Genomic DNA, 144,179 nt, shown 5'->3' with positions numbered 1-144,179 from the left:
GACTTCATGATGAAGTTATATAGAAGTCATATGATGTAGGCAAATGTAGTCAAAAATGCCATTACAGACATATGAATATTTACTTGTCCATTTTTATCATGTCGAGTTTGCATCAGACCCCTGACGGTTTGTATTCATGGTGAGGTTAAAGAAACATGTTCCGACAGGTTAATCAGTTCTCAAAGTAAACACTGTGCCACCGGCTCCAGAACATTGAGCCCAAACATAGCTGCTAATTACATCTGTCTTGGTTTTCCAAACCTCACTGTACAACACCAACAAACAAGAAAGTGAGATGGAACAAGACCTATTTCAAAACCGCAGAGGTGCACCTAAACGCCACCTCAGTTTTTAGTGCTGTTAGACTGTTCATTTTATAGATCGCCAACTCTGATTGTTTCTGTCAGAAATCAAAATATAAACCCTCTGAAGTGTTTCTACTGGACGATTTTCACATACAGAGCCTGAAAAAGAAAATATATACTGTTCGTGTTTGTCCTGTGTGTCATATGTGGTCCATCCAGAGCGTGGAAACCTACGTAAGCACAAGTCAAGGTGGGCAATTTGGGTTTTCACATGGCAACACGTGATTTCCCGTTTTGTGACAGTTCTGTATAAATGCGCTGCTCCAAGTCAAACAGGAGCCTCACGGCAAGAGACGACAAGAGACATTCAGCAGCATCTCACAGTTACGGACAGTTTGTTGGCAGAGTGCTTTTACTGTCACGTTCAGAACTCCGAGTGAATCCTCTTATGTGTTGTTTTTGTCCAGGTCCCTGGAATCTGGTGGGATTTCGAGAGACAAGGGGAGGTCCTTTATCCCAAATGATGCTTCTGGTATGATAGTTTTAATGTGGCGCCTTCTTAAGTATTTGGAACTCCTGCAAAAACTCAACCACACATCCACTGATTGATTGATATGAGCTGTCTTGAAAATTACAACTGGATTGGTCACCACAACTGAGCACAACTTAAACTGAACACAGTGTTATAACAACACAACAACTTGTTCCAGAAAGGGCCAAGAGGGTGCAGGTTTTCTTTGCAGCCACTGATTCCACCAGGTGATTTCACCGATTAACTGATCCCATCTGCTCAAAGTGATATTAATCGGTGAAATCACCTGCTGGAATCAGTGGCTGCAAAGAAAACCTGCACCCTCTTGGCCCTTTCTGGAACAAGTTGCCCACCCCTGATATATACTATATAAATGGTATTTCCTATTTTTCTATTTCAATTTATTTATTTTATATAGTGCCAAATCACAACAAAGTTGCCTCAAGGTGCTTCACACAAGTAAGGTCTAACTTTACCAACCCCCAGAGCAAGCACACAGGCGACAGTGGTAAGGAAAAACTCCCTTTGATGATTTGAGGAAGAAACCTCAAGCAGACCAGACCCAAAGGGGTGACTTACTGCTTGGGCCATGCTAACAACAAAACCCACAATACAGGAAATTATACAGGAAATTTTGGAAGTCCATGCTGGTGCACAAGACAGGAGCCCTAAAGAAAAAAAAAAAAAATAATAATACACCCAGTCCCATCTCTGGATGGAGTCGCACCTTAAACAGAGAGTAAAAACAGAATCAGGCAGTAGAAAGACAACAAATACAGTATAATTTATCAGCATTTAGCCACAAGAAAAACAGAAGAAATAATTGCGTGATCACCGGCCACTATAAATGGTACATACTATATAAAATGTATGTCCTATACACTATAAATGGTACATACTATATAAATGGTACGTCCCATACACTATATAAATGGTATGTCCTATACACTATAAATGGTACATACTATATAAATGGTATGTCCTATACACTATAAATGGTATATACTATATAAATGGAATGTCCTATACACTATAAATGGTACATACTATATAAATGGTATGTCCTTTACACTATAAATGGTACATACTATATAAATGGTACGTCCTATACTCTATATAAATGGTATGTCCTATAGACTATAAATGGTACATACTATATAAATGATATGTCCTATACACTATAAATGGTACATACTATATAAATGATATGTCCTTTACACTATAAATGGTACATACTATATAAATTGTATGTCCTATACAATATAAATGGTACATACTATATAAATGGTATGTCCTATACACTATAAATGGTACATACTATATAAATGGTATGTCCTTTACACTATAAATGGTACATACTATATAAATTGTATGTCCTATACACTATAAATGGTACATACTATATAAATTGTATGTCCTATACAATATAAAAGGTACATACTATATAAATGGTATGTCCTATACACTATAATAGTACATACTATATAAATGGTATGTCCTATACATTATAAATGGTACATACTATATAAATGGTACGTCCTATACACTATAAATGGTACATACTGTATAAATGGTATGTCCTATAGACTATAAATGGTACATACTATATAAATGGTACGTCCTATACACTATAAATGGTACATACTATATATATGGTATGTCCTATATACTATAAATGGTACATACTATATAAATGGTACGTCCTATACACTATAAATGGTACATACGATATAAATGGTACGTCCTATACATTATAAATGGTACATACTATATAAATGGTATGTCCTATAGACTATAAATGGTACATACTATATAAATGCTATGTCCTATACACTATAAATGGTACATACTATATAAATGCTATGTCCTATACACTATAAATGGTACATACTATATAAATAGTATTTCCTATAGACTATAAATGGTACATACTATATAAATGGTATTGTCCTATACACTATAAATGGTACATACTATATAAATGGTATGTCCTATACACTATAAATGGTACATACTATATAAATGGAATGTCCTTTACACTATAAATGGTACATACTATATAAATTGTATGTCCTATACACTATAAATGGTACATACTATATAAATGGTGCGTCCTATACACTATATAAATGGTATGTCCTATAGACTATAAATGGTACATACTATATAAATGGTATGTCCTATACACTATAAATGGTACATACTATATAAATGGTACGTCCTATACACTATAAATGGTACATACTATATATATGGTATGTCCTATATACTATAAATGGTACATACTATATAAATGGTACGTCCTATACACTATAAATGGTACATACGATATAAATGGTACGTCCTATACATTATAAATGGTACATACTATATAAATGGTATGTCCTATAGACTATAAATGGTACATACTATATAAATGCTATGTCCTATACACTATAAATGGTACATACTATATAAATGCTATGTCCTATACACTATAAATGGTACATACTGTATAAATGGTATGTCCTATAGACTATAAATGGTACATACTATATAAATGGTACGTCCTATACACTATAAATGGTACATACTATATATATGGTATGTCCTATATACTATAAATGGTACATACTATATAAATGGTACGTCCTATACACTATAAATGGTACATACGATATAAATGGTACGTCCTATACATTATAAATGGTACATACTATATAAATGGTATGTCCTATAGACTATAAATGGTACATACTATATAAATGCTATGTCCTATACACTATAAATGGTACATACTATATAAATGCTATGTCCTATACACTATAAATGGTACATACTATATAAATAGTATTTCCTATAGACTATAAATGGTACATACTATATAAATGGTATGTCCTATACACTATAAATGGTACATACTATATAAATGGTATGTCCTATACACTATAAATGGTACATACTATATAAATGGAATGTCCTTTACACTATAAATGGTACATACTATATAAATTGTATGTCCTATACACTATAAATGGTACATACTATATAAATGGTGCGTCCTATACACTATATAAATGGTATGTCCTATAGACTATAAATGGTACATACTATATAAATGGTATGTCCTATACACTATAAATGGTACATACTATATAAATGGTACGTCCTATACACTATATAAATGGTATGTCCTATAGACTATAAATGGTACATACTATATAAATTGTATGTCCTATACACTATAAATGGTACATACTATATAAATGGTATGTCCTATACACTATAAATGGTACATACTATATAAATTGTATGTCCTACACACTATAAATGGTATGTCCTTTACACTATAAATGGTACATACTATATAAATTGTATGTCCTATACACTATAAATGGTACATACTATATAAATTGTATGTCCTATACACTACAAATGGTACATACTATATAAATGGTATTTCCTATACACTATAAATGGTACATACTATATAAATTGTATGTCCTATAGACTATAAATGGTACATCCTGTTGGGAAAGTGTAATGACACGGACCCACAACAGGGGGCGTAAATGAACGGACAATGGAATGAGCCAAAAGATAACAACTTTACTGTTGTGAATGTGCACAACGAAATACAGACAATTACAGAATTTGAAATCAGTCAAAGTATAAAGGTGACGTGTGAGCAGGCTCGAGGATAGAAGACGTCTGTCCAGAGAAACGTCGGGTCCCACATGATTTCCACTGCCAACGGGTCTGAAGTACACCGGAGCTGCCAAGTCCTGAGTCCCCAGGTGGCCACCGTCTCCAGCTGTCAGACCTGGTACTGCTGGCAAGAAGCAGAAACAGTTAGGCGTGGGTGTGTGCACACCCAGTAACACAGTCAGCAAACGTCCTCTCCTGTCGGTAGGTGGGAAACAACACCTCCACCTCCTGATCACAATTATATGCAGCGTCTGTGTGAGTTACTTATCCGGTGAGGAGCGAAATCCGTCGTCTCCTCCACAGTTCCACCGACTCAGCCTCCAGCTGCGGATAAACTCTACGTACGCCTGCAAACACTCTCAAGAATAACACGTATACATTGTAATACTGACTTACGGCTGAGAGTTTACCTTGTAGGTAGACGATTTCTCGGCAGGGAGGTGGAGTTGCTGCCCGGCTTTTATTGTGGATGGTGATGAGTGACAGCTGGTGATGAGGTGGTGATGATTGATTGCTGTCACTCCCGGCTGCTCCTGCGAGGTGGCTGTGCCCTCTCGTGCCTGAAGCCAGCACTTCAAGCAGGGCGCCCTCTGGTGGTGGGCCAGCAGTACCTCCTCTTCAGTGGCCCACACAACAGGACCCCCCCCCCCTCAACGGGTGCCTCCTGGCGCCCGACCAGGCTTGTCCGGATGACAGGTGTAGAAGTCGGCCAGGAGGGCCGGGTCCAGGATGAAGCTCCTCTTCACCCAGGAGCGCTCTTTGGGTCCATAACCCTCCCAGTCCACCAGATAATGGAACGTCCAAGAGCCTGCGCACCGTCCACGCAGGCTCTCCGTCGATGAGCCGGGCAGGAGCCGGCGCCGGTCCGGGGGTGCAGAGTGGTGAGGTATGGTAGGGCTTCATGCGGGACATGTGGAATACTGGATGAATCCGCAGTGAAGCAGGAAGTTGCAGCTTTACTGCGGCTGGACTGAGGACTTTGAGGATTTTGTAGGGTCCAGTGAAACGGTCCTTGAGTTTCTGAGATTCCATGTGGAGTGGGATGTCCTTCGTAGATAACCAAACCTCCTGCCTGGGGTGGTATGAAGGGGCCGGGGAACGCCGGTGGTCCGCATGGGCCTTGGCCCTCATCCGGGCATTGAGCAGGGCAGTGTAGGCAGTGCACCACACCCTACGGCACCTCCTCAGGTGGGCCTGGACCAAGGGCACGCAGACCTCTCCCTCCGTGAACGGAAACAATGGGGGCTGGTACCCCAAACATACCTCGAACGGGGAGAGGCCGGTGGCAGATGAGATTTGGCTGTTGTGAGCGTACTCGATCCAGGCCAGATGGTTGCTCCAGGCTGTCGGGTGCGCAGAGGTCACACAGGGAATGGCCTACTCCAGCTCCTGGTTCGCCCGCTCTGCCTGTCCGTTCGTCTGGGGATGGTACTCAGACGAGAGGCTTACGGTGGCCCCCAGTTCCCTACAGAAACCCCTCCAGACTTGCAAGGAGAACTGGGGACCATGGTCGGAGACGATGTCTGAAGGAATCCCATGCAGACGTACAACATGGTGGACCAGGAGATCTGTTGACTCCTGGGCCGTTGGGAGCTTCAGGAGGGCAACGAAGTGGGCCGCCTTGGAGAACCGGTCCACTATCGTGAGGATGGTAGTCATGCCCTGGGACGGCGGGAGGCCCATGACGAAGTCCAGGCCGATGTGGGACCAGAGGCGATGAGGTGCCGGTAGCAGCTGGAGGAGTCCTTGTGTCTTCTGGTGATCAGCCTTGCCCCTGGCGCAGGTGGTACAGGCCTGGACGTATTCCCGGACGTCGGCCTCCATGGACGCCCACCAGAAGCGCTGTCGGACCACTGCCACAGTTCTTCGCACCCCTGGGTGACAGGAGAGCTTGGAACCATGACAGAAGTCCAGGACTGTGGCTCTGGCCTCTGGTGGGATGTAGAGTTTGTTCTTAGGGCCGGTCCCCGGGTCCGGGTTCCGTGTCAGGGCCTCCCGGATGGTCTTCTCCACGTCCCAGGTGAAGGTGGCCACGATAGTGGACTCGGGGATGATGGTTTCTGGTTGATCTGACAGCTCGGTTTTGACTTTCTCTTTGTGTACCCGGGACAAGGCGTCAGATCGTTGATTCTTGGTCCCGGGGTGGTAGGTGATCTGGAAGTCAAAACGCCCGAAGAACAGTGACCAGCGGGCTTGCCTGGGGTTCAGCCGCTTGGCGGTCCAGATGTACTCCAGGTTCCGATGGTCCGTGAAAACCGTAAATGGTACCGCAGCTCCCTCCAACAGGTGTCTCCACTCCTTAAGAGCCTCTTTCACCGCTAGGAGTTCCCGATTGCCGACGTCATAGTTCCTTTCTGCCGGGGTCAACCTGCAGGAGAAATAGGCACAGGGGTGGAGGACCTTATCAGACTCCCTGCTCTGGGACAGCACGGCTCCTATCCCTGAGTCAGAGGCATCCACTTCAACTATAAACTGTCGGCTAGGATCGGGCTGCACCAGAACTGGTGCAGTCGAAAACCGGCGTTTCAACTCCCTAAACGCGGCCTTGCACCGATCCGACCAGGTGAAAGGGACCTTACAGGAGGTCAGGGCTGTCAGGGGACTAACCACGTGACTGTAGCCCTTAATGAACCTCCTGTAGAAATTTGCAAAGCCGAGGAACTGTTGCAGCTTCCTACGGCTTGTTGGTTGGGGCCACTCTCTCACCGCCGCAACCTTGGCCGGATCAGGGGCGACGGAGTTGGAGGAGATTATGAACCCCAGGAAGGACAAAGAAGTGCGGTTGAACTCGCACTTCTCGCCCTTCACAAACAGCCGGTTCTCCAACAACCGCTGCAGGACCTGATGTACATGCTTAACATGAGTCTCAGGATCCGGGGAAAAGATGAGGATATCGTCCAGGTATACGAAGACAAATCAGTGCAGGAAGTCCCGCAAGACGTCGTTTACCAAGGCTTGGAACGTCGCGGGGGCGTTAGTGAGGCCGAACGGCATGACCAGGTACTCAAAGTGACCTAACGGGGTGTTAAATGCCGTCTTCCATTCATCTCCCTTCCGGATCCAAACCAGGTGATAAGCATTCCTAAGATCCAGTTTCGTAAAGCTTTTGGCTCCATGCAGGGGCGTGAACACTGAATCTAACAGGGGCAGTGGGTATCGGTTGCGAACCATAATCTCGTTCAGCCCTCTGTAATCAATGCACGGACGGAGTCCGCCGTCTTTCTTGCCCACAAAAAAGAAACCAGCACCCATCGGGGAGGTGGAGTTCCGGATCAACCCGGAAGCTAACGAGTCCCGGATATAGGTCTCCATTGATTTGCGCTCAGGATGTGAGAGGTTGTACAGCCTGCTGGACGGGTACTCAACGCCCAGGATCAAATCAATGGCACAATCGTACGGCCGGTGCGGAGGAAGAGAGAGTGCCAGATCTTTGCTGAAGACGTCAGCAAGATCGTGGTACTCCTCAGGCACCGCCATCAGATTGGGGGGGACTTTAACCTCCTCGTTAGCAGTCAAACCGGGGGGAACCGAGGATCCTAAACACTCCCGGTGGCAGGTTTCGCTCCACTGAGCCACAACCCCAGACGGCCAATCAATCCGGGGATTGTGTTTAATCATCCATGGGAAGCCCAAAATTACACTGGAGGTAGAAGGAGTTATGTAAAACTCAATCTCCTCCCGATGATTCCCAGACACCAGTAGAGTTCCTGGTTGTGTCTTGTGTGTGATTAAAGGAAGAAGGGTGCCATCTAGTGCCCGCACCTTCAATGGTGAAGGGAGCGCCACTAGAGGGAGCCCCACTTCCCTTGCCCATCTGCTGTCCAGCAGATTCCCTTCTGACCCCGTCTGGGAGACGTGCTGAAATGAGTGTGTGTCCCACTTGAATTTCTTGACCCACCCTTAGCCCAGTCTCTAAAGGCAAGTGTTGTCGTTTTGGCCCTTTGGGGCAGTTTTTCTGTATGTGCTCTTTTGAGCTGCAGAGAAAACACTCCCCGCGGGCCAGCCTCCTCATTCTGTCATCTGATCTCATTTTGGCCCTGCTCGTTTCCTTAGCAACGTCAGCAGGGGGAGTTGTTGCCACACGGAGCGCTGCGGCTGTGGAGCGTGGGGAGGGCGGAACCTTTTCGGACCCGGAAGGGAGAGGGACGGCGCGTGCCCGGCCACGTCCTTCGTCTCGCTCCCGACGGCGTTCTTCTAAGCGATTGTCTAATCGTATAACCAGGTCGATAAACCCGTCTAAATCCCGTGGCTCGTCCTTAGCCACCAGATGCTCCTTTAGGACTAGAGACAGTCCGTTTACAAAGGCGGCGCGGAGTGCAGCAGCATTCCAGCCGGCTCTCGCAGTCGCGATGCGGAAGTCGACTGCATACTCGGCTGCACTCTGACACCCCTGTCTCATAGACAGCAGCACCGTTGAAGCGGTCTTGCCTCTATATGGGTGATCGAACACCAGTCTGAACTCCCTCACAAACTCAGTATATATCATTAGGAGCCGTGAATTCTGCTCCCAAAGTGCCGTAGCCCAGGCGCGTGCCTCACCTCGAAGGAAATTAATCACATAAGCCACCCGGCTAGAGTCCGACGTGTACATGATGGGACGCTGTGCAAAGACGAGCGAACACTGCATTAAGAAGTCTGCGCATGTCTCTACACAACCTCCGTATGGTTCCGGGGGACTTATGTATGCCTCAGGGGACGGATGGGGGTTCGTTGAACGACCAGTGGAATGTCTATATTTGGCACCAGGACAGCAGGAGGAGGAGCTGCAGCCACTCCTTGTGCGCGCGCTTCCACCTGTGCGGTGAGAGCCTCCATCCTGCGATTGAGTATTTTGCTCTGCTCGGTCACTAAGTCCATCCGAGCAGTGAAGGAGGTTAAGATGTGCTGCAACTCACCTAACACGCCTCCTGCTGGCACCTGTGCACCCTGCTCTTCCATTGGTTGTTCAACTGATGGTTGATGCCCCTCGGAATCCATGACGTTGGCCGAGAAATCCTGTTGGGAAAGTGTAATGACACGGACCCACAACAGGGGGCGTAAATGAACGGACAATGGAATGAGCCAAAAGATAACAACTTTACTGTTGTGAATGTGCACAACGAAATACAGACAATTACAGAATTTGAAATCAGTCAAAGTATAAAGGTGACGTGTGAGCAGGCTCGAGGATAGAAGACGTCTGTCCAGAGAAACGCCGGGTCCCACACGATTTCCACTGCCAACGGGTCTGAAGTACACCGGAGCTGCCAAGTCCTGAGTCCCCAGGTGGCCACCGTCTCCAGCTGTCAGACCTGGTACTGCTGGCAAGAAGCAGAAACAGGCGTGGGTGTGTGCACACCCAGTAACACAGTCAGCAAACGTCCTCTCCTGTTGGTAGGTGGGAAACAACACCTCCACCTCCTGATCACAATTATATGCAGCGTCTGTGTGAGTTACTTATCCGGTGAGGAGCGAAATCCGTCGTCTCCTCCACAGTTCCACCGACTCAGCCTCCAGCTGCGGATAAACTCTACGTACGCCTGCAAACACTCTCAAGAATAACACGTATACATTGTAATACTGACTTACGGCTGAGAGTTTACCTCATAGGTAGACGATTTCTCGGCAGGGAGGTGGAGTTGCTGCCCGGCTTTTATTGTGGATGGTGATGAGTGACAGGTGGTGATGAGGTGGTGATGAATGATTGCTGTCACTCCCGGCTGCTCCTGCGAGGTGGCTGCGTCCTCTCGTGCCTGAAGCCCGCACTTCAGGCAGGGCACCCTCTGGTGGTGGGCCAGCAGTACCCCCTCTTCAGCAGCCCACACAACAACATACACTCAACAAAAATATAAACGCAACACTTTTGGTTTTGCTCCCATTTTGTATGAGATGAACTCAAAGATCTAAAACTTTTTCCACATACACAATATCACCATTTCCCTCAAATATTGTTCACAAACCAGTCTAAATCTGTGATAGTGAGCACTTCTCCTTTGCTGAGATAATCCATCCCACCTCACAGGTGTGCCATGTCAAGATGCTGATTAGACACCATGATTAGTGCACAGGTGTGCCTTAGACTGCCCACTATAAAAGGCCACTCTGAAAGGTGCAGTTTTATCACACAGCACAATGCCACAGATGTCGCAAGATTTGAGGGAGTGTGCAATTGGCATGCTGACAGCAGGAATGTCAACCAGAGCTGTTGCTCGTGTATTGAATGTTCATTTCTCTACCATAAGCCGTCTCCAAAGGCATTTCAGAGAATTTGGCAGTACATCCAACCAGCCTCACAACCACAGACCACGTGTAACCACACCAGCCCAGGACCTCCACATCCAGCATGTTCACCACCAAGATCGTCTGAGACCAGCCACTCGGACAGCTGCTGAAACAATCGGTTTGCATAACCAAAGAATTTGTGCACAAACTGTCAGAAACTGTCTCAGGGAAGCTCATCTGCATGCTCGTCGTCCTCATCGGGGTCTCGACCTGACTCCAGTTTGTCGTCGTAACCGACTTGAGTGGGCAAATGCTCACATTCGCTGGTGTTTGGCACGTTGGAGAGGTGTTCTCTTCACGGATGAATCCCGGTTCACACTGTCCAGGGCAGATGGCAGACAGCGTGTGTGGCGTCGTGTGGGTGAGCGGTTTTCTGATGTCAGTGTTGTGGATCGAGTGGCCCATGGTGGCGGTGGGGTTATGGTATGGGCAGATGTCTGTTATGGACGAAGAACACAGGTGCATTTTATTGATGGCATTTTGAATGCACAGAGATACCGTGACGAGATCCTGAGGCTCATTGTTGTGCCATACATCCAAGAACATCACCTCATGTTGCAGCAGGATAATGCACAGCCCCATGTTGCAAGGATCTGTACACAATTCTTGGAAGCTGAAAATGTCCCAGTTGTTGCATGGCCGGCATACTCACCGGACATGTCACCCATTGAGCATGTTTGGGATGCTCTGGACTGACGTATACGACAGCGTGTACCAGTTCCTGCCAATATCCAGCAACTTCGCACAGCCATTGAAGAGGAGTGGACCAACATTCCACAGGCCACAATTGACAACCTGATCAACTCTATGCGAAGGAGATGTGTTGCACTGCATGAGGCAAATGGTGGTCACACCAGATACTGACTGGTATCCCCCCCCCCCCCCCCCCCCCAATAAAACAAACTGCACCTTTCAGAGTGGCCTTTTATTGTGGGCAGTCTAAGGCACACCTGTGCACTAATCATGGTGTCTAATCAGCATCTTGATATGGCACACCTGTGAGGTGGGATGGATTATCTCAGCAAAGGAGAAGTGCTCACTATCACAGATTTAGACTGGTTTGTGAACAATATTTGAGGGAAATGGTGATATTGTGTATGTGGAAAAAGTTTTAGATCTTTGAGTTCATCTCATACAAAATGGGAGCAAAACCAAAAGTGTTGCGTTTATATTTTTGTTGAGTGTACTATATAAATGGTATTTCCTATACAATATAAATGGTACATACTATATAAATGGTATTTCCAGCCCAGTCTCATGGTTTTTTTTTCATGCTCCCATGATGAAATGAGTCAAATTTTCGTGACAGGGGTTTTCATAACTCACTATTACTAACCCAACTCCTACCCCCAACCCTAAATTTAACCATAACCCTAATCTTACTCCTTCCCCCCACCCTAACCATAACCACGCCGACCCCCCCGCTTCACTTTTAATTTTGTGCAGCCATCACGGAATGAATTAGAGTGAATTCGTCCCGCCGTGACGACAATGAGGTGCTTTTCGTCACAATATCATGAACCAGTAGATTAATGTATATTTCGTGCTGCTGAATCACGACTTGCCGTGAGACTGGGTTGGTATTTCCTATAAACTATAAATGATAAATGTACTGCATTTATATACCACTTTTCCATTTATATCAAAAGCTGAAAGCTCTTACAATTATCATTCACCCATTCACACAGACACATTCGCACACCAATGTTGGGGGCTGCCATGGAAGGTGCTCACAACACATCGAGAGCAACCTGGGGATTAAGAACCTTGCCCAAGGGCCCTTAGTGATTTTCTGGCCAGACAAGGATCCTCTGGTCTCAAGACCACTGCTTAATCACTAAACCATCACCACCCCAACTATAAATGGTAACTACTATGTAAGTGATACATACAATTCACTATAAATAGTATATAGAATATACCATTTGTGTCACGTACTCAAGTATTTTGTAATTTTGCCATGCTACACCATCACAGGGGGGTTGAACTGAAACAATCAAGATGAGCTTGTGGTGTGAACTTTCATAAAAATGGCATTAACCATTTTGGAATTACAGGCATTTGAGAGCCAAAGATTATTATTCATACAAATCATTACATTTACAGCCAGTTTTCTTTAGACAAGTCAGCGGATGGAAGCATGGAACATTTTAAAGTCACTGAATACGTCTTGGACTTAATTTACAGCAGTTATTGGGAAATACAAACACTATAGTTCTGTATAGTAAATCTGTTGGCAGTAGACCAGTTCTCAACAACTGAGTGACCATGCAAGAAAGAGACAAGTGAGGGAAGCCACCAAGACACCCATGACAGCTCTGAAGGGGTTATAGGCTTCTGTGGCTGTGGTTGGAAAGACTGCATCGTGCAACTTTTGACTGTTGTGTCACCAGCTATACAGCAACTTGGTGGAACAGATAAGAATTTTCTTCAGAGAAAGACATGAAACTTCAACTTGTTTACCAGAAGGTACTTAAGAGATTTGAGCCTAGCCTTGATCTATTTGAAGAAAACCCATCTCTCTACCACATCATGAAGCTGTGACTGGTGGCACCACAGAGGAACGTTGCACCGTGCAGTTTCTCCAAACACAGCCACAGATGCCTATAATTCATTCATCTTCTTGCATGGTCACTCAGTGCCTCCTCCAGACAGAGTTTCCATAAAGTTTGCATTTTATGATTATGAATTATGGTTATTCATGTAAAGGGTGGTGGACAAGCGCTTAGGTGCACTTGTGTCCTATGTGGAAGGTTCCCAGCTCAAACCCCACCCCTTCCTATTCTCGATGTAATGTGAAGTTGCATCAGGAAAGGTACACTCAAAAAACTGACTCATTGGATTGGATTTCTATCTAATAAATTTATCCACCTGAATGAATGTACGAGGTCTGTTCGAAAAGTAACGGACCTTTTTATTTTTTGCAAAAACTATATGGATTTGAATCATGTGTGATTGCATCAGCCAAGCTTGACCCTTCGTGCGCATGCGTGAGTTTTTTCACGCCTGTCGGTTGCGTCATTCGCCTGTGAGCACGCCTTGTGGGAGGAGTGGTCCAGCCCCCTCGTCTGATTTTCATTGTCAGGAAATTGGCTGATCGACTGCCGCTTTGCTTCATCAAAATTTTTTCAGAAAGTGTGAGAGACAGCCAAGTGGAAACCATTTGGAAAATTCAGATGGCTTTCGGTGAAGATCTTATGGGGATCACAGAGATTAAGGACAATTACAACTGGATTAAAGACGGCCCACAGCGGCGGATGGCGCACCGCGCACCGAGCGGCGATCGACAGGCTCAAACGACCAGATCATTTCGAAAGTGAACGCTTGTTGATCTGGGACGTCGTCTGACTACCAGAGAAATGGCAAGACAGCTGGACATAGCACTTTTTCGGTACATTCCACTGTTACAGGAGTTTTTGTCATGGAAAGAGGAGTGGAGAAATTCGCCACGGAGCTGCTCATGGCGTGGGACGAAAGCACCTCCATGTTGGTCTCACAGGACAAGCCCTAACATGCCCAGCTCTTGCACCATTTGGAAAATTCAGACGCTTTCGGTGGCTTTTCAGTCGTGTGACTATCCGAGAAATTGTGGACAGGCTGGACATGCCACAACATGTCCTGTGAGGCTTCATCACGGCGTTGCTTTTTGTTCTGTGCCCTGCGCCTCTGTCCCGATGCGCGAATTCCTCCGCACGTCTTTTCATGCCAAAAAAGTGCTGATGTCAAACTCTTCTGCCATTTCTGTGGTAGTCAGACGACGTCCCGGATCAACAAAGCGTGTACTTTGGAAATGAACGGCACATTCCCACTGTTACAGGAGTTTTTGTAATGGAAAGAGGAGCGGAGAAATTCGCGCGTTGGGATGGAGGCGCAGGGCACAGAACAAAAAGCAACGTCGTGATGAAGCCTCACAGGACATGTTGTGGCATGTCCAGCCCGTCCACAATTTCTCGGATAGTCACACGACTGAAAAGCCACTGAAAGCTGTCTGAATTTTCCGAATGGTGCAAGAGCTGGGCAAGTTAGAGCTTGTCCTGTGAGACCAACACGGAGGTGCTTTCGTCCCGTGCCATGAGCAGCTCCGTGGCGAATTTCTCCACTCCTCTTTCCATGACAAAAACTCCTGTAACAGCGGAATGTGCCGAAAAAGTGCTGATGTCCAGCTGTCTTGCCATTTCTCTGGTAGTCAGACGACGTCCCGGATCAACAAAGCGTTCACTTTCGAAATAATCTGGTCGTTTGAGCCTGACGATTGCCGCTCGGTGCGCACTTTAATCCGGTTGTAATGCTCCTTAATCTGTGTGATCCCCATAAGATCTTCACCGAAAGCCATCTGAATTTTCCAAATGGTTTCCACTTGGCTGTCTCTCACACTTTCTGAAAAAATTTTGATGAAGCAAAGCGGCAGTCGATCAGCCAATTTCCTGACTATGAACATCCGACGAGGGGGCTGGACCACTCCTCCCACAAGGTGTGCTCAGAGGCGAATGACGCAACCGACAGGCGTGAAAAAACTCACGCATGCGCACGAAGGTTCAAGCTTGGCTGATGCAATCACATGATTCAAATCCATATAGTTTTTGCAAAAAATAAAAAGGTCCGTTACTTTTCAAACAGACCTCGTAGTATGTGTGTGTGTGTGTGTGTGTGTGTGTGTGTGTGTGTATATATATATATATAAATATAAATATATATTTTAGTTGGGACTACATATCCTCCAGGACACACACATTTTATATACGTATATTAAATTATCTTGCATGGATGTGCTTTTTTTTGTTGGGGCTACAAATATTTATTAGATGGAAATCCTGCACATAATTGAATTGAGTTCATCCAATGAGCTGTTTTTTTTTGTTTGTTTTTTTTACTGTAACCGGTGTAAAACGTGGATCCTCCTCGGATCTCCTGTGGGGAGCGCAAGGAACAAGGGACTTATTTATTATTAAAGTCTAAGACATATTCAGGGACTTGGAAATGTTCTTTTTTTTTCATCCGCTGACTTGTTTAGAGAAAAATGGCTGTAAAAGTGATGGTGCATATCAAGAATAATCCTTGTACAGGTGAACCTCAACTCACGCACGTTGGGGTCCACAAAATCAAACCGTGAGCTATCTGAAATCGTGAGTTAATGAGGATGACCATAAACATACAGTAGTCTTTATACAGTAGTCTAACTTTTTTGGGCTCCACAAATTGACCGTGTGTAAAGCAGAAATGCAAGTTCACCTGAATTTAGTTTGTCCAATTACTTTTGGGCTCTGAGAATGGAGAGACTGTAGACAAAAATGTTGGCAATCCTTAAATAATTAATACAATATTTTTGTGAAACTGTTCAATTGAAGGTGGATGTCTACACCACAAACATATGTAGCTGAGGGGTGTAGGGTGTCAGAGATGGGTAGTACGTCTGACAGGGGGAACATGTTGCCTCATTTGCCGCGGTTCATTTGCTTAGTTCTCTATCTGACACCCAATACGCAATAGTTGTTATGTGTCGGACGCGGTCGGAGCACCGACCCAGCGTTTGAAAGGACCCAGCATAAAATAAGCAGAGCACGGTTCAAAAGATAACAGAATTTAATAAACATAACAGTGAGTGAAGTGCTAAACAACGAAAAAGTCCGTGGTCTGGTGAGGTGGAAACACGGCGCGCTCTCAACAGCGCAAACGGTCCGGAGCCACAGCAGTTCGGACCCAGGGACCCCGCCGACACCCCCCAGGTGGCCACGACAAACCAAGTCTGTGAAGAAAAGAAACATGAGGTGAGTCCAACTCCACACAGAGAGACACAACTCAAAGGTGCACGCAATCAGCAAACACTTCCTGGCTTAAATCTATACATCAGCTTCTTACCCTGCAGGCACGGAACAACTCAGTTCAATCTCCACTGCAGCAGAAGCTGATTAGACAATTAGCATAACGTGACAGCTCACTAACACAAGGTGTGAGGGACACCAAATCCACTGTCATTACTTCATAAAGTCACCAAAACTGAATTACCTCAGAGTGTGCTGAAGAGCGTGAGACCTCACCAAATCCTCCTTCACAGACTGTGGCGTCAAACCTGGAGCGGGTCTCTGCGTCCGTGGATGGTGAGATTGTTCTCCTGACGTCGACTCACACGTCTGCTCACAAGGTCGAGTCTCTGGCATCACACACCGGTGCATTCAAGGTTTAAATGCAGCAATCTCTGATTATGACAAAATACACCACAGCTGTGAGTCCTGATGACCTGCACGTGATAACAGCCTCAGGTGTTCAGGGTGAGGTCCTAATGCTCAGCCACTCAGTCCTGAATGCATACCACCTGGTGGGAGAAACAGAAAACAAAAACCAAGCCAGCCAAACACCCCAGCCCACAACAATAGTGGCCACAACCTGGTAAACCCCTTCAGGTGATGTACCAAAACCAACCTTTGCATGTGAAGACTGGAGTTTGCAGATTCTCTGTGGAAGAAACCGATGTGTACAAACATGGAGAAATATGGTTACAGCAGCCCACTGTGGAGTGCAGAGAGCAAGCAAGATGAATCACACAGGGTATCTTGGTCCGAAATGGAGACTGCATCCGCCTCCATTTCTTTTTTTTTTCCCCACGTTTATTTATAATTTTTACAGCTTTACAAAACATACCAAACAAAACAATAACCAACAACAAAAAACAGCTCTTGTCAAATTAACTATATCACTCCCACCTAAACAAAGATCTTAAGATACACACAAGACACCCAAAAGCAAAAAAAAAACAAAAAAAAACACCAAATCAAATCAAAAGGGAGAATATATACATATCTACAAATATTCTACATTCGTACCTCCTCCCTTCAAATGTGAGCAACCCTGATCATAGTACACATACAAAAACAAAACAAATACACAGAAAAAAAAAGTAAAATAAATAGAAAATGATAAATTATATAGATAAAGATATTATAAGCACTACATTACATTACACAGGAGTCCACTGATATATCATACGACAACAAAATAAAAAAACTTTATTAATGGGGTTAGCTATATCTTTAAATACTCCAAGACTGGTTTCCATACATTATAAAACTTTTGAGGACAACCTAATACATCATATCTCATTCTTTCTATGTGCAACACTCCTATTAATTCTCTGAGCCAAGATTCAAACTGAGGCGGTGCGTCAGATTTCCATAATTTTAAAATACATCTTTTTGCTATCACCATGCCGTAAGTGACCACTGACGTCACAATATGACCCAATGATTGAAGAGTATCAGAGAAACCAAAAAGAGCAATTTCGGGATCAGGAACAATCTTTTTTTTGAGTACACAGGAATACCAATTAAATATTGAGCACCAGAAACCTTGGATCTTTGGACAAAGCCAAAATTGGTGTGCCAATGTACCATCAGTGGTCTTACATCTATCACATTGCGGAGAGGTTTGTGAGAAGATTTTATTCAACTTAACTTTTGAATAGTGTAACCTGTGAACTACTTTATACTGTATTACCTGAAGTCTAGAATTGATAGAACAGTGATGAATTTCCCTCAAGATCTTTTCTAATTATCATCCTTGATTCCAATATTGAGATCTTCTTCTCATTTTTGTTTAATTAACATGGTAGGGCAAACAGAATTACTCTGGAGAAATTTTGTCAATAATGAAATTAAACTCTTAGACTCAGGAGGCCCCAGTAAAATCTTAAATAGAGCGTTTTCAGAAGGGAGGGAGTTGAATGTTGAAATATTTTGTTTGACATAATTCCTTAGCTGTAAGTACCTAAAAAGTGACTTTTTGGTAAATTGTATTTGGCTTGTAATTGTTCAAATGAACAAAATTTTTATTAATATACAAGTCCTAATTGATACTATGCCTCTACAGCTCCATTCCTTGAAAACAGCATCAGTAAATGAGGGGGAGAATGCATGGTTATGCCATATTGGAGCATGTATAGACATGTTTGGAAGTTTACAAATTTTCGGATCTGTGACCAAATTTTCTGAATATGTAATATAATAAAAGGTTCTTCCTTATAAGATGATTTTGGTCTAGGCGTTGAAAACAAAATTGCCCGAAGAGACATTTTAGGAACTAAATTATGTTCTATGGATAACCATGAGGGAATATTATCCGATGGCTCTAAATCATGATTCATCTGCCAGTATACCATCACTCTCATATTTGCGGCCCAATAATAATGATGGAAGCATGGTAGGCCTAAACCTCCATTTCCATCTGTCTTGGCCTGGTCCTGCCGCTGGAGGTGGTCTTGGACAAGAGAGTGAGGCTGATGATGCACAACTCTTCCTCACTTTAAAAGTCATGGCGTAAGTCATCTTTAGAAGGGTAACGTGATGGACCTTGTCGTTTCTGGTTGGATGAACCACCACTAACACGTACACTGTATGTTGGAAACAGGCTAAATTCCCTTTTGCACTCTTAATTTTTCAATACTGATGAACTATTGTTTGTTTAATAATGTAGATGTCAAATAAAAACAAGCAAACAAAACATCTCCCTTGCTGTCTTTTTACAGTAAGACACTGACGAAATATTCATAACAGTTCGCTATAAGTGCGGGGATAAGCACTGAAGATGACATCAGATCTCTCAAATGTCCCTGTAAGCAAGTTTGTGCTGAGTCCACTTCAACAAATGGTGTATGTGGTAAGAGAGAAGTGAGTAAGCATATACACAGCGGTGGGATGAGATCCACAGAGGTTCCTGCGGGAAATCGGGGGGGAAAAGGGGGATATGTGCTTGGAAAGCACATTTCATATTTTAGAGGAATTTGATAGATTCTAGCCTCAGGCCGACTGCTGTAGCCAATACTTAAGAGGGGAATTATATAAAAAATGTAAATGGAGCATGAACACAATAACATGTGGATCCCGAGTGCCTGCAGTGGAGCTCTTGACGACAAACCACCATGCTGCATATACCAGAATGACAAGAAGTATATAACAGCAAAGATCAGCAGCTCAACCGACACTACACTTGACCTGTGACTAAACCACAGTATGTGCAAAAAAATGTAGACTTACAACCCAATTGGTTCATAGGTCATCAACAACCATACAAAAGACTAATAGACACCTTCCTGCATGGTCAACAGTTTTGGCCACTTTGGAAGACAAAGTGACAGTGCTTATGGTTAAGCTGGCGGCTTTAGCTTTGCTTCATGTTTGCAAAATTACATGTGGTTAAAGATGGCCAAATTCTGTGCAATTGTGGGTTGTGAAAAAAAAATAGAAGCTAAGACAAAAGAAAAGTCGTTTTTTTTTGCTTGTCGGCAGTTGTGCTAAAAAAAAAAAAAAAAAAAAAAAAAAAAGCAGATGATTTGCTAAAATAATGGAGAAACTGAGTGACTCACCTGAGCTAATACGAGGTCTCTTAGATAATAAACCGACCCTTTTATTTTTTTTTTTAACTATATGGATTTGAATGACATGCGATTACACCAATCATGCTTGAACCCTCGTGCGCATGCGTGAGTTTTTTCACGCGTGTCGGTGATGTCATTTCCCTGTGGGCAGGCCTTGAGTGAGATGTGGTCCCGCCCTCTCGGCTGAATTCCTTTGTTTCACACGCTGCTCGAGACGGCGCGCGTTGCTTTATCAAAATTTTTTCTGGACCTGTGAGGAATATCCGAGTGGACACTATTCGAGAAATTAAGATGGTTTTCTGTGAAAAGTTTAACGGCTGATGAGAGATTATGGGGTGTTTCTGTCAGTGTAAGGACTTCCCACGGAGCGGGACGTCCTGCAGCGCTTCCAGGCGCTGTCGTCGGCCTGTTTCGAGCTTAAAACATCCTAATTTAAGGCTTAATTCACCCAGGACATCGTGAGAGAACAGAGAAGATTCAGAAGAGGCCGGCATGAGGAATTTATGCGGACATTCCACTGTTTAAGGACATTTTTTTTAATGAAAGAAGTACGCGCAAATTCGCCGAGTCGTTTCCGTGACGACTCGGCAAATCTGTGTGCGCCGCGACAGGAAAAACACCTCCGTGTTGAAAACCATTTGTAGAATTCAGGCGGCTTTAATGGCTTTCAACAAGTGAGTAACTGAGAAATTGTTTAACAGCTTGGGCATGTTCCAACTTGCCCGTTAAGATTTCCAACGGAGGTGTTTTTCCTGCCGCGACCCCCCGCGGTCGGGTCCAGCCCGACATGCGACTCTGCCCGCACGTTCTTTCATTACAAAATGACCGTTAACAATGGAATGTCCGAAATAAACTCCTCATGCCGACTTCTTCTGAAAGTTCTCTGTTCTCTGACGACTTACTGCGTCAACAGAGCCTGAAATGTGGAAGTTTTCAACTTGAAACGGCGAGACGATGCCGCCTCGAAGCGCAGATCGCCGTCAGGCGCCGTGGACCGTCCTTAAAGCGACACTACCAGACCAAAATCTCTCATCAGCCGTTAAATTTTTACCGAAAACCAGCTGAATTATTGAATGGTGTCCACTCAGTTGTGCCTTACAGTTTTGAAAAATTTTTTATCAAACAAAGCAACAGTCTCTGAGCCATTCCTAAACAATGAAAAAAATCGACGAGCGGGTGGACGACTCCTCACTCAAAGCCTGCCCACAGGCGAATGACGTAACCGACAGGCGTGAAAAAACTCTTGCATACCCACGAGGGTTCAAGCATGTCTGATGTAATCACACGTGATTCAAATCCATATGGTTTTTGAAAAAATAATAAGGTCGGATACTTTTCTAATAGACCTCGTATGCAGTAATTAAAATTATACAGTTAACAAGGGCGCGATACTTACTTACATGAACCTGCACCACCAAGATCAACCTCAAACATGCATGTAGTCGGGAACACGTAAAATAAGTTGCACATAAGTTCACAGCATGTTACTCATTGGTTATAAATACGTTTTAGGTACGCTATCTCAATGTATTGTCTTGTGAGTATCTTACCAGAAACTTGTGTCAACAATCTCATAACTTACCTACAATTTATGTTGCGTGTATGCGGGACATATGAGTCATAAGCTGGCATGTTTCAGAAATTTTCAGCATGTCCAGAATTTTTCGAGCTTCTTGCAGTATGACGACGTATTTCAGCGTACTTTAACATGATCAGAACTTACCCATAACTTATTAGACGTATGCCAGCTTTTTTAACACAGTCAGCATATGTTTTAACACAGTCAGCATACTGCGTATGCTGACTGTGTTAAAAAAGCTGGCACACGCTGGCGTACGTAAGTAAGTCCCTTCGGCTGCTCCCTTGTTTGCACTCGGGGTCACCACAACAAATCCAAGGTGGATTTTCATGTTGAATTGGCACATGTTTTACGCCGGGTGCCCCTCCTGACGCAGCTCCACATTGCATGGAGAAATGTGGCAGGGGTGGGATTTGAACCTGGAACCTTCTGCACTGAAACCAAGCGCATTAACCACCCCTTCGTTGGTGTACATCTAATAAATTAATGCAACTGTCACACCTTGACAATTAACCAATGTATGCCGACAGGCCGATTCCACCCAGTGGTTCGGGTTGGTACTGCACGGTGTGGTGCGGGTCAGAAAAAGAGTGTGTCTGTGTGTATGTATGTGTGTTGTCCTTGTCCTTGTCCTCAAACGTGTGGTTAGTGTCTTTAAGGTGGAGATGAACTGCAGACTGAGGTCCACTGGTGCCCTCTCTGTGGTGCTGGTATAGCCTTTTGTGTAAAGGTTGCCTAGTCTCACCTATGTAGTGTTCGTTACAGTTTTCCTGACATCTGATAGAATACACTACATTGCTCTGTTTGTAACTAGGGAAGCAACCTTTACATAAAAAGCTATACCAGCACCACAGAGAGGGCACCAGTGGACCTCAGTCTGCAGTTCATCTCCACCTTAAAGACACTAACCACACGTTTGAGGACAAGGAAGTTAAAATCTTAGCCAGAGAGAAGAAATGGTTTGAGAGAGGGGTCAAGGAGGCATTCTATGTGAAACAGTTGAAACCCAGCCTTAACCGGGGAGGGGGTCTGAGACACGCTTTGTCACCTGTTTACAATGGGGTACTCAGGTCAAAGCAGTTTCAGTCTTTTGTTCATGGTAATGAGTCATTCACACCATCAGGAGAGGCGTCAAGGGAGCCATCTGGAGAGGCGGCTGTCCCCTCATTAGGAGGGACAGCTGCCCTGTCATTAGGAGGGTGCTAACTAGAGCCCAATAGGTGCTAATTAGAGCTATTGTTTAGTCACTAGCCTATAGCATTCTTCCTCTCAGTAGGAGGGTTCTGGTTAGGTTTAAAACTCCAGCTTTTGTGGCTTCTGTTTATTCGTCTCTACAAGAGTCAAGACAGAAGTCAGACTACCAGAGCAAGAATTTTAGCTGAGGAAGCTTCTGCGATTTGAAGCGAAACTTCCTCGCGTCAAGCAACCCAGTCCAGTCGAAAATTCAAGCTTCTCTACTATGGAAACCACCTGGACAACTGAGAGCCTACACAGAAACTTTGACTGCTTGGTGCTTAAAAGCAGGACATCAAACCCAAATTAGTTTCCGTCAGATTCCACCTTAAAATTATTGTCCCAGAACAAGTTAAAACCAAATCAAATCCCACTTAATAACATTCAAAGTAATTCTGTGTGCCACAACAATCAAGTTCAGACATCGTAAAAAACATCTACTGCTTTATTTGACTCTGTAGTCTATTGCTAAGCTAGCTAGGCTATTTTAGGTAAGCACACTGCTTAGCATAAGGGGCTCGCTAACTATTTTCCAACATTGTTTCACTTTATGTGTTAGCCTGTCCATCAAACTTTGATGAAGTTGATGTCTGAGATCAATATTTATCAGGTAAACAGCACAATATTTACCTCCTCTGGTTAAAAATGAGGAGACCATGTTTTACACACATACATGACATTCTGAGGAAAACAGGAAGTGACCTCAGTTACTACATTTTAGTTTGTAAGAAAACAACAACCAAAAATTAAAAACATTCTGTCCAGGTTTTTTCAGATAAACATTTCCATTCCAGAGCATCAGATGGTTCCTTGTTCTCCAGGTGAGTTATGTCAGGAAGGGCATCGGGTGGAATTGTTGGGAAAGTGTAGGAACACGGACCCACAACAGGGGGCGCAAATGAACGGACAATGGAGTAAGTCAAAATAACAAAGCTTTACTGTTGTGAATGTGCACAACGAATACAACCAATCACAGCAATGGACAACAGTCAATTCACAAAAGTGTCGTGTGGGCAGGCTCGAAGATAGGAGACGCCTCTCCAAGGTAAGACCGGAACCACACGGCTTCCTCCGCCACAGGACCCCGGGAATACTGGAGCCGCCAAGTCCCGAACTCCCAGGTGGCCACTGCCTCCGCGTGTCGGACCTGGTACTGCTGGCGAGGAACAAAGGACAGTTAGATGGGGGCGCGTTTGCACCCAGGACTCCGAACAGCAGGGAAGTTACCTCCACCCCTCGTTGGAACAGTAATCCACAAACTAGCACAATCCAAAAAGATACACTCCGTAGCTTCGATACGTTACCTCTCTGGTAGAAACGATATCTCGGCAATGAGGTGGAGGTGCCGTCCTGCTGATATACCCCACAGCTGATTGCCGTCAGCTGTCTCAGGTGATGGGTGACAGCTGTCACCGTAGCTGCTCACGTGAGGCGGCGGCGCCCTCTGGTGCCTGGAGCCCGCACTCCAGGCAGGGCGCCCTCTGGTGGTGGTGGGCCAGCAGTACCTCCTCTTCAGCGGCCCACACAACAGGACCCCCCCCCTCAACGGGCGCCTCCTGGCTTGTCCGGGTGGCGATGGTAGAAGTCGGCCAGGAGGGCCGGGTCCAGGATGAAGCTCTTCTTCACCCAGGAGCGTTCTTCGGGACCGTACCCCTCCCAGTCCACCAGATATTGAAAGCCCCGGCCCATCCGTCGGACGTCCAACAACCGGCGCACTGTCCAAGCCGGCTCGCCATCGATGATCCAGGCAGGAGGCGGTGCCGGACCGGGTGTACAGAGGGGCGAGGTGTGATGGGGCTTGAGCTTTGACACATGAAATACTGGATGGAAGCCGAAGCCTCACTGCGGCGGGATTGATGACCTTGAGAATTTTAAACGGTCCTATGTATCTGTCCTGCAGTTTTGGGGAGGCCACTTGTAGCGGGATGTCCTTTGTGGACAACCACACTTCCTGCCCGGGGCGATACGTAGGGGCCGGGGTCCACCGCCGGTCTGCATGGGTCTTCGCCCTCATCCGGGCCTTCAACAAAGCAGAACGGGCGGCACGCCACACCCGACGGCACTTCCGCAGGTGGGCCTGGACCGAGGGCACACCGACCTCTCCCTCAACCACCGGGAACAATGGGGGCTGATACCCCAAACACACCTCAAAGGGGGAGAGGCCGGTGGCTGATGACACTTGACTATTGTGGGCGTACTCGATCCAGGCCAGATGAGTACTCCAGGCCGCCGGGTGCGCGGCTGTTACACAACGCAGTGTTTGCTCCATTTCTTGATTGGCCCGCTCTGCTTGCCCGTTGGTCTGGGGGTGATACCCGGACGAGAGACTGACCGTGGCCCCCAGTTCCCGACAAAAGCTCCTCCAGACATGCGAGGAGAACTGGGGACCGCGATCGGAGACGATGTCTGATGGTATCCCATGCAGGCGGACGACATGGTGGACCAGGAGGTCCGCTGTCTCCTGGGCCGTTGGGAGCTTCGGGAGGGCCACGAAGTGGGCCGCCTTGGAGAATCGGTCCACTATCGTGAGGATCATGGTGTTTCCCTGGGACGGCGGGAGGCCCGTGACAAAATCCAGGCCGATGTGGGACCAGGGGCGATGAGGCACGGGCAGCGGCTGTAGCAGTCCCGGAGCCTTGCGATGGTCGGCCTTGCCCCTGGCGCAGGTGGTACAGGCCTGGATATAGTCCCGGACGTCGGCCTCCAGGGACGCCCACCAGAAGCGCTGCCGGACAACTGCCACGGTTCTTCGCACCCCTGGATGACAGGAGAGCTTAGAGCCGTGACAGAAGTCCAGGACTGCAGCCCTTGCCTCTGGTGGGACGTAAAGTCTGTTCTTTGGTCCAGTCCCGGGGTCCGGGCTTCGTGCCAGGGCCTCCCGGACGGTTCTCTCTACGTCCCAGGTGAAGGTGGCCACGATAGTGGACTCCGGGATGATGGGTTCCGGTGGATCCGACAACTCCGCTTTGACCTCGTCTTCGTGTACCCGGGACAAGGCATCCGATTTCTGGTTCTTGGTCCCGGGCCGGTAGGTGATGCGGAAGTCAAAACGGCCGAAGAACAGTGACCAGCGGGCTTGCCTGGGATTCAGCCGCTTGGCGGTCCTGATATACTCCAGGTTCCGGTGGTCAGTGAAAACCGTGAATGGCACGGACGTTCCCTCCAACAGGTGTCTCCACTCTTCAAGAGCCTCTTTCACCGCAAGGAGTTCTCGGTTGCCGACGTCATAGTTCCGTTCAGCCGGGGTCAACCTGCGGGAAAAATAGGCACACGGATGAAGGACCTTATCGGTCTTCCCACTCTGGGACAGCACAGCTCCTATCCCTGAGTCCGAGGCGTCCACTTCAACCACTAACTGGCGACTAGGATCGGGCTGCACCAGAACGGGTGCAGACGAGAAGCGCCGTTCAACTCCTTGAACGCAGCCTCGCAACGATCCGACCAGGTGAAGGGACTTTTGGTGAGGTCAGGGCTGTCAGGGGGCTAACAACCTGACTGTAGCCCTTAATGAACCTCCTGTAGAAATTCGCAAAGCCGAGGAACTGTTGCAGCTTCCTACGGCTTGTGGGTTGGGGCCAGTCTCTCACCGCTGCAACCTTGGCCGGATCAGGTGCGACGGAGTTGGGGGAGATGATGAACCCCAGGAAGGACAAAGAGGTGCGGTGAAACTCACACTTCTCGCCCTTAACAAACAGCCGGTTCTCCAATAACCGCTGCAGGACCTGACGTACATGCCGGACATGAGTCTCAGGATCCGGAGAAAAGATGAGTATATCGTCTAGATATACGAAGATGAACCGGTGCAGGAAGTCCCGCAATACGTCGTTAACCAAGGCTTGGAACGTCGCGGGGGCGTTTGTGAGGCCGAACGGCATGACCAGGTACTCAAAGTGACCTAAGGGGGTGTTGAATGCCGTCTTCCACTCGTCTCCCTTCCGGATCCGAACCAGATGATACGCGTTTCTAAGATCAAGCTTGGTAAAAATCTTGGCTCCATGCAGGGGCGTGAACACCGAATCCAACAGGGGTAACGGGTATCGGTTGCGAACCGTGATTTCGTTCAGCCCCCTATAATCGATGCACGGACGAAGTCCGCCATCTTTTTTACCCACGAAAAAGAAACCTGCGCCCATCGGGGAGGTGGAATTTCGGATCAACCCCGCAGCTAACGAGTCCCGGATGTAGGTCTCCATTGATTCGCGCTCAGGCCGTGAGAGGTTGTACAGTCTACTGGACGGGAACCCACTGCCTGGAACCAAATCGATGGCACAATCGTACGGACGGTGGGGGGGAAGTGTGAGCGCCAGATCCTTGCTGAACACGTCGACAAGGTCGTGGTACTCCACCGGCACCGTCCCCAGATTGGGCGGGACTCTGACCTCCTCCTTAGCTTGGGAGCCGGGAGGAACCGAGGAGCCTAGACACACCCGATGGCAGGTCTCGCTCCACTGAACCACTACCCCGGACGGCCAATCAATCCGGGGATTGTGCTTCAACATCCAGGGAAAGCCTAAAACCACACGGGAAGTGGCCTGAGTCACAAAAAACTCGATCACCTCCCGGTGGTTCCTGACACCACCAGCGTTACAGGTGGTGTCTTATGTGTGATCGGAGGGAGCAGGGAGCCATCTAGCGCTCGAACCTGCACAGGCGAGGTAAGCGCCACCAGAGGGAGCCCTATCTCCCTGGCCCATCTGCAGTCCAACAGATTCCCCTCAGAGCCCGTGTCCACCAGTGCTGGGGCCTTCAGGGTTAAATCCTCATACAGGATCGTGACTGGGAGTCGTGTAGCAATGTGGGTGTGTCCCACGTGAATGTCTCGGCCCACCCCTAGCCCAGTCTCTAGGGGCGGGCGTTGGTGTTGTAACCGCTCGGGGCAGTCTCTCACATGGTGCTCTAGTGCACCACAAACAAAACAAGCTCCATGGGCCCGTCTCCTCTGTGCAGCTGGTGCCCTAAATGTTGCCCTACTCGTGTCCATAGCTTCGTCAGTAGGGGGAGCTGTGGCCCCACGGAGCGCAGGGGACATGGAGCGTGGGGAAGGCGGAGCGCGGTCGGAACCAGAAGGGAGAGGGACGGCGCGTGCCCGGCCACGCCCTTCGTCTCGTTCCCGCCGACGTTCTTCTAACCGGTTGTCCAACCGTATGACAAGATCGATAAGCCCGTCCAAATCCTGCGGTTCGTCCTTAGCCACCAGGTGCTCCTTGAGAACCAAAGACAGTCCGTTTACAAAGGCGGCGCAGAGGGCAGCGTTATTCCAGCCGGATCTCGCAGCCGCGATGCGGAAGTCGACTGCATAAACAGCTGCGCTCTGGCGCCCCTGTCTCATTGACAGTAGCACGGTTGAAGCGGTTTCTCCTCTATTAGGGTGATCGAACACGGTTCTGAGCCCCCTCACAAACCCATCGTATGTCAGAAGGAGCCGTGAATTCTGCTCCCAGAGCGCTGTAGCCCAAGCGCGTGCCTCACTGCGAAGCAGGTTTATGACATAAGCTACTTTACTAGCATCGGTCGCGTACATAACGGGACGCTGTGAGAAGACGAGCGAACACTGCATCAGAAAATCCGCGCACGTCTCCACACAGCCTCCGTACGGCTCTGGAGGGCTTATGTATGCTTCCGGGGAAGGAGGGAGAGGTCGTTGAACAACCAGTGGAACGTCAACGTTACGCACAGGATCTACGGGAGGGAGAGCCGCAGCGGCGCCCGGAGGGCGCGCTTCCACCTGCGCGGCGAGAGCCTCCACCCTGCGGTTCAGGAGGACGTTCTGCTCGGTCATGAAATCCAACCGAGTTGTGAAAGCGGTGAGGATCCGCTGCAACTCACCGATTACCCCTCCCGCGGACGCCTGCGCGTCCTGTTCTTCCATTGGCCGTTCAACAGCCGGTTGACGCCCCTCGGGATCCATGACGCTGGCCGAGATATCCTGTTGGGAAAGTGTAGGAACACGGACCCACAACAGGGGGCGCAAATGAACGGACAATGGAGTAAGTCAAAATAACAAAGCTTTACTGTTGTGAATGTGCACAACGAATACAACCAATCACAGCAATGGACAACAGTCAATTCACAAAAGTGTCGTGTGGGCAGGCTCGAAGATAGGAGACGCCTCTCCAAGGTAAGACCGGAACCACACGGCTTCCTCCGCCACAGGACCCCGGGAATACTGGAGCCGCCAAGTCCCGAACTCCCAGGTGGCCACTGCCTCCGCGTGTCGGACCTGGTACTGCTGGCGAGGAACAAAGGACAGTTAGATGGGGGCGCGTTTGCACCCAGGACTCCGAACAGCAGGGAAGTTACCTCCACCCCTCGTTGGAACAGTAATCCACAAACTAGCACAATCCAAAAAGATACACTCCGTAGCTTCGATACGTTACCTCTCTGGCAGAAACGATATCTCGGCAATGAGGTGGAGGTGCCGTCCTGCTGATATACCCCACAGCTGATTGCCGTCAGCTGTCTCAGGTGATGGGTGACAGCTGTCACCGTAGCTGCTCACGTGAGGCGGCGGCACCCTCTGGTGCCTGGAGCCCGCACTCCAGGCAGGGCGCCCTCTGGTGGTGGTGGGCCAGCAGTACCTCCTCTTCAGCGGCCCACACAGCAGGAATATCAGGATGCAGATCCATATGGGCAAAAAAAGGAGAAGCCAAAAGAAGGATATAATTGTTTTGGTTGTTGTCTTCAGTCCTTGAACTGGTTCAAAGTCTTGCTTAAAAGGTCAAACTTTTACAACTTAAATTCTGTAATATCAGTCAAGTTTATCTAATATGAAAACATGGTGTGTCTTTTCTTGCTGTCCATCTTTCACTATTATTTTAGAAAAAGGGGACATTGTTCAGTTGAAAGTATGTCATGGCACCAATTGTGGTGTTCTTAGTGATGTCAGCCAGTGCCAGAGGAGGCCTCCATCATCCTGTCAGCAAAAACAATAGAACATGAGAAGTCAGCAGCAGAATTTTTCTAACCACACTGGAATCACTGTTGAAAATTCATCTGGGATCCAAGCTTTCGATGCATGCTAATTTATGTTCATATGTCTCACCATCTGCAGCCGATTAAAAACTTAAAGTAGGTACTTTTTGTTGTACTAATGCCACCAGACAAAATCAGGTGACATCAGCGGGAAGGATCAATAAGTGCGTCTTAGTACATAATTAACTGTGTCACATCTTATTTAAAATACAAACCATTACCATAAAGTGCTACAATGAACAGAAATTAAAATTTAAATGGAAGGCATTAGAAGGCTGGTATATACCCTGAGCACTGCACACCACAATGTGAAAGCACAAGAAAATATACATAAGCAATGTGTTTTTGACTATGTATGACTTCATCATGTGACTTCTGTGTGCCAATCAACCACAAATATTTTGCTGATTAATATATGCTTGAGATCATCCATCTAGGCTTCTTGATTGTTGAGCTATGCAAAAAAGGTGTTTTTTTTTTTTGGACCATGTTTTCCATGAGTTTGACCTTTGACCTATCACCAAGCTACTCCAAAATGTAATCACCTCTTGATATCTACCTGAGTAATACTCCCACCAATTTTGAAGGAAGTCTGTCCAGCTGGTTTTGATTTATCTTGTTCACTGTCACACATTTTCTTATGTTCGTCAATGTTCTCTAATGAATGATCATTCAGTTCTTGTTCAATGAGCAGTTTGTCTTTCCACCAAGTTTTGTGAAAATTTGGTGAAAACCTTTTGCGTAATCATCCAAACATGCAGGTAAACAAACATTCATTCAGTAATCTTCTATACCTGTTTATTCCAATGTCTTTGGATGTGGGAAGAAGTCGGAGTACCCGGAGGGAACCCATGCAAACATGGGGAGAACATGGAAAGTCCACGCAGAAAAGACCAGGCGGCAAGTAATGCCACAGCCGTCTTGATGTGAGGTAACAGCTATCGTGCTGCTCTCAAATAAACATATAAAAAGACAGTCAGATTTCACTGAGCCCAGAGGTAAATTAATGTTACAAACGTAGCATGTAAATTGCACTCACATGCAATGTGTATTGACAGCTTAAAATAGAAAAAAGAATAATACCAATATGTGTCAATAAACGTGATATCTGTGCAAAGCAACAGTGCAGTTTTCTGAAATTGCAAAGCAGTAGAAAAGATTAATGTAACAATATAAATGGATCTGTCTACACATCTGGTATTTTAGTTAATCTGGGAATTTAAAATGAAATAACACTGGCAGCTGAGGGACGGCTTCTGTGGTGTGGACAAAATACTCACAAGTAACTTAGGATATAACATTTCAACATGTCTAAGTGGTCCAGCACAATATTATGTAATGTTAGCATTTAATGAGGAATGACAGCAATCAAAAATGTGCAGTTTTTTTCTGAGTCTTGTTGATTAATAACCTGTAAGTGGATGATGTATGCACAGGCTGCACCATGCAAAAGGAAAAGTAATGCATTTAACACGTTTTTCAACACACTCATTTATATGTTTATTTGTGCAATATTTAACATCTTAAAGTACACCTTGCAGTGCAGTGGGACCCAGAGTAGAGCTCACCCACTATCTTCAGCAGCCTGGCACCACCTTTGGGGGCCCTGATGTGTTGCATGGATGCAGGCACACAGGGCTCCCGCATAAAGTTCACAAGGGGCACGACTACTGGGAAACTAACCTAGGTCAGCCAAAGCTCATAATTAACAAACTTTATTTACAACAAACATAACAGTACAGTTACACGCACAAGGGTACACAAAGTGCTTTGATGGAGTGCTTTGCAGAGAGTTGCTACAATAAATCATATGAATAAATAAATAAATAAATAAATAAATAAATAAATAAATAAATAAATGAATAAAAAATAGCAACAGGCAAAAATGCCTCAATCTTAATTGGTATTCAGTATGTGCCTCTTGTTTTTATACAACTTTGGGGGTTTTGCAGACTTTAAGTGAGTCCAAGTATGTTTTAGGGAAAATAATGAATAAATAAATTTAAAAACAGTGAAAAATCGTTATGCTGGGTTTTACAGTGCTGGAGTGTATGTGTGGAATTTTGTTAAAAAATAAAATTTACATTACCTCTTCTTGTTGGTCAAGTTATTATTGTTTATTTTTATATTTCTAGACATATTTCTATTTATGCATTAAGTGTGTTTTTATTTACTACTGAACATTTTTTTTATCACACTAATAAATGAATTATGAATTAATTTACTTTTTATAAATAAATTAATATCAAACCAGAAAGGCTGACTGACTGAAAGGACATTTCCAGAATATATGTGATATTGATTGATTCTGGGGACCACAATGTAAATAAGCATCCATATTGGAAGCTTTCTTGTGTTATCCTCGGCAGTATTTTTATGTAATTTTATTGCCGAATAAATTCAAATCAAATCAATCTTCTTCTGTTATTATTATTATTATTATTATTATTATTATTATTATTATTATTATTATTTTGCAAGTCAATGACGTAAGCACGTCCGTCTGCGTCATTGGTTGAGGAAACATGGCGTCGGTGTCAGACTTGTATGATGTTGGTTGGGAAGGTAAGAAAGCAAGCAAAAATAAACCAATTTATTGTGGGTTTATCGTCTTTTTGTATCTTTTTGAAGATTTTACTTGAGTGTAAGGTCACGTCTCCGGGATTCCATACTCGGAGGACGAGTTGTCGATAATGTGTACTGTATAGCTAACGCGAATTAGCAAAGCTAACTTCGCTGTTTTGTTGCTTAAAGCAGCTAAACAAAACCAGCAGGTTTGTTATAATTAACTGATGGTGTACGTGCCGTGACTAATGTAAAACAGAAAAGGAAATATTGTCGTTTGTGTGCGTTTTATGTTAATTGTAGCATGGGACCCGACTAAAATGTGGCACCTTCAGCTAGTGTTAGCTGTTGCTAATTCTGTGCATCCCTGCGCAAAACATTTGTTATTACAGTCATGATGTTTTTTTGTGTGTGTTTGTCTTTCTTAAAGACGTAGACCTGACGGACGTTGTGCATCTTTCACCTGTTAATGGTAGAAAGTCGTCAATCTGGTCCTTTTAGTAGCACATGTTCTGCAGCAGAGGACTGTCATGACGTCAGATGTTGCTAACAATATATAAATTAATGAAAGAACATTTGCTTGAATTGATAGTACAGAAAATAATATTTCCGTTGCATAAATGGAAAATATTCATTATTTTATTATGACAGAAATATATCCTTGTCATTTGATATTTTATTTAAAATTATAAAGGTGTTAGTGTGGGTATTTACCGAGCCAACACTAACGCCTTTATTCTCTTTATTCTTTATTTTTTCGTTGTGCGTGGTGAGCCCACATAGAAGTGGCACCATGTTACTTCTTTGGGTCAAGCCTAACCAAACCCCAAAGCTGTATATACTCACCCGCGACCTGAGAACTGCTCTGTGCCCACATAGAAGTTCACTCCATCCGTCAGGCTAGCTGCTGACACACCACTGAGCTCAGTGAGAGCCACAGAGGACTGAACCAGACTGTGTGGAGGTGCCTGTCTACTTTCCTTGGTCCAGCGAAAATTCACTATAGGAACTTCATCTGACTGCATTTCCCCAAGAACACTGCATAACCTTCTAATTGGGTTGTAGTGTACTACATTTAGCTGCCTCGCATCATGGATGCAAGTTGTTCAATGAAGCGAAAAGTATAGAACCAAAATGTATGACAAATCATACAATACAATAATCAGTGACATGTGACATACAATCTACCAATCAAATGAAAAGGATCTATTTAATTTTTTTCAGACTCTCTTTCTTCTGTTATGCTCTTTTGATGATACTGTATACATTGTGGATTTATAGATCAAGTTATGGAAATATAATTTGGTCATTACTAAAACCGTTTGCCAATTGTGTTTAGATGGAATCAGGCTGTGACTTTTGTTATCATTAGTTAATAGTATAATTCTGTAGTGTAAACTCATGTTTATTTATGTATTATAGGTACCACATGTCAACAATGTAACAATTAATGTGTGCTTTCATCTATTTTGCACTTGCATTGGGTTGTTTTTAATCCTTTTATTTTTAATTTTATCCACAGAGATGAGAGACAAGCTTCGTAAATGGAGAGAGGATAATTGCAGAAATAGTGAACAAATTGTCGATGTTGGTGAAGAACTGATCAGTGAACATGGATCTAAACTGGGGGATGACAGTAAGTTTGTGAAGAACAGATTTAGTGCATAATTACACATCATAAAAAAGAAAATTCTTTGCAAGGCCCAAAAGAGCAGTTTAGATGGCTGTGATGTAATTAAAAGGTTCTTGATAGGGGTGGGAAGGTCAAGCCCAAGCTTGAGCAAGTTATTGATCTTGGCCATGTATCTATTGACTCTAGTTCTGCAGTCATTAATTGAGCTCAGAAATCTCTCAGCACTGCCTACATTCAGTAGAGAGAGCTCTGCTGTTTAGTTTATTTTGGTCAATTTTCAAAGAAGAAAAACCTGCATTGTATTTTAATTTTAGCTTAAACTGTAGCCAGCTAAACGTGTGACTCTGGTTCATTCTTGCATGACATGTGGATGATGCAGCCACGCAGTGAAATGATCTGCATTATAACTCGCCTAATGTGTCACTGTATAAACCCGATACTCATTCTCACTGGACAAAAGCAGAAGTCTCAATGCTTTTGTGTGTTTTTCCATGTAATAAACACCGTATTTACTGGATGTTGTATAACAGATTTTCACATCAGACAAAACGCCCCATCCCATCGCAGTTATTTCCATTAAAAACCCCTTGCATGTACTAGACAGAGAAGTCTGGGATTACTCAGTCACAGCAGCGGTATGAAATGAAGTTTAGGACAGACACTCGCTGATTTGAGGAAAGTGGTAACGTAATAACTTGATTAAAAGACTGGACGGCACCTAAATGAGGCATGTCTTTATTCAAGGCTGGTGATTATTAACAAAATGCTGCTTGCTGCCTGCACTGTAATATGGTGTTAAGTTTCACACATCACTGGGTGGGGTGAAACGTTATTTTAAAAGTTTTGCAGTGCGCCCGCTGATTACATTTCGATCGTGGATCAAATACATTTGGTAGAAAAGTCCAAAAAAATGACCAATTTTACAACACAGAGACAGGAAAAGACACTCAAATGACTTGCAATTCATAGAGGGAAATTGCACATACCGTAATGTTGGTTTAGAGGTTGATTATTGTATAAAGAAGTGGATCTTATTGATGGACAAATTGGTCCAGAAAAAGCCACTGTTCCTGGGGTAAATTGCACCCCAGGAACAGTGGAGGTAAGAAATTCCACTGACTACAGTTGTTACTGGTGTAAGACATTGCATTCTGCACAATATGACACAATATCTGACAATTCATGCTATCTCAAGAGCTGTCAGGTTAGCTGCAGTACATGTAATAATTGGTCAAGTCGGCTTGATTTAAAAACTGCTCAGTGCTCGAGTGAGCACAACGGCTCCAATTCCAAAACTAAGATTAAATGCACAGGACAAATTTCACTGTATATGTTCATGTACAATGACAGTAAAGGCGTTTCATTTTTTTAAAATTCATAATTAATTTTTTTCTCACAATGTGACTGCACGCTACTTTTAAAAGAAAGTATATTTGTAATGATCCATAATTCAAATAAACCGATATATTTACTTCCATTAGTGGGTCAATTTTAAGATTTTACGGTTGCCAACATATTTCCCAGTAAAGTAAAGACACAGCAGTAAAAGATGTTTGCTTGTAGCGGTGTCTTTGTTGTAAATTAAGAGACTGGAATATATTCTGAATCAGTATCTTTAAAAAAAAAAACAGACTTCTGCCTAAAGTCATTCTCGTAGTAACTGTCAGATTTTGGTTAGAAGCTTTACATAAGCGCAGTGAGGAATGTAATCATTCCAAAAATGGCTTTTACTGACACTGTCAGTAAAATATCCTAAGATGAAATTGTATATCTCCAGTCCAAAGTGTGCAATGTAGCTCAGAGTTCTTGGTTCTCAGTGACCAAATACAGATAGATACAAACCGCTGACATTATCAGTTGTGATAGTTGTAATTGGCCACACCCTTTCTGGGTTTAGTGGAAGCTTTGATATCGCTTGCTCGATGGTTCTCTGGTTAGCGGGACTACAACCGGCTGTTTTTCTTCCATGTGGAAACATGTAATATGGTTTCTCATGTTTGTTGTCTTTTCATTTTTCCATCAATGCAATATTTTTAACAATTAGAAATGTAATTTTTGACACTTCTGAATTGATTCCGAATCATCTGCATCGCAGCACATCTAAGAATCAGTTTTATTTCCCCAATTTGGCGCTCCAGGAGGGAATGTAGAATAATTTGGCGTCAGATAACAGTGATTATGTAAATACAGCCTTGTGTTTCTTCTGAACTTGACAATGCCTGAAACTGCATTTTTCTGTGCATTAAAAAGTTTTAAACAAAACATACAGCATGATCTACATACTTGTCTCCCCTAAAGTCCATTATGTTCCAGAAGCCATTTTTCATCAAAATATTTTGTGGTGTAGTTATTGTTAGCTGCTTGCATGGTTAACCACTAAAGTTGCAGAACTTACAGAAGCAGTGTGGCTAGCCATAATTTGGAGAAAATATGATTAGATTTAACATGTTAAACATAGTGATGGGCAGTACATGAGAGAAAATGTTAAAACAGTTCCTCCATGCATAAAGTTTACTTCACTTACATCTGACTTAGTTTAAGCAAAATCAAAATGAGAAATGTTTTCACTTTTTTTAGTTTGACAACTTAAATAATACACAGTAAACTTAATTAATCACAGATGACTTCAAATGGACTGCATTTATATAGCGCTTTTCCATCTGCATCAGATGCTCAAAGCGCATTACAATAATGTCTCACATTCACCCCGATGTAAGGGTGCTGTGCTGCCATACAAGGTACTCACTACACACTGGGAGCAACTAAGGGATTAAGGAATTTGCCCAAGGGCCCTTAGTGATTTTCCGGTCAGGTAGGGGTTTGAACCAAGGATCCGCTGGTCTCAAGCCCAACACTTAACCACGAAACCATCACCTCCCCCACTTCAAATCTCAGTTTTGTACCACATATTAGAAATTTAATGAAAACGGCATCTGACGAATGTTGCGAAAGTGGACCATTTCTCTCTCAAGCAAATACAGAGATGTAGATTCATGCTTTTATTACCTTCAGCATTGATTGATTCTCTCTCAGTCCAGGAGAGAGAGAGAGAGAGAGAGAGAGAGAGAGAGCTCACGTTACACCCATTTTAAAGTCTCTGCATTAACTTGCTGCGAGTTTTAGAATTGATGTTTAAGATCCTTTTATTGGTTTATAAAACTCTTACAGTGCTTGTTCATATCTATTTATCACATTTGCTTTTGGACTGTGAAGACTCTCAAGTCCTCTGGTGCTGGTGGAGAGTGTTGATACTTTTTAAGAGCAAACTAAAGACCTATCTTTTCAGCCTGGCTTTTAATTGAATTTTACCTTTTACCAATGATTTTTTTTAAGCACAGAGCGCGTTCTCTCTCTCTGTGTGTGTGTGTGTGTGTGTGTGTGTGTGTGTGTGTGTGTGTTTCATAACTGAGCTTGGTTATTTTGAAAGAGCTATAAGTTGCATCTGAGAAAAAAGGCAAAACAATGCCATACACAGTGTTGTACGGTATTGCACACATCCATCATTGTATCATTACTGTGTTGATGCAAACATTTTTGTTCTCCTCTCACGCTACATATCCAGAGGGCAACTCATGAATTATCCATAGTCTTGTGAACGCCATTCTTTTTAAGTATTCATTTTTGCATCGATAATAATGAAGACTCTGAGATAACCTCTGACGTTTGCTAGAATTTATACAAATTAAAGCATCACAGAGTGACATTTCCTTTACTTGTGTTCTTGTTTCTTGGAAAAAACGTTCCCTTACTGAACATCAAACGGAAATAATTTTGCACCGGCAAAATCGTGCTTCAGCAACTCTGACTGTTGACATCAAATGATGTTCGTTCCTGCATGATTGACCGCACTCGCTACCTCCGGATTTGAGTCAACAATCTGAAGTAGCTGCCTGGTGATGTCAGTAACCCCAGCTCCAGGAAAACGCCAGACATGCATTTACTTTGAGAAAAAACATTTGAGAACTGAGTCGCCAACAATCTTGAGTTAACTGCTCACCAATTTTATTACAGTGAACTTGGCACTAAGAAAGTGCCGTAATTTCTATTGGCTTCTCCTTTTTTCCACAGTCACCACAGCAGATCCCATACGAATCCGCATGTTGATGTGGCACCTTTTACACCAGATATCCTTCATGGTACAACTCTAGATATACACCCTGAATGGGCACAGTGAGGGATAGATAGTGTATATGGTATGAATTTGCCCTAAGGAATGGATTTTGACTTTATCGGCTGATCAGTAGAGCAGAGTATGTTCAAGGTTTGGATTTAAGAAGTCAGAGATTAGGCAATAAAAGATAAGTTGCAACTTAGCAACAAGTTGTCATACATGTTTTCTGTCACCTCAAATAAAACACGGTATGAATTATGAGGAATGCAAATGAATGTGCCCATCACAAATGTCAGAAAAATCAATGAGAGGAGATGGGCAGAAAAAAAGCCATTTTTGCACTTGAGAAAAGGCTTTTGTTTTGCACAGTAAATCTTTTCAAAACACTGTACTATGCGTAATAGGTGTGTAACAAACAATGCATCATGAATCATAATCGTATTGTGAAGCCTGTATCGAATTGTTTTAAAATATTTTGTAGCATGTTACGATGAAAATATCTTGCACAAGAATCATAAATGATTTATAAAATATACAAAAAATAAGATCAAAAATTTAAATTTACACTACAGAATAATTTTACTTTCTACAGAATTAGTGTGAACAGTAATGTAATTGTTTATTATGATAGGCGTATCTTGAGACATTATCATGGTGCTAGTGTATTGTTGCACCCCTAATGTGTAATATGTTGTAATGCTATTACTATTAAAGGGCTAGGCATTGACCACTTTTTGCCACTAGCCCACAGAGCCAGTAGCTTTGAGAAGTTAGTGGTTATTTTCTGTCAGAGCTTGGATGTTGAAAACACCTCTAATTGCTTCTGGAATCACAGAGGATGTTTCATTGGGAGCTTTTTTCCTGTCTCTGTCTCGTGCGCTGAGGTGGAGGACATATTCGGAAAAGCCTAAAAGGTAATCATTTGTAATGTTTTAATAGCCTGGTAACACAGTTGCATGTTCATTCCTTCTTTATAAGCAGCTGTAAAAGTATGTTTATGATAGATTTAACATGTTGTGATAATGGATCAGATGAGGCGCACTCTATGTGCGCTGACACAATGTCTCGCACTTACACAGAAGGCGAATGTCAGAATGACTGTAAGCTGCGGAACAAACAAAGCCAGCGAGAAGAAGTGCTGTCCAGGAACCCGTGGTTTGGTTCTAGCTGGTCTGGTTATGGATGCGTTTTTTTTTTTGTTTTTTTTTTTGGGGTGGGGGGAGTGATCGATCCACGCAGTTGTATATAATTCAAGCGGCCACCTCATTGTGATGTCTTTTTTTTTTTTTTTTTTTTGGTCAGCTGGGGGGACACACAGACCTGCTGCATTTAATGACTCTGGAACACAGGTGAACAGCAGCATGGTGCATGGATGTGCACACCGGCTGGAGCGTCTTTTTTTTTTTTTTTTGGACTCTGTTTAAAAAATGTGACAACATCCTGAATGGATGCTGTGAATTGAAAACCCACACTTTAAAGGGACAAAGTGTGGGAGGGCTGGAGGTTTGGACCAAATCCATGCCTAAACGTGCACAAGCGTGGCGCTACATGAATCATATGCAGCTTGACGTGGATCATATGCAGTGACATGAGCCATTCGAGGCTGGACAGGGCTCAATGACAGGTCGGTTGTGGTTCACTAGAGGCTGATACGTGGCACATGTGAGGTACAGAGAGACACATAGAGGTGCCTTAATAGTGGATACGTGATGGCTTAAAATGTGGATCATTTTTTCCAAATAATTGCTTACACACCCGTACGTGGCTCATTATTCATGGCTTATTATTCGGTGGGACCGAGACTTAAGTGTTGTGAATGAATGTTTAAGTTGGAACTGACCTTTTTTCTTGAGTGGTTATAATTTCGAAGATATTAGTTTCATTTATTCAAAGCGTTCTGTTCGGTTTGCGTCTTCTTCGTTTCCTGCAACTTCCCGCGCCGAGAATTTTAAAATGCTAATGAAGATTGCCGAAACTCGGTAACGGAAAAGGCCGAATGCACGCTCCACTTCTTCTTTCGTGTTTATTGACGGTTTGCAAGCCAACACGGTGCATTACCACCACCAACTGTTTGGGCATGGAGCAGTAATGGATTCTGACATATGCTATATTAATAAAGAATTGTGGTGATGGGGGAGGGGAGAAAAAAGTGGGGGAAGTTACACTGAACTATATTCTCTTGAATGCGGGAACGTGGTGCGAGACAAAAACAAACATGGCGGACTTGCTGAAGTTTGATGACACGGAGATCGAAAGAAACTTGACTTTGCTGTTGGAAAAATATGGTAAAATAAATAGAATTTTGAGAATATTTGTAGTTAAATTTTAAACATTTAACATCCCGTGGACGTGAGATGATCATCTTGCTTGTTTTGATGGCACCGCAGCTGTAATACTTTTATGACATTGCAAGACGTTGTATGAAAATGTGGTGGACATTATTCATTGGTCAGTTTGCAAATAATGAATCAGGACTATTCAAATGCATCCATCATCATATCATAAAGAAACTGACCCTCCCACCAGCTCTGAAATAGTCCATGAAATAGGACTATATCAAGGCTGTGGGACCTTTTTTGCATGTCTACTATAGTGAAAAAGTTATAAAGTGTCACTACAGTGACAAAATTATTAAACATGCACACCATTTACACAACACCAGTCACATTTAACATGCATATAAATGGGTTTAGTCAGATATCATTAAACATTCAAATAAAGTGTGAATCATGTGGAAAATGGCCCATTGTGTTCACCAGTAGTGAATGAACTGTTCATATGTTTTGCCAGCTGAATCCATGCAATACTGTTTGTGCTTCAGATTATACCGTGATATAAGTTTTAGGCCATACCTTTCGCCTGTAAGCATCAAATTTCTTCAGATTAAGTAAATTTAAACATCTTTTCTCAGTAAATGCTAAAAGTTTGATGATCATTTCTATTGTAAATAAGGTCCTTTGGCTTTTCCCTTATTATTCTCGGGGTCACCACAGTAAATCTGAGATGGATCTGCATGTTGATTTGGCGCACATTTTACACTGAATGCCCTTCCTGGAGCACCTCAACATTATGCTGTATTTACACATAGCGACAACAAGTCATGAATGTCATGTACACATTCTTGGCCGCTGATCATGAATGTAATGATTTGAGGCAGAGGCGTCAAGTGTCGTCAGGAACTGCTGCAACCTGTTACCACACGTTACGATTAATGGCCAGTGTTGCTGGCAAATTATCAGGAACCATTACGCATGGTCAAGAATAATGTTCTGCGCTATTGCGCGTAACGTTGTGAATGAGGTGAATTGTCTCCACACACACACACCCACACACCCATATTCATTCCACCATCAGCTGCTGAATAATTCAGATCGCTCCAGTTTGCTCCTCAAAATATAGATTAATCCACAGCAGAAGAACTTGTGTGAACTTGTGATTGCATGCTTACTTTGCCTCTGTGCCATGGAGTGGTGCAGAGAGGAGGAGGAGATGGAGAAAGCCAGATGTGTGGCTCCATGCGGCTCTCGTCTTGCTTCTTTTCCCAAACAGCAGGCACATGCAGTAGGTGAAACAGCTGCAGGAGCGCCCTGAGGGGCATTGGAACAAGACTTTTAGCTGACTTGGTGTCACTGTCCTTCTTCAGCATACTGCAGCATTGAAACTGCATGGGGTGCAGCAGGGTTTAATTGTGCGCACGTCAGAGAAGAACGCTGTCACGTTCCATTAAGGATCACCATGCTCAGTTGCGACCTCCACGACATGAGGCGAAATGAGGGTGGTGCGTGACATTCGTGGAAGATTTATTTTTGACAGCCAACAACATGCTCCACGAAAATCACGAATATCACGCACCAACACACACTATTAAGAACCCTATTCAGATGCATTAAGTCACGTTAAGCATGTCAGGAATGTGCCAAGAATGACGCAGATATGACATTCATAACGCATCCTGCCTATGTGTAAATGCAGTATTACACGGAGAATGGGCAGGGGTGGTCTTGAACCAGGAATTTTTTTGTTCTGGAAGCAAGCGCACTAATTGCTTGGCTTTTTTGGAACAGGCAGATTTCAGGAAGACCATTATAATGGTTTAGGGTTTGTAAAAGAATAAATAGGCAGTTGTATATTGATGCATTTATTTTTATTTTATTTTAGTAGAAATGTGTCCCCAGCCATAAATGACTCAAAGTATGAAGATTTGTTAAATTTATTTTTTTAATATGACTACTGTCTGGCTGTACGAATCGCTGTAAAACTGAGTGACACATGATTTTTAAAGGGGTAATGCAGTCTCTTAAAACTGTGAAGGAACACTTAACATGACGTGATTTTATTGAAACCAGGTCTTAAATTGGCTGAGAGAGGAAATGACAAATATCAAAACAAGCAAGAATAATAATAAAAGGCCAGAGAAACTCCAGACATTTGTTTGGTTTGGAAGAAGCAAGCATTATGAGGTGGAGTTCGATTTTAATATTGTTTTTAGTTAATGGTTTGGGGGGGGGCATTCAGCAGATGGTATGTTTTTCTTGTCAAAGCAGTCTTGTACTACATGTATTATTAATTCCATTATTAGTCTTCTGTGGCCAAGGTGTTAGTCAGCATGTTCTAATGTTACAGTTGACTGAATGAAAACATTTCATTCAACATTATTATTATTATTATTGTACTTAAAAACCAAGTGAAACATGTTAAAGGAAAGTGTGGTGTTCATTAATGATGCTGCTCAACCTGATGTGACTGAAAAATATTTTGACTGAAAATTTGTCTTTTTCGAGACTGGGTACACACGTCACATGACAGTATTCATTCTTAAAGTCTTTACATTGTTGGAAAGAGGAATAAGTACAGTGAAACTCATATATAGTGGATTCAGGTGGACCAGAGAATTTTGTCTGTTATAATTGAAATCCATTATGTATAAAACAGACAAAATCCATTATACATATAAAACAATCATCAACCTCCAAACGACATAGTATGTACAACTTCCTCCATGAGTTGCGGGTCATTTGAGCGTCTTTTTCCGATTTTGTGTTGTGAAGTCATGTTTGCATACTTGAATGCATTTGGTCCATGATCAAAATGTAACTGGCGTGTGCACTGCAAAAACTTTTGAAATATGATGGGAGAGGAAGGAGTGAAAACGTAAAAGTGACACATCATGGCCTTTTGCGATATTCGATTTAGTAGGTGCATGGGTTTGCAGCCATGCAAGGGACTCTGATCTAAAGCAGTTTGGTTTGCTACACCCGGGAATATGTGTGAAACTTAACACCTTATTACAGTGCAGGCAGTGAGCAGCATTTTGTTAACAATCACCGGCTTTGAATTATGTCCTGCTTCACTTAGGTGCCGAGTCTGAGCACGGTTTGAAAAACATAAACAGCTGGTCTTTTGCTCAAGGAAATATGTTCCCCACTTTTCTCGAATCGACAAGTGTCAGTGCTGATCTTCATTTCGTACCTCTGTTAATGAGCACGTCCAGACTGCTCTGTCTGGTACATGCGAGGGTATTTTAATAAAAATACATTATGATGGTGTTTGGCATTATATCCCATGTGAGCGAAAATCCATTATACAAACTCCGTTATATAAGGTGTTTATTACATGGGAAACCATACGAAGACATTGGGACTTTTGCTTTTGTCCGGTGAGTGCGAATATCCGGGTTTATAAGATAACAGTTAGGTGAGTTTTACTGTACATCTGTCATATTGGTTTTAATGCAATCAGCAACATGTGATCTACAAATAACTGTCTTTGCGTAATTAGCATTTTCATTACTTTGGAAAAGATGTAACTCGGAATATGTCACATCTGTCAAAAAAGCATCACGTAGAGGAAAAAAAAACATACATTTCAAAATAAATGTGACATATACAAGTTGCACCAAAGTAAATTTTATACAAATTCAAGAAAAAATATTTTGTAACTATCTGAAAAGCTACTCAGTCACCCATTATCCTAAAGAATGTAACTTCACCCCACTCCCCCTATTTTTTTTTTTACTTGGTGGGGGGGCACTTAGTGCGCATAATACAGTTGTGATGTCTGTATTTATGCATATTTTCCAAATTGGTGAAATGCTTCAGGATAATATTCCTTGCCTTTTACTGAAATGTAGTTCATGAAAATGAATTTATCTTGTCATTCTTACAGCAGTAAATAAATTTAGATAAGAGTGTGAATACTAAATTGGAGAAAACGTATGAAGGCTCAGTCTCAAATGATCACGAAACTATCATGCGCACAGCTTTCAAGCCTAAATATATTTGTAATCAAGCTACATTATCTAAAACATTTTTAATTGAATTGGATATTTTAACTTAAGGATTTGTAATGCTAAGTCTTAAAATGTTTATTTACATCATGGAATATTTAATGTGCAGCTTATGAAGACTGAGCATAAAATGTTGCATCAAGGATGCAGTTTAAAAAACTTTTATTATTCATGCTACAATCAAATGGAAAGGACATTAACACACTGTCATCTCTCTTCATTTTGTCTGCCCAGTCTGGATTATTTATGAGCAGGTGATGATCGCAGCGCTGGACTGCAGTCGAGATGACTTGGCTCTGGTAAGATTTTGTTTTATTTTTTTAATAGTGCTTCCTTGCACACCGATGAGCTTCATTGTTCACTCTCTCACAGGCTTTGCTACTTTGCAGAAGCTCTTGTGTAACATATAAGAATCTGACTTTTTTCGGCCAAATGGCAATTCTCCATCTGTACTTTGGAAAAGCAATTTGTTGAGAGTTGGAATTATAGAGTGTTGCAGAAGGCTGAAGAAGCAAGCTCTAAATGTTCACTGAACACCATCTTAATATACAATTGTATCCAAATGTTTTGGCACCCCTGATAATTTTCATGATTTTCCTTTATAAATCATTGGTTGTCTGGATCAGAAATTTCAGTTAAATATATCATATAGCAGACAAACACACTGATATTTGAGAAGTGAAATGAAGTTTCTAGTATTTACAGAAAGTGTGCAGTAATTATTTAAACAAAATTAGGCAGGTGCATAAATTTGGGCACCCTTGTCATTTTATTGATTTGAATACATTTGGCACTAATTATTAGACAAAATTGGTTTGGTAAGCTCATTGACCCTTGACCTCCTTACACAGGTGAATCCAATCATGAGAAAGGGTATTTAAGGTGGTCATTTGCAAATGCTTCCCCTCTTAGCATCTCTTCTAATGAGTGGCAGTATGGGAGCCTCTAAACAACTCTCAAATGACCTGAAAACAAAGATTGTTCAACATCATGGTTTAGGTGAAGGATGCAAAAAGCTATCTCAGAGATTTCAGCTGTCAGTTTCCACTGTGAGGAACATCGTGAGGACATTGAAGACCACATGCACAATACTAGTTAAGGCCTGAAGTGGCAGGCCAAGAAAATCTCAGATAAGCTGAATCGAAGGATGGTGAGAACAGTCATAGTCAACCCACAGACCTGCTCCAAAGACCTACAACATGATCTTCCTGCAGATAGTGTCTCTGTGGACTGTTCAACTATACAGCGCACTTTGCACAAGGAGATTCTGTATGATGCTGTAATGCAGAGGAAGCCTGTTCTGCATACACACCACAAACAGAGTCGCTTGAGGTATACTAAAGCACATTTGGACAAGCCAGCTTCATTTTGGAATGAGGTGCTCTGGACTGATGAAACTAAAATTGAGTTATTTGGACATAACAAGGGGCTATATGCATGACTGAAAAAGAACACAACATTCCAAGAAAAGCACTTGCTACCTACAGTAAAATGTGGAGGTGGTTCCATCATGCTGTGGAGCTGTGTGGCCAGTGCAGGTACTGGGAATGTTGTTAAAGTTGAGGGTCACATGGATTCCAGTCAATATCAGCAGATTCTTGAGAACAGTGTTCATGAATCATTGACAAAGTTGAAGTTGCCCCGGGGCTGAATCTTTCAACAGGACAACGACCCTAAACACTGCTCAAAATTTACTAAGGCATAAATGCAGAGGAACAAGTACAGCATTCTGGAATGGCCATCTCAGTCCCACACCTGAATATTACTGAATATCTGTGGTGTGATTTTAAGCGGGCTGTCCATGCTCGCAAACAAACAAACCTGAGATGTAAAGAAGAATGGTCCAAAATAGCTTCAGCCAGAATCCAGACTCTCAATGGAAGCTATAGGAAGTGTTTAGAGGCTGTTATTTCTGCAAAAGGAGGATCTACTAAATATTGATGTATTTTTTTTCTGTTGGGGTGCCAAAAATTTATGCACCTTCCTAATTTTGTTTAAAGAATTATTGCACACTTTCTGTAAATCCTATAAACTTCATTTCACTTCTCAAATATCACTGTGGTTGTCTGCTATATGATATATTTAAGTGAAATTGCTGATCCAAACAACCAATGATTTATAAAGGAAAATCATGGAAATCATCAGGGGTGGCCAAACTTTTACGTACAACTGTATATGTAAATCTTTTCGTTCATATTTTTAAATGTTTTTAGTTGCAAAATGAGTGACGTCTTCATAGGATGAAACAAAACAAGAGATCATGGCAATTGTAAGTGGTTCATCTCCAATCAGTATGGATGTAATGACTCCCGAAACAACAGTGACTCACTGAGTACAGACAAGCTTCGTTCATTAGAATTAGTTGTCTGTTGGCTATCCTTTTAGCCCCATTGCCAGTAAATAAATAAATATCAGGCGAGGGACCAGATGTAAGTTAATAGATAGTGCACATCATTCAGGTCGCAGTGCAGACTTTATCCATCTCATTCAGGATGATGCTGAATGTGATTACATTACGTGATTACATGTGTTATTACTTGCTGGAGATGTCACTGTATTAAATTTTGATGGTAGGATTGTAGTATGAAAATAATTTCATGATTCACTATTTTTAGTTGATGTCCGGGAAAACCTCCCCCACCCCAACCTTTTATGACTATTGCTGAGCGGTGAGCCTGCTCGGGAGGATTGCGCGGCCATACTGCAGCAACCAATACAGGCTGAGAAAGTGTTCTACTTTATTTTAAAGTATTATTTTAGGAATAAAATACATTCATTATAGTCATCATTTTTTGTCATTCGTCATTGCGAAGGCTTTGTGTCTGTCAAGTTCAAAGATCACTAACCTTGACCTATTTTAAGAGGTTAAAAAGTCACATTTTTTAAGATTCTGTTTCTTTTTTTTATTTTGAGTGACGCAGTTGACAGCCAATCTGAGTCGAGTGGCCACATAACATCAGTGGCTGGCCTCTCTCTGGCACTGCAAAAACGCTTCACTTATGTGTTTATATAACATGTTTCTTATATATTATGTAAAAACTAGCGAAAAATAAACATCTAAAACATCTCTGGAGTGATTTACAAGACATTTCGCGGACACTAACTCAAAGCTCAATTCTGCTCTTGTCAAAAGCTCATGCATGTGCACACGCACACCCTCCTGCAGACGCCATTAAAACATAAATATTGTTTACGATTGATTGATAGAGGCTTTTTTGAACATTTATGAATTGTACATAAGACAATAGGATCTTAATAATTAGTGTAAATAACAATAAATGTACAATTTTATATGTGTGTGTATATATATATATATATATATATATATATATATATATACTTTGCACAGGGATACCAATTAAACAACTACAAATTAAAAGAACACGTTGCTCATGCAGCCAAGGATATTTCAGTATTACGTTATATTTATTATTATATATTAACATCAAGAATGTTTTTCAATCAGTAGTACTCTGGAATTTCCTGGTTTTGCTACTGCGATGCTGCCCTAAGTGAAATTGATGTCATGGGAAACCTGTGCTTAATTGTTTTTTAATGTTAATGCTGTTAAACTGACAAGCATATACTCTAAAATTACTTTAATGTGCTTACACTTTCAGTGTTTCTATGGAAGTGTAATATTGAAGAAAGTACAAGTATTGCATTGGGATTGATTATTGGCAAATACTCAATATTAAATTGTTCAGATTGGCATCTGTGGGGAAGAACAAACCCATTTATTCTACAGTGTATTAATATTTGTAATAATACAGTAGTTCAATGTGATTTTGTCGTTTAGATACTACATTCATGCCTTTAAAAGTGTCCACTGCAGCAGAGGATGAATGGTTTATTGTACAGTTATACAAAATATTTTCTTCAGTGTTTGACTGAAGGTATAAGTCTCCTTCAGCCAGTAACACTGATGTCTGTGTAGATGTTTTGTTACACTGGATTTAATATTACTCTGTTGTGTTGTTTAGTTGTAACACTGCCAGAACTGTCCATCAGGCAGGTGATTTGTATCTTTGGAGGTGTGGGTGCAAGGGCTACGCTCCATCGTAATGTTACGGCCAACTGTAATTGCTGTCCTGTCCACATCCTTTCAGACCTGTCTACAGGAACTGAGAAAGCAGTTTCCAGATAGCCACAGAGTGAAGCGATTAACGGGCATGAGGCTGGAAGCTTTGGAAAGGTAAGTACAGACTACCAAACGCTGAAGAGAGAACAGAGGACACACTTTATATGTTTGGTATTTTTGGAGTTTTCATGGCGAGGAACAGTGTACCGATCCAAAGAGGTGCAATGGCTTGAATGTGTGGCGCAGGGTGTGTGTATGTTGGATCATCCAGCACTTTAAAAAAAAAAAAGAGACAAAGGGAATGGTGAGTTTTGGGGTTCAGCACTAGGTATTCCTGTGGTCCTGCAGCCTGATTTAGGGATTCCCGGGAAGGAAGTGGTCTAATCCCACTGTTATTCTGTGGTCCCTCAATTTTCTCTGGTTTATGCTTTGCTGTTGTTTCCTCACTTTCTTACTCCACGCACGCCTTCTTTCTGTCTCCCCGCCTCCTTTTCTCACGCATTCTTTCCTGTTTTTCTCTCTGCACTGTGAGTAGGCCTTATAGCCACATAAATATTGACATGCCACCATAATTTTGACTTTACCCCCTTGGCTGAGATCATTTTTATTTTAGAGTCTGCAATTTATAGAATGGAGAATGTGAGCGAGAAAGACAAATGGAAGGTATTTTAGGGTGTACTCACATTAGGCCCAGGTGCCTTGGACTGTGCCCAAGCACGACTTCTTCCCATCTCCACGTCCTCGCTGGCCTACACTCACATAAGTTAAGAGCTGAGCACGTGTACCTCAATGTGACTTTTGTTTTGTGAAAGAGTGCTCTCCAACACATCAGATTAATGGAGTATATATAGATACAGTTGTGCTCAAAAGTTTACATACCCTGGCAGAAGTTTAGTTTTTTGGCCATTTTTCAGAGAATATGAATGATAACACAAAAACTTTTTTTCACTCATGGTTAGTGGTTGGGTGAAGCCATTTATTGTCAAACAACTGTTTACTCTTTTGAAATCATAATGACAACACAAACTACCCAAATGAACCTGATCCAAAGTTTACATACCCCTGTTCTTAATACTGTGTATTGCCCCCTTTAACATCAATGACAGCTTGGAGTCTTTTGTGGTAGTTTTGGACGAGGCTCTCTGATGGTAAAGCTGCCACTGAATATGTTTCGGACTTTATTTATATCAATTACAAAGAAATACAAACAATATGGCACTCTATGGTAAATCTGCATGGAGTAGAGAGTTCTCAAAAACTGATTGACTGTAGAAGAGTGAGGAAAGCCACCAAGACACTCAGACAACCCAGGAGAAGTTATGGGCTTATGTGGCTGTGATTGGAGAAATTGTGCACAGTGCAAGCTTTGCATTTCTGCACAATTGTTTTTGATATATGGGTGTTATGTACCGGATGTGTTGTTGTGTAGCAGACCCTCTGTCCAAGGCAAATTTCTCCTTAGGGAGACAAATAAAGACACTTTGACTTTGATTTATTTTCACAGCCATAGAGTCGTGCAGAGATGTCGCAGCAGACATGCACAGCAAGACAGTTTTGACTTATGGTTAAAATTTTAAACAAACTAATTCTGGATGGTTATTGAAATTAATGTCACCTCTGTCATTCTCACAAAGAGAAAATATCAGATATATGTTTTAGTTTTAAAGTAATGCACTAATTTTGTTTACAGACACACATGCCAAAGGCCATTATGGGAAAATGAGCTTTCTGTCATCAGTGGTTGGTCGGTTTAATTATATGTAAAAACCAAATAAATCTGTATTTGTAAATATGTTAATTTTTGTCATTTGTAAAAAGGCAATATTAAAACTGAAAGTTCTGTTTTGGGATTCAGCATGTATAGCAAATCTGTGGCAATTGGTATTCACATGGCAGTGTGAATACCAATTGCCACACATTTGCTATACGTGCTGAATCACACTTAAGAAATATATAAATATATATATATATATATTTGCATATGTACTTGAGAACCCTGAGCCATGCATGCTTGCACAGTGTGTGTACACCCATCATCTTCATTGAGCTACTGTTATGGTTATTTAGCTTGTTGACTACATTACTTCTAATTCTCAACCGGGTGGCCATTGCTGGTTTGTCACTTATGTCAGAGTTTGTGATAATTGAGAGTGATTGCTTCGGCACTGTCACATTAAGTAAATGACACACTGGGTTTTAATTGACACCAGACAAAGCTGCAGTTGATTGAAACAGCTTCAAACAGCAATTCATGTTCCTCCACACACGCAGACATTTGGTTTCTCAATAAATGAAGCAAATCAGAGTGGCTGCTGAGCTGTTGTGTGGTGCCATCTGAAATCTCCCAAAGTGTTGCTGAGTAATAAAGTGCTAATGGGAACCAGAGTGGCTTCTGTGTATTGTAGACTGCGGGCAGACCTGCTCCTCACTCCGGCTGTTGGTGACTAAAGCATCACATGCAAGGTTTGTCCCACCATTGTATAGGCCGAGCGGGTTTGCTGGCCAAAAGTGGGGGCTGCCATGCATCAAATTTTCAGATAGTACACTATCAATCTGGAAAAAATCAGATGTTAGTGGAGCTGCTTTGGTTAGTTCTGCCAATATTAGTTTTTGTATTAAATATTAGTGCGCTCACACACTTGTGGAGATGGCAATTAGCTTAAAAACAAACATGGCAGGGTTTGTTTTATTGATGGCACTCATTCTTGTAACACATAAGAAAACTTTGTGGACGTATAATAATATTCTACAAAAACCTGATATGTTATGCGACCTGAGGGGGCCGCTGCAACCACCACAAAAGACTTTTTTCAATAACTACTGAACCCAACATCTTACAATCATGGTTCTTTTTGTGGTGTTTTGTGCGCTCAGGTACATCTATACATGTCGGCGCCACCATGGAACTTGGCAGCCATTTTGGTTTATTCTGAATCTTCACGAGCTAATGCCTATTTTTCTTTTTGTGACAAGAGTGAAACAGAGCTTCCCCAAGGCACCCACTACTCATGAAAAAAATTTGCAGATATACAGACAAGCCATCTGAGTGACAGGAGACAGAGGGAAATTTGCCACAGCTATTACTTGCACGGGTCAAGTAATCTAGTTTGAACCCCAACAATTGCCGTTTTTCGGCTATAATATTATTATTATTATTGTTATGATTATTATTATTATTATCTATCCCTTTAATGTTATATCATTTATAAGGATGTTATACAACCCCCGGCAAAAATTATGGAATCACCGGCCTCGGAGGATGTTCATTCAGTTATTTAATTTTGTAGAAAAAAAGCAGATCACAGACATGACACAAAACTAAAGTCATTTCAAATGGCAACTTTCTGGCTTTAAGAAACACTATAAGAAATCAGGAAAAAAAATTGTGGCAGTCAGTAACGGTTACTTTTTTAGACCAAGCAGAGGGGAAAAAAAAATATGGAATCACTCAGTTCTGAGGAAAAAATTATGGAATCATGAAAAACAAAAGAACGCTCCAACACATCACTAGTATTTTGTTGCACCACCTCTGGCTTTTATAACAGCTTGCAGTCTCTGAGGCATGGACTTAATGAGTGACAAACAGTACTCTTCATCAGTCTGGCTCCAACTTTCTCTTTGCAGGTTGGAACCTTGTCATGGACCATTTTCTTCAACTTCCACCAAAGATTTTCAATTGGATTAAAATCCAGACTATTTGCAGGACATGACATTGACCCTATGTGTCTTTTTGCAAGGAATGTTTTCACAGTTTTTGCTCTATGGCAAGATGCATTATCATCTTGAAAAATGATTTCATCATCCCCAAACATCCTTTCAATTGATGGGATAAGAAAAGTGTCCAAAATATCAACGTAAACTTGTGCATTTATTGATGATGTAATGACAGCCATCTCCCCAGTGCCTTTACCTGACATGTAGCCCCATATCATCAATGTCTGTGGAAATTTACATGTTCTCTTCAGGCAGTCATCTTTATAAATCTCATTGGAACGGCACCAAACAAAACTTCCAGCATCATCACCTTGCCCAATGCAGATTCGAGATTCACCACTGAATATGACTTTCATCCAGTCATCCACAGTCCACGATTGCTTTTCCTTAGCCCATTGTAACCTTGTTTTTTTCTGTTTAGGTGTTAATGATGGCTTTCGTTTAGCTTTTCTGTATGTAAATCCCATTTCCTTTCTTACAGTTCGGTCACAGACGACTCCAGTTTCCTTCCATTCATTCCTCATTTGTTTTGTTGTGCATTTTTGATTTTTGAGACATATTGCTTTAAGTTTTCTGTCTTGATGCTTTGATGTCTTCCTTGGTCTACCAGTATGTTTGCCTTTAACAACCATCCCATGTTGTTTGTATTTGGTCCAGAGTTTAGACACAGCTAACTGTGAACAACCAACATCTTTTGCAACATTGCGTGATGATTTACCCTCTTTTAAGAGTTTGATAATCCTCTCCTTTGTTTCAATTGACATCTCTCATTTTGGAGCCATGATTCATGTCAGTCCACTTGGTGCAACAGCTCTCCAAGGTGTGATCACTCCTTTTTAGATGTAGACTAATGAGCATATCTGATTTGATGCAGGTGTTAGTTTTGGGGATGAAAATTTACAGGGTGATTCCATAATTTATTCCTCAGAATTGAGTGAGTCAATATTTTTTTTTCCCTCTGCTTGGTCTAAAAAAGTAACCATTACTGACTGCCACAATTTTTTTTCTTGATTTCTTATAGTGTTTCTTAAAGCCAGAAAGTTGCCATTTGAAATGACTTTAGTTTTGCCTTCAGTTAATTCAAAATGCTGCAGCTAGAGTACTGACGGGGACTAGAAGGAGAGAGCATATCTCACCCATATTGGCCTCTCTTCATTGGCTTCCAGTTAATTCTAGAATAGAATTTAAAATTCTTCTTCTTACTTATAAGGTTTTGAATAATCAGGTCCCATCTTATCTTAGGGACCTCGTAGTACCATATCACCCCAATAGAGTGCTTCGCTCTCAGACTGCAGGCTTACTTGTAGTTCCTAGGGTTTGTAAGAGTAGAATGGGAGGCAGAGCCTTCAGCTTTCAGGCTCCTCTCCTGTGGAACCAGCTCCCAATTCAGATCAGGGAGACAGACACCCTCTCTACTTTTAAGATTAAGCTTAAAACTTTCCTTTTTGCTAAAGCTTATAGTTAGGGCTGGATCAGGTGACCCTGAACCATCCCTTAGTTATGTTGCTATAGACGTAGACTGCTGGGGGGTTCCCATGATGCACTGTTTCTTTCTCTTTTTGCTCTGTATGCACCACTCTGCATTTAATCATTAGTGATCGATCTCTGCTCCCCTCCACAGCATGTCTTTTTCCTGGTTCTCTCCCTCAGCCCCAACCAGTCCCAGCAGAAGACTGCCCCTCCCTGAGCCTGGTTCTGCTGGAGGTTTCTTCCTGTTAAAAGGGAGTTTTTCCTTCCCACTGTAGCCAAGTGCTTGCTCACAGGGGGTCGTTTTGACCGTTGGGGTTTTACATAATTATTGTATGGCCTTGCCTTACAATATAAAGCGCCTTGGGGCAACTGTTTGTTGTGATTTGGCGCTATATAAAAAAATTGATTGATTGATGTCTGTGATCTGCTGTTTTTCTACAAAATTAAACAACTGAATGAACATCCTCCGAGGCCAGTGATTCCATAATTTTTGCCAGGGGTTGAACTCATTTTTTGAAGTAACTTTAAGAATGTTTAACTGATTTAAGTGCTTTATTCATTTAATATATTATGAGAATGTCAATAAAAAAAAGTGTAAACCCCCAAAAAGTGCTTAAGAGGCTTTGCTATAAAATTTGTTGAGGTCTAAATACTTGTTAAAGATAAAATATTTTCAACAATTATTGTATTTAGACCTCAGAATTCAATATTTATTTGCCACTTTTTCAAAGGTTTTGCAGGCCCATGACGTTAGGAGGGGTTTGGGGTTACGACTAAACCAGGAAGACAGTTTTACAGCAAGCAATTAAATATCTGCAGGTTACCCCACATAGGAAAAGAAAAGTTTATAAGTTATCCTTCAGCACTTGATTTGACCTGACATGTAAAATGCACATGCCTCACAGATTCCCAGATAGTCTTTTTACCATGTGATTTGATATTTACAGGTCATAAATTTCCTCTTTAAACAGAATCATGTGGATTCACTTTGTTGGATAGCGTTCCTTCTCAGGTTCACATGTGTTGTGGTTCTCTGTTTGAGTCAAAAGAGAGACAACTGAACCAACAATTTGGCTGTGGATGTGAACAGATGTAAAAGCAGCAGTTTGACTTTGTTTAAAGGTGAATCAAACTGGCTACAATCAAATGAAAATCCAGTCTTCAAAACCATGTGCTACGTTTGTATTGATTTCATCATTCCTTTTGAAGTGATGTACGCCTTTCGTCGTGTCGGCTTTGTGACCAACAACCTAAACTGTTTACGCCTTGTTTTAGATCAGTGCTGATTTTTGTGCCGCCTCACTGTAATCACAGAAACCTGCCCTGCTGTATACAAAAACCTGATTACTTTGAACTCTTTGATTTCATTACCACCCCATTTTGGCAACTGGGATTGGTTCAAAAATAAAATTTATTTTTTTTCCTCTCCCTCCTCTCTAAAGGTACGATGAAGCCAACAAGCACTATGATGCCATTCTGCAAGATGACCCCACCAATACGGTAAGAGACACGCTGAGGAAAAATCCCTCTGCTTAAGGATGTGCTTTGCTTCAACTTGTGGTCTCATCATTGTGAGCTTGCAGATTTAAAATTTGCTGGGCCTGCTTGCCTTCAACCACAGTGCTGATCCATCTGTCACCCACACAACTCAAAAGGGTCTAAAGGATGGTTGGCTGGAGGGTTGGGCAATTTCTACTTAATTTGGGGTGTGGAGTGGGGATTGTACTTAGTCCATACTTTATTTTTTCCCCCTTTACAATGTCTACTGATGAATTAAATAATTAATTCATTGCTGTTTCGGATGTGTTGGCTCACTTTGCACGTCAGATACCCTTCCTGAACATAACTCCACATTACATGGGGAATGAGCATGGGGATCTTGAACTGGGAATCTTCTGTTTTGAAAGCAAGCACACTCACTGCTCAGCCACCACGCCACCTTATACATGATATTATTTTATTTTATCTGACTTGACTTTTTTATTTTGGCAATAAAATTGCATATGAAATTGGAAATTGTCAAACTGATTAAATAAATTTTTAAATATTCTGAAATCTAATCTCAGTAAAATGACATAAAATAAAAAATGTAAAAGCCAAAATGATGTGCTGCATTGCACCGTGTAGTGTCACACAACTAATTACGTTTGCAGCTAATTTTCTTGAGACAAGTCAGGAGATGGATACATGAGTAATTCTAAGATGCTGAATGTGCCTTGGACTACACCAATTTAGGGCTGCACAATATTGGAAAAACTTGACATTCAATGAGTTGATTAACATCACTTTGGGCAGATGGAATAAATCAGTGAAATCACCTGGTGGAGTAGGTGGTTGGAAAGAAAACCTGCACCCTCTCAGTCCTTTCTGGAATGAGTTGCAGAGCTCTGTTTTAGACCCTCAAACAGTGATGCTTCCGTTCTGGATTCATCTTTAATGGCAAATGACCTCAGGTCTACAGCTTACTGTGTTACGTTGAAACCAGAGTTGTATGAGAGAGCCCCTTGTTCTCTTCGTTACTTTTCCCTCGTCCTTAATGTGCCTTACTATCTTTTTAAAGTTTCCTCTTTATCTGTGTAAAATGACTTGCAGAAGCATGCCTCGTCAGTGTTCTGCCAATCCCACACCGTCAACCCAAAACATAATCTACCTGCTGTTAATTGTTTTCATAAGGACATGTGGCCATGCAGGAAAATGAATCTTTTAAGGGGCTTTTAAAAGGAACCATGACCTTATTTATTTTGGCCTTCTTCTTCTCCCCAACACTGTTCCTATACAGTGTTAACATATGGATGACATCGAACATATTAAACATTCTGTCTTGTTTGGCAGAGCGGTATGGATGCCAAGCGAAGATTCCTGACATTGTCAGCTATCTCTTTTGCACAAATACAAGCTTTGTTGACAAAGCCAGTAAACTTGACTCTGATGCGCTCGGCTGCCTGGTCTCGCTGTAGTGGAGACTAATCGGCTGCTGGTCTTTCTGTCTGTTTGTCAAGACCTTTGCATTTGAGGAGTCATGGATCACAAAAGCTGCGATTCAGATCAGGTATAGTTTTTCAGCCATGGATCTGATCTTTTTTGGGGGGAGGAGTTAAAAAAAAACCCCTCTAAAACCCAAAAAAGCAAACAAAAAAGAAAACCCCAGACAAACCTGACATTGCTTTCCATTTTTAAAAATAACTTAATGAGCAAAAACAAACAAACAAAAAAACAAGCAAACAAAAAAAAACCAACATTGCCTCTGGTCCTGAATGAAAACAAAGTGTTCAGTGTTGTACATAATATTTAAAAAAAAAAAAAAATTCACTCGTATATTAAATTGCAATATGAACACTATCGGTGAATTTAAAAAAAATCATTTGTCAAAATCATGAGAAGTTAACAACAAAAAGAATAAGAAGAAAGATCATAACTTCAAATTCTTTTTCAAGAAGTTGAGGATGTCTGTGTTGTCTTGTGACAGGGGCACAACAAAACTTTATTTGTAACCCTTTCCTGATAAAAAGAAATATATATTTGTTCAACCACCTCTGATCCAGATTCATTCAGATCAGTGGTCTTGCTGAGCAGACATTTGGAAAAAGTTAGGAATACGGTACTTGTTGTTTACCAGAGCGATAGAATTTCAGCCACCTCAGCTGAAATTAAGTCCGCACCGAGAAGGGACAATGGACATTTGTCCTCAACTCCGCAGACTAAAACAGTTAAATGTGGTCTATTAAACATTAGGTCTCTCTCTTCTAAGTCCCTGTTGGTAAAAGATATAATAATTGATCAACATATTGATTTATTCTGCCTTACAGAAACCTGGTTACAGCAGGATGAATATGTTAGTTTAAATGAGTCAACACCCCCGAGTCACACTAACTGTCAGAATGCTCGTAGCACAGGCCGAGGCGGAGGATTAGCAGCAATCTTCCATTCCAGCTTATTAATTAATCAAAAACCCAGACAGAGCTTTAATTCATTTGAAAGCTTGACTCTTAGTCTTGTCCATCCAAATTGGAAGTCCCAAAAACCAGTTTTATTTGTTATTATCTATCGTCCACCTGGTCGTTACTGTGAGATTCTCTGTGAATTTTCAGACCTTTTGTCTGACTTAGTGCTTAGCTCAGATAAGATAATTATAGTGGGCGATTTTAACATCCACACAGATGCTGAGAATGACAGCCTCAACACTGCATTTAATCTATTATTAGACTCTATTGGCTTTGCTCAAAAAGTAAATGAGTCCACCCACCACTTTAATCATATCTTAGATCTTGTTCTGACTTATGGTATGGAAATAGAAGACTTAACAGTATCCCTGAAAACTCCCTTCTGTCTGATCATTTCTTAATAACATTTACATTTACTCTGATGGACTACCCAGCAGTGGGGAATAAGTTTCATTACACTAGAAGTCTTTCAGAAAGCGCTGTAACTAGGTTTAAGGATATGATTCCTTCTTTATGTTCTCTAATGCCATATACCAACACAGTGCAGAGTAGCTACCTAAACTCTGTAAGTGAGATAGAGTATCTCGTCAATAGTTTTACATCCTCATTGAAGACAACTTGGATGCTGTAGCTCCTCTGAAAAAGAGAGCTTTAAATCAGAAGTGCCTGACTCCGTGGTATAACTCACAAACTCATAGCTTAAAGCAGATAACCCGTAAGTTGGAGAGGAAATGGCGTCTCACTAATTTAGAAGATCTTCACTTAGCCTGGAAAAGAGTCTGTTGCTCTATAAAAAGCCCTCCGTAAAGCTAGGACATCTTTCTACTCATCACTAATTGAAGAAAATAAGAACAACCCCAGGTTTCTTTTCAGCACTGTAGCCAGGCTGACAAAGAGTCAGAGCTCTATTGAGCTGAGTATTCCATTAACTTTAACTAGTAATGACTTCATGACTTTCTTTGCTAACAAAATTTTAACTATTAGAGAAAAAATTACTCATAACCATCCCAAAGACGTATCGTTATCTTTGGCTGCTTTCAGTGATGCCGGTATTTGGTTAGACTCTTTCTCTTCGATTGTTCTGTCTGAGTATTTTCATTAGTTACTTCATCCAAACCATCAACATGTTTATTAGACCCCATTCCTACCAGGCTGCTCAAGGAAGCCCTACCATTATTTAATGCTTCGATCTTAAATATGATCAATCTATCTTTGTTAGGTGGCTATGTACCACAGGCTTTTAAGGTGGCAGTAATTAAACCATTACTTAAAAAGTCATCACTTGACCCAGCTATCTTAGCTAATTATAGGCCAATCTCCAACCTTCCTTTTCTCTCAAAAATTCTTGAAAGGGGTAGTTGTAAACAGCTAACTAATCATCTGCAGAGGAATGGTCTATTTGAAGAGTTTCAGTCAGGTTTTAGAATTCATCATAGTACAGAAACAGCATTAGTGAAGGTTACAAATGATCTTCTTATGGCCTCGGACAGTGGACTCATCTCTGTGCTTGTTCTGTTAGACCTCAGTGCTGCTTTTGATACTGTTGACCATAAAATTTTATTACAGAGATTAGAGCATGCCATAGGTATTAAAGGCACTGCGCTGCGGTGGTTTGAATCATATTTGTCTAATAGATTACAATTTGTTCATGTAAATGGGGAATCTTCTTCACAGACCAAAGTTAATTATGGAGTTCCACAAGGTTCTGTGCTAGGACCAATTTATTCACTTTATACATGCTTCCCTTAGGTAGTATTATTAGATGGTATTGCTTAAATTTTCATTGTTACGCAGATGATACCCAGCTTTATCTATCCATGAAGCCAGAGGACACACACCAATTAGCTAAACTGCAGGATTGTCTTACAGGACATAAAGACATGGATGACCTCTAATTTCCTGCTTTTAAACTCAGATAAAACTGAAGTTATTGTACTTGGCCCCACAAATCTTAGAAACATGGTGTCTAACCAGATCCTTACTCTGGATGGCATTACCCTGACCTCTAGTAATACTGTGAGAAATCTTGGAGTCATTTTTGATCAGGATATGTCATTCAAAGCGCATATTAAACAAATATGTAGGACTGCTTTTTTGCATTTACGCAATATCTCTAAAATCAGAAAGGTCTTGTCTGAGTGATGCTGAAAAAACTAATTCATGCATTTATTTCCTCTAGGCTGGACTATTGTAATTCATTATTATCTGGTTGTCCTAAAAGTTCCCTAAAAAGCCTTCAGTTAATTCAAAATGCTGCAGCTAGAGTACTGACGGGGACTAGAAGGAGAGAGAGCATATCTCACCCATATTGGCCTCTCTTCATTGGCTTCCTGTTAATTCTAGAATAGAATTTAAATTCTTCTTCTTACTTATAAGGTTTTTGAATAATCAGGTCCCATCTTATCTTAGGGACCTCGTAGTACCATATCACCCCAATAGAGGCTTCGCTCTCAGACTGCAGGCTTACTTGTAGTTCCTAGGGTTTGTAAGAGTAGAATGGGAGGCAGAGCCTTCAGCTTTCAGGCTCCTCTCCTGTGGAACCAGCTCCCAATTCAGATCAGGGAGACAGACACCCTCTCTACTTTTAAGATTAGGCTTAAACTTTCCTTTTTGCTAAGCTTATAGTTAGGGCTGGATCAGGTGACCCTGAACCATCCCTTAGTTTATGCTGCTATAGACGTAGACTGCTGGGGGTTCCCATGATGCACTATTTCTTTCTCTTTTTGCTCTGTATGCACCACTCTGCATTTAATCATTAGTGATCGATCTCTGCTCCCCTCCACAGCATGTCTTTTTCCTGGTTCTCTCCCTCAGCCCCACCAGTCCCAGGAGAAGACTGCCCCTCCCTGAGCCTGGTTCTGCTGGAGGTTTCTTCCTGTTAAAAGGGAGTTTTTCCTTCCCACTGTAGCCAAGTGCTTGCTCACAGGGGGTCGTTTTGACCGTGGGGTTTACATAATTATTGTATGGCCTTGTCTTACAATATAAAGCGCCTTGGGGCAACTGTTTGTTGTGATTTGGCGCTATATAAAAAAATTGATTGATTGATTGATTGAACTCCTTTTAATGTTTGAGAGATTCTTTCTTTGTATTTAGTATCCAGAAGTGTACCAAGCCTGCTGTCTGTAGTCATTCACTAAATACGGAGTTTTATTTCTTCCTCTCACATTTTTCACCACGCACTTCATCCTCAACTCCTTTAAATTTTGGATGTTTTCTGTATTTGGATCCAGAAGTGTGCTGATCTTGCACCAACCTGTCTCCCTAGCAGAGAATGATGCTGTTTTTAACAGGCTGCATTCGCGATTGAGTAATGTGCACGCGCAGCTGCAGCCCCTGCAGTCACTGTGTGATTTCTGTATTGAAATTACAGCAGTTATCACTTGCAGGGATGAAAAATCTCCACTTTTTGGCAGATTTCTGCTTTTTTTGCCAGGCGCCTGGTTCATTTTTGAGGTCAGTGCAAATCTGTTTTCTTGTAAATTCCTATTAGTTGTATCTATATTTTGTTATTTAGGTCAGGCATCGATTTGGGCAGCCCCAGTGTGCTGTTAGGTTCAGTCACGTTAGTGGAGAACCAGAGTTATTCTTGGCACTGACAACACTGCTTTTAACGTAGCATTCCTTCGTGAAGAGGGTGAGTTACATATTTACGAAGTGCGAAGTTTGGACAGCGACAAAAATGGCGAAACAGCGCAAAACAGTTTGAATTAGTGCACCATGAAACATCGCGTCGACGGGCAGGCGTGCACGAACTCTCGCCCTGGGTTCGTGCACGTGCCGGTGTCTTTAGGGCAGTAACACACACAGTGCCACCTGCGGCTTATCATGCTGCTTATGTGGAGGAAATATAAAAAACCAACCGGTACCTGCGGGACCACATTGCGCCATTTATGTGGAATAATAATAATAATAATAAAAAAAGAAAAAAACACACCACCCCCCTGACGAGAACTTGCGCCTTTCAAAGCTCTGATTGCCAGTCAGTGACTTACCATGAGCTACGGAGCTGTTCTTTGAAAGCTGCGGGAATTGGCTTCATATCAGGAAGGACATGGAAGTGTTTCAAAAGAAAATTAAAATCATACATCACATAAAAACACGCATTTATCAAGCGAGCAATATGATGAAATGATCTGTCTGTTCCTCTGTAAATGACCCATGGTCACAGACATACAGTAATGAAATGACATGAATGAGAAGCAGTTCACTCGTCTCATTCATGTCCACATCTGCTGGCGCGTGTCCAGCCGGCCGTGCATGCGTCTTGTGGACGACGCGCCGCAGGACAACGCGTCATGTGGAACAGAGCTCACGTGGGTGACGTGACAGTGAGATCGCCTGCTAACACACCTGTGTTCTGATCTGATGGTCCGTTTTGACCTGGGAGCAGCCTGTTTATGTGCGCGCCGTGCATGCTGTCGCTCGCTGCAGCACATCGCCGCAGTGATATATGTTTTATCTATGTCCACTTGATAACAGCAAACAGACACACCCGCGTCACATTGAGCAGTTGTTTGTCCATGTCCGTCCAAACATGGTATGTCGTGTCCAGATCCACAGATTTCCACAGCCGTTTCAGTGGAGGACACACCTCCTGTCATCTCAGCGCACACACCAAAGCCACACTCGTGTGGGAGTATGAAAGTGATTGTTTGTAGTCTGTTATTGTGCCAAGACTGCGGACTGGCCACACATTTTCTAAGTGCCATGCGAGCAGTGTTAGATGTTTGTGCATCACCTGGAATTTGGCCGGCACCTGCCGCAAGAGCGTGCGATGGGTTCGCACAGCGCACACTTTGCCTTTCAGGCACTTGTGTGTGCAAATAGTTGTAGCAACAGGTGTATGAGGCTTTAGAGGCAGGGCCGGCATTATGCAGTTTGCACCCGATTCCTGCATCATGCGCACTAAGTGCGCACTTCATCCAAACTTCGTACTGTGTGTGAAGGGGCCCTTATAGATGCTTCATTCCAAGTACTGTGCTTCCTGCATGCTAAGCTGAGACATTCAAGTTCATCTGTTAGGTAACAAATCTGCATATAAAGGCTCTGAACTGTTCCTGCGTGTACATGTCTCTTCTCTGACTGGAGTTCTGTGGTCACAGTAGATCAGCAAATTAACACTTCTCTCTATGTATCACATTTCCAATGCCGTTGAGGAAAAAATGAGGGTGTGTGTGTGTGTGTGTGTATGTGTATATATATATATATATATATATATATATATATATATATATATATATATATATATATATATATATATATATATATATAATAATATATATATAATGTGCTGCCAATCTGACAGCATCGTATGGTGTCCATCCCCTTATCAAAGATGTAAAGACAGGACAGAGGTGGCCAGACCGAATGTATCTGTAGCTGACAGGGTGAAAAATTGTGAAGTAAGTAGATTGAAGTATATTTATGAAGTACAGGTGAAGTACAGTTGTTGTGCATTAATTTGCAGGTAGGGTTATTTTCTGTTAGTTTATGTTAAAATAATTTTATTCATAAATTCTTGTGGAAATGCACCTAGAGGAGTGATTTTGAATTGCACTCATTGCAATTTATTGTCTGGAATAGCTCCAGACTGCGTCTCAGAGCTTCTAGAATTCAAAAATTTTCTTGCCCCAGATCTCCTTCATAATTTTTGGTTTCAGCTTTTTTCATTTTTCACCACTTTCATCCCTGCACTAGCAAATATGTCACTATGACACAAAGTCACACTCATGTAAACTTTGCAATTCATCCATGTGCCAAACTTTGGGTGGAGGTCTGTAGGGATCATCAATCAACTGTGATCCACAACTTGGTATATTTTATGTTTCTGTTGCTGTTGGAAAGTAGCTCTTGTATTGGAATTATTCAGTCATAAAAAAAAAAAAAATCAGGAACACAGCTGTTTTGGGGGAGGCAAGTTCACTCAGTTATGTTTCAGTTTCAATGAGTGTACGTGTTTAAGACAAAGGGGAGTTTTTGGTCCTGCTTGGAAATAATGGCTTGCTTAATCAAATATTTGGGTAAATGGATAATTGATTAAGTATTAGTAATAAAACCATAGTGATCCCTCAAAATTGCCCAGAACCTTCTCAGTTGTGATTCTCCAGATGCATTCTGGGTACCTCTGTTTTTCAGGGTTCTGTGATATTGTAGGATCCCCCCCCATTTTCCAGTAACACTTCAAACAGACTTCATCTATGATTTAAAAATCTCAATTCTTCTTTTCTGTGTGTTGTGTGTGTGTGTGTGTGTGTGTGTGTGTGTGTGTGTGTGTGTGTGTGTGTGTGTGTGTGTGTGTGTGAGTCTCATCGTTAGAGCTGCAATGATTAATCAGTGGATCCATGATTAATCAACTATTAAATTAATCGACAGTCTATTTTACTCATTGATTAATCATTCTGAGCCATTTATCAAGTTGTAATTCTTTGATGCTGAATATTTTCTTTCTTTTTTTTATCCTATCTGATGGTAAACTGTGTGAGTGTGTGTGTGGCGGGGGGTGCTAAGCGCACATGGAGCAAAGTTAACACCCCTATTACACAAGGCGCCATTCTGTATGATCACCCACGATCCAAAAAGTGAAAAAGCGGGATGAAATGACTTAAAGGAGACCTGCATTGAAAAAAATGCAGTCAGATTTTTTGAACAAAAAATGACTTACATTTGCACATGAGATCCTTCTGAATGTAGTAAAGTAAATCTGCAAGCCCAGATCTGTCATTCAACGGAGAAATCTTCCTTTGAAAATGACAAATTTACAGCTAACATTTAGCCCTCTGCAAATTGTCCCTCTCATCATGGACGCTGCCGAGACGTCACGGACAAGACCCTCTCCCAGCATGCATTGCGCCAGTTGTAATTTGTGGATTACGCCAGTTTGCATCTGCACCTTTTTCTTGTCTTATACGGAAGGATCTACTTTTTTTAAACTTCATATTGTCTTCCAGCACGTTTGGTGAGTACACATTTCTTTATTTGTACTTGAAATTATTTTGGGGGACTTTTTCATACGCCCGTTTGACTGAGTGGTGTCGCATTGAAAATCTACTGTCTTTCGCCTCCGGTACCGTCACGGGGTACGGAGGCAGGACCCGCAAAGGATCCAAGTCATTAAAAAGTTATAAACCCCTCTCAGCTGCCACGGAGCTCTGCAGCTCCGATTACCGAGACGTGCGGCGCTGCGGAAAGTCTGTCCTTGCAGCAACAGGTCTTACCGGCCGCTCGCATCAAAACAGCGAGCGTATTCTCTGGACTTGTGCCAAGTTGGCTGCACCTCCATTCAGTAGAGAGGGACGTGGTGCCGGCTGCACAACAGACACGGGCGATGTGAGTGGCCCGCTTCTGCGTTTACTCAGTAAACTCGGTAAACGCAGCGGAGGCAAAAAGCGAGGCGTCGGTGAAGAACGGCGCCTGCTGTCAATGTCGTTGCTGATCTGAGCACACAGATCTGTATCTCACATTCATTGCAGCTTACTTTTGGATGTTGAAACCAGGACGTGTATAAGTAACATTACTAACAGATGAAATCAATTTCAATGCGGGATCGGACTGAAGGCGGGAGCGCGTCATCTTTTCCCTGGCGTCGTGGAAATGATACGGCTGTACAAATTGTTTTCACAGAGGGCTAAATTTTAGCTGCAAATTTGTCATTTTTAACGAAGATTTCTCTGCTGAATTACAAATTTGGGCTTACAGATTTACTTTACTGCATTCACAAGGGTCTTATAAATACATATCAACTATTTCTTTCTGAAATCTGACCACATTTATTTCAGTGCAGGTCTACTTTAATCCGGCTTGCCTCCTAACAGGCTGACTTATAAAGTACAGACCTGGCAACTGGATGGCTTATAAGTGTAGACCTGGCAGTCTGCCAGAAAATAAAAGTAAGGCACTGTGTGCTCGATCAGAACTGCAACAAACACTGTTTCGGCTTCAAATTTTCACCCAGATGGAGCACGATCAAACAAGTTTCAAGCCATACTCACAAGAAATACCCCGTTTTAAGATGTTCAAACATGGTTAAAGCTGTTAAGACTATGAACACCTGGAAGTTACCACTCGCCAGCACGATTTTGGGAATTGTATGACATTTTAAACACTCTAAAGTTTGACTCCGATTTCAAATCTGGTGCCCACGATGGCCGTAGCTACTACATATACCAAGTTTGTTAAGATTGAAAAAAGATGGATCAAGTTACTATGATACGTCAAAACATGCCCCAGTTTGTTATTCGTATGAAACAGGAAGGGACAGAGTTCTGTGGAATAACCCCCATAAAGTGAAGCAACAATACTCGATGGAAGTTGGTACTGACTGAGCACGAGCAGCTCTCCTGCTGATATCGCTACAGGACAACCTTTGACCCATCGTGGCTGTCAAATGGTAGAAGAACTCCTCTTGTCATTCAATAATAAAACACTTTCCTTCCCAAAACCTGTGGAATCATAACTACTATCAAAAACTGTAGTTTTCCATCTGCGCAGACTACAAAATTAAAATGAAACAGAATGGCGTGAAGCCGGACACACACTTCCTCTCTGCAGTCCTTCCACACCGTAAGCACTCAACCTCTGAAAAGTGGAGTGAAAACCTCAACTCCAGTTTTTACCTTTTTGACATTTGCAAGTAAGGATTTTGCTACTTTAAACCTTTCATCATAATCTGTAAGAAATTGTATTTTGTGTGTCCAGTGTTTGGACAATGGGAGTTGTAATTCCATTGTATCCCGTGGCACCTCCTCGACATGGCACAGATCATCTGCCACTTCAAGAGACATCCGCGGAAAGGGAACGGTCAATTTCCTGATGTCTGAAAGCAGACTGCCGCCACCCTTTTGACATAGGCTGTCAGTCAAACCCGGGGCTGGGAGTGGAACAAAAACAGACAAAAAGTCCTCTACCCTGAAATGTGAACTGAAAACCTTTTCCCACAATCCATGTCGTGGCAGTGCAGGTGGAGCCTAAGATCATTTAGGTCACCTGTCTTGGAGAGAAATGTCTGCTGTCTGTGTATTCTCCACAATGTTTTTAAGCATGTGCCAGAGGATGGGCCCTGAGAAATGGCGGAAAATTGGCGACCACAAAGAAGACTTGCAAGACGTCCTAGCATGTGAAACACAGATTTGGAAACTGAGCTGTTTGTAATTACAGGCTGTGGAATAGATGTGGTACCCATTAACCAAAATGTGTTGAATCAACAAAATTGCTCAAGGGTTTTTTTTTTTCTCTTCTCTTCATCGTGTGTCGTCTTCTTCTTTGCCATGGCGGGGTCCAAAGATGTTTTAAACTCTCAGCCCTTCCATTGCTTGCTGTGTTCCAATACCTACAGCAATGATCTGGCAAAATTCTTGTCTGCCTGCGTAAATACATTTTTTCCACCTTTCAGTGTTTTCTTTGTCAGAACATTGGATTGTACAGTGAATGCAGAATTAGCATACAAAGACGTGCCATTTTGTGATTTATTTAATGTTCAGTTGACTCAACGCTTGAGTTAATACTGAATTCCATCACTATAATTTCTCCCTAATTGTTTAATATAGAAAGCTTGTGTTTCTTTAGGAATCCACTGGGATTACATTGATGTTGAGTGTGGTTGACCCACACTCTTGTGTAGTAACAGATTTATGGCAGGACCAGACTGTATTTGTTTGGGTCCATGTCAGTGTTAATTATCTAATTTTCAACATTAGCAATTTCAAAGTAAAAGCCCTCCAGTGCTACCACTATACAATGCTTTTATTATGAAGCACATTCAGACACTGGTAAGAGCGGTAAAAAAATGACAGATCATAATAACAATATTAATTAGAAAAAAATCCCAATTTCTGTGTGTTAATCCAACTCATCCCATAATTTAATTTATTTTGTTCGCTACCATATTTAATGTTTATGCAGACTTTCCAGCTGCTATGCATTATGTGTGTCCAGTTTGTATTTGACACTCCCAAGACATTGCAGCATTTTATTATAAAAATTTGAAATGAATAAAAAAATCATGTTGGCGCTCCTTCCTGCATCAATCCATGAAAAAAGTTTTCATTTTACAGTTTTTAACTTTCAAAGCTCAGCATAGTTAATTTTTACTGTTCTTAATAGCATATAGCATAATATAATAGCAATATCCATGCATACTGTCTATGTAATTACGTTGTTGCTGTGTTTTATTGAGAAAATGCAAATAAAGTTCGCTTTGAATTGCCTGCTGGCTGCCTTGCTCTCTGAATATCTGTATTGTCATTGAAAAACCCGTATTGGCCGATCACTATATGTTAATAGGAAACACAGAGCATGTATGTAACACTAAGCATTACATGTCATGATGTAATTGTAGCCCGGGAGAAAATCAGAGTTATGAAGGTCTTCATAATATTTGAAGTACGACGACATTTGTGTTGATTTTCTTGCAGGCGTTCCCAACTCTCAACCTGCACAATTTCATGCCACTGTGTTCTGACAAAAGCTGGCTCGCTGATTCTGTGTCTGTTAGCTGGGCATTGGCTGAACAGTGGTTGTAGTCACTCCCTCCCCACCTGTGGATCCACAATTTATTCAATCAGTTATTAATTTATATAGCGCCAACTCACGACAAAGTCACCCCAAGGTGCTTCACACAATTCACAACAACACAAATTAATCTAAAATCAAAATTAAAGTAAGAAAAGCACAATAAAAAGGTAAAACACAGGAGAATAAAAATAAATTACAAACCAAACACAAACAGATTAAATTAGTGATAAGACAGTCTAAAAAAAGTGGGTCTTCAGTCTTGATTTAAAAGTCTCCACCGTGTCATACTGCCGAATAACAGCAGGTAGATCGTTCCAAAGAGCCAGACCATGGTAGAAGGCGGCTCTATACCCCACAGACTTTTTGTTCATCCTCGGAACACACAGAAGCCCTGCGAACGCAAGGGCCTCGCAGGTACATAGGGCTTAACCAAGTCTGCCAGGTAGGAAGGTGCCAGTCAATGAACAGTTTTATAAACCAACAATAAAACTTTAAAATCCGATCTGGCAGAAACCGGTAGCCAATGAAGGGATGCCAGAATGGGAGTAATGTGGTCAAACCTTCTACTTTGTGTCAAAAGTCTGGCAGCAGCATTCTGTACCAACTGAAGTCCTCGAATGCTAGACTGTGGCAGGCCAGAAAATAAAGCATTACAATAATCAATCAATCAATCAATCAATCAATTTTTTATATAGTGCCAAATCACAACAAACAGTTGCCCCAATGCGCTTTATATTGTAAGGCAAGGCCATACAATAATTATGTAAAACCCCAACGGTCAAAACGACCCCCTGTGAGCAAGCACTTGGCTACAGTGGGAAGGAAAAACTCCCTTTTAAACAGGAAGAAACCTCCAGCAGAACCAGGCTCAGGGAGGGGCAGTCTTCTGCTGGGACTGGTTGGGGCTGAGGGAGAGAACCAGGAAAAAGACATGCTGTGGAGGGGAGCAGAGATCGATCACTAATGATTAAATGCAGAGTGGTGCATACAGAGCAAAAGAGAAAGAAACAGTGCATCATGGGAACCCCCCAGCAGTCTACGTCTATAGCAGCATAACTAAGGGATGGTCAGGGTCACCTGATCCAGCCCTAACTATAAGCTTTATCAAAAAGGAAAGTTTTAAGCCTAATCTTAAAAGTAGACATAGACAGGATGGGACGAATCTCGCCACATTTTGCAGATGAAAGAAGGCAGTCCTCGTAATGTCTTTAATGTGGGGGCCAAAAGTCAATGTAGGATTGAAAAGTACTCCAAGATTCCTCACTTGTCCGTATGATGCACACACAACACGAACCAAAATTAAGCGCCAACTGATCAAAATGATGCCGATGTCTGGCTGGACCAAGAACCATCATTTCAGTCCTTATCAGAATTCAAGAGTAGGAAATTACTAGACAACCAACTTCTCACAGATATAAGGCAATCTTCCAAGGCTTTTATATGGGCAAGATTGCCAGCAGTTATCTGCATGTACAGTGGAGTATCATCAGCATAACCATGAAAGGCAGTCCCGTAATGCCACAGAATATCCCAAGGGGCGCTATATAAATTGAGAAAAAGCAAGGGGCTTAGCACAGACCCCCTTGGAACCCCAAAATTCATTTACCAAGGCCAGAAAGTAATATTATTAAACCAACACAATAAGAACGACTGGACATTATACATCAGCCAAGCAGAACACTTCCAGTAATCCCAAAGTAATTTTCCAGCCTGTCAATAAAAACACAATGATCCACAGTATCAAACGCAGTACTAAGATCCAAGAGCACTAAAACCATTGTGGTGTCCGAATCCATTGCACACAGAAAGTCATTCACCACTCTGGTAAGCACTGTCTCTGTGGAGTGATGTTTCTGAAAGCAGACTGAAGTGGCTCAAAAAGATCATTCTCAGTAAGATGGTCTACAAGCTGCCGTGAGACCACTTTTTCCAGAATTTTCGAACAGAATGACAGATTTGATATCGGCCTGTAATTACTCAATACACAAGGGTCAAGACCGATTTAAAATACCCAAGCACAGAACCAGAGCTTAATGAAAGATTAACAATTTCCAGCACAGTCTCCCCAAGAATGGGCCACAAGTCCTTAAACAATTTTGTTGGTATAGGATCAAATAGGCAGGTTGTGCTTTTTGTAGACGTCACGAGCTTTGCTAGCGCGTCTAGTGAAATAGTATCAAATTCTGTAAATCTAGATGTCACCTCATTTTCATCACCCACCTCCACAGCAGGGTGCAGTGATTTAGCCAAAGCATGTTTTGATATGCTCAATCCACCTATTGAATATCGTTCTACATGCAACATTGAAACATTTAAGCGTTCCACACATATGTTACAGAAAAGGTATTATGTTGTTCAGCTTTGCCACTTACTGAAACATGATCCAAACCTCAGTTCATCTCAGCACTTCACTTTTGACTTTTTTTTTTTTTTAATGTGGAATGCACTTTAAGATCTAAGCAGCAAACATGTTGTCCATCCTCATTGTTTTGGACATGTGACATGACGAAATGATGTCTGTTTTTATAAACTTTGTAGGAATTTAGCATAGCATTATTAAAACTCAGTGTTGGTGTTAGTCTTTGGGCTCCCCCAACACACACTCCTGGTGTTCGCAGCTAAGTACTAATCAGGAATTTGTATCACTTCTGAGATCTGACAGGATCAAGTGTACAAACCGAGGCATGGCTGCACTGTTAGACTACAGTAATTACAAAGATTTACCAATGACTTTAACAGGAAAAGTCTAAACTCGATGTAATGCATGGTCAACGTGAATATTGGACTGCGTTGAGCTTGCACCAGTCGGCCTCGAGTAGAGTGTGTAGCATCTGAGGTGTGTGGAAGTCCAGACGTTGTCACAAAAATTTGGAACATGTTCAACACCAGCACAAATTTAACTGACCTTTTCCAACTTGTACTGATTTTAGTAACTTGGCCAAGTGTGAGAACTGCTTTATTTGTAAGAAAGCAATCTCAGCGGTGGGGAATAACACCTACACTCAACAAATATAAACGCAACACTTTTGGTTTTGCTCCCATTTTGTATGAGATGAACTCAAAGATCTAAAACTTTTTCCACATACACAATATCACCATTTCCCTCAAATATTGTTCACAAACCAGTCTAAATCTGTGATAGTGAGCACTTCTCCTTTGCTGAGATAATCCATCCCACCTCACAGGTGTGCCATATCAAGATGCTGATTAGACACCATGATTAGTGCACAGGTGTGCCTTAGACTGCCCACAATAAAAGGCCACTCTGAAAGGTGCAGTTTTATCACACAGCACAATGCCACAGATGTCGCAAGATTTGAGGGAGCATGCAGTTGGCATGCTGACAGCAGGAATGTCAACCAGAGCTGTTGCTCGTGTATTGAATGTTCATTTCTCTACCATAAGCCGTCTCCAAAGGCGTTTCAGAGAATTTGGCAGTACATCCAACCAGCCTCACAACCGCAGACCACGTGTAACCACACCAGCCCAGGACCTCCACATCCAGCATGTTCACCTCCAAGATCGTCTGAGACCAGCCACTCGGACAGCTGCTGAAACAATCGGTTTGCATAACCAAAGAATTTCTGCACAAACTGTCAGAAACCGTCTCAGGGAAGCTCATCTGCATGCTCGTCGTCCTCATCGGGGTCTCGACCTGACTCCAGTTCGTCATCGTAACCAACTTGAGTGGGCAAATGCTCACATTCGCTGGCGTTTGGCACGTTGGAGAGGTGTTCTCTTCATGGATGAATCCCGGTTCACACTGTCCAGGGCAGATGGCAGACAGCGTGTGTGGCGTTGTGTGGGTGAGCGGTTTTCTGATGTCAGTGTTGTGGATCGAGTGGCCCATGGTGGTGGGGTTATGGTGTGGGCAGGCATCTGTTATAGACGAAGAACACAGGTGCATTTTATTGAGGGCTTTTTGAATGCACAGAGATACCGTGACGAGATCCTGAGGCCCATTGTTGTGCCGTACATCCAAGAACATCACCTCATGTTGCAGCAGGATAATGCACGGCCCCATGTTGCAAGGATCTGTACACAATTCTTGGAAGCTGAAAATGTCCCAGTTCTTGCATGGCCAGCATACTCACCGGACATGTCACCCATTGAGCATGTTTGGGATGCTCTGGACCGGCGTATACGACAGCGTGTACCAGTTCCTGCCAATATCCAGCAACTTCGCACAGCCATTGAAGAGGAGTGGACCAACATTCCACAGACCACAATTGACAACCTGATCAACTCTATGCGAAGGAGATGTGTTGCACTGCATGAGGCAAATGGTGGTCACTCCAGATACTGACTGGTATCCCCCCCCAATAAAACAAAACTGCACCTTTCAGAGTGGCCTTTTATTGTGGACAGTCTAAGGCACACCTGTGCACTAATCATGGTGTCTAATCAGCATCTTGATATGGCACACCTGTGAGGTGGGATGGATTATCTCAGCAAAGGAGAAGTGCTCACTATCACAGGAAAAACGTTGTGGAAAACATTTGAGATCTTTGAGTTCATCTCATACAAAATGGGAGCAAACCCAAAAGTGTTGCGTTTATTTTTGTTGAGTGTATAATGTTGCCTTGTTAGTCTTTCCATCTTAAGCATTGTGCCTCCTCCAATATAAAGTATGTACAATGTGCTCTGTGTGTGCCAGCCTGGTTGTGGTGTTCTCATTATAAAGAAAGGTGGCAGTAGGTCACACCATAGAGCAAGAGGTGATGTAAATAATTCAGTTCTCACTCTGAAGGGTTCCTCTGAGCTCTAATTAAAATAATAAAAAAAAAGTTGCAACAACAGTGGGATCAGACCTGCGCCAGGTTTTTTTCTGCATCATTAGTTAGAGAACGGAGGAGAGAGAGGAGCAGTTTGGAATTGCTTCTCATTTAATAAAGTGCTGTGTGACCAACTTCCATATGCTCCTTTGAGCCCCAAGTGGTTCTTTATTTCAGAACCCCCTACCCCAAGCTTGTGTGTATGTGTGTTGTAGCTGATGGGATAAATAAGCGCAAAAATGCAAACTCTTTATCGATGTGGTCTTTTGATATTTATTTATTTTTATTATTTATTGGGTGTTGCTTGATGACATGCACTCCTGTTAGTTAATTAACTGTTTAGTGTATTTTATAGCTGCTGCTTTTTTACATGTTTAATACTTCTGTTAGTTTTTAGTAGGTGGTGCTGCCTTAAACCTGAACTCACTCACTTTAATGTTACTGTGTAGATCCTTGTTCTTGTTGTTGTTGTTAACTACATTATCAGCTCAAATGTACGAGCAAAGTCACAAATGCCATTTTTCTGAGTTTTGCTTTCCCTGTTTGTAGGAGAGGAGAAAGCCAGGCAAATGCAACTTTAGCATAATTACAATATTATCACATTCTCAAACGCCTTTAAGTTTGAGAGACATTTATGGATAAAATGTGTAATTTGTCAGAAAAATATAAAAAATGAATTATAATTACTTTGTAATTATAATTATTTAGTAGTTTAAGCTATCCAGCCAGTACTAAGTAATATTCTGTAGATGTAGTATTTCTGTATTTGTGTAGAACTTGCTTCTGATGGATTGTTTGTTGCTGTGATGCCGCTCTGAACTTCACACGGTTGTATACGCTTCTTTTATGTTTGTTTAGAACTCTTCTGGTTATTAATTGTATCTACTCTGAACGTTATTTAACAACAGTCCTGTTGTGAATCGCTAGCGGTTGGCATTCGCTAGCAGTTAGCTTTCACTAGCAGTTAGCTTTCGCTAGCTAGGCGACCCCTCCCTCTCCATCATTACTTTTTTATAGCTGTTTCTTTTTTACAAGCTTAATACTTATGTTCGTTTTTCAGTCAAACTGCTGTGAATTTTAAGTAATTATTTTACTCCTGTGTATAATCTTAGGAGTGGCTAGCATTTTCTCCAGCGGTTAGCTTGCATTAGCTATTTCAGACCCCCATCATCATTTTTTCATTTCATTTTTTTACACTCCTGTTAGTTAATTAACTGTTTAGTGTATTTTATAGCTGCTGCTTTTTTTACATGTTTAATACTTCTGTTAGTTTTTCAATGTAACTGCTGTGAATTTTAATAAATTTATTTGCCTCTTTGTGAGCCTTAGGAGTGGTTAGCTTATCCATTATTTGTTAGCTCGTTTGCTTGGCTACATTCTTGAATTTCTTAGTGCCCAAAGTACACTACTAATTCTACTTTACACCCTCCATAAATCCTGCATGATGTTGGAAGATAGGGGGCTCTCTTAGAGAGCCGTGTCCGTAAGTTAGAACAGCTTCTTAGCTCAGTGGAGTTAGATGTTATGGGCACTCCAGATGAGGTTAGTGTTGGGCCAGCTAGCGAGCCCATTAGCATCAGCTTAGAAACGGCGGCTGTGGACGACGGCTTTCGGACTGTGGCTAGGCGTAGGAAGCCCGTATGGCTTGGTTGCCCGGTTGTGCCTCCTGCAGACGCCATTAAAACATAAATATTGTTTACGATTGATTGATAGAGGCTTTTTTGAACATTTATGAATTGTACATAAGACAAGGATCTTAATTAGTGTAAATAACAATAAATGTACAATTTTATATGTGTGTGTATATATATATAATATATATATATATATATATATACTTTGCACAGGGATACCAATTAAACAACTACAAATTAAAAGAACACGTTGCTCATGCAGCCAAGGATATTTCAGTATTACGTTATATTTATTATTATATATTAACATCAAGAATGTTTTTCAATCAGTAGTACTCTGGAATTTCCTGGTTTTGCTACTGCGATGCTGCCCTAAGTGAAATTGATGTCATGGGAAACCTGTGCTTAATTGTTTTTTAATGTTAATGCTGTTAAACTGACAAGCATATACTCTAAAATTACTTTAATGTGCTTACACTTTCAGTGTTTCTATGGAAGTGTAATATTGAAGAAAGTACAAGTATTGCATTGGGATTGATTATTGGCAAATACTCAATATTAAATTGTTCAGATTGGCATCTGTGGGGAAGAACAAACCCATTTATTCTACAGTGTATTAATATTTGTAATAATACAGTAGTTCAATGTGATTTTGTCGTTTAGATACTACATTCATGCCTTTAAAAGTGTCCACTGCAGCAGAGGATGAATGGTTTATTGTACAGTTATACAAAATATTTTCTTCAGTGTTTGACTGAAGGTATAAGTCTCCTTCAGCCAGTAACACTGATGTCTGTGTAGATGTTTGTTACACTGGATTTAATATTACTCTGTTGTGGTTGTTTAGGTTGTAACACTGCCAGAACTGTCCATCAGGCAGGTGATTTGTATCTTTGGAGGTGTGGTCAAGGGCTATACGCTCCATCGTAATGTACGGCCAACTGTAATTGCTGTCCTGTCCACATCCTTTCAGACCTGTCTACAGGAACTGAGAAAGCAGTTTCCAGATAGCCACAGAGTGAAGCGATTAACGGGCATGAGGCTGGAAGCTTTGGAAAGGTAAGTACAGACTACCAAACGCTGAAGAGAGAACAGAGGACACACTTTATATGTTTGGTATTTTTGGAGTTTCATGGCGAGGAACAGTGTACCGATCCAAAGAGGTGCAATGGCTTGAATGTGTGGCGCAGGGTGTGTGTATGTTGGATCATCCAGCACTTTAAAAAAAAAAAAGAGACAAAGGGAATGGTGAGTTTTGGGGTTCAGCACTAGGTATTCCTGTGGTCCTGCAGCCTGATTTAGGGATTCCCGGGAAGGAAGTGGTCCTAATCCCACTGTTATTCTGTGGTCCCTCAATTTTCTCTGGTTTATGCTTTGCTGTTGTTTTCCTCACTTTCTTACTCCACGCACGCCTTCTTTCTGTCTCCCCGCCTCCTTTTCTCACGCATTCTTTCCTGTTTTTCTCTCTGCACTGTGAGTAGGCCTTATAGCCACATAAATATTGACATGCCACCATAATTTTGACTTTACCCCCTTGGCTGAGATCATTTTATTTTAGAGTCTGCAATTTATAGAATGGAGAATGTGAGCGAGAAAGACAAATGGAAGGTATTTTAGGGGTGTACTCACATTAGGCCCAGGTGCCTTGGACTGTGCCCAAGCACGACTTCTTCCATCTCCACGTCCTCGCTGGCCTACACTCACATAAGTTAAGAGCTGAGCACGTGTACCTCAATGTGACTTTTGTTTTGTGAAAGAGTGCTCTCCAACACATCAGATTAATGGAGTATATATAGATACAGTTGTGCTCAAAAGTTTACATACCCTGGCAGAAAGTTTAGTTTTTTGGCCATTTTTCAGAGAATATGAATGATAAACAAAAACTTTTTTTCACTCATGGTTAGTGGTTGGGTGAAGCCATTTATTGTCAAACAACTGTTTACTCTTTTGAAATCATAATGACAACACAAACTACCCAAATGAACCTGATCCAAAGTTACATAACCCCTGTTCTTAATACTGTGTATTGCCGCCCTTTAACATCAATGACAGCTTGGAGTCTTTTGTGGTAGGTTTTGGACGAGGCTCTCTGAGGTAAAGCTGCCACTGAATATGTTTCGGACTTTATTTATATCAATTACAAAGAAATACAAACAATATGGCACTCTATGGTAAATCTGCATGGAGTAGAGAGTTCTCAAAAACTGATTGACTGTAGAAGAGTGAGGAAAGCCACCAAGACACTCAGACAACCCAGGAGAGTTATGGGCTTATGTGGCTGTGATTGGAGAAATTGTGCACAGTGCAAGCTTTGCATTTCTGCACAATTGTTTTTGATATATGGGTGTTATGTACCGGATGTGTTTGTTGTGTAGCAGACCCTCTGTCCAAGGCAAATTTCTCCTTAGGGAGACAAATAAAGACACTTTGACTTTGATTTATTTTCACAGCCATAGAGTCGTGCAGAGATGTCGCAGCAGACATGCACAGCAAGACAGTTTTGACTTATGGTTAAAATTTTAAACAAACTAATTCTGGATGGTTATTGAAATTAATCTCACCTCTGTCATTCTCACAAAGAGAAAATATCAGATATATGTTTTAGTTTTAAAGTAATGCACTAATTTTGTTTACAGACACACATGCCAAAGGCCATTATGGGAAAATGAGCTTTCTGTCATCAGTGGTGGTCGGTTTAATTATATGTAAAAACCAAATAAATCTGTATTTGTAAATATGTTAATTTTTGTCATTTGTAAAAAGGCAATATTAAAACTGAAAGTTCTGTTTTGGGATTCAGCATGTATAGCAAATCTGTGGCAATTGGTATTCACATGGCAGTGTGAATACCAATTGCCACACATTTGCTATACGTGCTGAATCACACTTAAGAAATATATAAATATATATATATATATATTGCATATGTACTTGAGAACCCTGAGCCATGCATGCTTGCACAGTGTGTGTACACCCATCATCTTCATTGAGCTACTGTTATGGTTATTTAGCTTGTTGACTACATTACTTCTAATTCTCAACCGGGTGGCCATTGCTGGTTTGTCACTTATGTCAGAGTTTGTGATAATTGAGAGTGATTGCTTCGGCACTGTCACATTAAGTAAATGACACACCTGGGTTTTAATTGACACCAGACAAAGCTGCAGTTGATTGAAACAGCTTCAAACAGCAATTCATGTTCCTCCACACACGCAGACATTTGGTTTCTCAATAAATGAAGCAAATCAGAGTGGCTGCTGAGCTGTTGTGTGGTGCCATCTGAAATCTCCCCAAAGTGTTGCTGAGTAATAAAGTGCGAATGGGAACCAGAGTGGCTTCTGTGTATTGTAGACTGCGGGCAGACCTGCTCCTCACGACTCCGGCTGTTGGTGACTAAAGCATCACATGCAGGTTTGTCCCACCATTGTATAGGCCGAGCGGTTTGCTGGCCAAAAGTGGGGGCTGCCATGCATCAAATTTTCAGATAGTACACTACAATCTGGAAAAAATCAGATGTTAGTGGAGCTGCTTTGGTTAGTTCTGCCAATATTAGTTTTTGTATTAAATATTAGTGCGCTCACACACTTGTGGAGATGGCAATTAGCTTAAAAACAAACATGGCAGGGTTTGTTTTATTGATGGCACTCATTCTTGTAACACATAAGAAAACTTTGTGGACGTATAATAATATTCTACAAAAACCTGATATGTTATGCGACCTGAGGGGGCCGCTGCAACCACCACAAAAGACTTTTTTCAATAACTACTGAACCCAACATCTTACAATCATGGTTCTTTTTGTGGTGTTTTGTGCGCTCAGGTACATCTATACATGTCGGCGCCACCATGGAACTTGGCAGCCATTTTGGTTTATTCTGAATCTTCACGAGCTAATGCCTATTTTTCTTTTTGTGACAAGAGTGAAACAGAGCTTCCCCAAGGCACCCACTACTCATGAAAAAAATTTGCAGATATACAGACAAGCCATCTGAGTGACAGGAGACAGAGGGAAATTGCCACAGCTATTACTTGCACGGGTCAAGTAATCTAGTTTGAACCCCAACAATTGCCGTTTTTTCGGCTATAATATTATTATTATTATTGTTATGATTATTATTATTATTATCTATCCCTTTAATGTTATATCATTTATAAGGATGTTATACACCCCCGGCAAAAATTATGGAATCACCGCCTCGGAGGATGTTCATTTCAGTTATTTAATTTTGTAGAAAAAAGCAGATCACAGACATGACACAAAACTAAAGTCATTTCAAATGGCAACTTTCTGGCTTTAAGAAACACTATAAGAAATCAGGAAAAAAAATTGTGGCAGTCAGTAACGGTTACTTTTTAGACCAAGCAGAGGGGAAAAAAAAATATGGAATCACTCAGTTCTGAGGAAAAAATTATGGAATCATGAAAACAAAAGAACGCTCCAACACATCACTAGTATTTTGTTGCACCACCTCTGGCTTTTATAACAGCTTGCAGTCTCTGAGGCATGGACTTAATGAGTGACAAACAGTACTCTTCATCAGTCTGGCTCCAACTTTCTCTTTGCAGGTTGGAACCTTGTCATGGACCATTTTCTTCAACTTCCACCAAAGATTTTCAATTGGATTAAAATCCAGACTATTTGCAGGACATGACATTGACCCTATGTGTCTTTTTGCAAGGAATGTTTTCACAGTTTTGCTCTATGGCAAGATGCATTATCATCTTGAAAAATGATTTCATCATCCCCAAACATCCTTTCAATTGATGGGATAAGAAAAGTGTCCAAAATATCAACGTAAACTTGTGCATTTATTGATGATGTAATGACAGCCATCTCCCCAGTGCCTTTACCTGACATGTAGCCCCATATCATCAATGTCTGTGGAAATTTACATGTTCTCTTCAGGCAGTCATCTTTATAAATCTCATTGGAACGGCACCAAACAAAACTTCCAGCATCATCACCTTGCCCAATGCAGATTCGAGATTCACCACTGAATATGACTTTCATCCAGTCATCCACAGTCCACGATTGCTTTTCCTTAGCCCATTGTAACCTTGTTTTTTTCTGTTTAGGTGTTAATGATGGCTTTCGTTTAGCTTTTCTGTATGTAAATCCCATTTCCTTTCTTACAGTTCGGTCACAGACGACTCCAGTTTCCTTCCATTCATTCCTCATTTGTTTTGTTGTGCATTTTTGATTTTTGAGACATATTGCTTTAAGTTTTCTGTCTTGATGCTTTGATGTCTTCCTTGGTCTACCAGTATGTTTGCCTTTAACAACCATCCCATGTTGTTTGTATTTGGTCCAGAGTTTAGACACAGCTAACTGTGAACAACCAACATCTTTTGCAACATTGCGTGATGATTTACCCTCTTTTAAGAGTTTGATAATCCTCTCCTTTGTTTCAATTGACATCTCTCATTTTGGAGCCATGATTCATGTCAGTCCACTTGGTGCAACAGCTCTCCAAGGTGTGATCACTCCTTTTTAGATGTAGACTAATGAGCATATCTGATTTGATGCAGGTGTTAGTTTTGGGGATGAAAATTTACAGGGTGATTCCATAATTTATTCCTCAGAATTGAGTGAGTCAATATTTTTTTTTCCCTCTGCTTGGTCTAAAAAAGTAACCATTACTGACTGCCACAATTTTTTTCTTGATTTCTTATAGTGTTTCTTAAAGCCAGAAAGTTGCCATTTGAAATGACTTTAGTTTTGCCTTCAGTTAATTCAAAATGCTGCAGCTAGAGTACTGACGGGGACTAGAAGGAGAGAGCATATCTCACCCATATTGGCCTCTCTTCATTGGCTTCCAGTTAATTCTAGAATAGAATTTAAAATTCTTCTTCTTACTTATAAGGTTTTGAATAATCAGGTCCCCATCTTATCTTAGGGACCTCGTAGTACCATATCACCCCAATAGAGCGCTTCGCTCTCAGACTGCAGGCTTACTTGTAGTTCCTAGGGTTTGTAAGAGTAGAATGGGAGGCAGAGCCTTCAGCTTTCAGGCTCCTCTCCTGTGGAACCAGCTCCCAATTCAGATCAGGGAGACAGACACCCTCTCTACTTTTAAGATTAAGCTTAAAACTTTCCTTTTTGCTAAAGCTTATAGTTAGGGCTGGATCAGGTGACCCTGAACCATCCCTTAGTTATGTTGCTATAGACGTAGACTGCTGGGGGGTTCCCATGATGCACTGTTTCTTTCTCTTTTTGCTCTGTATGCACCACTCTGCATTTAATCATTAGTGATCGATCTCTGCTCCCCTCCACAGCATGTCTTTTTCCTGGTTCTCTCCCTCAGCCCCAACCAGTCCCAGCAGAAGACTGCCCCTCCCTGAGCCTGGTTCTGCTGGAGGTTTCTTCCTGTTAAAAGGGAGTTTTTCCTTCCCACTGTAGCCAAGTGCTTGCTCACAGGGGGTCGTTTTGACCGTTGGGGTTTTACATAATTATTGTATGGCCTTGCCTTACAATATAAAGCGCCTTGGGGCAACTGTTTGTTGTGATTTGGCGCTATATAAAAAAAATTGATTGATTGATGTCTGTGATCTGCTGTTTTTCTACAAAATTAAACAACTGAATGAACATCCTCCGAGGCCAGTGATTCCATAATTTTTGCCAGGGGTTGAACTCATTTTTTGAAGTAACTTTAAGAATGTTTAACTGATTTAAGTGCTTTATTCATTTAATATATTATGAGAATGTCAATAAAAAAAAGTGTAAAACCCCCAAAAAGTGCTTAAGAGGCTTTGCTATAAAATTTGTTGAGGTCTAAATACTTGTTAAAGATAAAATATTTTCAACAATTATTGTATTTAGACCTCAGAATTCAATATTTATTTGCCACTTTTTCAAAGGTTTTGCAGGCCCATGACGTTAGGAGGGGTTTGGGGTTACGACTAAACCAGGAAGACAGTTTTACAGCAAGCAATTAAATATCTGCAGGTTACCCCACATAGGAAAAGAAAAGTTTATAAGTTATCCTTCAGCACTTGATTTGACCTGACATGTAAATGCACATGCCTCACAGATTCCCAGATAGTCTTTTTACCATGTGATTTGATATTTACAGGTCATAAATTTCCTCTTTAAACAGAATCATGTGGATTCACTTTGTTGGATAGCGTTCCTTCTCAGGTTCACATGTGTTGTGGTTCTCTGTTTGAGTCAAAAGAGAGACAACTGAACCAACAATTTGGCTGTGGATGTGAACAGATGTAAAAGCAGCAGTTTGACTTTGTTTAAAGGTGAATCAAACTGGCTACAATCAAATGAAAATCCAGTCTTCAAAACCATGTGCTACGTTTGTATTGATTTCATCATTCCTTTTGAAGTGATGTACGCCTTTCGTCGTGTCGGCTTTGTGACCAACAACCTAAACTGTTTACCGCCTTGTTTTAGATCAGTGCTGATTTTTGTGCCGCCTCACTGTAATCACAGAAACCTGCCCTGCTGTATACAAAAACCTGATTACTTTGAACTCTTTGATTTCATTACCACCCCATTTTGGCAACTGGGATTGGTTCAAAAATAAAATTTATTTTTTTTCCTCTCCCTCCTCTCTAAAGGTACGATGAAGCCAACAAGCACTATGATGCCATTCTGCAAGATGACCCCACCAATACGGTAAGAGACACGCTGAGGAAAAATCCCTCTGCTTAAGGATGTGCTTTGCTTCAACTTGTGGTCTCATCATTGTGAGCTTGCAGATTTAAAATTTGCTGGGCCTGCTTGCCTTCAACCACAGTGCTGATCCATCTGTCACCCACACAACTCAAAAGGGTCTAAAGGATGGTTGGCTGGAGGGTTGGGCAATTTCTACTTAATTTGGGGTGTGGAGTGGGGATTGTACTTAGTCCATACTTTATTTTTTCCCCCTTTACAATGTCTACTGATGAATTAAATAATTAATTCATTGCTGTTTCGGATGTGTTGGCTCACTTTGCACGTCAGATACCCTTCCTGAACATAACTCCACATTACATGGGGAATGAGCATGGGGATCTTGAACTGGGAATCTTCTGTTTTGAAAGCAAGCACACTCACTGCTCAGCCACCACGCTACCTTATACATGATATTATTTATTTTATCTGACTTGACTTTTTTATTTTGGCAATAAAATTGCATATGAAATTGGAAATTGTCAAACTGATTAAATAAATTTTTAAATATTCTGAAATCTAATCTCAGTAAAATGACATAAAATAAAAAATGTAAAAGCCAAAATGATGTGCTGCATTGCACCGTGTAGTGTCACACAACTAATTACGTTTGCAGCTAATTTTCTTGAGACAAGTCAGGAGATGGATACATGAGTAATTCTAAGATGCTGAATGTGCCTTGGACTACACCAATTTAGGGCTGCACAATATTGGAAAAACTTGACATTCAATGAGTTGATTAACATCACTTTGGGCAGATGGAATAAATCAGTGAAATCACCTGGTGGAGTAGGTGGTTGGAAAGAAACCTGCACCCTCTCAGTCCTTTCTGGAATGAGTTGCAGAGCTCTGTTTTAGACCCTCAAACAGTGATGCTTCCGTTCTGGATTCATCTTTAATGGCAAATGACCTCAGGTCTACAGCTTACTGTGTTACGTTGAAACCAGAGTTGTATGAGAGAGCCCCTTGTTCTCTTCGTTACTTTTCCCTCGTCCTTAATGTGCCTTACTATCTTTTTAAAGTTTCCTCTTATCTGTGTAAAATGACTTGCAGAAGCATGCCTCGTCAGTGTTCTGCCAATCCCACACCGTCAACCCAAAACATAATCTACCTGCTGTTAATTGTTTTCATAAGGACATGTGGCCATGCAGGAAAATGAATCTTTTAAGGGGCTTTTAAAAGGAACCATGACCTTATTATTTTGGCCTTCTTCTTCTCCCCAACACTGTTCCTATACAGTGTTAACATATGGATGACATCGAACATATTAAACATTCTGTCTTGTTTGGCAGAGCGGTATGGATGCCAAGCGAAGATTCCTGACATTGTCAGCTATCTCTTTTGCACAAATACAAGCTTTGTTGACAAAGCCAGTAAACTTGACTCTGATGCGCTCGGCTGCCTGGTCTCGCTGTAGTGGAGACTAATCGGCTGCTGGTCTTTCTGTCTGTTTGTCAAGACCTTTGCATTTGAGGAGTCATGGATCACAAAAGCTGCGATTCAGATCAGGTATAGTTTTTCAGCCATGGATCTGATCTTTTTTGGGGGGAGGAGTTAAAAAAAAACCCCTCTAAAACCCAAAAAAGCAAACAAAAAAGAAAACCCCAGACAAACCTGACATTGCTTTCCATTTTTAAAAATAACTTAATGAGCAAAACAAACAAACAAAAAAACAAGCAAACAAAAAAAAACCAACATTGCCTCTGGTCCTGAATGAAAACAAAGTGTTCAGTGTTGTACATAATATTTAAAAAAAAAAAAAAATTCACTCGTATATTAAATTGCAATATGAACACTATCGGTGAATTTAAAAAAAATCATTTGTCAAAATCATGAGAAGTTAACAACAAAAAGAATAAGAAGAAAGATCATAACTTCAAATTCTTTTTCAAGAAGTTGAGGATGTCTGTGTTGTCTTGTGACAGGGGCACAACAAAACTTTATTTGTAACCCTTTCCTGATAAAAAGAAATATATATTTGTTCAACCACCTCTGATCCAGATTCATTCAGATCAGTGGTCTTGCTGAGCAGACATTTGGAAAAAGTTAGGAATACGGTACTTGTTGTTTACCAGAGCGATAGAATTTCAGCCACCTCAGCTGAAATTAAGTCCGCACCGAGAAGGGACAATGGACATTTTGTCCTCAACTCCGCAGACTAAAACAGTTAAATGTGGTCTATTAAACATTAGGTCTCTCTCTTCTAAGTCCCTGTTGGTAAAAGATATAATAATTGATCAACATATTGATTTATTCTGCCTTACAGAAACCTGGTTACAGCAGGATGAATATGTTAGTTTAAATGAGTCAACACCCCCGAGTCACACTAACTGTCAGAATGCTCGTAGCACAGGCCGAGGCGGAGGATTAGCAGCAATCTTCCATTCCAGCTTATTAATTAATCAAAAACCCAGACAGAGCTTTAATTCATTTGAAAGCTTGACTCTTAGTCTTGTCCATCCAAATTGGAAGTCCCAAAAACCAGTTTTATTTGTTATTATCTATCGTCCACCTGGTCGTTACTGTGAGATTCTCTGTGAATTTTCAGACCTTTTGTCTGACTTAGTGCTTAGCTCAGATAAGATAATTATAGTGGGCGATTTTAACATCCACACAGATGCTGAGAATGACAGCCTCAACACTGCATTTAATCTATTATTAGACTCTATTGGCTTTGCTCAAAAGTAAATGAGTCCACCCACCACTTTAATCATATCTTAGATCTTGTTCTGACTTATGGTATGGAAATAGAAGACTTAACAGTATTCCCTGAAAACTCCCTTCTGTCTGATCATTTCTTAATAACATTTACATTTACTCTGATGGACTACCCAGCAGTGGGGAATAAGTTTCATTACACTAGAAGTCTTTCAGAAAGCGCTGTAACTAGGTTTAAGGATATGATTCCTTCTTTATGTTCTCTAATGCCATATACCAACACAGTGCAGAGTAGCTACCTAAACTCTGTAAGTGAGATAGAGTATCTCGTCAATAGTTTTACATCCTCATTGAAGACAACTTTGGATGCTGTAGCTCCTCTGAAAAAGAGAGCTTTAAATCAGAAGTGCCTGACTCCGTGGTATAACTCACAAACTCATAGCTTAAAGCAGATAACCCGTAAGTTGGAGAGGAAATGGCGTCTCACTAATTTAGAAGATCTTCACTTAGCCTGGAAAAAGAGTCTGTTGCTCTATAAAAAAGCCCTCCGTAAAGCTAGGACATCTTTCTACTCATCACTAATTGAAGAAATAAGAACAACCCCAGGTTTCTTTTCAGCACTGTAGCCAGGCTGACAAAGAGTCAGAGCTCTATTGAGCTGAGTATTCCATTAACTTTAACTAGTAATGACTTCATGACTTTCTTTGCTAACAAAATTTTAACTATTAGAGAAAAAATTACTCATAACCATCCCAAAGACGTATCGTTATCTTTGGCTGCTTTCAGTGATGCCGGTATTTGGTTAGACTCTTTCTCTTCGATTGTTCTGTCTGAGTTATTTTCATTAGTTACTTCATCCAAACCATCAACATGTTTATTAGACCCCATTCCTACCAGGCTGCTCAAGGAAGCCCTACCATTATTTAATGCTTCGATCTTAAATATGATCAATCTATCTTTGTTAGTTGGCTATGTACCACAGGCTTTTAAGGTGGCAGTAATTAAACCATTACTTAAAAAGTCATCACTTGACCCAGCTATCTTAGCTAATTATAGGCCAATCTCCAACCTTCCTTTTCTCTCAAAAATTCTTGAAAGGGTAGTTGTAAAACAGCTAACTAATCATCTGCAGAGGAATGGTCTATTTGAAGAGTTTCAGTCAGGTTTTAGAATTCATCATAGTACAGAAACAGCATTAGTGAAGGTTACAAATGATCTTCTTATGGCCTCGGACAGTGGACTCATCTCTGTGCTTGTTCTGTTAGACCTCAGTGCTGCTTTTGATACTGTTGACCATAAAATTTTATTACAGAGATTAGAGCATGCCATAGGTATTAAAGGCACTGCGCTGCGGTGGTTTGAATCATATTTGTCTAATAGATTACAATTTGTTCATGTAAATGGGGAATCTTCTTCACAGACCAAAGTTAATTATGGAGTTCCACAAGGTTCTGTGCTAGGACCAATTTTATTCACTTTATACATGCTTCCCTTAGGTAGTATTATTAGATGGTATTGCTTAAATTTTCATTGTTACGCAGATGATACCCAGCTTTATCTATCCATGAAGCCAGAGGACACACACCAATTAGCTAAACTGCAGGATTGTCTTACAGACATAAAGACATGGATGACCTCTAATTTCCTGCTTTTAAACTCAGATAAAACTGAAGTTATTGTACTTGGCCCCACAAATCTTAGAAACATGGTGTCTAACCAGATCCTTACTCTGGATGGCATTACCCTGACCTCTAGTAATACTGTGAGAAATCTTGGAGTCATTTTTGATCAGGATATGTCATTCAAAGCGCATATTAAACAAATATGTAGGACTGCTTTTTTGCATTTACGCAATATCTCTAAAATCAGAAAGGTCTTGTCTGAGTGATGCTGAAAAACTAATTCATGCATTTATTTCCTCTAGGCTGGACTATTGTAATTCATTATTATCTGGTTGTCCTAAAAGTTCCCTAAAAAGCCTTCAGTTAATTCAAAATGCTGCAGCTAGAGTACTGACGGGGACTAGAAGGAGAGAGCATATCTCACCCATATTGGCCTCTCTTCATTGGCTTCCTGTTAATTCTAGAATAGAATTTAAAATTCTTCTTCTTACTTATAAGGTTTTGAATAATCAGGTCCCATCTTATCTTAGGGACCTCGTAGTACCATATCACCCCAATAGAGTGCTTCGCTCTCAGACTGCAGGCTTACTTGTAGTTCCTAGGGTTTGTAAGAGTAGAATGGGAGGCAGAGCCTTCAGCTTTCAGGCTCCTCTCCTGTGGAACCAGCTCCCAATTCAGATCAGGGAGACAGACACCCTCTCTACTTTTAAGATTAGGCTTAAAACTTTCCTTTTTGCTAAAGCTTATAGTTAGGGCTGGATCAGGTGACCCTGAACCATCCCTTAGTTATGCTGCTATAGACGTAGACTGCTGGGGGTTCCCATGATGCACTATTTCTTTCTCTTTTTGCTCTGTATGCACCACTCTGCATTTAATCATTAGTGATCGATCTCTGCTCCCCTCCACAGCATGTCTTTTTCCTGGTTCTCTCCCTCAGCCCCAACCAGTCCCAGGAGAAGACTGCCCCTCCCTGAGCCTGGTTCTGCTGGAGGTTTCTTCCTGTTAAAAGGGAGTTTTTCCTTCCCACTGTAGCCAAGTGCTTGCTCACAGGGGGTCGTTTTGACCGTTGGGGTTTTACATAATTATTGTATGGCCTTGCCTTACAATATAAAGCGCCTTGGGGCAACTGTTTGTTGTGATTTGGCGCTATATAAAAAAAATTGATTGATTGATTGATTGAACTCCTTTTAATGTTTTGAGAGATTCTTTCTTTGTATTTAGTATCCAGAAGTGTACCAAGCCTGCTGTCTGTAGTCATTCACTAAATACGGAGTTTTATTTCTTCCTCTCACATTTTTCACCACGCACTTCATCCTCAACTCCTTTAAATTTTGGATGTTTTCTGTATTTGGATCCAGAAGTGTGCTGATCTTGCACCAACCTGTCTCCCTAGCAGAGAATGATGCTGTTTTTAACAGGCTGCATTCGCGATTGAGTAATGTGCACGCGCAGCTGCAGCCCCTGCAGTCACTGTGTGATTTCTGTATTGAAATTACAGCAGTTATCACTTGCAGGGATGAAAAATCTCCACTTTTTGGCAGATTTCTGCTTTTTTGCCAGGCGCCTGGTTCATTTTTGAGGTCAGTGCAAATCTGTTTTCTTGTAAATTCCTATTAGTTGTATCTATATTTTGTTATTTAGGTCAGGCATCGATTTGGGCAGCCCCAGTGTGCTGTTAGGTTCAGTCACGTTAGTGGAGAACCAGAGTTATTCTTGGCACTGACAACACTGCTTTTAACGTAGCATTCCTTCGTGAAGAGGGTGAGTTACATATTTACGAAGTGCGAAGTTTGGACAGCGACAAAAATGGCGAAACAGCGCAAAACAGTTTGAATTAGTGCACCATGAAACATCGCGTCGACGGGCAGGCGTGCACGAACTCTCGCCCTGGGTTCGTGCACGTGCCGGTGTCTTTAGGGCAGTAACACACACAGTGCCACCTGCGGCTTATCATGCTGCTTATGTGGAGGAAATATAAAAAAACCAACCGGTACCTGCGGGACCACATTGCGCCATTTATGTGGAATAATAATAATAATAATAAAAAAAAGAAAAAACACACCACCCCCCTGACGAGAACTTGCGCCTTTCAAAGCTCTGATTGCCAGTCAGTGACTTTACCATTGAGCTACGGAGCTGTTCTTTGAAAGCTGCGGGAATTGGCTTCATATCAGGAAGGACATGGAAGTGTTTCAAAAGAAAATTAAAATCATACATCACATAAAAACACGCATTTATCAAGCGAGCAATATGATGAAATGATCTGTCTGTTCCTCTGTAAATGACCCATGGTCACAGACATACAGTAATGAAATGACATGAATGAGAAGCAGTTCACTCGTCTCATTCATGTCCACATCTGCTGGCGCGTGTCCAGCCGGCCGTGCATGCGTCTTGTGGACGACGCGCCGCAGGACAACGCGTCATGTGGAACAGAGCTCACGTGGGTGACGTGACAGTGAGATCGCCTGCTAACACACCTGTGTTCTGATCTGATGGTCCGTTTTGACCTGGGAGCAGCCTGTTTATGTGCGCGCCGTGCATGCTGTCGCTCGCTGCAGCACATCGCCGCAGTGATATATGTTTTATCTATGTCCACTTGATAACAGCAAACAGACACACCCGCGTCACATTGAGCAGTTGTTTGTCCATGTCCGTCCAAACATGGTATGTCGTGTCCAGATCCACAGATTTCCACAGCCGTTTCAGTGGGAGGACACACCTCCTGTCATCTCAGCGCACACACCAAAGCCACACTCGTGTGGGAGTATGAAAGTGATTGTTTGTAGTCTGTTATTGTGCCAAGACTGCGACTGGCCACACATTTTCTAAGTGCCATGCGAGCAGTGTTAGATGTTTGTGCATCACCTGGAATTTGGCCGGCACCTGCCGCAAGAGCGTGCGATGGGTTCGCACAGCGCACACTTTGCCTTTCAGGCACTTGTGTGTGCAAATAGTTGTAGCAACAGGTGTATGAGGCTTTAGAGGCAGGGCCGGCATTATGCAGTTTGCACCCGATTCCTGCATCATGCGCACTAAGTGCGCACTTCATCCAAACTTCGTACTGTGTGTGAAGGGGCCCTTATAGATGCTTCATTCCAAGTACTGTGCTTCCTGCATGCTAAGCTGAGACATTCAAGTTCATCTGTTAGGTAACAAATCTGCATATAAAGGCTCTGAACTGTTCCTGCGTGTACATGTCTCTTCTCTGACTGGAGTTCTGTGGTCACAGTAGATCAGCAAATTAACACTTCTCTCTATGTATCACATTTCCAATGCCGTTGAGGAAAAAATGAGGGTGTGTGTGTGTGTGTGTGTGTATGTGTATGTATATATATATATATATATATATATATATATATATATATATATATATATATATATATATATATATATATATATATATATATATATATATATAATGTGCTGCCAATCTGACAGCATCGTATGGTGTCCATCCCCTTATCAAAGATGTAAAGACAGGACCAGAGGTGGCCAGACCGAATGTATCTGTAGCTGACAGGGTGAAAAATTGTGAAGTAAGTAGATTGAAGTATATTTATGAAGTACAGGTGAAGTACAGTTGTTGTGCATTAATTTGCAGGTAGGGTTATTTTCTGTTAGTTTATGTTAAAAATAATTTATTCATAAATTCTTGTGGAAATGCACCTAGAGGAGTGATTTTGAATTGCACTCATTGCAATTTATTGTCTGGAATAGCTCCAGACTGCGTCTCAGAGCTTCTAGAATTCAAAAATTTTCTGCCCCAGATCTCCTTCATAATTTTTGGTTTCAGCTTTTTTCATTTTTCACCACTTTCATCCCTGCACTAGCAAATATGTCACTATGACACAAAGTCACACTCATGTAAACTTTGCAATTCATCCATGTGCCAAACTTTGGGTGGAGGTCTGTAGGGATCATCAATCAACTGTGATCCACAACTTTGTATATTTTATGTTTCTGTTGCTGTTGGAAAGTAGCTCTTGTATTTGGAATTATTCAGTCATAAAAAAAAAAAAAATCAGGAACACAGCTGTTTTGGGGGAGGCAAGTTCACTCAGTTATGTTTCAGTTTCAATGAGTGTACGTGTTTAAGACAAAGGGGAGTTTTTGGTCCTGCTTGGAAATAATGGCTTGCTTAATCAAATATTTGGGTAAATGGATAATTGATTAAGTATTAGTAATAAAACCATAGTGATCCCTCAAAATTGCCCAGAACCTTCTCAGTTGTGATTCTCCAGATGCATTCTGGGTACCTCTGTTTTTCAGGGTTCTGTGATATTGTAGGATCCCCCCCCATTTTCCAGTAACACTTCAAACAGACTTCATCTATGATTTAAAAATCTCAATTCTTCTTTTCTTGTGTGTGTGTGTGTGTGTGTGTGTGTGTGTGTGTGTGTGTGTGTGTGTGTGTGTGTGTGTGTGTGTGTGTGTGTGAGTCTCATCGTTAGAGCTGCAATGATTAATCAGTGGATCCATGATTAATCAACTATTAAATTAATCGACAGCTATTTTACTCATTGATTAATCATTCTGAGCCATTTATCAAGTTGTAATTCTTTGATTGCTGAATATTTTTCTTTCTTTTTTTATCCTATCTGATGGTAAACTGTGTGAGTGTGTGTGTGGCGGGGGGTGCTAAGCGCACATGGAGCAAAGTTAACACCCCTATTACACAAGGCGCCATTCTGTTATGATCACCCACGATCCAAAAAGTGAAAAAGCGGGATGAAATGACTTAAAGGAGACCTGCATTGAAAAAAATGCAGTCAGATTTTTTGAACAAAAAATGACTTACATTTGCACATGAGATCCTTCTGAATGTAGTAAAGTAAATCTGCAAGCCCAGATCTGTCATTCAACGGAGAAATCTTCATTTGAAAATGACAAATTTACAGCTAACATTTAGCCCTCTGCAAATTGTCCCTCTCATCATGGACGCTGCCGAGACGTCACGGACAAGACCCTCTCCCAGCATGCATTGCGCCAGTTGTAATTTGTGGATTTACGCCAGTTTGCATCTGCACCTTTTTCTTGTCTTATACGGAAGGATCTACTTTTTTTAAAACTTCATATTGTCTTCCAGCACGTTTGGTGAGTACACATTTCTTTTATTTGTACTTGAAAATTATTTTGGGGGACTTTTTCATACGCCCGTTTGACTGAGTGGTGTCGCATTGAAAATCTACTGTCTTTCGCCTCCGGTACCGTCACGGGGTACGGAGGCAGGACCCGCAAAGGATCCAAGTCATTAAAAAGTTATAAACCCCTCTCAGCTGCCACGGAGCTCTGCAGCTCCGATTACCGAGACGTGCGGCGCTGCGGAAAGTCTGTCCTTGCAGCAACAGGTCTTACCGGCCGCTCGCATCAAAACAGCGAGCGTATTCTCTGGACTTGTGCCAAGTTGGCTGCACCTCCATTCAGTAGAGAGGGACGTGGTGCCGGCTGCACAACAGACACGGGCGATGTGAGTGGCCCGCTTCTGCGTTTACTCAGTAAACTCGGTAAACGCAGCGGAGGCAAAAAGCGAGGCGTCGGTGAAGAACGGCGCCTGCTGTCAATGTCGTTGCTGATCTGAGCACACAGATCTGTATCTCACATTCATTGCAGCTTACTTTTGGATGTTGAAACCAGGACGTGTATAAGTAACATTACTAACAGATGAAATCAATTTCAATGCGGGATCGGACTGAAGGCGGGAGCGCGTCATCTTTTCCCTGGCGTCGTGGAAATGATACGGCTGTACAAATTGTTTTCACAGAGGGCTAAATTTTAGCTGCAAATTTGTCATTTTTAAACGAAGATTTCTCTGCTGAATTACAAATTTGGGCTTACAGATTTACTTTACTGCATTCACAAGGGTCTTATAAATACATATCAACTATTTCTTTCTGAAATCTGACCACATTTATTTCAGTGCAGGTCTACTTTAATCCGGCTTGCCTCCTAACAGGCTGACTTATAAAGTACAGACCTGGCAACTGGATGGCTTATAAAGTGTAGACCTGGCAGTCTGCCAGAAAATAAAAGTAAGGCACTGTGTGCTCGATCAGAACTGCAACAAACACTGTTTCGGCTTCAAATTTTCACCCAGATGGAGCACGATCAAACAAGTTTCAAGCCATACTCACAAGAAATACCCCGTTTTAAGATGTTCAAACATGGTTAAAGCTGTTAAGACTATGAACACCTGGAAGTTACCACTCGCCAGCAACGATTTTGGGAATTGGTATGACATTTTTAAACACCTCTAAAGTTTGACTCCGATTTCAAATCTGGTGCCCACGATGGCCGTAGCTACTACATATACCAAGTTTGTTTAAGATTGAAAAAAGATGGATCAAGTTACTATGATACGTCAAAACATGCCCCAGTTTGTTATTCGTAATGAAACAGGAAGGGACAGAGTTCTGTGGAATAACCCCCATAAAGTGAAAGCAACAATACTCGATGGAAGTTGGTACTGACTGAGCACGAGCAGCTCTCCTGCTGATATCGCTACAGGACAACCTTTGACCCATCGTGGCTGTCAAATGGTAGAAGAACTCCTCCTTGTCATTCAATAATAAAAACACTTTCCTTCCAAAACCTGTGGAATCATAACTACTATCAAAAACTGTAGTTTCCATCTGCGCAGAACTACAAAATTAAAATGAAACAGAATGGCGTGAAGCCGACACACACTTCCTCTCTGCAGTCCTTCCACACCGTAAAGCACTCAACCTCTGAAAAGTGGAGTGAAAACCTCAAACTCCAGTTTTTACCTTTTTGACATTTGCAGTAAGGATTTTGCTACTTTAAACTTTCATCATAATCTGTAAGAAATTGTATTTTGTGTGTCCAGTGTTTGGACAATGGGAGTTGTAATTCCATTGTATCCCGTGGCACCTCCTCGACATGGCACAGATCATCTGCCACTTCAAGAGACATCCGCGGAAAGGGAACGGTCAATTTCCTGATGTCTGAAAGCAGACTGCCGCCACCCTTTTGAACATAGGCTGTCAGTCAAACCCGGGGCTGGGAGTGGAACAAAAACAGACAAAAAGTCCTCTACCCTGAAATGTGAACTGAAAACCTTTTCCCACAATCCATGTCGTGGCAGTGCAGGTGGAGCTAAGATCATTTAGGTCACCTGTCTTGGAGAGAAATGTCTGCTGTCTGTGTATTCTCCAACATGTTTTTAAGCATGTGCCAGAGGATGGGCCTGAGAAATGGCGGAAAATTGGCGACCACAAAGAAGACTTGCAAGACGTCCTAGCATGTGAAACACAGATTGGAAACTGAGCTGTTGTAATTACAGGCTGTGGAATAGATGTGGTACCCATTAACCAAAATTGTTGAATCAACAAAAATTGCTCAAGGGTTTTTTTTTTTCTTCTTCTTCTTCATCGTTGTCGTCTTCTTCTTTGCCATGGCGGTGTCCAAAGAATGTTTTAAACTCTCAGCCCTTCCATTGCTTGCTGTGTTCCAATACCTACAGCAATGATCTGGCAAAATTCTTGTCTGCCTGCGTAAATACATTTTTTCCACCTTTCAGTGTTTTCTTTGTCAGAACATTGGATTGTACAGTGAATGCAGAATTAGCATACAAAGACGTGCCATTTTGTGATTTATTTAATGTTCAGTTGACTCAACGCTTGAGTTAATACTGAATTCCATCACTATAATTTCTCCCTAATTGTTTAATATAGAAAGCTTGTGTTTCTTTAGGAATCCACTGGGATTACATTGATGTTGAGTGTGGTTGACCCACACTCTTGTGTAGTAACAGATTTATGGCAGGACCAGACTGTATTTGTTTGGGTCCATGTCAGTGTTAATTATCTAATTTTCAACATTAGCAATTTCAAAGTAAAAGCCCTCCAGTGCTACCACTATACAATGCTTTTATTATGAAGCACATTCAGACACTGGTAAGGCGGTAAAAAAATGACAGATCATAATAACAATATTAATTAGAAAAAAATCCCAATTTCTGTGTGTTAATCCAACTCATCCCATAATTTAATTTATTTTGTTCGCTACCATATTTAATGTTTATGCAGACTTTCCAGCTGCTATGCATTATGTGTGTCCAGTTTGTATTTGACACTCCCAAGACATTGCAGCATTTTATTATAAAAATTTGAAATGAATAAAAAAATCATGTTGGCGCTCCTTCCTGCATCAATCCATGAAAAAAGTTTTCATTTTACAGTTTTTAACTTTCAAAGCTCAGCATAGTTAATTTTTACTGTTCTTAATAGCATATAGCATAATATAATAGCAATATCCATGCATACTGTCTATGTAATTACGTTTGTTGCTGTGTTTTATTGAGAAAATGCAAATAAAGTTCGCTTTGAATTGCCTGCTGGCTGCCTTGCTCTCTGAATATCTGTATTGTCATTGAAAAACCCGTATTGGCCGATCACTATATGTTAATAGGAAACACAGAGCATGTATGTAACACTAAGCATTACATGTCATGATGTAATTGTAGCCCGGGAGAAAATCAGAGTTATGAAGGTCTTCATAATATTTGAAGTACGACGACATTTGTGTTGATTTTCTTGCAGGCGTTCCCAACTCTCAACCTGCACAATTTTCATGCCACTGTGTTCTGACAAAAGCTGGCTCGCTGATTCTGTGTCTGTTAGCTGGGCATTGGCTGAACAGTGGTTGTAGTCACTCCCTCCCCACCTGTGGATCCACAATTTATTCAATCAGTTTATTAATTTATATAGCGCCAACTCACGACAAAGTCACCCCAAGGTGCTTCACACAATTCACAACAACACAAATTAATCTAAAATCAAAATTAAAGTAAGAAAAGCACAATAAAAAGGTAAAACACAGGAGAATAAAAATAAATTACAAACCAAACACAAACAGATTAAATTAGTGATAAGACAGTCTAAAAAAAGTGGGTCTTCAGTCTTGATTTAAAAGTCTCCACCGTGTCATACTGCCGAATAACAGCAGGTAGATCGTTCCAAAGAGCCAGACCATGGTAGAAGGCGGCTCTATACCCCACAGACTTTTTGTTCATCCTCGGAACACACAGAAGCCCTGCGAACGCAAGGGCCTCGCAGGTACATAGGGCTTAACCAAGTCTGCCAGGTAGGAAGGTGCCAGTCAATGAACAGTTTTATAAACCAACAATAAAACTTTAAAATCCGATCTGGCAGAAACCGGTAGCCAATGAAGGGATGCCAGAATGGGAGTAATGTGGTCAAACCTTCTACTTTGTGTCAAAAGTCTGGCAGCAGCATTCTGTACCAACTGAAGTCCTCGAATGCTAGACTGTGGCAGGCCAGAAAATAAAGCATTACAATAATCAATCAATCAATCAATCAATCAATTTTTTATATAGTGCCAAATCACAACAAACAGTTGCCCCAATGCGCTTTATATTGTAAGGCAAGGCCATACAATAATTATGTAAAACCCCAACGGTCAAAACGACCCCCTGTGAGCAAGCACTTGGCTACAGTGGGAAGGAAAAAACTCCCTTTTAACAGGAAGAAACCTCCAGCAGAACCAGGCTCAGGGAGGGGCAGTCTTCTGCTGGGACTGGTTGGGGCTGAGGGAGAGAACCAGGAAAAAGACATGCTGTGGAGGGGAGCAGAGATCGATCACTAATGATTAAATGCAGAGTGGTGCATACAGAGCAAAAAGAGAAAGAAACAGTGCATCATGGGAACCCCCCAGCAGTCTACGTCTATAGCAGCATAACTAAGGGATGGTTCAGGGTCACCTGATCCAGCCCTAACTATAAGCTTTATCAAAAAGGAAAGTTTTAAGCCTAATCTTAAAAGTAGACATAGACAGGATGGGACGAATCCTCGCCACATTTTGCAGATGAAAGAAGGCAGTCCTCGTAATGTCTTTAATGTGGGGGCCAAAAGTCAATGTAGGATTGAAAAGTACTCCAAGATTCCTCACTTTGTCCGTATGATGCACAACACACGAACCAAAATTAAGCGCCAACTGATCAAAATGATGCCGATGTCTGGCTGGACCAAGAACCATCATTTCAGTCTTATCAGAATTCAAGAGTAGGAAATTACTAGACAACCAACTTCTCACAGATATAAGGCAATCTTCCAAGGCTTTTATATGGGCAAGATTGCCAGCAGTTATCGGCATGTACAGTGGAGTATCATCAGCATAACCATGAAAGGCAGTCCCGTAATGCCACAGAATATGCCCAAGGGGCGCTATATAAAGTGAGAAAAGCAAGGGGCTTAGCACAGACCCCTGTGGAACCCCAAAATTCATTTTACCAAGGCCAGAAGTAATATTATTAAACACAACACAATAAGAACGACTGGACAAGTATGACATCAGCCAAGCAAGAACACTTCCAGTAATCCCAAAGTAATTTTCCAGCCTGTCAAGTAAAACACAATGATCCACAGTATCAAACGCAGTACTAAGATCCAAGAGCACTAAAACCATTGTGGTGTCCGAATCCATTGCACACAGAAAGTCATTCACCACTCTGGTAAGCACTGTCTCTGTGGAGTGATGTTTTCTGAAAGCAGACTGAAGTGGCTCAAAAAGATCATTCTCAGTAAGATGGTCTACAAGCTGCCGTGAGACCACTTTTTCCAGAATTTTCGAACAGAATGACAGATTTGATATCGGCCTGTAATTACTCAATACACAAGGGTCAAGACCAGATTTAAAATACCCAAGCACAGAACCAGAGCTTAATGAAAGATTAACAATTTCCAGCACAGTCGGCCCAAGAATGGGCCACAAGTCCTTAAACAATTTTGTTGGTATAGGATCAAATAGGCAGGTTGTGCTTTTTGTAGACGTCACGAGCTTTGCTAGCGCGTCTAGTGAAATAGTATCAAATTCTGTAAATCTAGATGTCACCTCATTTTCATCACCCACCTCCACAGCAGGGTGCAGTGATTTAGCCAAAGCATGTTTTGATATGCTCAATCCACCTATTGAATATCGTTCTACATGCAACATTGAAACATTTAAGCGTTCCACACATATGTTACAGAAAAGGTATTATGTTGTTCAGCTTTGCCACTTACTGAAACATGATCCAAACCTCAGTTCATCTCAGCACTTCACTTTTGACTTTTTTTTTTTTTTAATGTGGAATGCACTTTAAGATCTAAGCAGCAAACATGTTGTCCATCCTCATTGTTTTGGACATGTGACATGACGAAATGATGTCTGTTTTTATAAACTTTGTAGGAATTTAGCATAGCATTATTAAAACTCAGTGTTGGTGTTAGTCTTTGGGCTCCCCCAACACACACTCCTGGTGTTCGCAGCTAAGTACTAATCAGGAATTTGTATCACTTCTGAGATCTGACAGGATCAAGTGTACAAACCGAGGCATGGCTGCACTGTTAGACTACAGTAATTACAAAGATTTACCAATGACTTTAACAGGAAAAGTCTAAACTCGATGTAATGCATGGTCAACGTGAATATTGGACTGCGTTGAGCTTGCACCAGTCGGCCTCGAGTAGAGTGTGTAGCATCTGAGGTGTGTGGAAGTCCAGACGTTGTCACAAAAATTTGGAACATGTTCAACACCAGCACAAATTTAACTGACCTTTTCCAACTTGTACTGATTTTAGTAACTTGGCCAAGTGTGAGAACTGCTTTATTTGTAAGAAAGCAATCTCAGCGGTGGGGAATAACACCTACACTCAACAAAAATATAAACGCAACACTTTTGGTTTTGCTCCCATTTTGTATGAGATGAACTCAAAGATCTAAAACTTTTTCCACATACACAATATCACCATTTCCCTCAAATATTGTTCACAAACCAGTCTAAATCTGTGATAGTGAGCACTTCTCCTTTGCTGAGATAATCCATCCCACCTCACAGGTGTGCCATATCAAGATGCTGATTAGACACCATGATTAGTGCACAGGTGTGCCTTAGACTGCCCACAATAAAAGGCCACTCTGAAAGGTGCAGTTTTATCACACAGCACAATGCCACAGATGTCGCAAGATTTGAGGGAGCATGCAGTTGGCATGCTGACAGCAGGAATGTCAACCAGAGCTGTTGCTCGTGTATTGAATGTTCATTTCTCTACCATAAGCCGTCTCCAAAGGCGTTTCAGAGAATTTGGCAGTACATCCAACCAGCCTCACAACCGCAGACCACGTGTAACCACACCAGCCCAGGACCTCCACATCCAGCATGTTCACCTCCAAGATCGTCTGAGACCAGCCACTCGGACAGCTGCTGAAACAATCGGTTTGCATAACCAAAGAATTTCTGCACAAACTGTCAGAAACCGTCTCAGGGAAGCTCATCTGCATGCTCGTCGTCCTCATCGGGGTCTCGACCTGACTCCAGTTCGTCATCGTAACCAACTTGAGTGGGCAAATGCTCACATTCGCTGGCGTTTGGCACGTTGGAGAGGTGTTCTCTTCATGGATGAATCCCGGTTCACACTGTCCAGGGCAGATGGCAGACAGCGTGTGTGGCGTTGTGTGGGTGAGCGGTTTTCTGATGTCAGTGTTGTGGATCGAGTGGCCCATGGTGGTGGTGGGGTTATGGTGTGGGCAGGCATCTGTTATAGACGAAGAACACAGGTGCATTTTATTGAGGGCTTTTTGAATGCACAGAGATACCGTGACGAGATCCTGAGGCCCATTGTTGTGCCGTACATCCAAGAACATCACCTCATGTTGCAGCAGGATAATGCACGGCCCCATGTTGCAAGGATCTGTACACAATTCTTGGAAGCTGAAAATGTCCCAGTTCTTGCATGGCCAGCATACTCACCGGACATGTCACCCATTGAGCATGTTTGGGATGCTCTGGACCGGCGTATACGACAGCGTGTACCAGTTCCTGCCAATATCCAGCAACTTCGCACAGCCATTGAAGAGGAGTGGACCAACATTCCACAGACCACAATTGACAACCTGATCAACTCTATGCGAAGGAGATGTGTTGCACTGCATGAGGCAAATGGTGGTCACTCCAGATACTGACTGGTATCCCCCCCCCAATAAAACAAAACTGCACCTTTCAGAGTGGCCTTTTATTGTGGACAGTCTAAGGCACACCTGTGCACTAATCATGGTGTCTAATCAGCATCTTGATATGGCACACCTGTGAGGTGGGATGGATTATCTCAGCAAAGGAGAAGTGCTCACTATCACAGGAAAAACGTTGTGGAAAACATTTGAGATCTTTGAGTTCATCTCATACAAAATGGGAGCAAACCCAAAAGTGTTGCGTTTATATTTTTGTTGAGTGTATAATGTTGCCTTGTTAGTCTTTCCATCTTAAGCATTGTGCCTCCTCCAATATAAAGTATGTACAATGTGCTCTGTGTGTGCCAGCCTGGTTGTGGTGTTCTCATTATAAAGAAAGGTGGCAGTAGGTCACACCATAGAGCAAGAGGTGATGTAAATAATTCAGTTCTCACTCTGAAGGGTTCCTCTGAGCTCTAATTAAAATAATAAAAAAAAAGTTGCAACAACAGTGGGATCAGACCTGCGCCAGGTTTTTTTCTGCATCATTAGTTAGAGAACGGAGGAGAGAGAGGAGCAGTTTGGAATTGCTTCTCATTTAATAAAGTGCTGTGTGACCAACTTCCATATGCTCCTTTGAGCCCCAAGTGGTTCTTTATTTCAGAACCCCCTACCCCAAGCTTGTGTGTGTATGTGTGTTGTAGCTGATGGGATAAATAAGCGCAAAAATGCAAACTCTTTATCGATGTGGTCTTTTGATATTTATTTATTTATTTATTTATTGGGTGTTGCTTGATGACATGCACTCCTGTTAGTTAATTAACTGTTTAGTGTATTTTATAGCTGCTGCTTTTTTACATGTTTAATACTTCTGTTAGTTTTTAGTAGGTGGTGCTGCCTTAAACCTGAACTCACTCACTTTAATGTTACTGTGTAGATCCTTGTTCTTGTTGTTGTTGTTAACTACATTATCAGCTCAAATGTACGAGCAAAGTCACAAATGCCATTTTTCTGAGTTTTGCTTTCCCTGTTTGTAGGAGAGGAGAAAGCCAGGCAAATGCAACTTTAGCATAATTACAATATTATCACATTCTCAAACGCCTTTAAGTTTGAGAGACATTTATGGATAAAATGTGTAATTTGTCAGAAAAATAATATAAAAAATGAATTATAATTACTTTGTAATTATAATTATTTAGTAGTTTAAGCTATCCAGCCAGTACTAAGTAATATTTCTGTAGATGTAGTAGTATTTCTGTATTTGTGTAGAACTTGCTTCTGATGGATTGTTTGTTGCTGTGATGCCGCTCTGAACTTCACACGGTTGTATACGCTTCTTTTATGTTTGTTTAGAACTCTTCTGGTTATTAATTGTATCTACTCTGAACGTTATTTAACAACAGTCCTGTTGTGAATCGCTAGCGGTTGGCATTCGCTAGCAGTTAGCTTTCACTAGCAGTTAGCTTTCGCTAGCTAGGCGACCCCTCCCCTCTCCATCATTACTTTTTTATAGCTGTTTCTTTTTTACAAGCTTAATACTTATGTTCGTTTTTCAGTCAAACTGCTGTGAATTTTAAGTAATTATTTTACTCCTGTGTATAATCTTAGGAGTGGCTAGCATTTTCTCCAGCGGTTAGCTTGCATTAGCTATTTCAGACCCCCATCATCATTTTTTCATTTCATTTTTTTACACTCCTGTTAGTTAATTAACTGTTTAGTGTATTTTATAGCTGCTGCTTTTTTTTACATGTTTAATACTTCTGTTAGTTTTTCAATGTAACTGCTGTGAATTTTAATAAATTTATTTGCCTCTTTGTGAGCCTTAGGAGTGGTTAGCTTATCCATTATTTGTTAGCTCGTTTGCTTGGCTACATTCTTGAATTTCTTAGTGCCCAAAGTACACTACTAATTCTACTTTACACCCTCCATAAATCCTGCATGATGTTGGAAGATAGGGTGGCTCTCTTAGAGAGCCGTGTCCGTAAGTTAGAACAGCTTCTTAGCTCAGTGGAGTTAGATGTTATGGGCACTCCAGATGAGGTTAGTGTTGGGCCAGCTAGCGAGCCCATTAGCATCAGCTTAGAAACGGCGGCTGTGGACGACGGCTTTCGGACTGTGGCTAGGCGGAGGAAGCCCCGTATGGCTTGGTGCCCGGTTGTGGCACTCTGATCACACTCACCAGTGCGAACTGTGAATCGGTTCTCCCCCTTGGATTTGCCAGATGTGAATTCTCTGAGCCCACAAGTGACTTCCACTCCTGTCTCCAGGCCGAAACACCAGACTTTAGTGATAGGGGATTCTATCACCCGCAAAGTCAGGTTACAGACTCTGGCTGACGTTAAATGTATCCTGGGGCCAGAGCTCCCGACATTGCATCTCATCTTAGGGTGCTGACGCTGCAGAAGGGAAGACAGACGAAGGAACATGACATGAGATATAGTCACATAGTTATTCACATTGGCACCAATGATATCAGGATGAAGCACTTAGAGGTCACAAAAATGGACATAGAGAGGACTTGTGACCTTGCCAGAAATATGTGTTGGCATCAATTAATAGTCTCTGGTCCCCTCCCCTCCCGGGGTACTGATGAGGCGTTTAGCAGGCTGACATCGTTAAATAGGTGGCTGGCACAGTTTTGTAGACAGCAAGGCTTTAGCTTTATTGATAACTGGCCTTCGTTCTGGGGCCGCCGTGGCTTGCTGATGCCGGACGGCCTCCACCCTACTGGGGAAGGTGCCGCCATCTTGTCTGCGAACATAGATAGAGCTCTACAGGGAGGGTAACATTAGGAATCTACAGCAGACCACGGAGCAGGTGAATAGAGACCCTGCAAGGCTTATGACAAATGTGGGTGTGGAATCCATTAGCTTAGCGGGGAATTTAGTGCAGAAAATCCACTATGGTGATAGTGCAGTTTATTTGCCAGGGAGGGAATTTCACCAAGTTGAGACTGTGGCCTGCTTCCGTAGTCGTGTCCATAAAAATCATAGAGGGATATGCTTTCCAAACTTAATACCCATTACTATATTGGATGATGATGAAATTGAGGATGGCCCAGTGGTTGTTCCAGCAATAGCAAAGATTTCGTGTTTGCTACCTACAACGCGCGTGGAATGTCTTAAACCTAAACCTACTTCTAGGCATCTTATATATGCTAGTCTGGAACCACCCCTAAACCCAAATAGTTCAACTGTCAACCCCACTGAGGTCCTTAGACTGGGTCTCATTAACATAAGATCACTGTCCTCAAAATCATTGTTGATCAATGATCTAATTATTGATCATCAGTTAGATATGATTGGGCTATGTGAAACCTGGCTTAAACCTACAGCTGTCCTCCCCTTAAATGAGGCCTGCACACCTGCATATACATTTAGTCACGTCACTTGTGATGCGAAGCAAAGCGGGGGTGTTGCTCTTATTTATAAATCTAGGTTTAGCTGATTAGCTGTTGGGGATTACAAATATCACTCGTTTGAGCATCTGATTCTCCGCTCTGCTCAGGATATTACACATTGCCAAGGTCAGAAAAATAAAAATGAGTCGTATTACTTTGTCACTGTATATAGGCCTCCTTGCCCATATTCTGAATTCTTAGATGAATTTGGTGCGTTCATCTCTAACTTGTCAACTAGTGTGGATAACATTCTGATCATTGGTGACTTTAACATTCATATAAATAAGCCTTCTGATCCCCTCTGCAAATCATTTATGGAAATTGTGGCTGCATTAAGATTTCTGCAATGCATTTGGGATTCGATGCACATTAGTGGAAATACCCTGGATCTGGTTCTCGCACGTGGTATTGCTGTCACGAATATTGACATCATGCCTCTTACATCAGTGGTGTCTAAACACTCACTTAAGTTTACAGTTTTGCTGCCGTATTTAGTGGAACAACAACCTTATATATCATTAAGGCGATGCATCAACTCCTCAACTAGGACTAAACTCAAAACCCGACTGCTTGATGTCTTAGCTTCACATTTGACAAATACCCTGTCAGTATACTGTTGGAAAAGTACAGAGTAGGACAGAAAGAGTTACATTGTGTGTTTGTGGACTTAGAAAAAGCTTATGATAGGGTGCCAAGAGAAGAGTTGTGGCATTGTATGAGGAAGTCTGGCGTGGCAGAGAAGTATGTTAGGGTAGTGCAGGACATGTACAAGAATAGTGTGACGGCGGTGAGATGCGCAGACGGAATGACAAACTCATTCAAGGTGGAGGTGGGATTACACCAAGGATCAGCTCTGAGTCCTTTCTTGTTTGCAGTGGTGATGGACAGGTTGACAGATGAGATCAGACAGGAGTCCCGATGGACCATGTTGTTTGCAGATGACATTGTGATCTGTAGTGAGAGTAGAGAGCAAGTTGAGTCTAGTCTGGAGAAGTGGAGATATGCTTTGGAGAGAAGGGGAATGAAAGTCAGTAGAAGCAAGACTGAGTACATGTGTGTGAATGAGAGGGAGCCCAGTGGAATAGTGCAGTTACAAGGAGTAGAAGTGGTGAAAGTAGATTAATTTAAATATTTGGGGTCAACTGTTCAAAGTAATGGAGAGTGTGGTAGAGAGGTGAAGAAGAGAGTCCAGGCAGGGTGGAGTGGGTGGAGAAAGGTGGCAGGAGTGATTTGTGACCGAAGAATATCAGCAAGAGTGAAGGGGAAAGTTTACAAAACAGTAGTGAGACCAGCTATGTTGTATGGTTTAGAGACAGTGGCACTAACAAAAAGACAGGAGGCAGAGCTGGAGGTGGCAGAGCTGAAGATGTTGAGATTCTCTTTGGGAGTGACAAGAATGGACAAGATTAGGAATGAACATATCAGAGGGACAGCTCAGGTGGGGCGGTTTGGAGACAAAGTCAGAGAGGCGAGATTGAGATGGTTTGGACATGTGCAGAGGAGGGACCCAGGGTATATAGGGAGAAGGATGCTGAGGATGGAGCCACCAGGCAGGAGGAGAAGAGGGAGACCAAAGAGGAGGTTCATGGATGTGCTGAGAGAGGACATGTAGGTGGTTAGTGTGACAGAGGAAGATACAGAGGACAGGGTGAGATGGAAACGATTGATCTGCTGTGGCGACCCCTAACGGGAACAGCCAAAAGACAAAGAAGAAGAAGACAGATTTGTGGATAGTTTAAACTCAGTGCTCAAAACTACACTCGACATGATTGCACCACCTGTGTTAAAACCGCGCTCCCCCAAATCACAGTCACCTTGGTTCAATGATTATCTGCGTGACCTCAAGCATAAAGCAAGAGGTCTAGAACGGAAATGGCGTCGTTCAAAATTAGAAGTATTTCACCTTGCGTAGCATAATGCTATCTTAGACTATAAGCATGCATTATTGGCTACAAAACGGACATACTACTCTGATTTGATCAACAAAAACAAGCATAACTCAAGTTGTTGTTCGACATGGTGGCAACACTTATACATGGACAACCACCTGTAGTTCTCTCCTTTTACAGCACAAGATTTCCTGGATTACTTTGGGAAGAAAATAGAAGACATCAGGTTAAACATATCCCGGCATGCCTTAATCCAGCCACTACACCCTGCTATTGAGGTGGGCGCTACTACTGAGGTATTACCTAGTTTTACAGAATTTGATAGTATCTCACTAGGCATGCTGACAAAACTCATAATGTCAACAAAAAGCACAACCTGTTTATGTGATCCTATACCAACAAAACTGTGGGCCTACTGTGCTGGAAATTATTAATCTTTCTTTAACTTCTGGATCTGTTCCTAAATGTTTCAAATCTGCAGTGATTAAACCATTACTTAAGAAACCTAATCTTGACCCTGGTGTATTGAAAAACTATCGGCCGGTATCAAATCTATCATTTTTTTCTAAAATTCTGGAAAAAGTGGTTTCACGGCAGCTCGTAGACTATCTTACTGAGAATAATCTCTTTGAGCCACTGCAGTCTGCTTTTAGAAAATATCATTCCACAGAAACTGCACTCACTAAAGTGGTGAATGATCTTCTGCTTACAATGGCTTCGGACACCACTATGGTTCTGTTGCTGTTAGATCTCAGTGCTGCATTTGATACAATGGATCATCATATTCTACTCAATAGGCTAGAAAATTATTTTGGGATTACTGGGTGTGCCCTTGCATGGCTGACATCTTACTTGACCAGTCGTTCTCACTGTGTTTTGTACAGTAACACTACCTCTAACCTTAGTGACATGAAATTTGGGGTTCCACAGGGGTCTGTTTTAGGCCCCCTGCTTTTCTCCCTTTATATAGCATCCCTTGGGCACATATTGCGGCATTTTGGGATTCCCTTTCACTGCTATGCAGATGATACTCAGTTATACATGCCGATAACTCCTGGTAATCTCCTTCACATAAAATCCTTAGAAGATTGCCTTGCAGCAGTGAGAAGTTGGATGTCTAGCAACTTCCTACTTTTAAACTCTGATAAGACTGAAATGATGGTTCTTGGTCCAGTGAGACATTGGCATCAATTTGACCAGTTAACTCTCAGCCTCGGCTCGTGTGTCATACATCACACTGACAAAGTAAGGACCCTTGGGGTAATTTTTGATCCTTCGTTGTCCTTTGGCCTCCACATTAGAAATATTACTAGGACTGCTTTCTTCCACCTGCGAAATATAGCGAAGATTCGTCCCATCCTGTCTATGGCTGATGCTGAGACCCTGATCCATGCATTTATCTCTTCTAGATTGGATTTTAAGGTTCTGCTACTAACCTATAAAATTATTCATGGACTGGCACCTCCCTACCTAGCTGACCTAATTAAACCTTACGTACCGGCCCGGGCTTTACGTTCTCAGGGTGCAGGACTACTTTGTGTCCCTAAGATGAATAAGAAGTCTGCAGGTCACAGAGCTTTCTCTTATCATGCCCCTGTTCTGTGGAATGATCTCTCTGTGTCAATAAAACAGTCAGATCCTGTGGAGACTTTCAAGTACAGACTTAAGACGCAATTATTTTCCCTTTCATATGGCTAGCATACTGGTACAGTTTTGTTTTATGCTTTTTACTCTTTTAATTCATTTATTAGTAATTGGAGCGGGCCCCGGCCTCAGCTTTACCTAAATTCTGGGTCTTTTAGTGAAGTTTAGGGCTAGTGGCCGGCGATCACCTTAGTATTTCCTGTTTTTCTTGTTGTTTAATGCTGGCAAATTATACAGTATTTTTTGTCTTTCTGATGCCTGATTCTGTTTTTTTCTCTCTGTTTAAGGTGCAGTTCCATCCAGAGATGGGAGTTGTATTCGTGTTGGCGATCCTCCTGTCATGTGCGCCAATAGCATTTCTTGTATATTCTTCCGTGAATTGTTCTGTGAATTGTTCTGTAATTTATGTTTGTAGCATGGCCAAAGCAGAGGGTCACCCCTTTGAGTCTGGTCTGCTTGAGGTTTCTTCCTCAGATGGAGTTTTTCCTTACCACTGTTGCTCTGGGGGTTAGTAAGGTTAGACCTTACCCGTGTGAAGCCCTTTGAGGCAACTCTGTTGTGATTTGGTGCTATATAAATGAAAATAAATTGAAATTGAAATAGATGTTCTATTTTTGAAATTGGTGAATGAAGTATTGTGCTGGTTGTGGAAAGCCTTCCACAGGATTCCGTTTTCCTGGAATGCCAAATATTGCATGTCGTCTCTGACCGTTTCAGACTGTGTTGCGTCTGCAGGTTCTTGTCTTACGATGATGGATAGCTGATTTATTTTGACGGCCATGTCAAGGGAGGCTCAAATTTACTGCCCCTTAGACGTGAGTCATGCTCAGCCATCGGCAGCTTTGGTTATGTGCGTAGGAGAGGAAGCTCCACTCAATCAAGTGCCAGCCTGACTAGAGGAGGAGGGGTTAACATTTGGAAAAGTCGGAACAGCAGGAGTAATACTTTGTAATTCAGATTGATGAGAATGTAATCCACTTTAAGGTCACTTCAACATCAAAACGAAGCGGAAAGCAATTTTCAGCTGATGTAAGTTGGGCTGGTGCAGCTCTCGATGCGTGCCATGCACGCAGCAAGGCAGGCTTTGGGGTTTTGGGGGAGTGCACTGTTTTCCCCACTTGGTTAGAGGATGACTCACACTTTATCTCAGCCTCTGAGATCATTCCATCTCCCAGACATTGACTCATAATGCCAGTGTCCATCTGAGGCTGTTAGCTATGCCTAACTGTGTCATTGTATGCTTTTATTCATTTAAATTTCTTTTTCAAAGATATTTCTATGAACATTATCAGGTGCAATTACAATTCACAATTACCTTCTTTTATTTATTTATTTTTTCTTAAGGGAGAGCAAACTGACTTAACCATGTACATAGAGATAATAAAAACTATGTAAATACAAACATTTAAGCAGAAAGGAATAAAAACTCCTATAGAGAATTTATTTAAATAATAAATAATAAAAGGGAGAAGAGAAACCCATCCATCCCTGCTCTTAAGATAGAACATGCATACACACTGAACAAAAATATAAATGAAACTCTTTTGTTTTTGCTCCCATTTTTCATGAGCTGAACTCAGAGATCTACAACATTTTCTATACACATTTTCTATACACAAAAAGACATTCACAAATCTATCTAAATCTGTGTTAGTGAGCACTTCTCTGCCCTTTGTATATCAAAATGTTAATTAGATAGCAGACTGCATGATTATTGCACAGGCTTGCCTTAGGCCCCCACCCCGGTGACCCGTAGTGGGAGTAAGCGTAAATAATCACCACTCTGAGTCTGGTCTGCTTGAGGTTTTTTCCTACAATTTAACAAAATGCCTCAGGATCCCCCCAGGAAGCCTGAGAGGACTTGACCAAGGACAGAGAAGTGTGTGCCACTGCGACCCCGACCCAGATAAGCAGCAGAAAATGAATGAATGAATGTCCGAAGCTGCTTTGGGCTTCACGTAGCTTTGTATGCTTCAATACTTACACATTCCATGAGTTCGACATGACGGTCATTCAGCATCTGATTGCCATCATCACATTTGTGTTTCTCGAGTCTTTCATGATTTGTCAATGCTGAGATTGCGAACAGAGCCGTCTGGTTCACGAGACGTGACATGCAGCTGCTTCAGGCCCCAAGAGGCTTTCTGAGCTGGTGTGCAATAACGGGAATTGTCGTGAGCTGCTGAATTTCTGTTTCATTATATCATCAAGTAGTAAATCTTCAGTCTAGTAACAAAACGTGGAAGAAGTCACATTGCTCTGAAAAGACTAATGTAAACGCTTAAACTCTCACGGTTTCGGGCTTGCTTATGCCCCCCCCCCCCGGGACAAACGCTTAATGTGCCGAGGTCCTAATCCTCTGTTGATACTCTGCTCCACAGGCAACAAGGAAGCGCAAGATCGCCATCCTGAAAGCCCAGGGGAGGAGCTCCGAAGCTATCCGGGAGCTTAATGAATATCTGGAGCAGTAAGTGTCTTTAAGGGCCTGTCTGCTGAACCCCCTCTTCCCTGTCTTTAGTCTCATTGGGTTTTTTTTTTTATTATTATTAAATGGGGGATTGTTTTTAGTGTATAGCCATACTGTGCATGTAATCGATCACAAATGCCTTCTGAAGTTTAGTCAACTGCTAGAATATTAATTGATCAAACTTTTGGTTTTTGGTGGCTTAAGGGATTTTAAGTGGGGAAAAAAAATGCTCTTTCTTTGTTCTTAAGTGTGAAATCCAGTAAATTCTTTTGGCAGATCCGATATGTAAAATCTAACATTCACAAATTTTAAATTGTCAAATAATCATTATAAATGTACTATATTTGGATTCTGTACTTAGTGTTGTATAATGAGCACCATTAAGAGCCCATCATGAGTATTTTTTTTTTATTACTTCCAAATTTTACTACTTGCATGACATTACCCATTCAGTTAGCCTTTTTTAGCAGTTGCACTATTAGTTTAAATATTATCATAATTAAAGCCATCCTGTAGACATGCAGTTACCTTTAAGACTTGATGAACCGTTTCAGATTGTAAAGGTAAAAGTTTTTTTGTTTGTTTGTTTTATTTTCTAGGTTTGTTGGGGACCAAGAAGCATGGCATGAATTATCAGAGCTCTACATTAACGAACATGAGTAAAGATGGCTTTTATTTTATTTATTTATTTATTTATTCATTTCCTTTTTTCACCACCTCCTAATTAAATGTATGATAATGCAGTAATGGATTAATTTATATATCAGTTAAGATAATTGCAGTTCACAAGTATTATTGTATTGCAGCATAAAAACACTGTAGGAACAGTGGTAATTTGTATAACTGTGGCCATAGGTTTACAGACACCTTGGCTGAAAAAGTCCAAGCTCTATTTTCCCCACTTGAACAAATTACTTAATTCTGCTTCTATAAAATGTTATTTAAAAATGATAGTCATAAGATACTTTTTTTCAAGTTTTATTCACTTAGTCTCAGCATGTTGGTTCCACTTCCTGTTTCTTTCCATATTTGCTGTGGTAAAAATGCTGCGTCAACAAATAGCTTACATTCTCGGTGATTAATTTACAACCTTTTTTTGGAATAACTAAAAAAAACACGTTAAGCCAACAAACAATTCTTTCGCTTCCTTTGGCTCTGCTACATAAAATCAACTAAGTTTGGTTAAAATACAGACACCTTTGCAAGTATTACCTGCTAATGTTAGGTGTTAATGCTTTCTAAACACAGTGTGGTTACATACAAAAACAAAAAAGTTACAATTGGCAAGTGGGGAATTTGATCCGAGTCCTTTAACATCGGGTGTTACATCGATGCGTAAGTTAGCCCTAGAATAGGGTCCTAGTGGTCTGATGTATTCAGATCAGAATCTGTTTAGTTGGTTTTGACACTGAGGTTGAGAGCAGTTTCGAAATTGTATCTTAAATGTATTTTAGCCCATATTGACTCCATTTCCATACTTAAAAAAAATCTGTGGTATTTCATTTTACTATTTAATAACATTTCACAGTACGCTCAAACATCCATCACATTACAAGAACTTTCCAGAGTATGTCACATGGATTTTTTTTTTTCTCCTTAGTTTGGGAGGGATTTATTTGCACATACAACCCCTGGCAAAAATTATGGAATCACCGGCCTCAGAGGATGTTCATTCAGTTGTTTAATTTTGTAGAAAAAAAGCAGATCACAGACATGACACAAAACTAAAGTCATTTCAAATGGCAACTTTCTGGCTTTAAGAAACACTATAAGAAATCAAGAAAAAAAGATTGTGGCAGTCAGTAACGGTTATTTTTTTAGACCAAGCAGAGGAAAAAAATATGGAATCACTCAATTCTGAGGAAAAAATTATGGAATCACCCTGTAAATTTTCATCCCCCAAATTAACACCTGCATCAAATCAGATCTGCTCATTGACATTGACCCTATGCCATGACATTGACCCTATGTGTCTTTTTGCAAGGAATGTTTTTGCAGTTTTTGCTCTATGGCAAGATGCATTATCATCTTGAAAAATGATTTCATCATCCCCAAACATCCTTTCAATTGTCCAAAATATCAACATAAACTTGTGCATTTATTGATGATGTAATGACAGCCATCTCCCCAGTGCCTTTACCTGACATGTAGCCCCATATCATCAATGACTGTGGAAATGTACATGTTCTCTTCAGGCAGTCATCTTTATAAATCTCATTGGAAAGGCACCAAACAAAAGTTCCAGCATCATCACCTTGCCCAATGCAGATTCGAGATTCATTACTGAATATGACTTTCATCCAGTCATCCACAGTCCACAACTGCTTTTCCTTAGCCCATTGTAACCTTGTTTTTTTCTGTTTAGGTGTTAATGATGCCTTTCGTTTAGCTTTTCTGTATGTAAATCCCATTTCCTTTAGGCGGTTTCTTACAGTTCGGTCACAGACGTTGACTCCAGTTTCCTCCCATTCGTTCCTCATTTGTTTTGTTGTACATTTTTTGATTTTTGAGACATATTGCTTTAAGTTTTCTGTCTTGACGCTTTGATGTCTTCCTTGGTCTACCAGTATGTTTGCCTTTAACAACCTTCCCATGTTGTTTGTATTTGGTCCAGAGTTTAGACACAGCTGACTGTGAACAATCAACATCTTTTGCAACATTGCGTGATGATTTACTCTCTTTTAAGAGTTTGATAATCCTCTCCTTTGTTTCAATTGACATCTCTCGTGTTGGAGCCATGATTCATGTCAGTCCACTTGGTGCAACAGCTCTCCAAGGTGTGTTCACTCCTTTTTAGATGCAGACTAACGAGCAGATCTGATATGATGCAGGTGTTAGTTTTGGGAATGAAAATTTACAGGGTGATTCCATAATTTTTTCCTCAGAATTGAGTGATTCCATATTTTTTTCCTCTGCTTGGTCTAAAAAAGTAACCGTTACTGACTGCCACAATCTTGTTTTCTTGATTTCTTATAGTGTTTCTTAAAGCCAGAAAGTTGCCATTTGAAATGACTTTAGTTTTGTGTCATGTCTGTGATCTGCTTTTTTTCTACAAAATTAAACAGCTGAATGAACATCCTCCGAGGCCGGTGATTCCATAATTTTTGCCAGGGGTTGTAATATTAATATTCTTAATAATAATAATTAACATTATACAGTAGTAAAGTGCTGATCAACACTGATAATATGGGTCTTTGACTTACTGCTTCTCAGCATTGTAATTTGAACCATGTTATCTTTAAAACCAAGTTTGGCTTTGACTTGTTTTTTCGTAACATTTTTTTTTTTAGATGACGCAACTGTGATGGACATATATTAATTTTTATTTCTTCTTGTGCATTGATAACTGTACAGCACATGCATGCCCCTGAAAACAGAAAATCTAGCATTGTTCAAACAGTAAGAAACACAAAAATTATCAAGGGCGCAATTTAGAACTAGAAATTGGGGGAGAAAGTGTGAGGCCCACAGGGCCGAAGCCCATAGGCCAGGGGTTTGGGGGCCGCTTTAGGCCCCCAGAAGCCAACGGTTTCTAAATAAGCTCAGATGCATTCTGAGCTTATTCTAATTTTAATGTTTTGAGAAGAGCATAAAGTGGACACCATTTGACTTATACAAATTGAAACTGTGGATATAAGTACTTTATTCTGAGAATAGCCAGAATTGATTTTATTAACATTCTGGTGTAAATAAGGTGTCACCACATGTGTAGAACTCAAAAAGAATGATAGGTTAAGTTCTCATTAAAAAACAATTTTCATAAAAATATGAAAGAACAGGCTCTTAATAATTATTAAATATCGCATACTGTATTTTTTTTCTCAAGATTTGTTTTTGCATAAGTTTGAAAAAACAACAGATCATAAGTTTAGGATAAATTACTTATCATGAATTTTTAATTTTTGAAGTGGCACTAATGACAACACTCATACTGAACATAATTTCATTTGCATAGACTGATTTTGGAGATCAAGCAATAATTGCAGATGGGCTTTCTGAGGTCCCAGATAGCTTTTCTGATTTCCTTTTCTAACTTTCAGAATTTAGTAAATTAGCATATGGTCCATTGATACTTATGTGTAGACACTAGTCCCTAGAGGCAACTATTTTTGGTTTCAAATCTGGGCAAATGCAGTCCCAGAAAATTCTGAATGTGACAAACAAGAAACAGGTGTTGTAAACAAGTCAGTGCTGCTAAAAATACAAACTTGCAGAAACAAAGATACTATTCTGACATGGTTTTTGCACATAAGACTGACATGGTTTGCACATAAGAATGGCATAGCATGTTTCAAGTACACACATATATGTCAGAAGGTGGGGGGACATACCATATTCTGTCCCCCCTGGTTGAAAAGGTGGGGGGGACATGTCCCCCCTATCCCCCACCAAATTGCGCCCATGAGTATTATAATTATTATTTACAACAGGTGTCAGAACTGGCCATGCAGCATTGTTGGCTCACACATTGTTAAAAAACGCCCATTCTTTTGATGATGAGTGAGCCTTTGTCCCATTGGCATTTTTACCCAGGAACATCCCTGTTTTTTTATCAAGTGTGCGTCCAAAGATGTGTGTTTAAATGGTCACGCAAATCTTAACTGAGCGTGCTCACGCCTTTTTAAACATGTTCCCGCTTTCACTCAAGCTGCACTAGTCATGTCACCGTGTGTTAGAAGAATATATTAAGAGTTAGACGTCAATAATGTGTTACCAGTGAGGCAGCAGATGTTTGTGCATTTGTCAGTTTTAACCATCCTTCAATTCAGACTGACGGCTTGATCTCTGGAAGGCTGTTACGCGGCCACAATGGAAGTTGGAAGCTGAGATGCCGAACTCAGCCAGGGGTCTGAATGGAACCATGTCTGTGTTAGTCACATAAGAGCAGTTTAATAGGATTTGAGCTTTAAGTCCTCTTATAAGCAGAGAGTCTCCCCAGGCTCCTGCTGATATCTTAGTTGTCAAGGAGAATTTTGAGACAAATGAGCATTCTCGGGGGGGGGGGGGGGGGGGGGGGGGGGATTTGCTTGTGTCACATCTTATCCCGCCTTAATTGTCTGGAGCTCAGAAGTTAGCGAAGCAGCATGTCTAGTGGAGCTGTGGCTGCGTGTGGGCACACTGACTCTGCGGTTGCTTCGGTACAAGAGCAGTGGCATTTGGAATGTGTAGCGCAATGAGAAGGCTACTTATTAGATATTTCTTTCTTTTGTCCGAGAGGCTTTATTGCTGTAGTAGCCAGAGGAAATCCATGGGTGAGCGGATTATCGCCCAGCTTATCCCAACACTTCTAATATCACCCCATTCACTTCCACCGCCCCTTATCTACAGGCGTGTCAATTTCTTCTCTTTGTTTTCTTTATTTCCACTTACAACACCCCCCCGCCACCGCCGCCTTCTTCTTCCGGCTTGGAATTATCGCCACAGTTTACCACAGGGCTACAGCGGGAGTCAGAGAGAGAGAGAGAGAGCACTTGCTGTGAAATTCCCAGGAGAAGGTGGTCCCCCCCAAAAAAATCCAGAGAAAACACTGGCTGATGGAGAGTTGTGGAAGAGAAATAAACACTCCTTCCCCACCGTGCAGCACCCTGGGAGCTAAAAATAAACAGAGGTTCTGTGTTTTTGCACGGCCATTGTGAAGGTTGCAGCAGGCATCAGTGGTAACACTTTAAAAATCTAATTAATAGCCGAGAGTGTGACACTTTTAAAACACTTCTCACAGCGGAGGTCTGTACTCCAGAGATTACTTTGTCTCTTTAAGTGTTGCACAGAGAGACTGTCTGAAGCTGCTGTTGGCATCATTGTTGCATAGTTGAGGAAAATGTTGAAGAAAATTGGACTGGTCATCCAGAATTACAAGATAAATAGTCGTCATTTTTTTCATACATTCTTGACACCATCTATAGCCCATTTTTGTCTTGCATGAGGTCAGACGGTGGTATTAAAATGGGGGGAGACAGAGAGACACTGCTGATGGTTTTTGCCGAACTCCAAAAGAAACAAATGTGACGTTCACAGTCTTGCACATGATGGCGGATACAACTTTGCTCAAGCACTGTGGTGGGGAATGATCTTAGGAGGACTGGGGAGGGTAGGCCAATCATGGTGGGGCTACGTGGCTTTGAGGACGTGTAGAAGAGGTGCAGGTCTGGCCCTGGTACAAGACTCTGGTTGATGGCTGATGGAACGAGCTCTACTGCGCGCCACGGCCACTGCGTGAGCACATCTGAAAGTCTTTATGGAGAGGAAGTGGTAATTGTAAGCAGCCCCCCAACCTTCTAAGCCCTCTGATCTCCTCCTCTGCTCAACCCCTTCCCCCTGTTTATTTCTTTCTTTCTCTCTCCCCACCTTCCTTTCCATCCCATGCTATTAATCTTTCAACTCGTTACCAAAGTAGACTTAAATATACTCATAGTTCCTGCATGTTGTAGCAACCAACATTTGGACCCAAGAAAACACTGCTTTAGTGTCTTCTTATTTTCTCAAAGGGTTAATTTAATGTTAATCTATGCCAGGTTGCAGATGCCTTAAACACTGTTTTTTTGTTTTTTTTTTTTCCAGAGTAACAAATGGTGTAACTCAAGAAATGAAATCTTTGCTCAAACGAATGAGCTTTCATTTTGACATTCTGTAGATATACTGTTCACTCGCATTTAGGGCTGCACAGTGTTCACCAAATTTGATTGGACATGTCAAGTCTGGGAGCATGCACTGGTGTCAGTCTGACACTATCCTCCACACTACAGAACCACCTTGTATCCTGGAGGGTAGACAACTGGTCCATCCCCATGTCTTGAAAAGGAATCATCTACTTGCTGGAGCCGGTGTCCACCCCTAAGAATCGGTCCGCGTTTTGCATCTGCACATGCGTCATTTTGGACCACAGCAGCACGTCTGAGACGGAGTCTCTTCACCCAAAGTAATCAAATGGATTCATGGGATTATTAACCATCAGATGATAAAGGTAAAACCTCTTAAATCATTCTAAAGTCAGTTTGAAGCAGAAATGAGGCGAAATTCCGTGACACGCAATGAACGGATCAGATAGCAGCTCGTTTAGCCACGGCACTCTGATCACTTCCACCGCCTTTTATGATGAAATAATGCTGAATTTATGTGGAAATGATTGTTGTAATGAGGCGTTAATCCGTGAACCGTGTTATCAGCTGGGACTGATTTTTTTGTTGGGGGGGGGGCTGGCGTCTTTTGCATTTGCTGGAGTCCAATGCGTTGGATGGACCATGTAGCCAAAAGGTCATCACTGACATTCCTTCCCGGTAAACTGATACACCTCATCTGAGTCTCCACAAGTAACTGCTCCTCATTCCAGCACTGCCTAAGGATTCTTTGTGGAGACCTAGTACCAAAGAGATCACGCCATTACTTTAGGTCACTGGTTAGCATCCAAGTCTCAAAACCATGCATCAAGATAGGAAGCACCAGGACCCAAAAGAGTTAGACCTTTGTTCCCCTGTAAAAGTATCAGCATTGTGAAGTACCTCTGTCCATACCTGATAAAGGTTTCACCTGCAGTGCTTTTTCCTTCTACCTTTTGAAGTCGGCCTGACACACAAGCAGCAGAGACATGAATCACCTTTTCCAAGCAATAAACATCCTCACCATACTTTCTGCACAAGCTTTGTGAAGATTGCTTGCTTCATACTGACATCGACATTGCTCAAAGACGGCATTTGAGGGGTCACCCACATAGCGGTTCATGCTGCACCACATTAGCATGTTCTTCCGCCACTGCCAAAGAAAAATCCAAGGACTCAGACAGCTTTTTACTTTGTGACACAAGAGACTTCACAAGCATTATGATCACTTATTTAATGTTAAGACCATGTTCTGTCTCCCTGCTACTCCATCTGCTAACATTAAGCTTGTGTGCACACCTTTGACCCTGATAAGATTGTCTCTTCAAAGATCAGTATTAGAGTCCTTGCAGTTTCAAGTGGTTTTCTGCATCTTTGCTCGTCTTGGCCTAGTTTGGTGAAGGGGAAGCTGTGCATTAGAAGTGAAATGGCAGCAGATTAGTGTGAAGTCAACAACTCGGCAGTCTGCTGCTGAGAAGTGATCTCATCTGAGTATCTGAGGCTCTTACTGTAGTGCCGACCTCAAGAAGGTAGTTAACTACATATTAAAGGCTGGGGGGGCAGACCAACAAAAATAATCCTCACAGCCCTCAGTCAGTTCCTATATTATGTCCCCAAAGGACAAAAAGCAAAAATCAATGAATTAGATAAGCTAACTGTTTGGCCTGTGCAGTCCTTACTCTAGGTCTGTAAATATACATGATGGTGGAAGATCTTAATTGGTTTGCAAAACATACAGACATGTGACAAGTTAAAGAAATGCCACCATATATTTTAATGTATTGGTCCACCATGTGTGGCTAAAATGGCTTCAGTGCACTGTGGTATTGATTCTCCACAAGTCTCTGGAATTTTACTGAAGGGATGAAATACCATTTGTTAAAATGATATTCCCTCCTTTCGTGTTTAGTCGATTATGGTGGAGAGCGCTGTCAAACAAATCGCTCCAGATGTGTTCATTTGGGTTGGGATCCAGTGACCGCAGAAGCCATAGCATATGATTGACATTTTTTTTTTTTTTTTTTTTTTATTCATCAGACCATTCAGTGACACTTTGTGCCCTGTGGATTGGGACATTCCTTGTTTCTCCACTCATGTATTCAGTGTTTTTCTTTGTCACCGTTATGTAGTTTGTAGGTGGAGCAGGTAATGCAGTGGGGTAAAACGTTGGGTTGCAGAAATGAAAGTAGTCACACAGAACTTACAAGTTCAGTGTTGAAAGATATTTTTTAACGTTTAGTCTCCAATGTTTTGACTCGGTTTTCCTCAGGGCGTCAGAAAGTCGTTATCAGGCACAAGCATGACATAAGGAAAGGCCCAGGTGTTTACAGTCATGTGGGGGTGTGCCCTCACATCACAAGCCATCGCAAGTTCTGTATTAGTTTCCTGACACAGGTCCAACTTTTATGCACAGTCCAGCATTCAACTTGTGTATGTTTAAATGAGCTGTGGCTACTAAGTGATAGATACACTGTTGTCATGGTACACATTTAGTGAATACTCAGTATGTACTAACAAACGACACGTGTTGCAACCATTTGCAAACGCTTACAACTGTTTTGCAAACGTTTGCAACTGTTTGCGGAAAAATTAAGAAAAACTGTTTGGGAACGGTTTTGCAACCTTTTCCGAACTCCGATGAAACCCACAGTTTGCTGCGTTCATCAGCATTTACTACCCTGTGAGATGCTAGCTTTAGGAATCTACTGCCCAACTATTATTGTAGTACATGCTAGAAATAAACAGGTGAATGGGAGGGACACAATTTGAATGTACTGTGCTGCTGCTGTTTTGTCTGTCTTTTGACCTTGATGCTTAGAGATGATGCATATGTGCATACCTACATACTATGCTGTGAAAATTTCCATTTTGCAACAACAGCCTTTTTAAAAAAATGTTACTTAAGTGTATATTTGAACAATCCTATGGCCCCTTGGACACCACTACCATTGTCCTGGATGTCCGCTAGTGTCTTTGCATTTGGTTATCCCATCAGCCTCCAACTGCCTCATGGGATAATGTAGTGGAGTCTCTTTGCACAGTATGGTAGTTGTGGCTCATCCTGGGGCCGTTGGAATACTACTAAATGCTTACTGAGTCTTCATATACTCTATGGATCGTGGCATATTGCTTTTTGCACGAGTATTCAAATAGACCCTAAATCACAGCAACTGCAGTGTTTATAGTCAATTTTCCATTGGTTAATTGGCCATTATTCTCAGTTCACCAAGTGAAAAGGACGAACTGTTCCCAGCTGTATCAGTTGACTTACTGTTTTCCTTGTGGTTTCTACAGCTATGGAAAAGCTGCATTTTGCCTGGAGGAGCTGATGATGACCAATCCTCACAATCACTTGTACTGTGAGCAGTATGCTGAGGTAGGTACCAGTCTGGGTGTCCGTCAACAAGCATGGGGGCAAAACTGGAAATTTTACTTCTCTATGACACTTTAACGACATTGGGAATGTAGAGTATTTAAAGGAGAAATGTTTACCCAGAGTGTCATGTATTGCTTATTCAGAAGTTACGCACTCATTGCCTGAGCTGTACTTTGACGCATCTTATTGCCCATAATTCATCCACACACAGGTGAAATACACCCAGGGAGGGCTGGAAAACCTGGAGCTGTCCCGCAAGTATTTTTCCCAGGCATTGAGACTGAACAACCGAAACATGAGGGCACTGTTTGGCCTCTACATGGTGAGTATGGCATTGTATGGAGACAAAGTGTGGGATAGTCGGGAGAAAAACAAGAAACAGGAACTTTATTTTGACCCTGCGAGGTTGAGGCTGGCTGCTGAGTATGTCAAGTCCAGCTATGTGTGTTTGGTGGGGGAGTAGAGAAGGGTCCTCAGACAGGTCAGCTTGCTGCTGAGTCAGACGGTGAACTCCAGCATTGGAAAGTCTGCCCCTATGGAGCTTTTTAATTTTAATAATAATACCCCTTTGGTGGGTCCTTTTTTTTATGTGTATGACTTAAATAAATAAAGCAGTCATGGAGAAAAAAAACGAAAACTGCAAGCGAGAGCAGCACGACTGCTGCTAGAATTCCATGACTGGCAAATTATCCAACTGTAGTATATAGTCTAACAATGAGTGCCAGTTAGATTTTGTGTGTGTCTGTGTGTGTGCACGTGCCAAAAAGGCCTTTTCATCTACATAATTGTTTAAACAGGATGTTGTCTGCAAAGCGCAATGCATCATATGTAAGTGAGACCTGACATAAGAACACAAACGAAGAGGTGCAGGAAAATAAAAAGAGGCGAGGGACGCTGGTCTAACACAGAGGACTAAGTGTTCTCATCCGTGCTGCGCTGAGATTCTTTAGGTATTCCAAACACTCATAGCAGCAGAGGGCCCATACATCTGAAACCGCTAGAAGAGAATAAAAGTGTTAGCAGGAAATACAGGCAGGGCAGGCCGGGGTCAAATCAAGACATGCACTTCTGTTAATTCTCAAATTTGTCTAGAGGGAGCGCGAGAGAGCAGGACTGTACCGTCTTCTGACAAGTCATCAGCCAACGCCTGGGTCATTAATGGGTACTTCACGTGAACGTTTGTCTGTTAGAGGTTTGTTTAAGAGTAGGTTTTGTAGTTTGTCAGCTTGTCTCTGAGGACCAAAGCTCAACAGGTGTAAAAAGTTCAGTAACTGGGCAGGAAACTTGCACCATCTCAGATATTCACCAACCCGTTGAATGGTCCTAGTAGCATTGACCACAGTTGGGATGTGGGTTACTCGCCATAGTTGCACAGGGATTCCCCTCCATTAAGGGCACACACTGTTATACGAGGTTAGCCTGTCTGGTTTGACATAATTTAAATTGAGGTTTTTCCCGTGTTAAAAAAGAAAGAAAGAAAGCAAAAGCTTTAAAAAAAAATACAGAAGCCAAACCATATTGTAGAAAAAAACATGGTCAGGTTGATTGGTGTGTAGTTAAAGTTTCAGCACACGCGTAGGGAAGCCTTTGAAGTGCACGCAGGGTAAGCCCTCTGGGGTTTGCTGTGTGGTGATGATGGCAGGAACATGGGAAAGACATGGGATTTGTGGTTCAGAAGAGAGCCGCTGGGCCAGGCAGTGACAGTGATTCACACGAAGTTTCGCTCCCCGCACATCAGAGTTTTTTGAAGACATACAAGGTTCTTTTATCGCCAGGAATCGATGGTGTTGGAGAAATTAGGACCGTTAAGTGGCAATTTACATCTGGAGCATTAAAACACTCACTTTTTCCTCCCCATAAGTGATTTCCCCTGTGTCATTAGGCCAATGACTGTTTTTTTCTTTTTCTTCTTTCTTATTCTGCCACAATGACTAGTGTAGCGGTAGATGGTGAGAGCGGTTGCCCATTCATCTCAATTAAACTTTTATTGCCACTTCATCAAGTTTTGATGCAATACCCCTTCCCTTGTTCTGTCTTCCTCCACATTTCCTGTGTCTCCGGTAGTCTGCAAGTCACATCGCTGCCAGCCCAAAAGTTAGTGCCAAGGTGAAGAAGGACAACATAAAATATGCTGCTTGGGCTGCAAATCAAATAAATAGAGCCTATAAGGTGAGACACACGTGGCTATAGAATGTCTGTTAAGCCTTTGGCAAGTTTTATTACATATATATTTGTTTTTCTTCTTACATCCTCATTTTTCCTCTTATCACCACATTAAGGGGTCACTATTTTTCACTCTGTTTTGCCGTTTTTATTCCAGTTGGCAGCATCAGTCACTGTATTTCACATTTCAGTTGTTCTTGTTGGGGTCCTGGCCTATACATTCAGAAACTCCCCTCAGTTCCATAATGTTCACCACCACCCAGTGTCTGCAGCGTGCACACAAATTCTCAAGGTTGCCTTGGAATTGGCACCATTTCAGTAACAACCCCGGTGTCTTTAAATGGGTCTCAGTTCATTTAGCGTTAATACGTTGATTTAAGGCCACAGTGCCTGTTCAGACTGGATTCACAGATGACTCACGTGCATTCCCACAGAAGAAAAATGATGCTCGACCTCAGTAAGAGGAGAGTTGTCAACTTCATTAGTTCTCAGCATGGGAGAAACTGATTGTCCGAACATTCCTTTTATTGCCGAGGAGGTGGAGACATTTCACATACTGACAGAGTGCTGCGGTATTGTTGGAGTTAATTTTTTATTTTAAAACACTTTGGTCAAATCATGTCTATTAAGAAAAATAGATTAGCAAAGGTGAAATATTGTCAGTGAAGCAGTGCCTTTGTGTTCAAGGGGAAGACTGTTGATGGCACTGTAGTTACAACTGTCACCTTAGGCCTTGTGTTCATGTAGCTTATGTAGCTTTTGTTCCCATCTTCTTCTTTCTGGCAGAAAGTGCTGAGAGAACAGTCAGAAATGTTTCATCTGAGTGTTTGCAGTGAAAAACAAACAAAAATAAAACATCAGAAGTTTGAGTGTGGGGTTTTTTTCTTTGACAAGAACTAGCTAACAACTAGCTTATAATGTACAGTGATTAAAAGGTACTCACCCTTAGCAACACCTGCCTCGCCAATCTGCTAGTCTTGTAATAGATTTTGAATGACACATGAGCAAATCTAAACCACTCCTCCCATTTACCCGAAAACACTCAGTTTTGCTTTAGTTGTGCGTCCACTCAGAGCACTTTTAAGTTGAAAATTCCTGAATCATTCACATAGACTCTGATGTCCCTGCACCACCTATTCAGGTACAGGGATTTTCAACCTAAAAGTGCTCTGATTGGGCGCACAACAAAAGCAATTTGCTTTGTGTGTGTTTTTCACGGCACAGCTGCTGTGGCCGCTTTATGGACACGGGGCCTCACAGAAACAAATTTCAGTTTGACCCATGTTCTTCCTGTGCACATGAGGATTCTCTGGGTGTCTACCCACAAAAAATGATCTGTGCACAAAAAAAATAAAAAGCATTGATGCTTCAGAGATGTGAACTGTTCCAGCAACAACAGGAGGGAAGATATGCAGTCATGTGAAGATAGTGGAAAGGAGAAAAGAGCGCATAAATCTCAGACACAAAACCATTGAACAGAAAGGCCACTAATGAGCTCAGAAGCTACAACTGAGCTAATGAAACCAAAGATTCCTTAGCCCTCAGTGGGCAAAGCTGAGTTTTGGCTTTATTATGGTAAAGAGTTGCCTGTTAGTTATACCAATGCTTTTATTTCTGTTTTTCTAATTGAAACCTAAACCTATACTCTGGTCACATGATAGCAAACATTTTTTCCAAATTGTGTTTGGCATGGAGAAAAGCTGTAAGAGTCCTCTCTGGTTTGCCATACAGAACACATTATTTGTTACCTTTTATTATGGGCACAGTTCCATTAGATGTCATGTTAGAAGTCAGATTCATTAGATTTATAAAAAGTATTGTCAGTGGGAAGTGCAGTTTGCTTGATAAGCATGTGTATGATCTTGGTATTGATTGGCCATTTCAGTGTGTGGACAAAAGTTTAGAGAATTGTCTTACAAATATAATATAACTTATTATAATCCAATTGCTCATACAGTTAATGAACTAATTCAAGTCAGAAAAGGAGCCATGGATATAGACTTAGATTACAATGAAGTTTGTGAAATGCTCGTACTGATTAATGTGCTGATTAATTCTCCTTGTCTTTCAGGTCTCACTGTTTTTGTTTTAAATTTATATGTAATTTTATGTCTTTTTAGTTCATTTTTAGCTGTTTTTGTTGTATTTATTTATCTTTTTATATATGCCACAACTGTATATTGTGTGCGAATAAATATATTGATTGATTGAAGAGATGAGGTGTAAGTTTTCCTGCTTTTAGTTTCTCCACTGAAGGTCTTTTGAGGTCTTTTAAAGGGAGTGGTGTGTCAGACAGCTGCTGGCTTGTGCTGGCTGATTGATGGCTGCTGTACATAGTTATTTGTGTGAGTACTGCACTTTTATTAGGCCCTGGCGCCCGGTGATTGTCATACCTCAGTGTGACCAGGTGAGCGTCGGTGGCAGCACACGTAAGTGAGAGAACATAATCGAGGTCATTTAAAAAAGTGTAATTTCTGCCGCGGGGTCTGCTGACCTGTGGAAGACCTGCCGATGTGTACGCTATAGGTAAGAGGTTATTAAAGACCTCCTGCTATAACGCACAGAGCAGATTCTGTGATTAGCCTTTCTGTCACAGACCGTGGACGACCGCTGAGTCATAGCGCTATTATCAGATGCTTTAAATAGATGTGGAGTTGTCTGGCCTGCTCCTATAGCTGTGGAACAGAGCACGAGTTAATGTGGTGGTCTCACCTCAGGCTGAGGAGATAATTGTCTCTCAGGCTCGGGGTAATGGTGCATTAGGCAGCGAGGCAATGAAATGCACTGATCATTACGGTTACGTCACAACACACACCCTACAGTAAATGTAGCAGAATGAGTCACGCTTGCTTATTACGTAGCCAGTTGCCCACCTCAGCCAATGGCCTTCCTAAAATGAAGTGTGGTTGGAGGCGAAGGAAAAACTTAGGCTGTGTAATTAGAGCACATGAACATTGAGGCCACAGGTAGTTCCTGTGGTCTCAAATGTTCTTCCCATGGGTGATAAGTTTATTTTAGGTTTGGTGGTGATATCTCAAGTTGTTTTCGACATATAAGCAACTATTTTGATGTCCTAAATCAAGGGCATATTTGGGTCAAGGTTAAAACGAAAGGTCAGAATCAAGTTGGGCTTCACATTTAGATGAAAAGGTTTTGTGGGAAATGTTGCAGTTGCAGGTTGCGACATGTATAAAGTGTCCACCAACCATTCCCAAACACCGCAGAGCACTTTGATATCCAGAAATCTTCTGCAGCTCACCCACGTCTTTTATCACAGTTTTGATCACCACATGACACCAGATGAAATACTTTCAGATAAGTTGAGTTAGGCTCACATCACAGTTTGAATTGTGATGTAATTAATTGTGCAGCCCGAGAGGCAACACTACAGACTTACTACCCCTGTCCTTTGGTACCCAGATGCACCCTTGGGGGAGTTGCATTAAGAAACATCTTCAACATATCTCGCATGTATTGGTCGTAGCCATATGGGAGGAGTCGTATTAATGAGATTTTGTGACAGACTCCAGTCCTCCAGCTCCTGTGATGTGTTGCAGCTTTGGCTAAATACAAACTTGTCTTATGGTCTGTGCATGTGGAATGTAGATGAATTGAATGGAGTTTTACAAGAAAGCTAAAATGGTCTTGGTCTTTTTAACCTTTGTATTAACAGTTCAGTGTTTTCTATTTTACAATCACATATAATATTAACATGATAGGAGAAGAAGCTGTATGTAGATTGTGAGGCCCACTGGGAGTGCTGCTTATCCCTGGATTCCATAGTGTGACGTGGATCAGAGTCTAAGAGTCCCCTGGCTGAGACACCAGTCTCTCGCAGGTTACAGTATTTTCTGGACTATATGTTGCATTTATTTATTTATATTTTTACTTTTTGTGAGGTCCTGCAACTTCTATTCTAAAGTGACTTATATATGAAAAAAAATACTGCATGTATGGCCACAAGGTGGCACAACCTACATACATGACAAACTGTTCTGTACACTGAATAAGGCACTGTTATTCACACTCCAGAGCTGAAGGTGGTGAATATGCATCATTAAGATGGTTGCCAACTGCTGTAAAACAGGAAGATGATCTGAATGAGAAAAACATTGTCTTAGAGAACAAGTGAATTGAATCATGCTCTCAAACTGAAAGACCATGCTCTGGAATAATAATAAAAAAAGAAATGTAACCTTCATACTACTCAGAACACTTGTTTGGGCTGTTTGAGATCAGAACACCAACGGCAACTTAGCTAGGCTAAGGTAAGGCTGATTTTATCATCTGTTCAGTGGTGACAGGTAGCAGTTCACTCAAGTTCTTTTTTGCCTCACATAACAATTAGCCTGTTTGCTTCTGTTGACTAACACTCTGCTTGCATTGTAAATAATGCGCTGACTTTTCAAATATTTAATGACATTGAATGTTTACCTCGCTTATAATTAATTGTCTGTTCAGTGGTGATAAGCAGTTTACTCAGGTTCTTTGTACCTCATGCAATAACATTAGCCTGTTTGCTTCTGCTGACTAATGCAGTGCTTCTGTTTTAGATAATGTGCCATTTTACCAGACATTTAATGTCACTGCACATTTGCCTTGCTTATAATTGTCTGTTCATTGGCTACAACCAGTTTACTCAGGTTCTTTTTGCCTCAGATAATTACATTAATTAGCACGTTAGCTTCTACTAGCTTACACATTTTTTGCATTATACATAAACAGTGAAGTGATTAAATTAATTTTGCTTCTTGTTGCATGAAGTAGTACCACCACTTTTCAAAAATAAATGCGATATACTTTTTTTTCCTCGACATGACGCATTTTTTGACAGATGTGACTAAGACTGCAGTGTTACATATAGTCCAGAAAATACAGTGCTTCCCTGCATAGGCTGGTACCCATTTCCAGATGTCTTGCCCAAGGAGACAGACGGGTAGTGTGTGAGAATCGAACCCAGGTCTACAAATTGGCAGCCCAACTCCTTATCCCGCTGAGCTACCTGATCAACAACGAAATAGAAAATGTAAAATTACAAGCACACTGTAGCTGTGGGTAACTTGCTCCTTTTCTGTATCACTTTAATTCCACTTATTATAAAGTTTAAGTGAGATTTATATCCGGCTGTAAAGGTGAGTGAAGTCAGGTTAATTGGATTGACCTTTTATTATATCTCTGGCCTCTTGCCCAACATTAGGGAAGTTGTCTTCTTCCTCTGTAGTTTTTAAAGGGATGCCTCTTCACTTACAAAGTTAAATTGGGTGGAAGTGTGAGTCATCCTGTATGTGTTTGAGGCTCATACTCTGCGACACTTCCCGCGAAACCCTTTGGACAGTGTGAAATTAGACACGAGTATTATGGACTCCTTCACCCGAAGCCATGGAAGTGACTAATCATGGACGCGTGCATACGCCATGGACTGAAATGGCACTTATGCAAGAGTTTAGGATTGGTGGTATTTTTTTTACTGTCCATGGCCCATTTAGCCAGTTTGTATCTCTTCTTTTTGCTCATAGCTTTGAAGAATCCAAAGTGGCACAGAAATGTTTTGGCTCAGTTTGCTGAAGCGTGTTGTGGTTGGATGAGGTTGTCGTGACTTTCTGAGGGGCTACGTCCAAACATATTTGGCTCCCTGAGCTCACTCTCTGCTTTTCACCCCCCTTTTTTCCCCTCTCCTCTTTCTTTTCTGCCTTTAAACGTCCGTCTCTGACATGCAGCTGGTCGGTCGAGGTACCAAGGAGAACAAATGCTCCATGAAGGCACTGGAGGAGATGCTGGAGTCCATGCAGATCACCATGTCGTAGACACACCATCCTTTTCGCGAACGCTCGGACCCGCAGTGACACGGCAGCTCAAAAATGTGAACAGAACCACGTTTCATTCTCTTTCTGTCTTTCTTTATTTTTAATGACTCAGTCGGTCTGTAATCGATGAACTTGACATGGACAGTGGAAGTGCAAACATCTTCTCATCCCTCCTGGAATCTCAAGCAAACTCTGAAAGTACCACCAAACACATCACAGATTTCCACATCTACACCTTACTCACTGCAGCCACAGAATATATAATGCGGACTGCACAGTAAATACTATTTGTGCAGCGCCACCTGTCTGCAGTTATGTCCTCAATCTGTAAATTAAGCCTCTATATCTTAATAAAACTTGCGTTTTTGTTTGTCAAATTTTCCATCACGCCCTACCAGCTAGAAGCGGTTACTGGTTTGTTTATTGGATTTTGCATTAGGTGGCGATATGGGCGGGGAGTTATTGTCACAGTTTTACTTTCCAATATTGGTCCGATGTTAATTGCAATACATAATGCACTAATGCTGCCAGTTTTAAAGTATCCTGACAATGACTGAAACTTCAGTATGTAAACATTTACCTGTGAAAACTTGCTTTATCTGTCTTAACTGAACGAGTTAACATGCCTTGTAATGTCCTCAAATAAATTTATTTATATCACGTTTCACATGTTAAAAATCATCAGTTATGAACAATAATTTGAGTAAAAAATTGCACAAAGACACAAAGAACAAATTAAACTATTCACATCTACAACAGTTTCAGCTTGTCTAAAAGTTTTAAATGAATTAAAATAGAACCAGTTTCCACTAGTTATTCATATTTTAAAAGTGAGCTTGAATTTAAAAGATTCAGAACACTCACAGTGTCATATTGGCAAGCAACCCTACATCCTGCTGTCTTCTTCATCACCTTCGGTGTAAACTGGCATCTTGAGGGCACATAAGGCTTAATGTGGTGAGTGAGATATACTTGCGCACACCCATTCACTGTTAAATGTGTCATCAATAAAACCTTAAAATCCGCTCCTGCAGTCACAGGATGCCAGTGGAGGGAGGCCAAAACTCATCTAATTAAACTCCCTCATTCTAGTGAACTCCAGCTGCTGTGTTCTGTATAATAACGTGACACCTTATCAGGTGATGTATAATATTTGGTGTTTCCCATTTTGCTCGGCCCTTCCTGTTCCACCACGGCCCCATTTCCAGAACTTTCTTCACTGCTGGGAACTCAAAGAACACTTTGCGGTAGGAAATGCACTAACATACAAACCCAAAAATTGAAGACTGGCTGGCTGTTCTTTGTACAACACCACTACCTAAACCTCAGTGTCTTTTGTAATAGAAACATGAGTAGGATATCTTTGGGTCTGTGCCAATGTACAAAGAGTTGTCGAAGCATGTGGGCAGTGACGGCAACACCATTTGCAGTGCATGGATACCCACATTTTTTATGTTCCAGCCTTATTTCAAAATGAATGAAATTCATTTTGTTCCTCAAAAGTTTACACACAATACCCCATAATGACAATGTGAAAAAAGTTTTTGAGATGTTTTATGAATTTATTAAAAATAAAAAAGCTAAGAAATAACATGTACATAAGTATTCACAGCCTTTGCCTTGAAGCTCAAAATTGAGCTCAGGTGAATTCTGTTTCCACTGATCACCCTTGAGATGTTTCTACAGCTTAATTGGAGTCCACCTGGGGTAAATTCAGTTGATTGGACATGATTTGGAAAGACACACACCTGCATGAAGTCAAAGGAATTGTTTGTAGATCTCTGAGACAGGATTGTCTCGAGACACTCATCTGGGGAAGGGTACAGAAACATTTCTGCTGCTTTGAAGGTCCCAGACGGAAGCCATTCCTCAGTGAAAAACACATTTCAGCCACCTGGACTTTGCCAAAAGGCACCTGAAGGACTGTCAGACCATGAGAAACAAAAATCTCTGGTCTGATGAGACAAAGATTGAACTCTTTGGAGTGAATGGCAGGCATCATGTTTGGAGGAAACCAGACACCATCCCTACAGTGAGGTGACTGTCCTCTTTGAACGTCCTTAAGTGGCCCAGCCAGAGCCCAGACCTGAATCCAGTTGAACATCTCTGGAGAGATCTGAAAATGGCTGAGCACCGACGCTTCCAATCCAACCTGATGGAGCTTGAGAGGTGCTGCAAAGAGGAATGGACCAAACTGTCCAAAGATACTGTCGGTGCACCAAGCTTATGGCATCATATTCAAGAAGACTTGAGGCTGTAATTGCTGCCAAAGATGCATCAACAAAGTATTGAGCAAAGGCTGTGAAAACTTATGTACATGTTATTTCTTAGGTTTTTATTTTTAATAAATTTGCAAAAATTAAAAAAAAAACTTTTCATGTTGTCATTTTGAAATAAGGCTGTACAAAACAAAATGTGGAAAAAGTGAAGCGCTGTGAATACTTTCTGGATGCACCGTAAATAATTTTGGCATTATCAAGAAAACATGAAGCGCTTACCATCGCCATACATTTCATCACTCTGCCCTGTCCTGTACGGACATCATAGTGTCCGAGTGTGACGCTGACTGATCTTGCCATCTTTTCCCACCAATCAAAGAAAGTCTTGTTTCAAGTTTCCCAGAAAATCTTGACATTTGTCAGTTTGAAAGCACGAGTACCAAGTATGGGGCATTGGCAGAGACTGGTTCTGTTTGAGTGGTTCCAGCATGGAATCGCTCCCTTTCAATTAGCCCAGACAGCAGCTGAACCAACTGAAGAACACCTCTGTCATTTCAGTTTAGAGAGACACGGAGCACGCTGCCACTAATTAACACGCTGCAATTTTGTGGAGATGGGGGGAGAAAACTCAAGGATCTGGCAACGTTCATGGTTGCAGGGAAGAAAGACATGTTTGTGCTGTGAGACCCAGTCCTGGTTCCGCTCGGCTGTTGGAGCAGAGCATGTGGCTCGCTGAGTTCTATAATTGTTGAACCTGGTTCGATCCAAAGGAACATCTTAAGCTGTCACTCATCCGTGTGAGGTCAGCTGTGACTTCCATTTGTTTTGTTTATTAAGTCATGGCAGTTGTCTCATAATTTCACTCTCTTACAGTGATGGAAAACGTGTGTTGAGTTTATGGGTTTTTTATGGGTTTGGGTTGGGGGTGTGTGGGAGGGGGCGGCATTTAGATGCAGAGAGGTCACTGGCTTAAGTCTGGGAGTGTGCAAAGCCTTTTACTCAGGTTTTTAATGCTTTCTGGCACTGGTCAGCAGATGAATGTGCCTGCATTTGATTTGCCTCACCAATCTGGCGGAACCAATGAAAGCCAGAGGACATTAGAGCATAAACTGACAAGTTATTTTTACAGGAACATGCAGAGGTTAAATGAAGTTCTTGTGAAGCGTTTCAAAGCAGTGTGGAGATTTAGAGGACAGCGGTTCCTGTGTGTTGAAATTATTGGACTGGCAGAGGTCATTTGTGAACTTGTAAAAGAAATTACAGTTGTCAGCCAGTTTGATGGGATTCTTCATCATAAAGTGACGGGTGTCCAGTGCCAACCATACTGAAGCAACAGTGCCATCTGTAGTCCAGATGGAGAATATCAGAATTTATGGGAAGCCGTTTGAAGTATGATGATTTTGTGAAGACATGACAGCACACACCTGGAAGGAGACCATTACGGTCGTCACCTAAACTAGACCTGAATGTAATGTTGCCTCCAGCCCGTCTCCAGTGCTGTGAGGACGCCATGGAAGAAAAAAAAAAAGTGGGATACACACCATTTGTCATTCATGAATTCTGATAAATCTCTTGCATTCAACTGTGCTATCCAAACATATCCTCATAAAGTCAAGAAAAATAGTGTGTTGGCCCAAATATTGCATGGGGCATTGTAGCGTCTGAGTATGCTCTTGCATTGGGTTTCACCTCAGTTTACAAGTGTCCATTGCAGTCTTTGTCCCAGTATAATGTGGTTCCATACCCAGGTAAATCAAAAGACAGAGAAGTGTCACTAAGCCTTTGGCTCACTGTAGCATGTGCAGCAGATTTTCTGTCCCTGCAACCAGTAAATCCTGGGTTCCCTGTGAGATCAGTCTCCAGAGAGGGTTTCCTCACTTATCATCGGCTCTTCTACGGTGGCTGAGCCTGATCAACCAGATGAGCGCTGGGATGATGAGCTTACTCTGGCAATTGGTCATCCTTTGTCAGCTTGTTCATCAAAGCCAGGCATGGTGACACTGATTTACAACTGCACAGGGTTTCTATCATCCATCCATCCATTTTCTTCTGCTTTATCCGGAGTCGGGTCGCGGGGACAACAGCTCAAGCAAAGCCGCCCAGACCTCCTTGTTATGTGTCGGACGCAGGACGGAGAACCGACCAGCGTTTGAAGGACCCAGTATGAAATAAGCAGAGCACGGTACAAAGGATAACTGAATAACATAACAGTGATGTGCTAAATACAAACAAATAAGTGCGCGGTCTGGTGTGGTGGAATGCCGGTGTGCTCCCAGCAGCACTAACGGTCCGGAGCCAGAAACAGTTCGGACCCAAGGACCCCGCCGACACCCCCCAGGTGGCCGCGACAAACCGAGTCTGTGAAAGAAGAAACCATTATGTGAGTCCACACTCCACACACAGAGAGACGACTCAAAGGTGTACAGAAACAGCAAACACTTCCTGGCTTAATCACTAATCAGCTTCCCACCCTGCAGGCATGGAACACCCAGTTCACATTCCTCACTGCAGTGGAAGCTGATTAAACGACTAACATAACAGCTCAATATAATAAGGTGTGAGGGACACCACATTTACTGACTGTACTTATGTTAGTCACAAAACCTAACGTACCTCAGGAAGTGTGCTGACGAGCGTGAGACCTCACCCCCTCCTCTTTCACAGACCATGGCATCAAACCTTGACGGTCTCTGCATCCACCATGATGAGATGGCTCTCAAGACGACGATCTCACCCTTCTGGTCACAAGGTCGAGTCTCTGGCAAATACACACTGTGTACTCCAGACTTAAATGCCACCATGCTCCAATCCGTGTAGATGCACCACAGCTGTGAGTCCTGACGAGCTGCACATGATCAGCCTCAGGTGATCAGGGTGAGGTCCTGATAACTCAGCCACACAGCCACTCAGTCCTAAACGCGTGCCACCTGGAAGGAAAAACAAAAGACAGAAACAGAAGACAGAAAGAAAAGACAGCCAGGCACCCCCAACCATACAACACTCCTGATCCACACACACCTCCCCAGCTCCTCCGGGGGAACCCCAAGGTGTTCCCAAGCCAGCCGAGAGACGTAGTCCCTCCAGCGTGTCCTGTGTCTTCCCCGGGGCCTCCTCCCGATGGGACGTGCCCGGAACACCTCTCCAGCGAGGCGTCCAGGAGGCATCCGGAAAAGATGCCCGAGCCACCTCAACTGACTCCTTTCGACGTGGAGGAGCAGCGGCTTAACTCTGAGCTCCTGCCGAGTGTCCGAGCTCCTCACCCTATCTCTAAGGGAGCGCCCAGCCACCCTGCGGAGGAAACTCTTCTTGGCTGCTTGTACTCGCGATCTCGTTCATTCGGTCATGAGTCAAATCTCATGACCATAGGTGAGGATCGGAACGTAGATCGATCTGTAAATCGAGAGCTTTGTCCCCCTACTCAGCTCTCTCTTCACCACGACGGTCCAATACAGCTACCGCATCACTGCAGACGCTGCACCGATCCATCTGTCGATCTCACGCTCCATCCGTCCCTCACTCGTGAACAAAACCCCGAGATACTTAAACTCCTCCACTTGAGGCAAGGGTTTCTATCAGTGAACTGGAAATAATGACAAGGCTCTATCCTAGTCCCTGAAATATTTTCCCTTTTTGAATGAAAGCAATGACATTACTGTAGAATATCAGAATTTCCAGCATTACCTTTGCTACACAAATGTTCAAGATAACTGACAACCAAAAGAGGCTACCAGTGTGGAGTTTGGCTAATGAATACTACCTCTAATAACATCAGTCAGGTCCCACGTGTTCATGGGATTTCAGTTTGATCTGGATGGTCTAACTTGTGGTGAGTCAGTATCTTTGCAAAGCCAACACCATTCATACAAACCATTGAGGACAGAGGGTAAATGCAGCGACTGAGGAACAATGCGAGGAAATCGGAAAAGAAAAAAAAAATGGTTTCAAGTGCAGTATTCTGGAGTAGCCCAGTCAGAGGCTGGATCTGAAAACACTGAACTTGACAATGATCTTGGTGCCTCTGGGTCTTTGGCTTTTGAGATCAGGAGATGCTTGGGGAGACCTTATGGAGCCATGTGCTTACTGGACACATGTGTTTGATGATACTGATACCTTTGCACCTTTGCAGGAGAACGAAGGACCAAGTCTATGGGTCCTGGTATGTCCTGCCTTAATGTATTGGTTTGACACTTGGGTGCTAACTAGTTACCTAAAGCAACAACTCCATGCATTTAATAGTTGGTTTCTTTTGCAGTGTTGTTTTGAACATGTTGCTTTTTGCTGGGCATGATCCAACATGTAGATGCCTCAGTGTTGAGGACTCTACTACATAGAAAAGGACCAGGGGATGTCCACATTTCACCTGGCTGCAACAGATACATGGTTGCTCGTAAGAGATGATGATGGAGGGCAATTCTATGGTAATGGAATTACAACAGAAGCAAAATCTGGACATATGGCATCTAACTATGACAGATTAGCTCAGATTGTAATTCCGTTACCATAGAATTTCCCTGGACCAGTTTTCTGCCTGGGTGGTTGCCATCCAGAACCCAAGGACATTCTGTAGAGTAGTGGATGCATTCACATGTTCACAAACCTGAAAAACTCTTCATTCACAATCTCTCCAACCCAGAAAGCAGAATTTCACAGAGGTGAAACTGTTTGAAATGTAAGCTATAGTTTTAGAAGCTTTGAGGTATCTGGTAGAAGGATACCTGGGAGACCATTATCCTCAACCAAGTCCCATATTCATCTCATCTGTCATATCCAAGATCTGCATCATCCCACTGACTAATGATTATAACTTGTGTGCAATTAGATCAAGAGACACTGCATTTGCACACAACCAGGAGCAGAAGATGTAGACGGGAGATGACAGAACAGCGGGATAGTATGACGGGTTGGGGGAGAGACCGGAGCAGGGAAGTTTCTCAAGGTTAAGAAGTGAATGAAGATGAAAGAGAAGGTTCATCCTTCTCTGCCCATTCAGAGGGTGAGGCTGGGAGGAAGATGGATGACCTGTGCAGTCCTAAACCCTGCCCCAACCAGTCATGTAACCTGGGTTGGTGATGAAGTAGTGTTTTGGCTGCATGCAGGGACGGTCTGACCCTCCTCCCATTCTTTTCTTCTTGGAATGTAGATGTGAGGGAGCCGAGAAGTGGACCGGTGTAGCCGCATCAATCTAATATCGCCTGACATGGAGGACACTTGTCTGTGGATAATTGCTCAAGCTACCATCCGAATAGCTGTCCAAAAATAACTTTAAAAAATAATAATCATCAAAGCAAATGATCCTTTCAGTTATACTTGAATGTTAGCACAGTTAACATACAGTTAAATACATTTACATTCATTAATGCTAATATTTTAGCATAAAACTGTTTGGCTTGTCAGGTCAGATTAACTTTGTTTTGCATGAAAAACAATGTTTGATGTTTTTGAAAGAGCAGATGTTATGGTGTACTGTTTTGGTTCACCATAGTGAGAGAAAAGTCAGAGAAATATGTGTAAGCTGAAATTCTTTCCAAGACCAAGAATTTCAACAAGAATTTCGAACACTTGTTTTTTCATCTTAAAACTTTAAATGTAAACTGTTACTGTTGGGAGGAGGCCCCGGGGAAGACCCAGGACACGCTGGAGGGACTACATCTCTCGGCTGGCTTGGGAACACCTTGGGATTCCCCCGGAGGAGCTGGGGGAGGTGTGTGTGGATCGGGAGGTCTGGGCGGCCTTGCTTGAGCTGCTGCCCCCGCGACCCAACTCCGGATAAAGCGGAAGAAAATGGATGGATGTATGGATGGACGTTACTGTTACAACGTGGATTTAAAAGCAATTATTATTATCATTATTATAGTGTGATAGTGTGTGTGTGTGTGTGTGTGTGTGTGTGTGTGTGTGTGTGTGTGTGTGTGTGTGTGTGTGTGTGTGTGTGTGTATATATATATATATATATATATATATATATATATATATACACAGTGCATCTGGAAAGTAATCACAGTGCTTTACTTTCCACATTTTATGTTACAACTTTTTCCAAAATGAATGAAATAATTTTTTTCCTCAAAATTGTACCCCATAATGTGAAAAAGTTTTTTCTTCTTTAGATTTTTGCAAATTTGTTAAAAATCACACATACATAAGTATTCACGATCTTTGCCATGAAGCCCAAAATTGAGCTCAGGTGCCTCCTGTTTCCACTAATCATCCTTGAGATGTTTCTGCAGCTTAACTGGAGTCCACCTGGGGCAAATTCAGTTGATTGGACGTGATTTGGAAAGACACACACCTGCCTACATATAAGGTCCCACAGTTGACAGTCAGAGCACAAACCAAGCATGAAGTCAAAGGAATTGTCTGTAGACCTCCAAGGCAGGATTGTCTCAAGGCACAAATCTGTGGAAGGGTACAGAAACGTTGCTGCTTTGAAGGTCATAATGAGCACAGTGGCCTCAATCATCCGTAATGGAAGAAGTTCGGCTCTACCAGGACTCTTCCTAGAGCTGGCCGCCTGTCTAAACTGAGTGACTGGTGGAAAAGGGCCTTAATCAGGGAGGTGACCAAGAACCTGATGGTCACTTTGTCAGAGCTCCAGCATTCGTTTGTGGCGAGAGGAGAACCTTCCAGAAGAACAACCATCTCTGCAGCAATCCACCAGTCAGGCCTGTATGGTAGATATATATACTTGTATATATACCTTCTGGAAAAGGTACATATTGATGTGCTGTCCTGGAGGAGTTGGACTATGTGTGCATAGGGTCCAGGTCGTGACACTGACTCTAGACAAATGCAAAACTACTGAAAAATCAGTCAGAAAGTATGAGGGAAACAATGTCAGTGGCCTCCACCTGTAAATGGACTGCATTTATATAGCGCTTTACCATCTCCATCAGATGCTCAAAGAGCTTTATTACAACCCCTGGCAAAAATTATGGAATCACCGGCCTCGGAGGATGTTCATTCAGTTGTTTAATTTTGTAGAAAAAAAGCAGATCACAGACATGACACAAAACTAAAGTCATTTCAAATGGCAACTCTCTGGCTTTAAGAAACACTATAAGAAATCAAGAAAAAAAGATTGTGGCAGTCAGTAACGGTTACTTTTTTAGACCAAGCAGAGGAAAAAAATATGGAATCACTCAATTCTGAGGAAAAAATTATGGAATCACCCTGTAAATTTTCATCCCCAAAACTAACACCTGCATCAAATCAGATCTGCTCATTGACATTGACCCTATGCCATGACATTGACCCTATGCCATGACATTGACCCTATGTGTCTTTTTTTGTCTTTAGTTTTGTGTCATGTCTGTGATCTGCTTTTTTTCTACAAAATTAAACAACTGAATGAACATCCTCTGAGGCCGGTGATTCCATCATTTTTGCCAGGGGTTGTATAATGCGTCACATTCACTCTGATGTCAGGGGAAATACATTCCTCTTTTGGGGGTCGTCTCATTGGTGCCCCTCTGCTGCACCTGTTAATTTCATTGATTAACAGCCGCGTCAGCTACTTAACTGACCAGATCAATATTTATTTTTATTTATTTAACCTTTATTTTACCATGTAAGCCAATTGAGAACCAGTTCTCATTTGTAATGGCAACCTGGCCAAGAGGCAGCGTAAGCAGACAGCACAAAAACATAACATAAACATTCATATAAAAAGACACAATGCAAAATAAACAGAATCACTAGTTTACATCAAACCAAACAGGTACACTGATCATGGACCAGAGAATGCAATGAATTTTTAAAGGTACCGATTGAAATAAATGAGCTGAGTTTAAGTGATAACTGTAACTGATTCCAGTCATTTGCGATGGAAAATTGGAACAAGAAGCGACCAAAGGAAGTACAGGCTTTAGGGACAACTAGATTAATTAAACTGCTTGAGCGCAATGTACTGGCAGAATTATAGATCAGAAGAATCAAATCAATTTTATTTATATAGCGCCAAATCACAAACACAACAAACCCCAATGGTCAAAACGACCCCCTGTGAGCAAGCACTTGAAAACAGTGGGAAGGAAAAACTCTCCAGCAGAACCAGGCTCAGCGAGGGGCAGTCTTCTGCTGGGACTGGTTGGGGCTGAGGGCGAGAACCAGGAAAAAGACATGCTGTGGAGGGGAGCAGAGATCAATCACTAATGATTAAATGCAGAGTGGTGCATACAGAGCAAAAGGAGAAAGAAACACTCAGTGCATCATGGGAACCCCCCAGCAGTCTAAGTCTATAGCAGCATAACTAAGGGATGGTTCAGGGTCACCTGATCCAGCCCTAACTATAAGCTTTAGCAAAAAGCTAGCTAAAGCTAGCTAAAAGGAAGCTAGCTTCCTAGCTAGCTAGGAAAGGAAGCTAGCTTTCCTTTCCTTTTAGCAAAAAGGAAAGGAAAGGAAAGAAGAGAACGAAGATATAGTGGAGTTTTACCAATTAGAGTTTTGTAGATGAGAAGGTACCAGTGGACCAGTCTGCGGGAGTGAAGGGAGGGCCAGTTGACTAATGAATACAGGTTACAATGATGAGTGTGAAATGGAGCACCAGTAACAAAACGGATAGCAGAATGGTAAATAACATCTAATTTATGAAGAAGGGTTTTAGCAGCAGATATCCCCGAAGTTGAACTGACTTGATGCTACACTCTGATTAAAAAGTGTTTAACTTATTTTGTAACAGTGCATATATGTAACGCTTTTTTTTATGGCTGGTTGCCTTGTTTTTGCTAAAGATTTAAGTGCCCACTTAATATTTTTGACAACTATGTCAGGAAATCCTTCGATTTATAATCTTTAAATATATTGCAAAACTTGTCTTTCATATGTTTAGCTAAATATTTAGTTTGATGCATCTACATCACATACGTATGTAAGTGACTTGTCTTGCATATATTTAGGTATCCTTTTAAATATGTGTCACTTTTCCTGTGTGTATGCATGTGTGTATATAATCATTTTAAAATAAGCTAGCATCCCATTTAAAGAAGCATATTTTGTTCTGGTTGTTGCACAACACCTCCCCTCTGATTTTCCCCCTCTTCTTTGCAGTTGCACCAGCATGAACGCACACTTTAATTTTCCCTCCAAGGGCATCGAATTTGGGAAATAATTTCCTCTTAAGGCAAGAGAAAACTATGCGTGCAAGTAAAAAGAGAATATGTGGTTATCAAAGTGTGATTATGAGTGTTCAGACGATGTGCAGGCATTCCTTTGTGTCAGCTTGAGTTTGTGCATGTGGTAATCTCAGCTACACGAGGAGCATTCGCCCGTGGAATTAAAGCCGTTGGCTTCGGGCCGCGCTCATACTCCTGTAAGCTTGTGGACCGGGCGGCTCCAGGCTGCTGCGGTCCTCCACAAGAGGAGATCCTGTGGCCTCTGCAGGCCTCGCTGGTTGTTGCTCTGGCAGAGGAGTCAGTCGGCCGTGCGAACGTGGAGGCTGCGTCCCGTCTGCGAGGTCTGTCACAGTGCGAGGCATGTGTCGAATCGGAGAGCAGCAAGTTGTTGGCACCCGTCGGCAGTTGGACTTTCCAGCCCAGGCTTCCCAGACCACAAATCCCCTCTGAGAGCGTCTTCTCAGCCAGAAAGCACAGGCCGACCCCACATCACGCCCGGGGCCTAATTTCTGAAGGAGGGAAAGCCAGAATTGGCTACTGATTGAGCTTCCTGGGTGAATGTTAATGGTAACCACAGAGGGATGTTTTATGCTCTCAAAAGGTTGTAGTGCATGCAAACGGGGTGGGGTGGGGTGTGCAAAGCTTCGACTTATGAGTTCAAACAACTTATATTCTTTGATCCCATATGGATCACTTCTTATGACCATGGAAGAGCCCCCCCACAGTATAGCAGCTAGTTGTAGTAACTTATCGCTGTGTCAGCATTGAGCATGTCATCACTAATATCTAATGTGGTTTATATCACCAATAATGGGCTGGTTGATGTAAAGTTTCTCCTAAAGTCTGGAGGCTGCATGGACCTTTTATTTTATTTTTTACACCTAATTTAAAAATCGTTTTGCACTTTGTCCCCAACATCCTAATAATTATAGACACAACTTTGCAAAATAGCTCCACCTACTGTCACTCATATTAATGCAGTAACAGCCTTGTATTAATTAGCTGTTGGGATCTGTCGCCCCAGCCGCCCCCTTCGCTGCACACGGTGCGATGACCACCGGGACAAACGGAGCCGAGCGCAGCACGATATATTAAAAAAAGAACGGAAGTAAAACTTCGATCTGCTCTATAGTGCAGCAGCCAGTCCATAAAGGATCAAAGACATTTTGGATGTACCTCCTTTCTAGATGTTAAAGCAGGTTTTGGACCCTCTTCAGTGGTCAGCCAGGAGGTGCGTTAAAGTAATCTGGATCCTCCATCGGTGGAAGTCACATGACCACAGTCTGTCCTTATGTCAATCATTTAGAGGTGGGATGAATTAAATTAAGTCTTAGGCCCAGAGGTTCACTGCTGCTGGTGCTTTTCCCCAGATTCTGAAAAAGGAAGTGGATGAGGGTTTGAGACTTTGCCTGTGTGGCGCCAGTCCAACACAGGTTACTTCCCCAGCAGGTAGCACAGTGGTTAAAAAATCGGGGTACCAGTATGTAGATGTGGGTTTGATTCTTGCTGTTACTTATCTGCATGGTCTCAGTCCACCTGGCTGTAAATGGGTCACGGCCTTGGCTGGGGAAGTAACCTAAGTTGGACTGGCATCCCATCCAGGGTGAGTCACAGACTCTCATCTGCTTCAGGAGATGGAATCTGGAGATTGAGGGTTTTACGGGATGTACTTCAGACTGGGACAGTTCAGAGGACCCAAAGGGTCATATTACATATTGCCAGAAAAAAAAATAGTTTTGTGAGCTGTTTTCTTTATGTTACTGAATTTAGAGCTCAGTGTGGATAGAAGGTGGGCACCCAATTCACAGGTCTGGGTCCAGTCGAAGATTCAAGCTTCTCTACTATGTTCAGGTTCCTGGTCATACTACCTGTTTGTGTCCTATTTACATTGTTTCATCCCCCAGCTGTAAATGAGTTTCGGGCTTGGAAGTAACTTGCAAATACACTGGTGTTCCATCAAGGAGGCGTTGTGGACTCTCATCCACTTCACTCTACAATATCTAGATCAACATCAACCCAATGGACTTCCTTACTTGAGTGAAGTTGGTGAGGGTTGGAGCCAATGTGAACAAAGTACAACATGACACAAGACCTCCATATACCTATTTGTTTTTGAGATGCAGATTGGATTTTGAATGCTCCCTTGTCTAATGATGGAGCTCCTGCTACCTGTTAGTTCCTCAGCCTCATTTTCCTCTAACTCAGAATCATGTTTTCCTCTTTTGTCATCTCCGGCAGTATCATTATTAATTACATCCATATGCGTTCATAAGGTCTGCGGCCGTGGTAGTTGTTTGTAACTGGAGTACTTGAGTCACTGTTAATTCCCCCATCAGTGATAACTGGCAAGCACAGATGGGTTTAAAAAAAAAAACCCAGAGTATCTCCACTAAAAGCTTCACTCAATGTGCCGTTCTTTGATACGTGTAAATTATGGTGTCAGAGAGTCCACAAAACGTGCAGTGCGGTCCGGCGATTTTTCTTGGACTGTATTAATCTACCATTCGAATGGCACACTATTAATTTTGGCGGGTCGTATATTACACGCTTTCTCACATAAATCAGTCAAAACTCATCGTTTCCTTTCTTCTGTGACATGATCTGTAATGGAGACGAGGAGAAACAAGTACATCCTCTTGACAAAGATCGGAGGGAATTTTTGAGGAGCCATTCATGATTGAGGGGGAATGAACTGTACCGTGTTGTTGCCACGTACAATTTCGTGTGCGGTCGTGCTCGCGCGCGTATACTCCAATGAATTTTTAAGCGCCGTGCACATTCTCATCAGTGTAAACTTGGCAGGCTAGTGACGCTACCATCTGCTTGTGGAGAGAGTGAAATGGCAGGCAGACAACCACAAACGGCCTAGGTAATAGTGACGGGTTCCACTCAGTCTCTATCTCGCAGACAGCTCAACACTCCTCATTCCACAGCTTTGGCCTTCGCACAACGCCGTGCACGGCACGACGACAAAGTGCGCCTCCAGTTTGCTGGCAGCTACTCTAACATTTCTCAAACATTTACATTTTTTGTGTGTAAACCAAATCAAAACGCAATCTTTTATTCATTAATGCCGTACTTTACCTATGTAAATGTTGGAGCCAGAAGCCGCCAACAGTTCCAGGGAGGGATTTTTAGTGAATGCTAATTGGGGATGTTCTGTTTGGTTTTAGGTCTTGGAGAGGCATATAACGAATAGAAAAATTTAGTTTGCTCTGAGAGAAAGCTTGAAAAAGGTAAGTAATCACCAAAAGGCTAATAGAAAAAAAAATAAATAAATGTTGGGTCCTCAACCAAATTAACGTTAGAATCCCTGCCAGAGTACAAAAAGCTTAAGCTACACATCTATTACCTATGGCAGCACTTTGCCCCTCTGGATTGGCTACTTTGCAAAAACTCATAAGTATGGTTTCAGGAACTTCCTAATGCTGCCAAGAAGGAATCTTCTTAAACCTGTTTTTGAGGATGGCAATGTCTGACTCTGCCCATCTGTGTACTTATCTCATAGATAGCAAGCTAACAAAGGCTAAATATTGCATAACCTGGGTTTAGGTGATTACACTTTTGTGCACTGAATTATTTGAATAGTTTGAGTGTAGGTATTAAAAGTAGCATACAGACCAGTGTATAACCTCAGTGTAGCTAACATTTCCTAGCTATCCTTATATAGCGAACTAGTCCTAGAGTCCACTAGTCCTAGTATTGTCAAGGTCGGAGCTTGGTAACTTTGGCGAAGTGACCAATCCGAAGGTGAGAATTCGTACTTCCGTGACTGGCCGCTCTGTGATAACACACTCGGTCTGTATGCTGTTTTATTGAAATCAGCTGTTTTTTTTTTTTTGTTTTTTTTATTGTCTCTAACTTGCTGACAACTATCATTGCCTGGAACGATGAGATTTATACACCATGCTGACCTAAAATGAACCCTTATACATTAAATTGACTTTATTGACGAGTCTGACCCATTTGAAAAGTGACCAAATTACATGCATTTGTATGAAGTTCAGTATTGTTTTCACCGTAAAACTCTGCCCCATCAGGTGAAATGCCTGGATGAACCAACCTTGAGAATAAAGGAGAGCATGTTGAAGTTGTTTTTACATATATGGTAGAATATATGTTGCACTAAAATAGGTTAAGTAATGTTACAAAAGTGTGGCAATTAAAAATACAACACATTTAATTAATGTGAATTACCATTATTTGTTAATTTTCAATTCAACATATTTATAGACACCAGTACCATTACAGGTAATTAATGGTGTATGTCAACAGAATTATGTTTTATTTTTGCAAATCAAACAAAACTGGATCTTGATTGTTAGCTATTTTAAATTATTATATTTATTTGTGAACTTTAAAACAGCTTGGGGTTGTAATATACACCATCAAATAATATAAAGAGGTTAGGACCAGCGGACCCTCCTCATTATATAGGTCCACTGAGCTAGCTAGCTATCAGTACCTGCTAATCAGTGCTAACATACAAGTGAAATGATGCTAAAATCTCGATCACCAAAAATCATGGAGTCCAGACTTCTTAGATGTCTGTCTGTATAATTCACTCTACAGCGAGTCATTATCTCAGATAGTTGTATTAAAATTCTCAGAAAGGAGCGTGTAAGCTGCTAGTGGCTAGCTGCCTCAAAGGTGCACGAGCCACACCTAGCTACCACTCAGATCATAACCGCAGGCTGAGTTGTATAAAAATCCATCTCCCTATACAGTCATGAACGGAGAAACTAGCTGTAGAGTAGAGCCCAAACTACCAGGCTGTAAAACTGTTAAAATCTTCTGTAAAGTAAAACATTGTAACATGGGATTTTCTGCGAATCGACCAGAGACTGTATGGGTTTGACTTCCTTTTGGAGTCATTCTAGGAATTACAGGCTTTCACACTTAAATTTGTTTTTCAGCATCAGTTTGCTGCTTTGAGTGACCAAGTTAACCTTCAATTTCTAGACTTTAATCTAACATTATGTTTCCAGGGAATATATTGAATTCAAGAATGGTAAATGGACTGTATTCATATAGCACTGAAACAGAAGCTCAAAGGGCTTTACAACAGTGCCTCACATTCACCCACTCACACACCAATGTTAGGGTGTTGTCAAACAACGTGCTGAACTACACACCGGGAGCAATTTAGGGATTAATTACTTTTACCCAAGGGCCCTTAGTGATTTTTTTCCAGTCTGGCTATGATTTGAACCAAGGATCATCTGGTATCAAGCCCAGTGTTTAACCACCAGACCATCACAAGGAAATAGTTAAAGATACATCTATGATTACCATCAAACACTAATATGATGTGATGCATCACCTTTCCATGGGTCACATGACCCTTGGGTAATCTTGAAAGGTTGAACTTAAGGCCATAATTTAGATCTTTTAGAGACAAGATATGGATTACACGAGGTGGGAGGGTTGCGTGATAGTTAAGGATGAAGTGGTTCAATCTTTTTGATCACAATTGAATCAATGTTAAGGTCACAAAGAACTAAACAATGAAGGTCCACGTCTTAAGGGTCCTGGTGCTTCTTGTCTTACTGGAGACTCCTGGATGATTGATAACCAATGACTGAAGGTGACTACTGCGTGTCTTCGGTGTGAGGTCTATTCTGAGGATCCTTTGGTTCGCCTGTATGCTTGCTCAGTTAGACTTTACTTGTGTGAAGCGCCTTGACACTGCTTTGTTGTGATTTGGGGCTGTTTAAATGAAATAAATGGAATTCCTCTGGAGTGGCTTGGTGTCAAACAAACACCTTAATCCAATCCACTTTATTTATATAGCACATTTAACAACAAAGACGTTCCAAAGTGCTGCACATAGAATCACGATAGATAAAACCCCAATAGTCAAGAAATAAATTAAAAATAAGAAAATTGTGGGGGCTGTTCAGACATGGAGGGGCAGAGTGTTCCAAATTCTGGGGCCAGCCACAGAGAAAGC

The 144,179-nt window shown here is 41.8% G+C and overlaps 1 protein-coding gene and 1 long non-coding RNA gene across 2 annotated transcripts; both read left to right on the top strand.

The window, feature by feature from the left end:
* Window positions 1-32,415: 32,415 nt before the first annotated feature.
* Window positions 32,416-127,489, top strand: emc2 (ER membrane protein complex subunit 2). The gene is made up of 11 exons (XM_034175373.1): window positions 32,416-32,498; window positions 34,021-34,134; window positions 44,763-44,827; window positions 48,638-48,723; window positions 55,236-55,293; window positions 108,876-108,961; window positions 109,561-109,620; window positions 118,849-118,930; window positions 119,142-119,252; window positions 120,995-121,099; window positions 126,811-127,489. Exons 1-11 carry the CDS (start codon window positions 32,459-32,461, stop codon window positions 126,895-126,897), a joined length of 894 nt encoding a protein of 297 aa, XP_034031264.1. The 5' UTR covers window positions 32,416-32,458; the 3' UTR covers window positions 126,898-127,489.
* Window positions 75,629-82,280, top strand: LOC117514784. Its single transcript, XR_004561958.1, has 2 exons — window positions 75,629-75,711; window positions 82,222-82,280. It is a non-coding gene; the product is annotated as an uncharacterized LOC117514784 (long non-coding RNA).
* Window positions 127,490-144,179: the final 16,690 nt, after the last annotated feature.

This window comes from Thalassophryne amazonica, chromosome 7 (assembly GCF_902500255.1).
Source record: "Thalassophryne amazonica chromosome 7, fThaAma1.1, whole genome shotgun sequence".
NCBI lineage: Eukaryota > Metazoa > Chordata > Actinopteri > Batrachoidiformes > Batrachoididae > Thalassophryne > Thalassophryne amazonica.
The sequence above is the reverse complement of the archived record's forward strand: the minus strand, read 5'-3'. Positions and strand labels throughout refer to the sequence as shown.

Excerpts from the sequence above, each read along its gene's own strand:
- emc2 (XM_034175373.1), top strand. The coding sequence starts at position 32,459 with ATGGCGTCGGTGTCAGACTTGTATGATGTTGGTTGGGAAG. Across the intron at positions 109,621-118,848 it reads CTCTACATTAACGAACATGA|CTATGGAAAAGCTGCATTTT; the intron begins GTAAAGATGGCT and ends TGGTTTCTACAG. Across the intron at positions 119,253-120,994 it reads CACTGTTTGGCCTCTACATG|TCTGCAAGTCACATCGCTGC; the intron begins GTGAGTATGGCA and ends TGTCTCCGGTAG.